General features: G+C 27.6%; 1 protein-coding gene and 1 long non-coding RNA gene across 11 annotated transcripts; one reads left to right on the top strand and one right to left on the bottom strand.

Moving 5' to 3' along the window:
- The first annotated feature begins 424 nt into the window (after positions 1–424).
- On the top strand, positions 425–101,481 carry LOC107456535 (uncharacterized). 10 transcript variants are annotated; one of them, XR_015434593.1, is made up of 5 exons: positions 47,607–48,260; positions 72,122–72,206; positions 73,973–74,052; positions 83,981–84,021; positions 85,062–85,473. It is a non-coding gene; the product is annotated as an uncharacterized LOC107456535 (long non-coding RNA). The 10 variants fall into 10 exon arrangements; XR_015434598.1 differs by lacking the exon at positions 85,062–85,473 and adding an exon at positions 101,227–101,481 and having other exon boundaries at positions 47,616–48,260; positions 83,919–84,021; XR_015434603.1 differs by having other exon boundaries at positions 47,616–48,260; positions 83,919–84,021.
- LOC107456534 (uncharacterized) lies at positions 34,671–67,564 on the bottom strand. The gene is made up of 2 exons (XM_016074416.4): positions 65,192–67,564; positions 34,671–37,884 (listed from the first exon to the last, which is right to left on the bottom strand). The coding sequence occupies exons 1-2, from the start codon at positions 66,888–66,890 to the stop codon at positions 37,622–37,624; spliced, it is 1,962 nt and encodes a 653-aa protein (XP_015929902.2). The 5' UTR covers positions 66,891–67,564; the 3' UTR covers positions 34,671–37,621.
- Positions 101,482–103,881: the final 2,400 nt, after the last annotated feature.

Genomic DNA, 103,881 nt, shown 5'->3' with positions numbered 1-103,881 from the left:
GATTAGTGACTAATGAAAGCCAAAAACATAAAACGATTCAAACGGTTATTGCCAAGATTTGAACTTGCATCGATTGATTCATAAGCAAGCAGTCTACCCGAGTTGTCAAGGTCTAAAACGATAAACAGGACCTTCCTTCTATTTTTCTGCCATTAATTTAGAAACTCAAGTTATTGAAATAAAATGAAACAAAATTAGAAAACTTTTAAGCTCCACCAGCAATTTTACGAATGATCTAAATTAATCTTGTCTATCAAACGCACCAACAAACATATGAATGAGCCATCTGCCAAACACCAACGTCGAAGTTATTTTTAGAAGTCGACACAATCAAGAAATGCTGGCAACAATAGAAAACTTATAAACAAGATGAAAACATCCAAATCTTTTCGTGGAAACACATTGTTTCTGGTGGATGCTGTTGTCTGCCTCATCCATTTCTCTTGGTTGTCCGTTTGACACTTTCCTAGACAATGTCGGAGATCTTTTTTCCTCATCGCTTTTCACACCTCGGTGCTCCATCTTTCCAGATTAATCTTCTCATCCGGGATGCGTGACAAGGATATCGGGATCATTAGGGAGGAGGATGATCATCGATAATGATGTTGGAGATGAGTAAAGAATGATTCTGCGATGAGAGTGATGGGAAAGGATCGTGTTTGCTTTTGGGTGGATTTAAAAAGGTTAATTTGTGACTTTCTTGCATTTATTTTTGTGGAGATTTAGGTCTGTAAGAAATTCTCTACTTCTCATAAACAATCTTTAAAATTGTTAGAAAAAAAATAATTTTCAGTCTTGTCATATAATGTCACTCGTAAAATCTAGCAAAACTTTACCTATAACAATTAGACGCGACTAGTTTCGATTTATTTATTATTTTCGATCTGATATATATATTGACGCCCGGTGCCTGAGTAATAGCGCTTCGTGCTCCCGTGCCACAGGTCCTGGGTTCGATCCTCGGGCCGGGCAAGGTTGACTCAGCCATTCATCCCGTCAGTGGGTCGATAAATGAGTACCAAGCATGCTTGGGAACTAAACACTGGGGGTTCCGCGTTCGGCTGACCACCTGACCGGAACATCTGCTCTGCACCGCAGAGCCCAAGGTCAAGACAACTGAGATGGCCTTGGACCCCTATGGGCTGTTGCGCCACTGAGTTTTTAGACATATATATTTCTGAATGGCCCCTACAATCTTCAATTTTAGGTTAATATTTTATTGCGTTATTTTTGTGCAGGATTTTACGGCAATGGTAATGTAATGGATTCCATGGCAATGGTTTTGTAAGAAATTCCCTATTTCTCATAAACAATCAAAAGATTGGTGGAAAAAAGTAGTTCGCAATTTTGTTAGATAAAATCACCCGTAAAATCTTGCAAAAATTAATTTCAAACTATCAGACAGGAATATTTCCGATTTTTTTTTTCTCGATTTGATATTATATTTCTCTTCCCCAGCCATCTCGGATTTTAGGCTTAATTTTTAATATGTATTTCTTTTATATAAACATCGTTGTACAGCTGACCCAATTTTTGGGCTTGCGACTTCTAATGTTCAACTCCGTAGCCTTGTAATTTTGAACCCTATCGAGAAGACAAGGGAACTCCTTGATCATGTATTAGAGAAAATTTGTCTCGTGGAGGACGTTTTGATGTAACTAACCAACATTTGCGTTACATGGAGAGGAAGACCACGAGAACCTCCCACGGTTAGCCTGATGGCAAGGGGACTCTAACCCATGATCCGTCTACCACTGAGAATATTTCACGTCAACACTGTGGTCGGTGCAAGCCGGATGCGGAGTTCGTATCCACTGGGATTCGAACCCGATTCGCCTCATTGGAAGGCAAACGTTCTATCCCCTGAGCCATCGCGGCTTGCTGAGCTGTTATTTTACTTTATTATATAGCAGTCGTTGAGCAGCCGAACCAATTTTATGGGTTTAAGACTACTAATGTTCAATTCCGCAGCCTTGTAATTTTGAACCCAATCCATAAGACAAGGGAACTCCTGGATCGAGTATTGGGAGAAATTTGCCTTCGTGGAGGACTTTTTGATGGAGCTAACTCGCATTAGAGTTACATGGAGTGGAGGACCAGGAGGACCTCCCACTTTTAGCCTGACGGCAAGTGGACTCTAACCCATGATCCGTCTACCACTGAGGATATTTCACGTCAGCACTGTGGTTGGTGCAAGCTGGATGCGGAATTCGTATCGATTGGGACCTCAGCACCAGCTGATCATTTATAAACAAGATGGCGTGTTAAAGTCGAACTAAGTTTCTGAACATAATTTATAATGGTAATTAACTTGAAGTTTGAATATAACACCATTATCACACATCGAACTTGTTAAAATATAATTCTTTCTTGTCTACGTCTTTTGCTTAACTCAGAATTATTATTTGCTTATGTATGTTATTGTAATCGTGATATATTTCTGTTTTATGTACTTCGGTGTCTAATAAGTTTTTTTTTCCTTATATGTTTTGCATGACATCGTGCCTGTCTTAGAGATAAGTAAGAAAATACGTAGAGAAGAAATTTAAATCATTGTAGAACAATATCGAATGTGTCACGTAAGAAAATCGATGTTTGAGAGGCTTGTTTACTCGAATTAGAATGGAAAGAATAGTTCCTAACGTGAACAATATCACGTTTCAACAACCAATCAGGAGGAGATCGCACACTACGTCACTTGCAGTGATCCCATTATGCTTTTGAAACGTATTTCTAAGAACTAAATAATTTAAAATCATTGGTATATGATACAAAAAATAGTTATATACTGAAAACCGAACTTAACAGACTATAACTAGGATAATGTTATATATCTCCACACTATTATAGATGCCTATGATGCTTAATTAATTAATATCTACAAGCTAAAATAAAAAAATGAGCTATGTTCTAAAAAGCAAAATTAATAGAGAAATAGTACTAATTCGTTTAGGTGAAAAGCAGAAACTAACCACACTATTATTGAAACCAAAGATGCTTAATTAATTTTGGTAATTGGTACTAATTAAAATAAAACTAGGAGCTATGTACTAAAAAGCGAAATTAATGGAGAAATGATACTAATTCGCTCATGAGTAACATAAAAAGCGCCATACTATATTATTGACGCTAACGGTACTTAATTAATTTTGGTAATAGGCACTTTAGGTATTGTGGTAAGTGTAGTTTAATCAATACCAAATATACTAATTTAGGTAAAATTAATGTGTTCAGTATCTATTAAAACTGCATGAATACTGCGCAGTTTTAATATAGAAGAGGTTTTTACGGGTCTTCAAAAGGGGTAAGTGCAAGAAACTATCCCTTAATTGTGGTTAATAATCATGAGTTGGGCTCGAGTTATAACATTATTTCAAAAGAAAGTGAATGCCGTTAATAATTATTTTGGGGATGAACTACTAAAAACGTGTTATGTTTAAAATAATATTGAGCACCTAAAAATAATAATACAGTTTTTAAAAAATGGAATAATTTTAGCTTTATTAATTATGTTAGCATATGTTTTTCAATTTTGTGCATGATTTCGTAGCGTGATTCAGTACTGATTTATTGTTCACTTAAAATTTTCACCCCTTTTTCAGAACGGGTATTCAACTACAAATTATAATTTTGTAAAATCTATAATCTTGAAATGCTGAATTACCGATAAACCGTTACCAAACGAAAGGAAATATCGTCAAATGACTGAGCTATAAATAGTATACTTTGGTTTTATTATTAAAATTATGTGTATTTTTCTATTTTCTATTTATTAATTTTTCTTACCAGTAACATTATTACAAGGATGATAATTTTACCAAAATTTTTTTTTATCTGCGTAGAATTGTTTTTTTTTTTTTATCTAAGTAGAATTGCTTTTTTTATCTGTGTGGAATTTGTTTTTTTTTATCTGTGTAAAATGGTTTTTTATCTGTGTAGAATTTTTGATATATAGCTTTTAAATATATCTTCATCGCTTTCGCGTTCAGTAAAAATTTAAAGACCTAATAGGCAGACACCCGGGGCAACCGTGCTTAACGGATATTACTTTTTATTAAAATTTAAATTTGATATTTGGGAAATGTCACATTAGGGCAGTAAAAATAGCAGTAATAAGCTTGAAAAATTTCTAAAATTAATGAATAAATATACTTTATTTTAAAAAAATATAATTGTATCGGTTACTCTTAAGTTTTTATATTCTCGTTATTCGCGATCGCAACGAACTATAGGGGGCGTTGTTGTATGAGACGCTTACCTGCGATTTCCATATGAACCGTCATTCAGTTACTCTGGAGACGTCGTTAATGTAGCGTGTAGCATTGCAACGTTCCTTCTTTAATGTGGCTTATTAAATTTAAAAAAGAAAAATGCTTGATCTTCTTTCTTGTACAACCGAAAACAAAATGGTATCTCTTTTTATTAGAGAAGGAATATCCAAAACACATCGGAAAAATATTTGTACATTAACAGAAAAAAATATGTATATTCTTATAAGAGTTAAAACCTAATGCCCGAGAAATAGTATTACTAAATTTAATGATATAACATGAAAGGCCCATTTAAACTTTACATTCTATAGTTTTAAGAATCATATTAGTTCAAAAATTAAAATGAACAAAAAGTATACATAAGCCTCATAATTTTATGAAATTTAATTTTGTAAACAACGTTTTTTGACAACAATTTTTATCAAAAAATTTCAAGTTTCAATAAAAATCATTATTTAGAAACTAAGAAACGTAAAATAAAGAATGCTGACGAAACAAAAACAAAAAAAAAGCAATTCCTTTTTGTCGCCATTTTTAGTGCTACGAATATTCGTCTTTAGGATTTGCCAAAAACAAAACAAGATGCAATTTTATTTTTTCAGGAGGGAAATATTTTACCGAAAAAACGAAAATGTACCAATTCCCACAACATAAAACTTTATCTTGGCAAACGTACGTTTTAGAAATGTTATTTCATTCGGAATCTTATTCATCAGAGTTCATATGGCGATATGATTGTTTTGAATCCATGCTAAACTCTATATCGGCTCATTTTCCACCGAAATCCAATTAACTATTTTGATTTTAAATAAAGTGTTTTATTTTATGAACTGTCGCAAAAATTTTAAGTGTAGATTGGCGGCACTTAAAAACCGTCAAATCTGTAGCGGCGGTGGCGTTAATACGTCGTAAGTACCGAATTTTTATTCCATATTTTTCTGAATCATATTATTTCAAACATTGGAATATACAAGAAGTATACATAAACACATAATGTTATACCATTTAATTTTTCAAAAGTATTTTGACAACAATTTTTTTCAAAAAATTATAAACTAAAAAACGGAAAATAAAGAATTCTTAGGATAAAAAAACGATTTCAAGAATTATTAACATTGAAATAAAAACTTTCATATTGTTTCTTTTTTTATTATTCTTATAGTTCTTAATCAGACGTAAAAAACCATTCTGTAGAGAACCATCATCAAATGAAAAAAAAATATTTACAAGCAAATTTTTTATTGTAAAAATCATTGCACTTACCTGATTTATGATTCCCAGAGAATTCCAAAATGATAAGTTCCTTGTTTGAAAACTTTATTCTCAAATAATAGATACATAGTTTATACCTTCATTACTTTTAGATAACATACTACACAGCAAAATTTTATAATTGATATGAATTTGAATATGTAACTAAAAACAGAATAGCTGAATTCTAGTTGAACTTATTCTTTCAAAATTAAAAAAAACTTACCAAGAAAACGATTTAAATTAATTAAGAATCAGCACAAATGGCACTATTTCAAGTAACTTGGATAATTTTTTATTGTTGTTTTCCGAATTATATGGATACAGAAATATATACTATTCTATAACGAAGAAGAATATGCTATAACTATTACAATTCTGTATGTTCTGAATTCATATTTATTCACTGGAATGACGAAAGCAATGTTGACTTCACTTTAATTCGTAATGAATTGAAGACAGAAGAAATGCATTTTACCTTAATACACACATCTGTAACGGTATCCGAAATCGGAAGTCATCAGTTGCAAGTTTGTTGATAATAGAAATAAAAAATTATTGAGGAATTTTTCTTCAAATGTTTGGCGTGTTTTGTTCCTGAAAGATTTACTAATATTCTGGAGATTTTTTTCAAGTTCTTCGGCCTTTTCCTTAGGGAAATTTTGTTTCTTATTTGCTGCTAAAAAATGGCGTCTGATTCAGTCAATGACTTTGATGGAACTAAATGAAAACGTGATAAATTAATGTCCGATATTTACAGGCTCCCGCTAGACGGCGTACTCGAGCGTTGCGATCGCGAATAAAGTTTTAGCAGGCAATTATTAACAAAAGTAGTGAAAGAAAAAAAGAGAGAGAGAGAACTAGATGTATATATTATAATAATGCAGTATTAAACAATCGTGAGAAATCTTATAAAAAGGAATAATCGCGTCATTACCTCGGGCTTGGCCAAAGGATACTCTGACCTCGGGGATGGAGTATTGAAAATAACGTGTCTAACGGAGAATTGCCAGATTCATCCTCTTGTATTTAAAAAAAAAGTAGACATTGTGCAAATTCCTTAAGTCTTTAGCTCTTAGATGGACAATCTCCAAGTCATCAACGTTACAAGTGTCGTTACAAATTTTGCCAAGTAATACCTGGAATATTTCAAACCTATAAGGTCTCCTGTTTGCAAGTTCAGTAATATTTCATGAATTCGAACGTTTTGTTTCATTTCCATTGATTTTTCTCTCTCCCTCTCTCTCTCTCTTTTAATCAGAACTGATTAAATTATACGTAGAATCGGAAGCATTTTCCACCCTGCTTGATTTCGTATCGCACACCACTAATCATAAGTCATTAAGTGCGATGCAGACAAAGCAACCACATCTTTTCTGAAGACCCCAGAGTTACATTTCCCAACAACAAAAAAAAAGAGACATGAAATTTTCACAAACATTTCAATTTATATATATGTTACCCAAATAAAAATAATATTAGAGAGTGCCGGAAAGTAACGTCGTTTCGGCTCATGAAATATTCGTTAGTCTTAAAAACCAATTCATTTTTTTCGATCCATTTCGATTCATTTTCAATCCGGCATTGAAAGGTTGTTGCTAACGAGGGTGAATACATTACTGATTAAAAATAAAATCTTGATAACAAATATCAAATATACCGAAAATACATTACTTTCCGGTCCCCTTAATAATTATCACAATACTCCTCAGCTATTTCCTGAATAAATTTTTGCACTAATTAACTATCAATTCGCGATCGCAACGCTCGAGTACGCCGTCTAGCGGGAGCCTGTAAATATCGGACATTAATTTATCACGTTTTCATTTAGTTCCATCAAAGTCATTGACTGAATCAGACGTCATTTTTTAGCAGCAAATAGGAAACAAAATTTCCCTTAGGAAAAGGCCGAAGAACTTGAAAAAAATCTCCAGAATATTAGTAAATCTTTCAGGAACAGAACACGCCAAACATTTGAAGAAAAATTCTTCAATAATTTTTAATTTCTATTATCAACAAACTTGCAACTGATGACTTCCGATTTCGGATACTGTTACAGATGTGTGTATTAAGGTAAAATGCATTTCTTCTGTCTTCAATTCATTACGAATTAAAGTGAAGTCAACATTGCTTTCGTCATTCCAGTGAATAAATATGAATTCAGAACATACAGAATTGTAATAGTTATAGAATAGTATATATTTCTGTATCCATATAATTCGGAAAACAACAATAAAAAATTATCCAAGTTACTTGAAATAGTGCCATTTCTGCTGATTCTTAATTAATTTAAATCGTTTTCTTGGTAAGTTTTTTTTAATTTTGAAAGAATAAGTTCAACTAGAATTCAGCTATTCTGTTTTTAGCTACATATTCAAATTCATATCAATTATAAAATTTTGCTGTGTAGTATGTTATCTAAAAGTAATGAAGGTATAAACTATGTATCTATTATTTGAGAATAAAGTTTTCAAACAAGAAACTTATCATTTTGGAATTCTCCGGGAATCACAAATCAGGTAAGTGCAATGATTTTTACAATAAAAAATTTACTTGTAAATATTTTTTTTTTCATTTGATGATGGTTCTCTACAGAATGGTTTTTACGTCTGATTAAGAACTATAAGAATAATAAAAAAAGAAACAATATGAAAGTTTTTATTTCAATGTTAAGAATTCTTAAAATCGTTTTTTTTATCCTAAGAATTCTTTATTTTCCGTTTTTTAGTTTATAATTTTTTGATAAAAATTGTTCTCAAAATACTTTTGAAAAATTAAATGGTATAACATTATGTGTTTATGTATACTTCTTGTATATTCCAATGTTTGAAATAATATGATTCAGAAAAGTATGGAATAAAAATTCGGTACTTACATATTAACGCCACCGCCGCTACAGATTTGGCGGTTTTTAAGTGCCGCCAATCTACACTTAAAATTTTTGCGACAATTCATAAAATAAAACACTTTATTTAAAATCAAAATAGTTAATCGGATTTCGGTGGAAAATGAGCCGATATAGAGTTAAGCATAGATTCAAAACAATCATATCGCCATATGAACTCTGATAAATAAGATTTCAAATGAAATAACATTTCAAAACGTACGTTTACCAAGATAAAGTTTTATGTTGTGGGAATTGGTACATTTTCGTTTTTTCGGTAAAATATTTCCCTCCTGAAAAAATAAAATTGCATCTTGTTTTGTTTTTGGCAAATCCCAAAGACGAATATTCGTAGCACTAAAAATGGCGACAAGAAAGAATTGTTTTTTTTTTTTTTTGTTTTTGTTTCGTCAGCATTCTTTATTTTACGTTTCTTAGTTTCTAAATAATGATTTTATTGAAACTTGAAATTTTTTGATAAAAATTGTTGTCAAAAAACGTTGTTTACAAAATTAAATTTCATAAAATTATGTATACTTTTTGTTCATTTTAATTTTTGAACTAATATGATTCTTAAAACTATAGAATGTAAAGTTTAAATGGGCCTTTCATGTTATATCATTAAATTTAGTAATACTATTTCTCGGGCATTAGGTATACATATTTATACTCTTATAAGAATATACATATTTTTTTCTGTTAATGTACAAATATTTTTCCGATGTGTTTTGGATGTTCCTTCTCTAATAAAAAGAGATACCATTTTGTTTTCGGTTGTACAAGAAAGAAGATCAAGCATTTTTCTTTTTTAAATTTAATAAGCCACATTAAAGAAGGAACGTTGCAATGCTACACGCTACATTAACGACGTCTCCAGAGTAACTGAATGACGGTTCATATAGAAATCGCAGGTAAGCGTCTCATGCAACAACGCCCCCTATAGTTCGTTGCGATCGCGAATAAATGAAAGATCTTCTGCACTAATCTTGCAAACATTACTCTTAACAGCCCTGATTATTTACAGCTTAGTCAAAGTCTTATAAGAAACTGTTTTTGCCACAATTTTTATTTGTTTATTATTTTTTTTATTTATCTTTTAGAGAATGGGCAAATGTTCCCCGATGGACTAAATAACTAGATTTAAAAGGGGAAATTTATTTATTTTTGTCCAGTTTTGAAATATAGACATCGTAAGCGTTACGTCATCAATTAAATGTTGATTTCAGATAGTGATAAAAATTTTTTACTTAAACAATGAGGCTCAAGTTTAATGCTTTTAGTATTAAGTTATTTGTTCCTTTATATTCCACTTGAAAAACGTGGTTTTAAAGCTTTTTTTTAATGTTTTATTGTTTTCTTTTCGTTAATTTGATGATGTTATTATTATTTTTTAACGCTATGTTGTATGTAATAGTATGCTGGTATGTCGGACTAAAATTATCGATTTCCCATTATCCAAATTTTAAATTAACAGATAACAGTCAACTTAACTAATAAAATTTTCTTACCTTATTAAAAAATGTGTATACTGTTGTTTTTTTTTTAATTAAATGTTGATTTTATATGCTTATTTACTTATTTATGAATTTTTTTAAGCATTACATTAAAAATTAGATTTAGATTATTACATAACAAATAAAATGTTATTGGAAAATCAGTTGACCAATAGAAATTTTTTCACAGTCATATTTTAATTCGAAAAATATATGTTATTTTTTTTCTCTCCGTGTTTCTTTGTTTTGATTTCTTGAATCTAGGTTTTTATTACAAGAACAGAGTTTATCAATTGAAGAAGACAGTACAATTTTCTAAAGTTGTTTGGTTTGCCCAATCCTATAAATTAAATTTTAGCTGAAATAATTTACATCGCCATCTGATTACCTTAAAAATTATTTATTTAGTTACGTATATTTTTCATTTTTTTTTTCTACTTGAAAAATTCTGATTTAAATTAAATATGGAACAGAAGAATACAAGTTTATCTTCTTAATTACTTTAATGTCTCCTTCTTTTGTTTCTCGAGATTTAATCAAGGGAAAGACAATATTTAATACTGCCATCTACATTTTAGTTCCTTTCCACGCTAGATTAATTTGAATTATTACTTTAGTGCTGCCATCTAGAAGATTAATTTTAACTCAAAATACAATCGCAACTTTGGTGTTGCTATTTACTAGAATTATTTGAAAAGTAATCCCACGTTCTTTTCTAGTGCTGCCATCTACACGTATCAAGGAATAGAGTTTTAAAAATTAATCCCTATGAATCTTAAAGTAACAGTAGAAAGTGAGACTAAAATTATATATGTTTAACTACAAAATACGATCTACGCAATATTATAGGTAGCCGAATATGAGTAAAATTTTATATAGATAATTTTAATATTGAATTGTAAACATACATGATTTTTTTTTATTCATAATAATTGCTGAAACATTTCTTATTGATGTCAGATATTTGATTGTTTTAAAATGCATTGTTTAAATTAAAATTTAACTGCACAATTTCTAGAAAAAAATGTTCTAGTAACTGTAATTTGCTGTATGCAAATTAAATTATTACTAAATAAATTTACCATCCCTTTTCTTTTAGAAATTACGAAAATTAAATTTAAGTAGAATTTGAGTATAAAAATCATTACGTTTTAAACCGAATATTTACTATCGTGGATATATTTTTAATAGAAAGTTTAAAAATAATTCATGACAAGTAAAGGTCCTAAAAAAGTGTTTCTGGGAGATCGTCATAGAGGTATAGTGGTAACTAATGGATTGAAGCTAGATCCTAATTTTTTTTTTTTTTTTTTTTTTTTTTTTTTTTTTCAATGTTCATTTTCGATTTTTTTAAAAAAATTATCTTACTAATTAAAACAAATCTTTGTTAATATTAATTTTTAAACTGATGTGGGGAATTTATTCTTGCAAGAATCGATAAATTATAAATAGCGAATGAATATGCTTGATTTTCTTCCTGTTTCAAACTCTCTTCCTCTCTCTTTCCTACACAGGATGTATAAACTTATACTTTTACTTTTACTATTTACTTTTTACTATTTACGAAGAAGAGGGGATAAAATATTCGAACTTTTCTTTCAATCTTGTTGCTTGCATTTAGACAATTTTTGAGCTACCTATTCTGCATGATATATAGGTATAAATAAAAATAATACTATTTATACATACCTCTTGTAACTTGTACATACATACATACCTCTTGTAACCGATTTTTTTATCCGATCGAGTAGTGTGTTTGGTTTCATTCATTCGATTCGCAATTTTTATACACTAGAAACAATACTTCATGTATTTATAAAGCGAAAGATAACAATGCTAGGCGTGTAAATAAGCTAAAGTTAAAAACAGCACTTTTTATGCATAGAAATAGCACACAAAAAACAATAGTTCATGTATCTATAAAGCAAAAGATAACCTGTTTGTTGTATCAACTGGTATTAGATGTCATATTATTCAGTGTAATTACAAATGCACAACAACTTAAAATCACTTTATTTTTCAAATTGTTATGCCAGACGTGTACATAGCTTTATGTGCAAAATTGCGCAGTTTGAACATGAAGGTTAAATCACATCTAAAATATTTGTTCTATCGTATCGGGCATAGTTTCCTTTGAATTACCGTAAACATCAGTACCAATTGCACACTGGCTTCAGAATCAGGTTGAAGCAATACCTCCTAAAAGAAAGAAGGCACTGGCTACCACAAACAAGAAATTTGATCCTTTAGTAGTCCAAATGTGATGACATCTTTCGTATTTTCACCCACTGCTCAGATTAGTAGGCAGAACGTAGTGGCATCTTTCCAAAAAAACCCCACTGCGCAGTTTATGCTCGTTACGTCGGACTACTAAATTGTCCGTGTCGAGGTCTTCTCTCTTCTAGGAGATGCTGGTTGACGTTCGGTGGTGACCAAGTTGAAGAAAATTTTGTTGAACTCGGAGTTGGAAATGTTACCTGATTTCGACTTAGTTAAAAGTTAAGTAATAAAGGTCAAAAGAAAAAAATAATAATTTTACGAAAAGGATTTCGGCTGATAGGCATAATTATTTAAATAAAAATATTATACAAATGAATATCAAGACAATTATTTAAATTATAACTTACCACAAATTTAATTTATGACATTTAAACGTTTTTGATCCGATATTTAATTGAATTATTGAAAAAGAACACAGAAAATTATTGTAACTTTTGAAAAATAGATAAATAGAGAAAAAATACTGGTAAAATTGCTAGAAAATCATACTTCTGGTAATAAGAACCTAAATATATGGTATTCGTTTGATGTTTTTCCGTCCACATGGTAACAATTTTCCGGAAATTCTGGTTTTCTAGGTTTCAAATTATAGTTCTTATCACCACACATATTTACTACATCATGATGAAATTAGCAAATTTTACCACATTTACCAAATTTTATCCCATATGTTATAATATGGGATACAACTATATTTAATTTTAATTTTACCGAAATCAATACCAAAGTGTTTCGGTAGATATTACTGAGCTTTTCGATGTTTTCATAGAGCCAAAAAAGCAGAAAATTTTACCCTATTTTGATAATTTTGATCATACTTTTTTTCAGCATGTTAATAAGCAAATTATTGATAAGTTATCTTTTAATTTATAAATTAAAAAACAAAATATTTATTTAGCTAAGTTGATAATTAAAAGCAAAATTCAGATGAGTTTTGTGAATCTTGTATAACAGTTTCCTAGTTCATGAAAATTGATATAGTCATATCACTTTTATACATGCGCAAGTGTGCATGTGAGATATGTATATATATTGCACATAATGGTTTTGTATAATAAAAAAATTTTTTTCACGAAAGTATTTTTTAAAAATTATTTTTTCAACTATGTTGTGACATAAAATGCAATTTCATTCTAATCGTAAATAAAAAATAGCAATATTATGTCCTCGTTGAGGAAATTAGTAAGATGGAAACGTCAACTTTACCATTTTATTATTTGGCATTGGCTTAATATTTTTCAGTTTTATATCCAATTTTTTTAAAAATTACGCATCTCACTTGTTCAAAGAAATTATTCTCAACATTAAAAAGCAATAAAAACTTCTTCTTTTTTAAAAAGAATTTTAAAAAAAGCATTTTCAAATGAAACCGCGTGGGAATGTGCAGAATCATCAAGCTTAAATAAATTAATATGTGGAAATATCAAGCTTTAAAAAATGTATGTACAGAAATATCAAGCTTTACTTAGTTAAATATACAGAAATATCAAACTTTAAGGAATTTATATGACGAAATAACAAGCTTTAATGAATTAATATGCAGAAATATGAAGCTTTAATATACTATTTATGTGCAGAAATGCAAAATAATAAATTAATAGACAGATATATCACGCTTTAATAAGCAAATGTGCAGAAATATCAATATTTAATAAATTAATCTGCAGAAATAGCAAGTTTTACTTAATATACAGAAGTAGCAAGCGTTTATTTATTAATAATATGTAGAAATATAAAGCTTTTATAAGTATCATGCAGAGTTAAAAAGATAAGTTAAAAGTCCCTTTATTGCAAAAAAACTTTTAAAAAAAATTACCAATAGCTAAAATTGCTTCTTTAATATTTTGAGCAATAGTGGTACTTTCTGCCTTTGCAAAAGAATATACTCTTGTTCCTGCATCCAATGTTGAAACAGGCATTTTCTTTCAAATAGCTGCACCGTTTAATTAAAAAGCCACACTCATGCAGAATGTAAACACATACTGATGGTAGAATTGTCTATGATACTCACTTTTATTATTTATAGCAGAAAATGGAAGATAAAATGATGAGTTTAGGGTCACAGTGTCGAAGAAGCATGGTTCTACCGAAAAACGCTTTTGGGTATAGAGGTAGCGGGTTCGAATCCCGCCAGGACCTCTGATGTATCATTGGACTATTCTCTAATGTGTGATATCTGTAATTAAACTTCGTTTAAAGGTCGTTCTCGGTATAGGGAACACGAACCTGTTTACGCATGTAATTTGATGCCTAACATCTCAGTAGAGCTACACTCATTAGCATTTGGAGCCGATTTTTTGTTTTTGGCTGTGATTCCTGAATGATTATCAAAGGACAATATTTGAGCAAACGATTCCGACACAGTCTCAATTTAAATCAGGAAACCGATGGAGGTAGTAATCATGTGTTAGAGCTATAATCTTAAAAAATAGAATTTTTGAAAACTGTTACCATATGAACGGAAAAATTATCAAATTTATCAATATATATATAATAAAAATGTCCTTATTGTACAGAACGATAATTTTACCAGAATTTCTTCTCTTCGTGTGGGATGCAGTGGAAGTTATTAGGAATAAGTCGGGAGTAGATGATTGAGTAGATGTCTAACTTTATTGACTCCACAGTAACTTCCGACTCCTCAGCTCTGCTAATCATATTAGTGAAAAAATTGGAGAGAGTATGCCGGAATTTCACTTTTACAGATGTTGAATAAGAAATACATTATTAGTTTTATTTAAATTATCAAATTCTATTTTTATAGTAAAAGTTTTGGTTTGCGTGATTTCAGAACAATTTCAAGATGCTTTCTTGCTTCTTGCAGCCATGTTTTCATTACAAAGGAAATATATAAATTTTATTAGTATAATATAGTTTTTTAATAATATAGTTTTTTAATAATATAGTTTTTTAATAATATAGTTTAATAAAATAATTTTTATAATATATAAAAATTACAGTATTTAGATTGACAAAATGTAAGAGCGAATTTGTAAGAATTAAATAGCTATTGAAATTAACAAAATATATTTCGATTATAAAAATTAAATTAAATTTCCTAGAATATTAAATTTCAGTACATCACAATGTTCGCATAACAAATCCACTATTATGTTTCTCACATCTGTCATCCGAAAATCTACATTCCACAATCCTCCGTTTCTTCGAAAGATATAAAACTTATTCTGTATATCTTTGGCGAAATGAATAATGATTTTTTGGCGTTTATTTTGTACCTCAAGAAGAAAAAAAAATTTCTCATCAGATGAATGGAAAAAGTTGGCGATAAAGCCTCTATTATCAGATAACCTCACGGACCTTCTCGATCTGTCAACGAGAACCAAGGAGACAGAATTTCACATTAATCGAGGATGGTGTAGAAAATACGAGGGAGCACGTCATCATATGGAAGTCTCTTCTTGTCATCGAAGAATTGCGTCAACCCCAAACCACAAGGGTATATTAGATACGCTTGATGTTCAACAGCATGCCAGCATAATTGGTTTGGAGCAGTGAAAATTGCAGTAAACTGTAAATGACTGGAGGTCTTCTACAGGACTTCTCCTGCAATTAATGTCAAACAATGTGTAAACAATTATATGTTCTTGAAAAATTATATTATTTTTTCATTGAAAGGGTGAATATAGCAAAAGTTGTAATTTATCGTAAATCTGAGAAAGATGAGGATAATACTAAACAATACGTAATAATAGTAAGATAATAATCTTCTACGATATCATAATATTTTACATTCATTCTTTCTAATAAAATCAATGAGAAACTAGAAAGAAACGAAACTAATTCATGAGAAACTACCAAGAAAAGAAAAACAAATGAGAGACTTCCAAAGAAATTCTCATCCCTTCTAATAAAATCAATGAGAAACTAGAAAGAAAGGAGAGAAAAAACTAATCAATGAGAAACTAGGAAAAAAGAAACTAATTAATGAGAAACTGGAAAGAAAAGAGATTAATTAACGAGAAACTGCCAAGAAAAGAAAAAAAAATGAGAGACTACCAAGAAAATTCTCATCCCTTCTAATAAAATCAATGAGAAACTAGAAAGAAAGGGTAAAAACTAATCAATGAGAAACTAGAAAGAAAAAAAAACTAAATAATGAGAAACTAGAAAGAAAAGAGACTAATTAATGAGAAACTACCAAAAAGAAGAGAAAAAAAATTAGAGACTTACCAAAAAAATTCTCATCCCTTCTAATAAAATCAATGAAAAACTAGAAAGAAAAATAACTAATTAAAGAGAAACTAGCAAAAAACAAACTAAATGAGAAATTAGAAAGAAAGGAAACTAATTAATGAGAAACTACCAAGAAAAGAAAAAAAATAATGAGAGTCTACCTAAAAAAGAAAACAATCACTAAGAAACTTTCAAGGAAGGAGAAACAATTAATGGAAAAAATAATGAGAAATTACCAAAAGAGAACATTAATTAGAAACTATCAAAAAAGGAAAAAAAATTATCGAGTACTACGAAGAAAGGAAACTCACTGAAAAATGAAACTCACTGAAAGTAAGGATCACTGAAAAAACTACCTAGAAATGAAAAGAAAAACAGAGAAATTTCCCAACAATTACGTAAATTAGTGTGGGTATCGACTGTCACAACGCTAATTATAAACTTCATCCATTAATTGATTCACTATTTCTTTAATTCACTGATTAGCTGATTTAGCTATTTGTTACATTTAACTGCTTTTTCTTTTCTTCATGTATTCGTTGTCTATACCCAGAATATTTTATACAGAAAGTATGCTCATGAATGCCAAAATAATTTTTTTAAAAATTCAATTGATTAATTAGTTATTATTTTTAATTATAGCTTAAAAAATTATAAACTTTACAGCATTTTTAACGCATTGTAGGATAATTTTAGAGTGTATTTTTCACATTTTGGTCATGAAACAAAATTCATTAGAATCAAGTAATAAAATATTTATTTTCCATGAAACTGTCCAAAATTAATTGAATCAAATTTATCCCCTTTATTATCGTTTTAATTGTAATTAAAAATTCGAGTCTACTAGAGTAAAACCAACTTGCAAGCGCGGAAGTATTTTGATTTTAATTTCAAACATTTTCAAGAGCTGTCCGCGATATTGTCATTGTTCTCTATGCATTGAATTTTTGCAAGAATTTAAAGACAGTCCAAAATTATACAAACCATCATAGTTGTAAGTCCGAGACAGTAGGCAATGGAAGTATTAAAATTATTTCCATTTCTATCGTGATTTCTGATTAAAAAAAAAATCATCCCAATACCGTGCCGTACCACTTCCTTACACACCTCTCGAGCCATAACTTAAATATCGTATAATATATATGGTATTTCGTGAAATAAGTAAGCTCCGTCACCAATAACGGGTGAGGTATGCGGCACTAAAGCACGGCTGATGTTTAATATTTTTACAACCATTTCAGAAAGGATCAAAAATAAGAAAATAATTACATGGTTTACATTATTTCAATAAAAATATAAAATTATTCTAAATAAATACCTAACACAAAACTAACTATTCGACACTACTTAAACAATTACCTATTTAACACTTATTACATTATTGCCGAAGACAATCTTACAAAATGAATCTAAACAAGTACTTAACAAGTAACTAATTATTTAATTATTAATTAAACTGTTGCTGCAGAAAACCCAACAAAATGAACTATTTAACCCTGACTATTATGTTGTCAGTTTAGATAGAAAAATACCAACGTTTTCGATGTTTCGTATGAGAGAAATAAATACGTGGATTATATTTTTACACAGACAATCGCTTTTTAAGAGGAATACAAACAGTTATTAAGTGAAAAAAATTATAGGAAATGTCTAATATTTTGGATGCTAGGGGTTCAAAAAGGATCTACAATGAATAACCTATAAAAAGTCAAATTTCTCCCAATACTTGATCCAGGGTGTTGAGTACGGCAAGAAATATACCCTATTTCTTCCACTCCTATATTTTATTAAACAAAAATTCTTAAAAGAAAAATACAAAATTTCAACATATTTCTAAAACATAAACTCGAGTTCCATTGTATAAGTCAAAAGTTATTTGGAGACAAATAAAAACGCTTTCACCCAACTCTCCATTATACAAAACCTATCCAATTCTTATTTCAAAACGTAACACTAACGTAAGGTTTCCTTTTCTTCTGGATTCAATTCAAAATTCAAAGGATATGGAGATAAACATTGGTAGTTGTAAATTCAAAATTGGGTGGGCTGTTTAATAATAAAAAAATTAGAACCTATTACAAACATTAGTTAAACATCATTGAGGTCAATAATAGATTGACGACTTTTCGCGCTCTCTTAAATGAATTAGTACCTCTAATAATTTAGGTTTTTGTACGTAGTTTATTTTTCCTTAAATTTAGCTATTATTGGCGTCAAATAATTATATTGGCTTCTCTTTTACGTTTATTCTCAACTAATTTGTACCATTTAACCATTAGTTTCGCTTTTCAATACAATACCTGTTTTTTTATTATGATTACAGTTTGATTCAAATCATTTAGTTCTATTTAGTTTTAAAAACATAACAATGAACAAACTAAACAAATGGGTAGACCACCTATGCTATCAAGATCTTTTAGATTACCTGGCACAACGAATAAAAACTAATTCAACCACAGAACGCGAAATCAAAAAAATTTTCGATTAGAGCTATAATCTAGCAAACCTTAATGATGAAATTAATTTTTTGGCAAAACTGAATAGACCGTAATTTAATTTAAAACAATGGCTTCTGTTAAACCAATGAAAAAGTTTTCTTAAATATCTTTGAATTTCAAAATTTAATTAAAAATAGAAAATCGGGCCTCGTCATTTGTTTACAATTGTACTCAATTAGCTTAACACTGAATTTCGTATTCTGAGAATTTACCGTTTACCTTCAATCTGGTATACAGACACATAAACAAATTCTTTATTTTATTTAATGCATAGATTGCATATTTAGTAATTCTATTTTTTTCACTCACCTTTACTGTTCTATACGAAGAAAAAATTCTGGTAAAGTTACAGTATTGTATGGTAGTCGCAATTCTGGTAAAAAAACAAAAACATAATTTTGGTTAAGAAAACCAAAATATCCCGTGTTTAAACCATCCATTTGGTAATTTTTCCGTTCATACGGTAACGATTTACCGAAAATTCTGGTTTTTAAAATTACTGTTCTTGCTACCACACATTTGGTAAAAAGCACAAAACTGAAAAGTAAATTTAACCGAATAAATGGTTCTAATGCCATACTCTAAGGTATCATGATAAAATTACCAACCTTCGCCACATTTATCAAATATCACATATTTCGAAACTATACTTTATTGTTAATTTCAACAAATTCATTACCAAAGCGCTTCGGTAAAAATTACTGAGCTTTTTTGCTTTTCCATGGAGCCAAAATTACAATATTCTATTTACTATTACAATTTATATTACAAAATTACAATATTCTATATTGCACTTTAGATTTTACAATATTCTGAGATTTCTGACCATACTTTTTTTCTCAGTGTAAGGGTAGAGTACACAGTTGGAAATTTCAAAAATCGACGGTGTTTACAAAATTTCCGATGCAATGACCACAGCATATAAATTTTCTAAAGCAGTGATTCCCAACTTATTTTGACCATTCCAATTTATTAGTGAAAGAGCTCATTTCCTCCATCAAAAATTAAAAATTCATGTATAATATAATTAGTTAAATTTTTTTTAGTATCTTAAGACATTTTCAAAATTAAACATCAAACGGATAGAAAATTTTGATTTCCAGTGCTGTTATAGTTTATTTTTGTGTTAAAAATCGAGTAGTTCAAGCGAAATAAACTAATAATACTCCAATCAATTTTGTTGATCCTTTTTGTTGATTAAATTTGTTGGCTGTTAAATGAGTACCATCATTTAAAAGCCGACTCGCATTTTGAGTTTACGATGACCCATGCTCAACTCCGTACCCTTGTAATTTTTGAACCCAATCTAGAAGACAAGAGAACTCCTGGATCAGTGCAACCAGAGATATTGATTTGTTAAGGGAACTAGGAGGATTTTAAGACCTCGATAGACTTAACGTGCACCCGTCACTATACACGGGGATTCTTCATCCGGCTGGATTCGAACTCCCGTTCTCACGAACATGAGTCCAACTGCCTACCAACCAGGCTATCCCGGACCAATCCAATTAGTTTTATATCTGTCGTTGAAGAGCCAATCCAATTTTGGACTTACTGCCAATGTTCAACTCCGTAGCCTTGTAATTCTGAACCAGTCTAGAAGACAAGGAAACTTCTAGATTAGTACCCAGAGGTATTAATTTGTTATGGAAACATGGAAGACTTTGCGACTCGACAGATTTAACGTGCATCAGTCACCACTTACTACACCCTCGAATCCTATTAATTAAGAAAACTTTTATTTTTTTAAATCTAAACATTTTTTCAATATTGATTGACTACGGTAAAAAATAATATCTTATTGCTGAGAAAGGCATAAGTAACCCCATCCTACGGTAATTGTAACATGCACCCAGAATTTTTATTTTTCTTATTTTTTTATTTTTTTATTTTTATCAAATTGAATGAATATAGAAGTTATAAGGCCAGCTCTGTTTTAAATTTCGCGAAAGCTTATTCTACTTATATGTGCACTAATACAAAATATACTGTACTTTTATCTGTTATAGAAGTTTAAGGGAAAGAAAATTTTGCAAACGGACACACTCTATTTAATAATAATAAAAAAAATAAGTAATTTGTTTAAAAATTCTACAAGTTTATTCTTTTAATAAACAAAATGAACAACTGATTAATAAGCAATAATATTTAATGAGTTAAAAAGCTCAAAATAATATTTTCCGTGCATTTTACCAAAAGTTAAACAATAAATAAAAGTTTGGGTTATCAGTTTTAGAAGTTGAAACATATGCTCAAAAGAAAAAGTTTGCAAATCCATGCATACTGCACTATTGAGTTTTGTAATGGTACACAGTCTTATAATGGTTTTCTTCTTCAATAAACAATACAAATGAATGTACAAAACGCAATAACATTCAAAGAAGTTTAAGAGTTTAACAACCCTTTTCAAATGAACAAAATGAATTAATTAGCAATAAGCAATAACATTTCATGCAGTTCAACAATTCAACAGTTTATTTTTAATGAATAAAATGAATAAATGAACAATAAGCAATAAGATTTAATGAAATTAAACAGATTCATATTGCATCTTTTTTAATTTTTTGAAAATATCTAAGAAATTTTTATTTGGTGGAAACACAAATTTAGTATTATTTCAACTTAAACTATAAATGCTTAAAAAATTTACTAGCAGAAAAAAATCACTTAATCAGTAATCTGCTCTTGCATAGCATCCCTTTAAATGTAAAAGAAACTCCCCTTTTTAACGCAAGTACCCTTAATTTATAACTTCGGTATTCTTCATGGAAAGATATCCTAAGTATTTGTGCATTTTCGCAGACAAAGCTCGTTACGTTGTTACATATCTCGATACTTCTAGTTTATGACCAACTTAACGTAATTCGAGATGAGTTTAAGACGAAACTTGCGAAATTCGAGATGAGTCCGTATGCTGTCCAGACGCTTGGAATAACGGGATCGACGTTGGGGGCCGACGTACACCACCCACGTTTTTTTCTTGTCTCTTGGCGTAAGTTACGAGGTAAAAGGGGATCTCCATTCCTGAAGGACGACCCTTGCGTTAAGAATTGAAAACACGAAAGTTTTATATTAAAGACAGCTACTTTGAAAACAGAGCCTCATTTAGATATTTTATATGCAAATTTGTGACTCTTTACCATAAATGCTATAAAAAAAAATTGATATTATTATCTATTTCGAGTAAGTATACATAATATACATAATACATAATATACATAATACATAATATACATAATACATAATATACATAATGCATAATATACATAATACACATAATACATAATATACATAATACGTAATATACATAATACATAATATACATAATGCATAATATACATAATACATAATATACATAAATGCATAAAGGTAAAATTTCTCAAAGTATTCGCTACTTTGGGAATAATTATTTAAGAGTACTTTTATAGATTGTAAAAGTTTGAGCACCGATAGTATTCTCGGATTAGAGCATACGTATTTCGTTAGTTCATGTTAAATGATTAAATCTGACATGAATTTTAGTCACATTTCGACTAAAACGCAATCTAATAGAAAATATTTAATAACAAGAAACTTTTAATGCTAATGTTACAGCGTGTGCATTAATTATTAATCAATTAATTAATACAACACTGAACTAATTAATATAACAATGCGCAAAACATTATTTATGAGAAATATTATCAGTAGACGCAAAGCAAGCTATTTTGTGGGGATGATTATTTAAGAGGACGTTTATAAATTATTAAAGTTTGAACTCTGACTGTATTCTCGGGTTAATGTATTCGTGTTTCGTTAATTCATATTAAATGATTAAGTCTAACAAGAATTTTAGTCATATTTTGACTAACAGATACTATAATAGAAAATACTTAATAACAAAAAAATTTAATGCTAATGTCACAACGTGTGCATTAATTAATAATGAATTCATTAATAATGAATTAATTAATTAATACAATAATGAACTAATTAATACAACATTTCGTAAGACATGAGAAATATTATCAACAGACGCTATAAAGGAGAAGAAATTTCTTATGATAATTTCTGTTCCATAGGTAATTTTAAATTGGAAGTATAATATTTTGAAGTATTGAGTTTAAAGTATTATATGTAAACCTTGAGTAAACCACAATGTTTCAAATGTTTTCAAAATGTCAAAATGCAAACAAATTAGGGCAGAATTAGTGAGGAATACGTGGTGGGTGAGTAATTATGCCAAAATTTGTTAAAATGTTGAAAAGTTTTTTTTAGCATTTGGAACTTCGTCATTTAATCGGAGTTTACCCGAAATAACTTTATTCTATACTTCTAAACCATTGAAGGTGAAGCAGAATTTGGTATGAAATGTTACTCCCATAGCGTTCACTAAAGTATTAAATTTAAGGACAAAAGGGCTGTTATACTGCGCAAAACACAAACGTTGTCACGTACTCAATGTAGCAAATTTAAGCAGAATTAAAAACTAAGCCTGAAATAAAAATAAAGGTAAGAAACTTTTTAAAAAAAGGTTACACTCTCCTTTACCTGTAAAGGTAAATTTGGGGAGAGTTTTTTTTTTACCAAATGTCTAGTAGATCAAATGAGTAAAAAAGTTGAACCATTTCACTATTGTGTACCATTTCACTACCATGTGTAGTTTCATTTATGATTTCCAAATAAAATTGTGGTTTCACATTCTTAAACACAATTTTATGCTCAATTGAATTACTCCGACTTATTGTTCCTCATTTAAAGCATGTCCACCTTTTACATTATTATTTCAGAAAAAGGTATCCTACTTACAGTGAGGTAAGATTCTTTAAAAATATTGTCTGAGCTGCTTATTTCCAACTTTTTGAATGAACCTAACCTTTTTAAATGTGTTTCATTTCAATACAATGGCAAGGTATTGTTTCTCAGAGAAGTATTTGTTAAATGGTCATTTTGCTGCTAGCAATTCAGCACTAGTATATAAATAAAACTAGTATTTCCTAGTTAAGAAAACTAGACTTGCTTGAAATTGTCATTTTTAATAACTTTTTTTTGTGCAGAATTTAAAATATAAAATAGAACAATGATTTCAGTCTTTCATATTTTAAATAAAACAACTCTCACTAAAGAATGAGAATCAGTTTGTTACTAAGTAGCTAGTATTTACATAAAACTATAATTCTCTAGTTGAGAAAGCTGGACTGTTAGATGGTGTTACTTGCGACAGAATATTAAAGCAAGCTCTAAAACAATTATTAATTACTTAATATCTTCTATTATTTAAAACAATAAATAAAATCAGTCTGAGGTGGTAATTAAAACGAAAATTATGAGTTTGTTGAAATATTTAAATCTTTACTGCTTAACAATTAAATGTGCTGTCATGCTTATGAAAGTGTAATAGAATTTTGCTAATCAACCACTATTTTCAGATAAGTTTTGAGTGATAAACAAGTGACAGAATTTTTCAAATTTTCCACATTAGGTAAGGAGATGGGACCATATCCAAGAGTTCGTGGGTTCGATCCCCGTCGGCCGAAGACTCCCGGTGTAGTAAACGGTGAATGCACGTTAAATCTGTCGAGTTGCAAAATCCTCCATGTTCACATAACAAATCAATACCTCTGGGGGTACTGATCTAAGAGTTTCCTTGTCTTCTGGATTGGTTCAAAATTGTAAGGCTGCGGAGTTGAACAATAGTAGTCGTAAACCCAAAAATTGGGTCGGCTGTTCAATGACAGATATAAAAAATAGAAAAATTAATTAAAAGTTGTCCACATTGAGCCGTGGTGGCTCAGGGAAAAGAGAGCTTGCCTTCCAATGAGGTGACCCTGGTTCGATGGCTGGTCGGCTAGCCCCTGCCACAGTGACAAAATATCCTCAGTGGTAGACGGATCATTGATGGTGGTGCATGATGGTTCCAACATTTAATTTCTAAGAAACAATGATGAACATTTCTGATGGTTCAACAACAAACCATCAAAACAAGTTACTATTCTTATGTTGGGGCACCAAAAATCAGTCCGAATTCCCACATTGGGGTGATGGTTACTTATATTCGATACCATCGAGATTATGTTGGTTTTCGAGATTATGGTTGGTCGAGATTATGGTAGATGGTTGGTCGAGATTATGGTAAATTTTTAATTGGAAAAAAATTAAAAATTTTGACCTGGGATAGGTTAGAGTTCCCTTGCCATCAGGTTAATCGTGGCAGATTTTCATGGTTTTCCTCGCCAATGGGGTTTAGTTCCATCAAAATGTACTCCACGAAGAAAAAATTTCTCCCGATAGTTGATCCAGAAGTTTGTTTGTCTTCTGGATTGGGTTTAAACTTACAAGGCTACGGTTTTGAACATTAGCAGTCGTAATATCAAAAATTGGGTCGGCTGTTTAACGGCGGTTATAATAATAGAAAGCTGTCCATATTAGCTCCTTTTCTTGCCAATCCCTAAGTCGACTATATGAAGAAAAAAAACTGATTTTTAGAGTTATTATTAGATTTTTGGGTTGTCAAATTTTTAAACCTCAGCAATTATCTTAAAAGGCAATATATCAGAATCAATTTACTCCTTCGCGAAAGTCACGCACTGTGTAATGATTCAGAAGCTAATTACGAATTCAAAACTTTTGCAGACCACTGTAATAACTTAACCGCCATACACTTCTCGCCATAATTAATTTTGAAGGGTTTAAAAATATCATTTTTCAAAGTACCTCATTAAGGCGTTTCCTAACATCAAACAGATGCTTTACATTCTGCAAAAAGATCGTAAAACATTGGGAGCAATTACCGCACTCATAAAGTCTTTCTCTGATTTTTTTTCTCACTCACCACTGCTGAATTCCAACTCCTAAAAATTGTTTTAATCACTCAACTGATCATAGACTCAAAAGGATCATCTTGGTGGGTATGCGCGATAAAACTCTTTACACTCCGTCATGGACGCACACTTTATGGCACCATTAGCGTCGCTGAAAACGTAAAATTTTGTCCCCATTCTGATTTTTTCCCATTTGTCAGCAGAAGCTAGGCGAGTTTGAAAAACTGCCAAAAAGGATGCCAAAAGTTTCATTTGTAGGGGAGAGTGGGGTCAATTGTAACATTTTTTACTTAACTATTTTTAACTAACAAAATCCAATATATTATTAGTATTAGTAATTGACAGATGAGTAAAGTAGACTATCCTCTACTAGAAAAAAAAATAAATACCTTATTTTAAATGTTATTATATTAGTTATTAACAATTTTTGTCAGTCGTGCACTTGTTACAATTGTCCCCACTTACGGGGTCAATTGTAACAGTTCATAAATTCAACTAAAACATGGTTAATTATACATATTATCATATCTGAGATATATTTTTTATTGATCAAAATAGTAGTGATATTTTAGGAGTGAAAATAATAATGAGCAGAGACCTAAAGGGTTAAACTTTTAACTTAAAGGGGTTAAAAATTTTAATTTATGCTGTGAAAGGTGACAAATAAAATAATGCACATGCAACATAATATAAATGATGTAGGAAACTATTGGTGGTTCTTAAAAAGTTAAGTAATGGTTTGTAAACATAAGATTATTTATTTTCAGCTGTTACAACCGTCCCTTTACTTATTGTTACAATCGTCCCCAAGACGCCATTTCAGCTTCATTTGTTAAAAACAATGCTAGTTAATTAACAAAACAAATTTTTTTTTGAAATGTTAATTAAGGTGTCCACTTACACATTCGGTTAAAAAATTTTATTTGTTTAAACAAAATTACTTTGTTACAATATAATATTCTAATACCAAAAAAAAGTACTTACGTAACGTGAAAATATCTTTTGTGATGTAACTCTTTCAAAAGTACATAAAAATGGTTGCCAGCAGGGGAGTACATGTAGATTTATTAAATACACCTTGTGCGCCACCTAGGAACCAAATCTAGAACCCGACACTCGAAATTTTTGCTCTGCTACAATCGTACCCTGTTACAATTGACCCCACTCTCCCCTATTATTTTAGTTACGGCAAAGATTAAGCAGGTAGCGCTAAGTTTTCAGGAGCAGAGACCGATCTATTCTAAAGAGAATTTTTATTTTATTTTGCAGCCGCCGTTGAACAGGCAACCATTGTGAATTAACGACAATGTTCAATTCAGTAGCCTTGTGATTTTGAGCCCAACCCAGAAGTCCTGGATCAAGCATCGGAACAAACTAGCCCTTGTGGTGGAGTTTTCGATAGAACTAACCCACATTTGCATGGAGAGGAAAATGGAGGAAAACCACATGAAGATGAAAACCTTCCATAGTTAGCCCGATGGCAAGGGGATTCATACCCATGATATGTCTATCATTGAGGATATATTACGTCAGCATTATAATCCGTGCGAACCGGAAGCAGAATTCATACCGACTTGTCACCGCTGGGCTTCGAATCTTAGTCACCTCATTGGGAAGCGAATGCTCTATCGCCTGAGCCATCGCTGCTACCGGTGGCGAGATTGCTTTCATTGTACTGTCGTTTTCCTATTTCTCTTAAACAAATATGAATTATTTTTCTAAAAATAGAAGAGATGAGGGTATAAGCCCCTTCTTTACCATCGACTATATAGTTGTAGTCTTATAGAGAAGAGCACGAAAAGGAACAAAGCTTAAATTAGAGAGCATAGTCGAAAACATTAAGATGCGATAAAAATTTGCCACAACTTCGGCTTTTTTCTCACTTTTTATTTTTTTCATCAGCAAAAGGCTTTAACTCAATTAATATTGAGATAAAAAAAATAATAAGCCGAGTGAGCATTGGGAAATTTTATTTTTATTCAGAAGAATAATTAATTAATTAATAAATGTTTAAATAGCAACTAAAGGAGTATTTCTTTTAATATCTACAGTTTAAAAAAAGCATTATTTTCAGCATAATGAAAGGAAAATGAAAAATATAATAATAAATAATAATAATAACAGTTAGAAAAGAAGCTGCGTTCTCTATTCTATGAATAATACGGCTAGCTATGTTTAAGCTACTTGTTGTTTTTAATCTTAATATTAAGTGAGCAAAACCTCGAGGGATGGTATCTTGAATTTAGGCAAATTTTTGCCCCCTCCTATGTTTTTGATTCTGCTCTTTAATTCAAACTTGGTTGCATTTCCATAGAAATTTTACAGATATGTCATTTTTTTTACAGAAATTTTATAGATATTTTTACATGTATGTTAGTTACTCACTAATCTTGTTACTTACTGCTCCCTGGCTAGTAGAAAAAGATAAAACTGAAGAAAAGGCAGTTCTGAAAATGGCATAATGTTTTCAAATCCAAAGCTTAAATGCCCTTTATGCCAACGAATCTTAAATTTCAATAAAAAATCCGGTGTTATTTAATTCAAATGTGATAATTTTCAATTTAGTTGATATAAAATTTCTTTTCAAATTGATAATTTTTGATAATTAATAAATTGATAAATAATTCAATTAAGCGGTGGATACCCAATTTTAATTAAATTAACATCTCTTGAAACTAAAGTCAAAATTTTAAACCTCAAAGCAAAACTTAGCCAAATCTGGCGATAAATTTGATTCTCCGGTGACTGACAAGGAATGAACACCACACGAAGATTCTCATACGTTTAAATGTAAGGCGATCCGACCAGAACTAAGGACTAAACTTTATGAGGACACCTTAACCCGAGAAAAAATATGATAGGTTCGCCTCAACTTTTCTACGAAATTCCACGAGATTCTTTTCAAACTGTTCTGCAATTTATGCATTTTTTTTATTTTGTTTTATATATAAGAGCCAAAATTTTTTAATAGAATTTTTATAATCCGCCTTTTCTTTCATTTGTTTTTAACTGACACCTACCCCTAACAAATTAAATGAATTCATTATATTTATTTTGTTGTTATTAATCTTATCATACTTATTATTTTTTTATTTGTATTATCATTATTAATTCTATTTATTATTTTTTATTAGAAATTTTATCATTTTTCATTTTTTTAAAATGATTCCTATCTATAACAAATTAAATCAATTTATTAACTTTATTTGTAAATTAAAAGCAAATTCTAATTCATTTAAATATCCATTAAGTCAATATTTAAAAAAAAAAAAAAAGAATATTTTTTTTTGTTAGTTTTCATGACAACTAATCGAAGTTCTATTCTCTAATCGTACAATATATCTATTTTTTTCCTAGTTATTTAAAATATTAATTTATAATTTTGCTTAATTGTAAAAATTTCAGTATGCTCTGAGCCGTTTAAAATTTTAAATAAAGCTATAACATTAATATTTTTTAAACTTTGTGTTTCTGACAAAAATAAACATTTTACTTCATGTTTTAAAAAATTGAAATTTAAAAACATTTTAAGAAGAGAAGCTACAATTGAAGTTTTTTTTTACAGAAAATAATCAATTAAGAATGTAACAGAAAAAAATCTTAATTTTTGTATTATTTGTAAAAGGAAAATAAAAAAAAGATGAAAGAAAGAAAATTATTGCAGCTTGAATATCGCAGCAATTTTCAAATTTTTATGGATTGAACAGCACATTTCAATTATTCTAATTGATTTCTATAGATGATAATTTTGAATACGGAGAAGGAACATGAAAACATAGTTTCCCTAAATAAACATGTTGCTTTATCGGTTCCTCTAAATAAACATGTTAATTGTAATTTTGAATTGACGAGGGGGTAGAGAGAGAAGCTGTGAATTCCAAAATAAATGTTCAATGCTGCACACTGTGAAAAATTTCGGATCAAATGACGGTAAAAAGTACCAGTCCTCAAGTTGCAGGTACTTTTTACTGTAAAGCTCATTTTTACCGGAGCAAAAAAAATCTGATTATATCTCTTATTGATCTTATTTGTGACGGAAAAAAATCTGATAAACGGTAATTTTTACAGTAATAATTACCGCAAAATCAAAAATCATTGAATCACTCTAATTAAATAAATATTATTGCAAAAATTACTGTATAATATTTTAAAGTAAAGATGGATTTTATGGATGATACACAAAAAATGTACTTTATACAGTACTTTGATATGGAATTTTTTACAGTGTGTCCTTCTTGCTAATGTTTCCATTCAGCAAGTATTTTTTGGCAGAATAAAAAGTTGTATTTGACAGGAAATTTTACCTAAACTCTAAGGCATACAAGTGTTTTGTAAAAAATAAAGAGAAAAGTTTTAGATTTAAAAAAAATTCTTATGAAATTCTTTCTCATTAAATTCTTTCAAATTTTTTCGAATGTGATTAGACAAACAATTTAGGGACTATGATTGAAATTAATATCTTAATTTTTATCAAGTTTCATCACATTTTCTGTCTTTAAATTTAGCGAATTCCGTTAATGAAATCTATGATATTATGAACTTAAATGAGATCTTCAAAATGTTACACTTATATATATTTGAAATTTACTGTAAAATGGATTCTGTACCCTAAGTTCCGGTATTTAATAGTTTAGTTTAGTCAAAACTCCAATTTTTTTCGAAAGTTTCAGCTCACCAAAAAATTCAAAAGTTTCAGTTCACCATTGTTATTTCTAATATTGATGAAACCATTTCTTTCAAAATAATTACGCAAATCCAAAAATTAATAATAAATAAATAAATGAAAAAATTGCAATGAACTATAAAACTTGCTTCTCCAATCATACTTCCCCCCTAAAAATATTTCTTACCAATTATTCATTAATTAGCTAGTTTTAATTAAAATGAAAGTGAAAATAATTTCTAAGGGAGCATTTGCAATGCAATTGGAAAAAGGGAGGATCTTATTTGTCTCTCAATTAGTACGTTCACCATTTCTGAATTTTCTAACCAATCATCTTGCTACCTTGTTTTCCTAATTATTTCTCACAGCATACCAAAAGTATAAGTAATACTGTAAACTGCTCATCGACGTCGCCAGAGATGGCATAGCGTCGTAACCCCTTTCTCACGTAAGAAAAAAATAAAAAAGGCAACAACATCTGGTATCAGTATTAACCAATTCACAAAAACGTAAGGGTTTCCTAAAAGCAGCTAAGGCAGAAGCCTAATAATAACCTCTCTTGTTTTCGAAAGTAAAAAGGAAAAAGACCTTTAAACTTAGGCAAAGGACTGGGATTGGTGATTTGGCCGCTAACATCAGTCAACAACTTTCCGGATCGGCTCGCCGTCCAAAGATCTTTTATTTTGTTCTTTGCTTCGCTGCTGGTTGGTTTTTGTGAAAACAAAAAAAGAAAGAAATTTCGTTCTAAATAGAGAGAGAACTACTTAAATACGCGCGGAGATACTCGAGCCTTTGTCAGAAGAGACGATATTCTATGGGAATGCAATTTCAGCAGTTACAGATGGTCAAGGGCAAAGCTAGATTTATCTAGATATTGAGATTTTTGTGCAACTCTTTCTAGATGTTGCAACACTGAGTTGTAAAGGAGGGCGCGCAGGATATTCGCGCATTTTAAAATGTAACGGTTTCTGTAGATAAAAGAATTATTATTGTTTGGACTTTGTTTCGGAGACTTAATTTTAATTCAAATGACGAATTTATGGCACTGGCTTGGTTATTTGAGCTCAGAACTTTAGAAGAGAGTGGGAAAGCTAATAAATTAATTTTGAAATTAATTAAATTAGGGTTTAATTTGATTTAGGGTATATAAAAAATTAGTCTATAACTTATGATGTATTATATTAATTCTTATTTTTAATTTAATTTTAAAAATTTAATAAATTTTTTCTTAAAGACTACACAGTGTAATAACTCTTCCCCAATAAGGATTGAATCCTTAATGACACATTTCATAATTATGATCCCAGTCGAAAAATTTACAATTTCAAAAGTGACTGTCTTAAGCGTTCATTTTACAAATAAAGCTTCGTACATTTGTTACCATATTATAAAAAGTTTTTCATATTATTTTTTTTCTATATTATTTTTCTAATATTTTGTCACTAATACTTATATTTCAATTTTTCATAAATTCAAACATATCGGACAATTTTATTCAAAGCCATTTTATTGTGTCGCACCAAATATTATCAAACGGAAGCTTCAATTTTTTCAATTTTTTTTTTTTTTTTTTACAAAATTGAAAACAGAAAAATAAAATTTACAGTAACAGTACTAAATGATTATTCATCATTAAATTACTAAATAAAACCATTTAAATATTCTTAAAAGTTAAAGTTATTTTTCTAATATTAGCTTAGAAGCACACTGTAAAAAAATTCCGGAAAAATTACGTTAAAAAGTTCCGGCATTCAGAATACCAGAAATTCTCCCCGAAAAAATCCAATTTCTTTGGAATATGTTATGGAACAAAAAATTTGATATACCGTAATCGTTACATTAATTACCATAAAAATCATTGAAATGCTCTAATTCAATAAATATTACTGTACTATATAATATGTTCTGGTAAACAATGGATTTTACAGTGGATGTACCCTAAGTGTTGGTTCTTTAAACCGTAATTTGATCCGTAGCTTTTTACAGAACCATGTCATCAACTTGACTCAAAAATAGTTTAAGCAATTATAATATTTAAAAAATAAGCAAACATAAAAATCTGGATATAACTGGTTAATTTAGACAAATTAAAATGATAAAAATATTAAAGGGAATTGAAAATACATATAATGCTTTTCTTTATTTACAATTAAAAAGTATTTATTTTTTCATTTATTAAATACATTTGAAAATTATGACCCAGCTCTTTTTTAATTATATAATGAGTTAGGAAAGTACTCAAGCATGGTACTGAACAAACAATGAAAAGAATAACTACTATATATAACTATATATATATATATATATAGTTATATATAGTAGATAAAAACAGTAGATATAGTTATATATAGTAGATATCTACTATATATATATAGTTGATATTTAAAAATACCACCTAAAATAAGTTAATAATTATTTCTGATGTAAATGATTATGGTCTCTCTCTCTCTTAGTTTATTTATTTATTATTTTTTGGAGATTTTGTGTTCTTACAAGAATTGTGTGTATCCAATTTCTTAAATAATTATTAGAGCTTTTTAAACGTAATATCCAAGCTGGAACTTATATTGACACTTTGTCATTGTCACCATGTGAAAATCAGATGATTAATTCAAAAGTACAGCAAAACCTGTGCAAGTTGATCACCTTTGGGAGAACAATTTGAAGGTTCACTTCAACAAATGGTCAACCTAGAATGTGGGCATTTAATTGTTTCGTAACCAGTTTGATCATTGAGATCAACTTCAGCATACGATCACACACAGAGAAGTTTATACCACATTTTAGTATATTTTATTGTTATTAGTTCATGATTCAAAGAACGTGCAGTGTGAAGAAAAAATTAGCGGATCACCACCTGAATAACTTTTGATCTAATGATTGGATCCTTACGTTCATAGACTCAATCTTAATAGTTCGAGGGTTTTAATATGCTAATTAATTACAACAGACGAAATTTTGAGTAGAGCTTAAAAAAGTTATTTAAAATTCAATTTCTTCGGAACTATTCGACCAATCTTCCCCAAATTTTACATTTAGACATATAAAAATATGTTCTTTAAAATGATGTCTAATATTGCTTACTAACATTTCAAAATTTTATGATTGTTTTTAAATAAAATAATGGAAAATAATAAATATTTACGAAGGTTTTTTTTTTTTTTTTTTTTCTGTGCTCAGAATTATTTTTGGTCAACGAATTTTATAATTATGTGTTAAAAATTTTCAGTTCGCTTAAAAAGTTCTTGATAAAGCGAAATAGATAAAAAGTAAAATTAGCATTAAGGGGTTCGAAATTTCGACAGCTCTCCTGACCAAACAATCGTGACCATATTTTCCTGATTGCGGCTACCCTTATATTTTAAGGGTTAAAAATCCGAATCCGTCGAAAAAAAGTTATGTTTATTCATACAAAGTACGTTTTTGTGTTTGATTTCGTAACTTAATATATCATCTGCACTAATTAATTAGTGCATTTCAAATACTACCATAAAGATTCATTTCTAGAAAGTAAAGATCTGATCAATAGATCAAAAGATATTCAACGTGGTCCATTTTTTTTGTTTTGCGCACTGTACATTTGTTTTACAAACTAGGGTGCTAAGCCCCCTGTTCGCTGCCTCTCATCAACCCCGATGATTGCTTCGTAATAATTGTTGTTTCCTGGGTTAAAAAACAGTTTTTCTACTAAAGTTAAAGTTATTATTTAATATTTATGTACGAAAAGGAATTCTGTTTGCTTACGCTTGTGCCTCCACTTCTCACGCCCAAATATTATTATTTATTAGTATTATAAATATTTAGATCTATCAGTGAACAGAAGTCTTTTTTCTAAGTAATCATTTTATAAATTACTTTTATATTGTTATAACATTATATTGTTCAAACAAATTTGATGAGTTCATTGACGTAATTTAATATTTTATTATTAGGTTATTAGGTTAATTTGGTTATTAGATTAAACCACATTTCTAAATTACTGTATCTTAAAATGCAGCACAGAATCGTATTCTAATAAAATAAAAAAAAATTCTCTTAGTTTTAAACTCTTGAATTAAAAGTGTAATAATAACAGTACAGGATAATAATTTAAATTAAGGATGCAGAAATACTTATAGAAAAACAATATCTTTATGACTTTTATTAATTTCATGTTGATGACAACCTAAACAATATGGAAATCAATGAGGAAATTTTGGATCCTGTGATTAGATTTTTCGGCCAATAAAAATGCTTGGACAACAATGGAAACTGCGACGCCATTATTAGATTTTTATATATTGTAAGATATTCTGGAGTTTAAAAATTATTGAACCAAGAGAAAAAATCTTTCAACTTATTTTGTAAGACAATTTTATTTACTTACCAAAACATGTCACAAGTAGTACACAAAATACTATTACAACAAACATTAAGTGGAGAACATAAAATTATGAATAAAAACAACATTCAACATCAATAAAATAGTCAAATCTGTACAATATTACTACATTTAAAAGCCTTATTAATAGAAGTAATATAACTTAGGCAAGTATTACACAAAACAAATAAACGAAGAATCTTTACAGTCATTATAATTTTATGTAGATAAATGCATCTATAGCTCTTTGTTCATAGATGTGTATTCATAAATACTTTGAAAGTAATAGTTTTGAGATCTAAATTCTTCGTCAAACAATAAAAATAAATATTTCACACGTAAATAAATATCAATAATCATACATTGCCTAAACAAAAAATTAAAAACAAATTGGCGATAGAAAAAAAAGTTTTTTAATTTAAGACACTATACTATTTAACAAGATCGTACATTCATCGTGCATTTTTGATTGGATAACAATTGTTAAAAACATTATAAATGCACAGTAAATTTTAAAAAAAATTGTAGAATAGATCTTAACAAATATTGGAAGATTTAAAAAAATACATTTCTGATACAAGAACCTTTTAGATTTATCTTCTTTCTGGTTCTATAGGAACACCAAAAAGCTCAGTAATTTTTACCAAAGACCTCAGAAGTGTTTTTTTGGTGAATTAACAATAAAACATCGTTGTATTACCATGCTTTTTGGTAATAAGTGAGACAAAATTTGGTATTTTCTTCATGATACTTTAGAACATGGCATAAATAACCATTTATTGGGTTTAAAATTTTTTTTTTTTTTTGTATTTTTACTAAATGGATCGTAATTAGAATAATAGTTCTGCAAACCAGAATTTCTGGTAAATTGAAACTATATGAACTGAAAAATTACCAAATAAATGGTTTAAATATCGTATATTTTGGTTTTGTTATCCAGAATTCAGTATGTCAATTCTAAAATGTTCGATGTTCAATTCGTTTTACTCTGTCAACTTTCAAATGTTCTCTTGTTTTCAATCTATCCTTATTTATCGATCATTAGAGATATAAAAAAAAATTTCACTTCAGCTTTTTATCTGTTTACTAAAGATTTATAATCTAAAAAACAAAAAGTATTCCGTTTAATTGTAGCTAGGTTTTGTTTCGTTTCTATAACCTCTGCTCTCTGGGTTAGACCTGGTACTCCTTCGATGCGTGTCTATGCCAGGTCCGCGAACGGAGGAAGAAGACATTTACCTTCAAGGATGGACAAAGGTTTTACGGGCCTCAGGACAAAGTTTATTGCGGGCCCTTATTTCGAAAAGATTTATTTTCATATTTAGTAGAAGTTTTTAGGGCTTTTTAAACAAATTCGTAGTTTTTATATAGGTATGAAGAAATTTTCCACAGTTTTCTTTTTCTTTAAAAAAAATTATGAGTGCCATGTTTTTTAGAGAATTTTAGTTGGGCCCTCAGTAGTTCTTGGCTCCGGGAGAATTGGTGCCCCTTTTCTTCTTTCCTTCAGTACAGCCTTGACTGCATCACATGTAAATTTCATGCATAAGTTTCTTAAAATGTCATATAAAATAGATATGTCTGCAACCTTTCACTGAGTTTTTAGCATTTCTAAATTTCCCGTGATATGTGTACCTGGTTTTGCCTCACGAATGGGTTAAAACCAGGTGATTTGACTTTTTCTAGAAAAAAACCTTTATGGAAAAAAGTATTACAGCAATGACTTTTCATGAATAATATATTGTACTCAACTAAAAATTGTTCTTAGCTATACTGTATTACCCCTCTTTCCCATTTATATATGAATATACATTTTTCAAAATGCATGTGCGTATTTTTCCAAAATACAAAAATTATCAAAAAATCCTGCTTAAATTTCGAAAGTTTCATTGAAAATATTTGGTAAACAAACAATACAAGATTCAATAAATTTTCTGTATTTTTTAATGTATTTTCTCTCACACTTGACAGAAATATTTGATTTCAGTTTAAATGGGACCTCATAATTTCTCTTCTTTGGATTAATTTATTAAGTCTAATAACACAAATTTAACAAAATCAATCACAATATTATATAACCTTCTTATGCCAATGGGACGTCATTGAATATTAAAAAAATAATTTTATTATTTTTTAAAAAAGGGTAAATTTTTTCAAGCTTTCTTTTTTATATTTTACATTATTTATCAATTCTAGTAAGAATCCAACTCGAATAAAAAAAGCTATAGTTGCAATGGACACTGTGTGAAAGTTAATAAATAAATAAATATAGTACTATTTGAAAGTATATATTTGATAGATTTAGAAAAAACATTATGATGCTTATCTATGAAAAAGTATTGTGCTACTACAGTTTTCGATATTTTAACAGCTAAATCAATCGATACATATTTTATTAATAATTATTATAAATTTAATTTCTTTATTATACATCAATTAATTTCAATTCAATTCTATTTTTTAAAAAAATCCGATTATAATGCTTAAATTCTAACATCATAAATATGAATAACATATAAATATTTGATTTTTGCCAAAAGCCTTTGTTTATTATAAATAATAAATGCGTTCTTTTCAAAACAATTATTTTTAAAACTCTTTAAATTAAGCAATTAAATTATTTAATCAACACTTTCACTAATTTTGTTATTCACATAATATTCACTATTTTTTTACAATAAAAAGCAAAAAATAAATGAGTGCTAATTTTTGAATGATTACAATTAATTCTTGAAAAACCATTTACAATTTATACTGGATTTGATTATCTCTAACATTACTTGAAGAACATTATAAGTGTTAAAGAGCACTATTTGCAAAAAACTTACGAGAGCAAACAATTCAAATAAGTTTTATCAATTTTTTCTGTCATTTACAATCATACTATTATGTGAAAAGTTTGTACATTCTCTTTAAAAATACCAAATTTTTTATTGAGCAAAAGTACTACTTCCTCCAGAGCACAAAAAGTACTTGTTGTCTGAGTAACCGGTATCTTGCGTAACAGGTATGTTATTGGACGATAAAGAGTTACATAATGATGATATAGAAGGAAGACTAACATTATTATTTTGCGGTGGAGAGCTTGTGGTTGGATGACTCACATTCATGGGATAAGGAGTGCGTTCACATTGTGGTGACGTCATTGTTGATTGAAGTCGCATTGGCCATTGACTGACAGGAGAAACAGTACCTATTAAACAAAAATGCATATGTATTAAAAAAAAATATTCTATATTTTAGAATAAAATACATCACTATCATAAAAATATTGAACATATTTTCTGCAAACTTCTAATGGCGCCAAATTGAACCATATTGTCGGAAAAATTAATCTCTTTTAATTTTTATTTATAGAGACAAGGCTTTAACTTCAACAAAAACAAAATTATTCCATTCGAACTTTATTAAGTAATATGCCATTATTATTCACGATAGCAACGCTACGACTCAACAAGGAACCATGGTTTTTGGATATAGTTCAAGGCACTGGTATAGCGGTATAGCGCTGAACCGGTTATTTTAGAACGCACTAACCAGAACATGCAAGCTATTGAATTTCATTAGCTATTTAATTTACTTCCTTGAGGGTTTTAATTAACATTGTTATTATTTATTACAAATCTTACATCAAATATCTTTTCAGTTATAAATCGTCAAATAAGCGTTTAAAACACTAAAAAATTATGCTTTTATCTTTACTGCCGGTAAAAGATATATTAATATCTAATGAATAGAAGATCTAATAATTAGAGGAACGATTAAAATATAAAAATAACATAACTATGGTTTCTGATAAAAATAATCTGCTAAATGAAATAACTTTCGGCGAATTACAAAGCCAAAGCCATCACTTTAATCCTTTTATTTTAGCCGAAATTATTTTCACAGTAATTCAACCCGCTTGTAGCTCCCTTTTTCCTCATTTTCAAATTGAGGGCTATGTTTACCATAAATATCTACCATCTGTTTTGGGTAGTAATTTTCTCAAGCTTGCGAACACAGTTAAAGTTATTATACCTAAAATATTTTTAACGCTCTTTCTTAAGTTTTATTAGTGGGAAAATTCAGATTTAGTTTTACAACTAAATGCAGATATTTTTTTTATTCGTAGAGGCGATATTAGGTGCAATAATCGGTTCACAGTTTATCTTTAAAGATAGTGATAGCGGGGGGTTCCACAAAGCTCTATTCTGTGATGCATAACCTGTGTGTGGTCCAATTGCAATGGAGAGAAACTCAGAGCATCTCTGCTTCTATTCTGTCAACATTTAGTAACTAAAGCTAAACTTAGGTTTTGATTTCAGTATCAGTTGAAGGGACGACTTTTTAATGTCGTAGTTAAGTCAGGAGGAAAATACTTTCATTTCAAAACTGTATTGTTGTTTCAAAAAAATAAAGTTTCACAGTTTATCTTTGAAATTAATTTTAGTTGACATTTATCTGAAAATAACTTTGAAGTAAGTATAATAAAAAATTAAACAGCAATTTCAGCTACATATATTCCCATTATGAGGCCATTTTGTTGATTTTATAAACAAAAATGATTTTAGCTTAAGTAATTTTTAAAAAAATTTCAGTTGAATAAAAAAATTTTTGTGAATCACAAATTTGTATGAGAAAACATTAAATTTCGGATATTTTTCCGATTACGCTGAGAGAAAAGCATGGTCAAAACTACCTGGATATAGCAAAATTTAGCACATTTCTGGATCAATGGAAACACAAAAAAGATCTGTAATTTTTACCGAAGCGCTATGGTAATGATTTCAGTAAAATTAACAATAAAATTTAGTTTTCTTATGTGTGGGTAAAATGTAATATTTGAGTTAAATTTGGTAATTTCACCTGATACCTTAGTGCATGGTATGAAAAACCATTCATTCGGTTAAATTTAGTTTTTTTTTATTTTTACCTAATGTGTGTTAATAAGAAATATAATTTTAAATATCAGAATTTCTGGTAAACTGTTGTCGTATGAACAGAAAAATTACCGTAATTGAGTGATTTCAATACCGTGTATTTTGGTTTCATAACCAGAATTGTGTCGGTTTTTTTTTTTGAAAATCAGAAATATCATTATCCTCAGTACGGTAATTATACCAGACTTGATTTTTCTTCGTGTATATACTATACTTGTTCTTAATATTTTTTTTATAATCCAATAAATAAAATTATTGTTTTAATTTTGAAAGTTATTTCAAGATCTTTTCGTATTTAAATTAAAAGTTCCAGCAAATTTAAACGTTAAGTTGGAATTATGGTAGAATGATTTCTTTATTTTTCTTCAGTTAAGTAACTTGTAACATGACTCTAAATTAGCTTTACTTTACGATGAAGAAATGATAAGCATTTTAAAAATTTAAGACAAAAAATTAAGTACGTGCAAAAACGTATTTTCATATAAATCGTAATATGAATTGAGATGCCAACAAACTGATAACAAAGCATTTATCTTGGCTTAATTATTATGTAGATTACATTAAGGCTCAATGGTTCCTGTTCAATTCTGTAATCAAAAATTAAAAGCTTTATCCTAGCTTTAGACATAAAATGTTTGGTACATGTAACTAAAATTTTTGACATAAACTTTGAAAGAGGGGGATTTAAATTTGATGCTCTTTTTTTTTCTTCCTTTTTGTTTGCTAATTTAAGACGGTTGTGGTAAATCCCTGAAAAAGGAAAAGTAGATTTATTTAAGTAAAGCTCAGAAGATTAATAATTAAAAGTTTAAAGCAATTAAAAAATAAAGGGCTTGGAGTTGCGTTTTAATGTCTTAGGGTATTTGGTGAGCGTTTTTTTTTTTTTTTTTTTGGTTTCTAAATTAAATTTGCTTAAAACTAATATTTTTAGGGATTAAATCAATATTACAATGCAATAGCTCTAACAGAAATCGTAAAACAAATTTTCAGAAAGACATAATGTTTAAATCAGATTTAAATGGAATAATATAATTTGCAATATTTTCTCTCCATAATCAATTTTTTTTTCATGCAGATTTTCTTTAACAAAGGATACCCAAAATTTACAGGCATAATTAATTTAAATATTAGTTAACCTCTTAAACATAGCTATTTGACAAAGCGTTTCCAAGCATAAAATGAAACTAAGTTTCTAAAATAGATAAGATCTAAACTGTTATCTTTAAATATTATTTTATCCTTAAATTTGATTAGTTAAGTAAGAAAATCGCAAAACAAATGCAAGAAAGATTTATAACATATAATGTATAAAATAATTCCAAATATAAAATTAAAAAATTAATAAATCTAGAAGATTTGGAAAAATTATAAACAATCAAGCAAATCATATCTTAAATGTAATTATTCTATGCCCCTTATTTTATATTACATATTTCTTATTTACTTCTAGAGATTTTTCCACAGTATACACTAAAAATGTTAAATAAAAATCTCCATACTTAAACTCTTAGAAATGTTTTCCACTAAAATTAAATTAATTCTGATACCACTAACTTTTTAAATGTGCCCATTCTGAACTTGCTTTTTAGAGCAATCAAGAATTCATGATAAAAACTAGATAAATACACAAAATAAAGTGCAAGAAACATATTAAAATTATCGTACTTCGAATATTATTTAATCAGTTTTAAATTTAATAATTTAAAATACCGCACGTAATTTGTTGTGTTTTTCGCATTTTCTCTGATTTTAAAGTAATTAATTATAACCGAAACTAATGAGTTAAAAAAAAAATTCCGAGAAAGCTACTTTTATTAAAAAGAAATGAAGGGCAAATGAAACCAATTTTCCTAAAAATATAGATGTCTTAGTTTTGTTTTCTGAGGATTAATTCATCATCGAAAAATAGATAATTGCACAAGAATATTGTAGAACTAATAAAAAAAAAACTTAGTTTGGCAGAAAAAAATATCTTTTAAGTGTGGCGGTACTTAAAGCGGGGATTGGTAAAGATATCACATTACTAAAGAAGACGGATTGGTTGAAGAATTACAATTAGCACGATGATAGCTTATGACTTACTCAAATGACACAGTTATTTCAACTATGTTATTTTTCATTCGGCTGTCATATGATGCATGACTTGATATGACTTTTATATATTTTTTCTGTGCTTGGATCCGTTTTAATTGTTCAATTATAAAATGTATTAAAAAACTCTATTTTATCTTTGTATTATATTATCATAGAAAAGATCGTTTGAAGTTGAAATTTGAAAATAAAATATAAAAAAGGGAGAGCGTCATTTGTGCTCTTGATACGGGCGCTGCCAAAAAATTCCGAAATAAATTACTGTAAAAAGTATCAGCATTCAGTGAGCCGGTGGTTTTTACCATAAAATTAATTTTTAAGGGAGCAGCATGTTACGGAACACAAATCTGATATTTCGTAATCTTCACCGTAATAATCACTGTGAAAACACTAAATCATTCTAATAGAATATAACAGTAAAAATTACGGTCGAAAGTTTTACGGTGCAGATGGAATTTACTGATGAGGCACCTAACATATTGGTCCTTATACAGTAATTTGATTCGGAATTAGAAATATAATAAATTTCGGAATAAGAAAATGTGTACGAAAGGTAATTTTAACATAAAATCTAACGTATACAAGAGTTTTTCAGAAGAGAAAGTTGAGAAAAAAGTAATACAATGTAAAAAATCCTGGATGAAATTATGGTATAAAGTACTGGCATTTTAGCTGCATCATCCGTAAAATCCCTTTTACCGTAAAATCCATTTTTACTGTAAATTGTACCATAATTGTTACATTAATATCTATTTAATTGGAGTGATTCAGTGATTTTACTGTAATTATCACTGTAAAAATTATGGTATATCAGATTTTTTGTTCCGTAACATGTTTCATTAAAACTGGATTTTACAGGAAAAAGAACCGGCACCGTGAGTGCCTGTAATATATACCGTAATTTGATTCAGAATTTTTTACAGTTTTGATGAAAATAAATTCTTAAGAAATTTTCTCAGATTTAAAATTTTGTTGAATGGGATTCTAAATCAAGTTACAGATTTGTACATTAGACAATTTAGAAACTATGCTTGAAACTGAAATTTTAATTTTTATGGAGTTTGATCACACTTTCCGTCATTAAAGTTTCTTGAATTCCGTCTACGAAATTTATGTTTTAAGAACAATATGAACTTAAATGAGTTCTTCTCTTCTAATATATTACTCTAAAAAATATGATTTATCAATTAGTTTACGATTATTCTTAAAATTAATTAAAATTAAATATTCTTAAAATTAAAATTTTTTATCGAATTTTTTATTGAATTAGAAAATATTTTTTCCTCCATTGAGAAAATTGATCAATTCATTGAATAATTCAACAATACTTTTTTTTCTACAAAATTAGCAAATTTATTCTTTAAAATAACGTACATCAATATACTTGTATACAATCAAATAATTATTTTTTTTATTAACAATTAGCTTAAAATTCATGTTTAAAAATAATATTTTTTCCTCCATTGAGAAAATTAATCAATTCATTAAATAATCCAACAATGCTTTTTTTCTACAAAATTCGCAAATTTATTCTTTAAAATAACGTACATCAATATACTTGTATGCAACAATCAAATAATTATTTTTATTAACAATTAGCTTAAAATTCATGTTTGAAGCTAACATTTCAATTGTTTATTTATTTACTTTTTAATGTGGATTGCAACTGCAGCTGCTTTTATTTTGAGAAATAATATTTAACAGTAACTTTCTTGTATTCATATATTTCTGTTCAGTACCTGCTCGCAAAAATATTAATTTGATACGCAATAGATTACAATTTTTTCTTCGTCAGTATATTTAAAACATGTCTTAATTTTTAATTCTCGTTTTATAGAGTAACTAAAAATGTATCTGGAACATCGTGCTTGTTTAAAAAATGTTACAAAAGCAAAATATATGATAATGCACTGGGAACATTTAAAATATTTGACTATATATTGAATTTTTGAAATGGAGTTAACTGTTTACGTGATATAATTCGAAGTTGCAAAGTTACTTTTGACCGGCAAAGATTATAAATTTTTTTCATGTTTAAATATAATTACCAGTTTTCCTGTTAATTGTATAGTTTGAGTTAAATATATGGTTTTAAGTTAATTATATAGTTTCAGTTATTTATATAGTTTTTATGTTTTAAATTTAATAGCTTTTGCTTAATTTAAGGTTGATGTAGCCTTTCATTAAAGTACTTCTGAATTTTTTCAAAAGTCTTTAAATATAGTAGCTTAAAATTGTCATGAAGCTTCATCATTTTTTAAAATCCATTGCGAAAAATTCTTTACTCTTTTTTGACATAACAATTATGTTTTTTTTTAAAAAATTGGTAAAAGGTATAAAAAGATAGTAACACATTTACAGTAGTCACATTTTAAACGTATGAGTATATAATAAACTTTGGAAATGGAGTTAATTATTTCGGAGATCTAATTCGAACTTGTAAGGTTACTTTTGACTAGCAAAGATTATAATTTTTTTTCATGTTTTCTTTAAAAATATAATTTTTTATGCATAATTTCAGAATAATGAAGGCATTTATTAAATTGCAGCTAGGTTTTTTTTAGCGTTATTTAAAAATGGTAGTTTAAAATTGTTTTCTGAAAATGGCCATGAAACTTTATTATTTTTCAAAATCCTTTGCAAAAGATTCCTTACTTTTTTAAGACACGAAAATTACTTTTTCTTTAAAAGAATAGCTACGGAACGACACTTTTGGAAGCAAAAATAATTGCGCAAAAAATTTGCTTTTTTGTATATATATCTATTGTGTGAAATTTAAAATGTTTATGCAACAACAGCCTTTCGCATCGCGAAATTTTTTTATTCTTAAAATATATTTTTTATTCAACTCAATCACGTGTCTCTAAAAGACGAGAAATAAATTGTATCTTCTGGGATGGGTTTTAAGATGGAACACTTTTCTTGAAAATGACTCCTTTTTTCCGGAGTATCCTTTCTTGAGTAGCATCTCAGAAATCTTAAGTGCTTCTGAGATAGAGAGTGCAGAAAAGATGAGAGGTGTTTCAGAACTAGGCGACCCATAAGCTCGGCGGTGTCCAAGACGCTATTGCCTACACCTAGAAGTTCACAACTAAACTGCAAGATGGCAAATAAAAGAAAAAAGAAAAAAACGAAGCTTTTTCATTCTCAAAATTGAGTTGGCTGTTCAACGACGGTTATAAAAATGATGAATTATCACCCTTCAGTGGTTACCAGTTTCCCGAGATAAATAAGGGTACTTCATAAAAATGAAATATTAACCATGGTTGGTTTATATTATTCTAAACTGTTTTTTGGGGATAAATTTTAATTGAATAAAACTGTTCTAGATTATTTCAAAAGACATTTTCCGGTTTAAAAAAAATGAACGGAATCTGTTAACGTTGTAATATATAAATAACAAAACTAATTTTTAAAAAAAAATTTTTTTTAAAAATGTAATGGCTAAAAATGTAAAATGTAATGGCTTAATTTACTAAATATAATTATTCCATTAAAATTTTTCAGGAAGAATATTGAATAAAACAATTATGTGGAAGTTAAAACAGTTTTTTTTAAAATTAACTTTGAATGTTCTAAGTTCAAGTGCCCAATACTTAAAGTCTTATAGTTTTTACTCTAACAAAACTTTTGAATTAAAATTCATTAAAATCATAAATTTGGTGATTATAATTCATTTAACAACCAGCATAACTATTAGAGCTGCAAATAAACGCTCGCCATGTGACGAGTCAAGAAACAGAGTGGCGACTTAAGTTAAATAAATAGTCACTTTTTTTTAAATAATCGTTTAATGATAAAAGTGCAAGAATGTAGAAAGATACACTGAGAATTTTTCTTAAAATGTCCAATGTCACCAATCAAAATTTTGATCCTACAGTAATTCATCAATTTATGTTGGAAAGATTCACGTGGAATGAGAGATTTTTTTTAACAGTTAACATATTTCAAAGTTGATAAAGTATACATTAAATGTATATTGCTCCCCTCTATATTTTTACACGAAGTTTATCAAAGTCAGTATGTTTGATAAAAAATTTGTCACATTTTTACATAATTTTTATTGCAGCATTTTATTGTCATCTACTTATATTCTTATTACTTTTATTGTTGTCAGGTTTTTATATTACATTTTAGTAGCCGTAAATAATTTCGAATCAAAATTTTTTTTTAAATATTTTTTAATCCAAACAAAAAAAAATTCAAAAAGTGGTGTTAATCGAAAAGAATCTATCAATATGGGTCACCGACTCATTAGGTTTGAGGAAAATTGGTACTAAGTCCTTAAATTCTACCAGCCACTGGCTACTATCTAAAAATTTACATTTTTAAGTCTAATAACTATAAACTGAAAAATGGTTATAAAAATTCAGAAACTTTTCAGAAAATATATCATATTTTATTGGTGTATTATTAAAACAAGTTTTATAAAAGTTAACCACTCTAACCTTAAAACGTTATTTCAGAAAGGTATTAATTCTAGATATTTTTCTTTTTAGATTAGGTGAATAATATAAGTTTGTAGTACAGAATGAAATGTAATTTAAAATAATAAAACCCAGTGAATAATGCAGCTTAAAAAATTTTGAAATGAAGCAAATTAGTTTCTTTTGTCTTAAAAAACAATTAAATGATATTGTGTTATATACATGTCGGTGTTATTGCAATACAAGTACAATAATAATATTCGAATTGAATACGTTTCACTTGCTAAACAAGCAGAAATTTATTTTTAATTACTTGATGATCTTTTGGTTACAAAAGATCAAATTATTCACTAACTCCTTTCCAACTATTAAATTATACTTGAATATTAAAAGCCGCAGCAGGAAAATAATTACAAAAAGAAGTCCTAGTAAGACTTCAATATATAATTTTAAATATTCATAACTTTCAGATCTATATTATAAATGAGAGCTCTGTTATTTAACAGAAGAAATTTTAAAATAAAAACACAGGAAGTAATACAGCAAAATATAAGTGAATAAAAAGAAAATTCTTTTGTTACTTTGCTTATAAAACATATCACTGTACCAGGTATTTCTGCATTTAACTGTACAGCAAGTAAAATAATATATAGTTTTAAATTCAATATTAGTTTAATAACAATATTAATTGATTAATAATAACAAAATTTTATTTTTCTATTGTCTAACAAAAAGTTTATAAGCACAAAACGAGGAAAAGAATACATATACCATACTATAATATGCATATTTTGTTCTTGATATAGAATCAAAAACCTCCTGAAATTCGTTAATCAAAATGAGAAAAAAATATGTTCAAAATTATCAGAATATTTTAACACTTAACGTGCTTCCGGCTCTGAAGCACTTTAGTAACGATTTTGATAAAATAAACAATAAATATGGTTTTATAATACGTCATAAAAGTTGGTAAATGTGGTAAAATTTTTAAACTTTTATCACGATACCTTAGAGTATGGCACTAAAACCATTTATTTTCAGTTTTGTATTCTTTTCTAAATGTATGATGACAAGAACTATAATTTTGAAAATCAGAATTTCCGTTACTATATGAACGGAAACGACTGATTTTAATATCGTCTTTTAACGTGTGTTTTTATAGACATAATTTTTTTCTCTGGACAATAATGCAGACAGAATTTAAATAATATTAAACTACCGTCTGTGATTTTATAACGCAATCTTCTCAACCTCAGGGCCAATAATAACGTAGGTGTGTTAGCTTGATTGCATTGAAACGCGACGCTGTAAAATCTGATGCTCCAGTTCCGAAAGAGAACTTAATCTGAGTTGATATCTTTTAAACAAGAATGTAAACTGTAATTTTAATTTGGTTCACACAAATCTTCTCATCTCATTATGTATCAATAATAAATAATCCAAGTTCATTAATGAGCTATCCAGACAAGAATCGAAAAAATATAGACCAAACATTCTAGGAACGCCGACTAATCATCGTTCCAAAATTGATTCATTTACTGCTACTGTATACAAACCGGCATCGCTGTTTTAATTGTTTACCTTTCCCCGATATAAACATAGGATTGTATACATTAACGATCTCAATTTGTATATATATCGTACGCTACTTCGTCTCATCACTTTGCATAATTGCACTTTTATCTTCTATAAAGTGAACAACTTTGAAGTGCAATGAAAAAGCCAAGATTTGCTTACATTTTTCGGGCACAAGTTCGCGATTTTTCAACAGATGTATGTAACATTCACCAAAAGCCTTTCGAACTTATCAGGGATACTTCCATCCAAATAAACTCTCTTTACTTTAAGAGTAAACTATGGGATTATAAACAAAAGTTGTTGATGCTAACTCTAAAAGGGAGAACAGACTGGACGGTGGAATTGTTCACTTTTTTAAAGTTCTTCTCCAGCACTTGGTATGCTCACGTTTTTGTCTGGAGTTAGCACTTTTTGCTGGCCTGATATTTTAATTTGTGAGGGTAGCTCACGTGTTGCATGGATTTCCGTTGAAATCATGTTTTCGTTGGCACGTTTTGGGTCAAACAATGTGACAGTTTGCATGGATTATCTAATGTGAATATGCTTTATGGGTGAGAAACGCATATTTTGTCTTTTTTATTTTTACTAATCAGCAGTTTTTGTAATAACTGACGTAATCGAAATCTGATATTGCGAATGCTTATTTCTTTGATACTTTTATGGATTTCCTTTTATTTTGTTTATTTATTTATAATTTTTTTTATTTAATTATTATTACTGTCTATTTTTTTTTGCTTTTTAAAATACATCAGCTATTTATTTTACTGTACAATTCAAATCATAATAACTACTTTATTTAAAAAAAATTATAATTTTGCAACTTAAGTGCTTATTGCAAAAAGAAGGTAGCTTCTTTACATTTTCACTGCTTTAAAATTCTAAAGGCTGAGACGGTTTCAGGCTTTTCTATAGTTACACCCTTTCTATCGTTAAAAACTAGCTGTAACAAATAGTTAAATGACAGGTATTGTTCATATGTATCATTATTCATTATCAGTGCATTATTCATCTTCTACTACAATGAAGAGTTTAGAGCATGTTAAAAAATTGAACAGCAAAAGTAAAAAGTGGTGTTTTTTTTTTACACTTAACCAATTTAATTAACCCTTTAAGTTTTTATTACTGATTGATCAATTACTCAACTATAAATTATTTTCTAAGCAATATATTATTTACTAACCAGTAAACCACGTTCTAATTTCCTTTTATGTATCATAAAATCAACTATAAAACTATGAAATCATTTTAACACATTTTTTTTTAATTTCAAAATTTATGCAATGAATTTGATCTATAAAAACTTATGTATTATATTTTAATTCGATTTATTAAAATTTGCTCAGAAAAATTTAATAAAAACTTTTTTGAATTGAGAATTTTTTTTAATCAATTTTTTTGAAAATTACAAAAAATAATATATTAATTTCAAAGGAAATTAATTTTAATTTCTGTAAAAATAATCAAAATTAAATGTAAAATTGAGTTAGCAATTTTTGGCAAAATTCAGAATGTTAGGAATTCTCACGTGCTACTTAGCTTTGTTCTGTCACCATGACACTAGGTCAGCTGTGTTTGATTCAAATTGCACGAATTTTTCTTTATAAATGTGCTTTACAGATGAATAATGAATATTTTACAAAGAACTTATTTAAAAATAAAATCTGCCATTGTCCGAAAAATCCATATTTTAATATTTGATTTTCTAATATATAGTTATCAAATTCTAAATTTTTTGTTACAAATGCTGTATTTTAAAAATGTAATTTACATTTCATTGCCAACTCAATATTTTAACATTTAATTCTTGAATATATAGAAATCAAAATTTCAATATTTATTACAAAAGTTTCATTTTTAGACTTAAGCTTGTCCTTTATCGAAAAATCAATATTTAACAATACCGATTTTGCTATTTTTCACAAAAGTTATATAATGAAAATAAAATATGTCGCTCATTGAAAAATAAGAATTTCAATATTTGATTCGTGAATATATAGTATTAAAATTTTTAGTATTTGTTACGAAAGTGGCATTTTAAAAATGAAATCTGTTGTACTCAGAGAAATTATTTGCTAATTATTTATGCTTACTGTTACAATACAGTATTTTTAAATTTCGATATCAACAATTTTGTTGATTACGAGTGTATGATTATAAAATCTAATTTTTTTTATATTTTTTTTTATTTTTTCGTAAAATCGAACTTTATTCAGCAAGCTTATTGTGTTTTCTGCGTTATTATAAGCATTTTTTGAAAAACAACAGTTTAAAAAACTAAATAACAACTAGATGGAATATTAAAAAAATAATAAGTTAATAGGATAATAGAAATTTCTTATTAATTAAAGGAATTATTAAACGAATTAATTAAACGAAAGTATGAATTATTTTTGAAAAAAAATTTTATAAGCAACAATTTTTTTTATATATTTTGCTTAGTGTAGCTTTTTTCGTCAATAAAAGCAAACTTTTTTTGTATAATTTCAACACGATAGGGTATTTTCGTCAATTTTTCAGTTTCGTAAATTTTTCATTGCGAACTTTTTAAATTCTTAAAATTAATTATAAAATATATACATCAAAATTATTAAACTCTACACACATAATATGTTTCTTTCATTACATACGACGTACTTATTTGTAAAAAATGTTTTAATATTTAATATTAATGTACAGTAAAATCAAGTTTTATATTTTATTTTAGTACCAGATATTACAATAATAATCAAGTCAAGAATAATTAGAAAGTAATCACGAAATAATAAATATTTTGGGACATAAATATACAAAAATTCTGTTTTAGATGTTTTTATAAATGGTGTTAATCTAGCGTGAGATGTTATTATGTATCCCCATGTAAGTGCAATACGAACTCAATTAATGTTGTTTATGAATGCAAAATTGCATGTTATAAAAATATGGGTTCTCAAAATAATATACTAGATAATAAAGCATTAAATTTTAGTTCGAAATATTATTTCTTACTATTAAATTTAAATATAATAGGTAAAGTAACACACTTTTACTTTATTTCAGTAATAAGATTTCTTAAAATCATCATTGATTTATTTGTGTAATGTAGACGAAAGACATTTTAAGTAAAAAACAGATTTAAATATTTTTAAAAGTAAATATTTTCCTTTCAAAAAATTAGTTATATAAACTTAAACACGAAATTAATGTTAATAATTGATAAAATAGTTAATTCTTCTACAAAAAGAAATTGTTTTTTGAAATAGATCTTTTAAAAAAAAGTTTTAAAAAGATCAGTTCACCTTAATTAAAATATCTGTGACTGACCTATAATATACACTATAATATTTTTATTATATATATATATAATAACATTATTTATAATATACATTATTAATTTATTAAATTAATTAATTAAATTTATTTTTAAAATTTAATTTAGTTCACAGGACTGAGAATTTGACAAGCATTGCAATGGTTTCACATGATTGAAAATATTAATGATTTCTTAAAACTGCAATTTCAAACGTTTGAAAATTAATTAAAATTGCAGTTTTATTTTTTGAAATATTTATTTTTTTACAATATGAAAATATAATAACAAAATTTGTAATATTTATCTAAATACAGATACTTTATCTACACTTTGTCCACCCTTAATACACTTCTAACTTGCTCACATAGCAGTAGAATAGCTTTTACATTTAAATTAAAGTTAAGTTTTACCAGCTAAAAAACAAATTTAGGCTACAAATGGTTTTAATGCCATGCTCTCCAATATTATGATAAACTTTCCAATTTTTATCGATTATTATAAAATCATAGTTTATAGCCAACCAAAATCATTATCAAATCGCTTCGGTAAAAATTTGCCGAGTTTTTTGGTATTCCCATAGAACCAAAAACACTGTAAATTTTACTATATTTTGGTAGTTTTGACCATACTTTTTTTCTAAGTGTAAAAAAATTCTCTACAAAACTTAGATTATTTTGCTCAATAACAGCGTGTAAAATCAAAATCATTTTTTTTAATCCAAAAAAAATTCGATAATTTGGGATAATCCTGATAATCCTTTTGCTTAGTTAGGGATATCTGTGTTCATTAATGAAATTTAAATTATCATGATTATTTTTGTTATTTATAAAACGATTATTTTATTTTCAGCGATGAAACTTACTTAAATATTTTTTTAGTGAATTTATGAGTATTAGTAATTAATTAATTATTGTTGATGATTTAACAACTAATTTTGCATGTAAACAAATGTTATGTGTTTATTCGCATAACTGAATGCAATTATAGATTTTAGATTTTATTTGAAATGAAATTTGCATAATGCGAAATAAGTTCTAGTACAAAAAGCACAAATTATATTAAATTCGCTTCTACACTATGAAAAATTCTGGATATAATTGCGGTGAAAAAGCTAACCCTAAAAACCATATTTACTACAAGACTTTTCCGAACAAAAGATCTGATACACCTTAATTTTTACAGTAGTATTTAATATAAAATCACTGAATCACAGTAATTAAATAAATATCACTATAAAAATAATAGTACAAAATTTCACGGTTAAAATGAATTTTCTGGATGATGCACCCAAAGTACCGTTACTTTTTACCGCAAATTTATCCGGAATTTTTTTACAATGTACTTTAATGGAATACTCGGTTTTAAATTCATATTTACTGTTATATTTAATTTAATTTACAGAATGAGATACACTGATTTTAATAGTTTTTGACAAAACTTTTACAGCTAATTTTTATATCAATGTACTTTGTTGTACGAAATTTCCAAAGGAAATAAAATTTAAATTGATTTCACTCCTCGATATTTGATTTCAATTAGGTAAATTTGATAAAAGAAAAAAACTAAACAAGTTTCTCATAAACAAAGCTACAGAAAATCCCGGTTTTTGACTGTGCCTTCCCATAAAATGATTTTTTTCAGGCATTCTATTGGCATTCAGGCATGATTTTTTATTATTCAGGCATGATTTTTTTCAGTCAAGTACACGCAAATTAGCTGAAATGAGTATACAGTAAACTTTTCATCTCTGTGCTGAAAGCTGTGTGATTTGCACTTTCTTCGATAGTTTAGATATACTAATAGTTTCTAATAGTTTAGATACTAGTTTAATGTAATGTCACTTGAATGTCAGAATGTAAAGTGTCATTACATTCTGACATTTGTCTGACTGACATTGACATTGTCAGAAGGCGCACACTGTGTGCCTTCTGAGATTTTTGTGTGTGTTTTTTTTGTATTTTTACAGGGAATTTTCTTTTTTTAAATATCTGTAATTTTACACGAAACTACTTATAAAGGATTTCCAGTTGATTATCGTGTATTGTATTCTAAAGGTATTGCATATTGCCAATATATTGTATGAAGTTACAAAATATCACATGATTTATTACTGAGATGACGAAGTTTGTGCTTTTTTAAAATTATTTTCTAGGTTGGGCAAGATAAAATGCAAATTATGTTATTTTTTTAGAAGCTAATGAACCAATGACTTTATTTAATTTGAACATATTCTAGGGATGATGGGAACAATAAAAAATTCCCAAAATATTTAAAGTGTGCAATACGACAAATTTTAGTGCAGTAGCGTCATCTGTGTGCATTATCATCACTGTTTTCAATTTAAATGCTCAGTTATTTGAGGATTAAGCCAAATGCAAATGCAGAAACTTTTCGTTAACCAGTACTTTAGTATTTATTGTTAAAAAGATAAGTGAAAATCATAACATCAACTGCATACTTATGACAAAATGATGTTAAATATAAATGTTATGAAAAGTGCAAACACATTAGAATTAAATTCCAACATCGGAACATTGAAACATTGTTTTGCATTAATTGTCAGGGAACTTAACAGTACAATATTGCTTTAGCGTACTACGTTAACAGTACAACAAGCATTAATATAAACTATTTTATTTTATTTACTAATTAATAAACACTAACATAGGTATTAGCAAAAAGGAAAAATTATTTTATTTGCAGGTTAATACTAGTGCAAGTATTTAATAATTAATATCTGCAAGTATAATTGAGTTATACTTAAATAAGTCACTGGTAAATTTACTTGATTATTTAGCATCAGGTTGGTAATTTTTTCTGAGCAACAAAAAGAAAGTCAACTGGTTTACCGAAAAAGTCTCTCTAAGAGGGTATGTTTCATTTTGAAGTGATGACAAAAGTATCTTTATTTATTTATTTATTTAAAGTTGTGAGGCAATTGATCATAACGCATTCCTTGTCGAGAGGGCATAAATGTACATTTTGTAATAACAAAAAACTGTTTTTACGTAAAAAGAGGTAGACATTGTACTTAATCAAAGTGAATAATTTCCATTAGTAGCAACTACATAAAGTTTTTAAAAAAATCACAATAGAATTATGTAAGACCAATATAATGAAATTTATACTAATAATCTATCACAATTGATACGAACATCTTCATTTTGCAAACTAAATTTCATGAACGAAGTTACCGAAGTTGTGGAACTAAGTTACCACACTTATCTTTTAAAAAAAGAAGTCTCCAAAATGGGAACAATTTCCTTTTTTTAAGATATGGAGGAAACCATGTTAATTTTTTAAAACTAAATGTGGTAGCTAAGAGTAGAAATTATTCACTCTATTTAAACACAAATGTCTTTAACTGTTTTTTTTTATACCTGAACAGTTTTCGTTCAGTAACAAAATGATGCATTTATGCCCTTCGACAAAGGTGTATATTTAAAGAAAAAAATTTCCTTATTTTTGTAAGGAATATTTTCCATAACTTTAAAATGAGGCCGCCTGTACTCTCTTGAACAGAAATTTTTGGTATACCTAATATTTTCACTTCAACTAAATGTAAGTGTTTTTCTTCCAATTTCTTAAACCCTTACGCAAAAATATTATAAGTGAATTATTTTATGTTATTTTGAATTAAATGTGTTGTTTTTTTAAAATTAGTTTTCTACTTCATTTTTCATATGTTTTTATTTTATTTGTCATGAAATTTTAGAAAATGGCTTTAGGTTTTTTTGTTATACCAAAAATTTTATTTATACAAATCACTTGTTTACCCAAAATAAAATCAAGCAGTTAATTTACAATATTTTTGTAAAAGTGTTTCCCAGTTAAGAGAAATGCTTAAAGTTTATTTTGATTTAATTTAAAAAGCAGGGCTGATTGTGCTCCGGAAAAAATCCGAATTTCCGGAATTTTCGCTAACATCCGGAAGTTTCCGGAGATCGAAGGTCCAGATGTTTCAAAAAATCATTGAACACAGAAGTTTCTAGAAATCAAATTTTCAAAGGTGGATCTTAAAATCACAATTTATTTTATTTGTTTGTAAGGGAGAGCCAATGAGATACTTTATAGGCTTATATTCATGATTAATATTCATTTTTTATCAGTAAATAGTTGTTATAATCATAAACTCAAGAAAGAAAGACATGTTTGTGAATTTTAATTACTTCTCCAGATCATCATTGGTATGTGTAAATGGTATAGGTATGTGTAAAATTTTAAATATATTTTAAGAAAACTAAGAAATATTGAGAAAAAGGAAAAAAAAAGCTTGTTTAAATTTTTTTCTAATTTTTTAATATAAACTGTTTTTTTTTTTTTTTTTTTTTTTTTTTTTTTTTTTTTTTTTACTTAAGAAATTTTCCGGAATTTTGACTGGGACTCACAATCACCCCTGAAAAAGTTTTTGTCACACACAGACAATTTATTGATCTTTTGAAAAGGAATTTTGTTTGAAAAGCATGTTCATGAATATTTGAAAGGTATGGTATAAAGTTTGATTATTTTTATTTATAATAAATTTTTATGCCTACATCTTTTATGCTATTTTTTTTTACAGTAAATAACCTAAAACAGTTAATTTTTTGAAGAAATCGGTCACAAAAGCAAATTGAATTGTCGCACTTTCCTGTAAGCATTCAGAAACCTGCAATTGAAGGCATTAGAGAGATTTTAATTACCGGAAGTGAAGATTTTAAAAATCTGTAATCTCACAAATGAAACCTCATATAAGGTTGAAAAAAATAAAAGTTTACATCTTAACATGTTATTGTCTTTTTTTTAAAATTTGTTTTTTAGATTCGCTTAATAATTTCCTTTCATAATCGCCATACGCTTTGATCTAATTGCTTGATAAATTTATTAAGTATTATTAAAAACGTATATAATCATTGAAATTGGTTTGATTTCACTAAGTAAGTAGAAATATACTTACTCCATTTGTTTTAATCTTTTGAAATGTCTAAAATAGTTACTTAGCTTTATTTCTGTTGCAAGTGCCACATTTAGTTTCACAAGAATTCTCTAAGTCATGAAAAGAATGTAAAAAGGTCTAAATGGAATTTAATAACTGAATACAATACTAGGTCCTTAAGATAAAATGTTAAATTTTTGTATGGAGAATTGAGAACAACAAAATTTAAAAATTCAAGGTTAAAGTAGCGCCTGAATTGTTGATACTTTGTATAGTAGATTCAGGTGTGTTTTACTGTCAAGGGTTCTCCCGTTCTTGAACATACGGGAGCTGTTTCACGAACAAGTGATAATAATTATAATGCATGAAGAGTTGTATTTATATAAAATTTAGATTTTATTTGATCCTTTTGCTTTTCGTAAAAATTTGATTTAATTTTAATTTTTCATTGTGAAGTTTAATGTAATAAGTAATAAAACATAATGAAATAACTCATTGTAATGTGAAATGAATAGTTAAAATTGGTACCTAAAGTGTTCCGTAATCATAGCCCTCAATGCACATTTTTAGATTCTTAGAATCCATTTTATAAACGATGCCAAACAGTAAGTTAGGAGTCGTAAATTTTACTTCAGTGGTCATAAAAACAAAACCACTATCAAAATATGATATATCACTATTGAGGAAAGAATGACTAAAAATATCAAAAGCAGTCAAATTTTGATGATGCTTGTAAGTATTAAGAATAACCTCTTTCAATCTCTGTTTTTTAAAGCAACGATATAGTTGTTTCACATGAATTATTTGTAAATGATTCATCAGTTTTTGACAACATTTCTGTATTTTTTTTTTCTTGCTTATCGTACATATTCGATCCCCATTGGATGTAATCTTTTATTTTGACGAGAATTCTACGCTTCTTCATTAAGAGTAGTGATTACGAAACACCCTGTATAAAAGTTTAAAATTAATTGCATATTCAGGAATAAAAGTATAGTTGTTTGCGTTCTTAATAAAAACTGTTTTTATTCATAGAAATTATAAATAATGATTTCTTATTCAATGCAGGATATTAAAATCTGAAATTAACAATTCGAATATGGTTAGAGTTTTCTAAAAAAAATTAGCATAACCTGTCAAATGTTAAAACTGAGAAAGTGATTTTTTTGACAACTGTAAATGAATTAAAGTAAATTTTCGCCGAGAGTGTAAGTTGCACTTATTTAAACAGAAAAAATTATAAAAAAGCATCCATATTAAAAATAGTTCTGCTTTATAAAAGAAATCAATGATACATTTCTTTTAAGACTTTAAAGGCACGTGTAATATTTTCATCTACTAACACATTTTCAAAGCTATTATAATTTTTTAAAACTTATTTGCACTATAAAGTAAGATTAGATGTTTTGTACTTTAATTTAGTTCGAAAATTATTTGCACCATTTTGTTCAAGAGTTCCACAGAAATGCTGAACAAAATTCTGATCTAACTTCTTTTTTTTTTTCTTAGAAAAATATTTATCAGCTAAATAATTTTCAGAGAACATAAATCATGTTGCTTAAATAAATAGCATCTTTTATAAATAAAATTTTTTTAAATGTCAAATCTTCAAATTGCAAAAAAAATTCTGATCAAATTAAAAAAAGTACGGAAAAAGTACCGGCATTCAGGATGCTTAAAATGGAGCGTAGCTTTCTGTACTTTGCAGCATAAATGTACTTTGTAGCGTAAAATTCATTTTTACCGGAGCATGTAATGGAACAAAAAATTTTATGTAGTCTAATATTTTTAGTAGTAATTACTTTAAAGTCACAGGTCCACTCTAATTAAATGAATATTATTGTAAAAATTGGAGTTGAACTTATGTCATACGGTAAAAATAGATTTTAAGGTAAACTGGATTTTATGGATGATGCACCCAAAGTACCGATACTTTATACCATCATATATAATTTGATCCGGAATTTTTTACAGTGCAAAAGTTGGACCCCTGTATAAAATTGCACTGAAATCTCCCTGTTGCACATTAGTTTATCTCTGAAATGACAATTTAAAAATACCTGTTTATTGATACAGAGAAGCCTACCTCTTAAACTTTAGAAAAGGCTAGGAGTAACACTCAGAACTAATATTAGATATAGGGATAGAATTTATAATTTTACCATAAAATGAACTGTATGAGTTAATATTTCACACTCTTTACGCGTGGAACAAATGGTTGCAAAATTATGACTCAAATAAAAAAAATTTTATACTTGAAAATTAAAAAAATTCTCAGAAATATTTATTTATGGATACCTTACACATTTTTTAATATTCCTAGAACTATAGAATTTTGCACATTCGCTACTAAAATGCGAATCATGTCTCTAAAATATGGTGAAAACAATGCGTTTCTATAAGCAAACAAACGTTATGTTATGATTTTCGGACAATAAAAATTGTTTCTGAAACATAAACCCAAGGTTCAGTGTTCTGTAACTAATTAGGTATTCGGAGAGCACATTAGTACTTTGTGTGAAATCCGGTACAAATTAAAGTATTAAATACGGTTCATTTCGGTTGCATTATCTGTAAAATCCACTTTTACAGTAAAATATTGCACCACAATTTTTACAATAATACTTATCTAATTATTGTAATTCATCATTAATTTTATGGTAATTATTACTGTAAGAAGTATAGTATATTAGATTTTTTGTTACATAACATATTCCGGAGAAATTGGATTATACGGAAAAAACTACCGGCACCCTAACTGCCTATACTTTTTAACGTTGTTTGAACCGGAATATTGTACAGTGCAGTATTTGATTATTTTACTTAGTCTAATCACATGGAATGAATGATTGTTACATAATTTGCCTGATAATTCTATGTGACATTTTGAAGGATATCCTTAAAAATGAATCCTCTTTTAGTGCAAATAAATATTACATAAAAAGAAATTTTATTCAATCCTTTTAAATAAAAGTGAGCCTACCTTTATTTACGCTACACTCATTTATGTACACTAAAAAGTATGGTCAAAACTACCAGAATATGGTAAAATTTACTGTAGACGAATGTATTCTATACGAGCATGGAAAAGCACGCTATTTTCTAACGAGGCACTTGGTAACGATTTTGGTAAAATTACTATAAAATATGGCTCTATAATACTGCTAGATAAAATTATGTAAATGAAGTAATGTATTATAATTTTATCTAGGTACTGAGCATGGTATAAAAACCATTTATTCGATTAAATCTACTCTTAAGTTTTGTAATATAATTAAACGTTACAATATGTACGGAAAAATTACAGAAAATGCTTGATTTAGATACCGTTTACTTTACTTTTATTCTAGCAGAATTATTATTATTAATAATTTTTTTTGCTATACCAGATTGTCATTATCATACAGCTACGATAGTTTTATCAGAATAATAAATTATTATTTTCCTGCATAATCCCTTAAAAATTCCTAAAGCATTGGTAGTATCGGTTCAAGTTTATTTCCTTCAATTCAGCTTAAAAATATACATAAAAAACAATACCTCATTTGCCTGTTTATCAATAGTTTAGTTTCTCCCCTACCCCAGAATAGGAACAATAGGTATTTTTCTCCATATATTCAAGCAAAAATTTTGTGAAAAACCCTTCAGTTATTGAAAATAAAATGGGTACCATATTTGAAATCAGCTCTCTAAACATTATTAAAAGCAATCAGTAATTGTTGTTTATTTATACCTCGACCCGCCCTATTCAGGGCACACGAGAGTAGAACAAACATTCTACTGACAAAACATACATAAAACACATAAAACACAAAAAATTACATTAGCAACAATCAGTAAAGTAAAATTTTTTTCATGAAACTTTATTTTCGCAGACTTTTGTAATTAAGCTGATTATCTGATATTAGCAAAACAGTAAACGTACCGTAATTTAGACTTTCGACTATATTCCATTAACAGAATTCTTAATGCACAAAACTAATTGTTTCTTATGTATACAAAGGGATGTTTAAGGATGTTGTATTAAATAGGATCGCTTATTAATTTTTATTTTTTCTTGAACATTCCAGTTTATTAAAAAAAATTCAGTTTTCAGTTTCTGTGAATTTACTAAATGTGTGGTAATAAGAACTATAATTTTGGAAACCAGAATTTCCAGTAAAACATTATTACGGAAAAATTATAGATTTATTTTCTTAACTTGAAATATCATTACCATGCAGTACTGTAATTTTACCAGAATTTTTTACTTCTTCGAGTAGCAAGGATATGGATTCATTTTTGTAATATTTATTTTAAATATATTTGATATATTGTTTTGATATTCGCTTAAAATGCTGCTGGGGCTCGGTAATTAAGGCATTTTACCTACACTGTCAGACATAGAGATTCGATCCCCAATCACTGATCAAGTCCATCCAGCTTCAAATCAATGGGTAACAGCCTGAATGGGAAGTAAAGGCGGTCGGTGTGCAATGATGTCCACGTTGTTACCATCCATGTCGTCTGTCACGATATTGGGGAACCTTAACCCCCATGACTACCCTGGCCTACAACAGATTGTTGCAGAAATGTTTAGATTTAAAATGATGCATTTAATTTTAAATACGTATTAATCATTTAAAAAAAATATCTATTTGTATGACGGTTCCCTTGTCTTCTGGATTCGGTTCAAATTACATGGTCGGTTACGGAGTTGAACATTAGTAAACGTAAACCTAAAATTGGATCGGCTGTTCAACGAAGGTTATAAAATATTTGTATGAGGAGAATAGAGTAAAAGTTTGCTTGACATAAATCTTGTTAATAAACAAGTGAACTAAATGTATGATAAAATAAGTAAACATAAAAATAAAAAGATTTCAACCCCGTTTCAAAATAGTACTTTTTTTCCTTGTGTTATGCAAGAAACATTTAGAAAGCGTGTTGTTTTGTACACGCTTAAGGAAAAACTGATATCTTATTTATCATATTCTTCATTTTTTTTTATAGAAGAACAACACTTTTAAAATAAAAGATATATTTATCTGTTTTTTCCCTAAAGGAAAAAAACATTGTACACTTAATGAATTTCGTCTAAGCACCCCATAGTTCTTTACTTTATATTATTATAACTTTCTTACAAACTAAGATTTAAAAAATACAGCAAAAGAAAAATACAAAAAACTTTTACTTTTTTTGAATAATTTGGAAAAAAAATTTTTTTCAAGCTATAAAAAATGTTAGAAAAGGAGAAAAAGTTAATAGAATTTTTTGTAAATGAAATAATGTAAAAATACGAAAAGAGTAACAACACCGGAGCACTGAATAAATTTGGAACTATTAAACGGATTTTTACGAACTAGGACTCAAACTTAATAGTTCACATGGATGACCTTAAATATTCTAATTAAATAGTGTAAATTATATTTTAAGTCATGAAGTCATGCACAAAAATGTACTTTCCTAAATAAATATAACCATTTTTTCAAAGGATTTGAATTTTTGATCCTCAAATAAGGAAGGGATTGCCACAATCTAGAAAATATGGTCCCAATAATTTGGTCGGAAGAATGGTTGAAAATTTGAACCCCTAAATGTTAATTGTACTTTTTTCGTATTTCGCAATACCTCGAGAATTTCGAAAGCGTATTGAAAAATTGTTACACACAATTTGAATATCCATTTATCCGAAGATAAATCCATGCAAGAAAATAATGTTTATTATTTCTTTATCATTTAACTTAATAATAGTCCAAACATTCTAAATTGTAAGTTATACAATTTTTTACATAATTTCTAAGAATGTAATTTTTTATGGCAAGATACAAAATTTGAGCAAAATTGGTCGAATTATTCCTGACAGTTCGAATTTTAAAAAAGTCTGATATTTAAAATTTTATGTCTCAGGCGAAGTATAAAATTCGACCGATTTTGTTCCACTCGATTCAGCGCATAAAATACACGTAAAGCAATGTCTCCACTTTCTAAGACAGCATCATCAGTCGTGTAAATACACTGCGAAAAAATTATGGTAAAACTAGCAGAATATGGTAAAACTTACTGAGTTTCTGGCTCTATGGGAACACAAAAAAAATTAAATGGTTTCTCCAGAAGCTCTTTGGTTATGATTTTGGTGAAATTAACCTTGGCCAGGAAATTAACAATAAAATATACTTTTATAATATGTGAAAAAATTTGTTAAGTTCGATGGAATCTGGTAATTTTGTCGTGATACCTTAGACTAGTGTTCCCCAACCTTTTTATCACCGCGGACCTGTCAACGTTTAATAATTTTACCGCAGCCTGCTGGGGCGGGGGGGGGGGGCGTTGATTGCTTACATTTTAGATTATTTTAATTTATTAATTATAGTTTAATTGTATTTAAACATGCCATCAAAATAAAATACAGTTGCACCAAAATATAAATATAAAGTGATTTAACATTTTAACTTACTAGAACCTTAAAACAATTAGAGCCCTGAGCTTGTTTCCTTGCAATGAGACGGTTCCATCTGGGGGTAATCGGAGACAATGATACATTACAAACATTAAAAAATTTATGTCACTACCTGCGGGGGAAACTTTTTTTAAATAAATAAAATTTTAATGGAACACAAATATTTATAATTTGGGGTTTAAACCTAGGAATTTAAATTCCGTTTCAATGGAATGGGCGGCCCGGTACCATTTGATCAACGGACCGGTACCGGTCCGCGGACCGGGGGTTGGGGAACACTGCCTTAGAGTATGGTCTAAAAACTATTTATTCGGTTAAATCTACTTTTCAGTTTTGTAATTTAATTGAATATGTCGTAATAAAAAATTTTGTTTTAAAAACCAGAATTTCTAGTATACCGTTCCATATGAACTAAAAAATTATCCCACATGATTGTTTTAAATATCGTGTATTTTAGTTTTTTGTCTAGCAGAATTATGTTTTTTTTCTTTACCAAAAGTGCCATTATTATTCAATTACTGTAATTTAATTAGAATCTTTTTCTTCGTGTAAGTATAAATACGAAACTATACTTTTCATACTTATGCGCTTAATAATTCTTAAACTATAGATTCTATCGATTCAAGTTTGATGACATCATTCAATTCAGCGTAAGAATATACTTCAGAAACAATACCTCACTAGCCTGTTAAACAATAGTTTAATTTCTCCCCTTCCCCAAAATAGTAACAATAGGTATTTATCTCCATATATTGTGAAGTGCCCTTCAATGATTGAAAAAAATGGGTACCATATCTGAAATCAGCTCACAAAAAAATATAAAAAGCCGTCTGTAATGTAATTTTTTTTTTATAAAACACTATTTTTAAAGGCTTTCGTAATTAAGCTCATAATCTAGTATTAGCAAAGCAGTAAATATACTGTAATTTAGACTTTCGACTAGATTCCATTAACAGAATTCTTAATGCAGAACTCTAATTTTTTTATACTGTATACAACGGGATATTTGGACTTAGTATTAATAACATTTATTTTATCTAGAATGTTCCACTTTTAAAAGAAAAAAATGAAGGAAAAGAAAAAACACAGTTTAAATTCAGAATCAAAATAGAAAATTTTTAAATGACTCGTAAAATGAGAGTGTTGTGCAACATGGTAAAAAAAAACATTTGAAACTGGAATTAAAATTTAAAGTTGAGATAGTATAAAAAAATACGGATTATAAGAACCAATAACTAAATTTTGATTTTGTAATCCACATTTATAAAATATTAAGTTTTAAATTAAAATGATTATTGTGTAGCTTTTTTTAAAAAAAAAGTTTCGGGGATATTTAATTAAAAATTTTTTAACTTTTTCAAGTTGAAAATTAAAGTTTGTATTTTAGAAAGGATATTTTTAGACTTGTTTAATTTTTATTCTAATGTCAAATGTGTTTACAAAATGTTGCACGCCACGAATCATGTCAACTGTACTTTTTCACACTAAATTTTCCATTGAACTATATTTTTTAAATAAAATCAAATTATTAAATAAAAATTATCTTAACAATTCTTTTATACAACAACAATTTCATTAAAAATTGGAGTAAAATAGAAAAATTTTGACGTTTCGTCAGTCTTACTGATTTTCAATCTTAGTTAGACCTCCTAATTATATTGCTGTGATCGCATTTTAAAATATTTTATTTCCTTTCTAAGAGTGCTTTTGATGAGATCTTGAGATCTGACTAATGTTTACTTAAAAAAAGTTTCAATAAATACTTCATTAAAGGTTTCTAAAATCAAGGAACAAACGAAATATTTTATATTGTAATAAAAATGCTAATTAAATTATAGAAACGTTAAGGTATTAAAGGATGTATGTTAATAAAGTTAATTTAATTTATTTCAACACAATTTATTAATCTGAAACTTTAAAATATTATGGCAGACACAAGTTCTCAATACATAAAAAATTACATTAGGTACTTATCATGTACTAAGTCTCATTTTTTTTCAATTATAATCACTATTAAATAAGCATTTTTGCTATGAGCAGATATTTACAGTTGTTTAAATATTAAAGACAAATCATTTTCCATTCCTGATTATGTTTCAGTAACTTATATTGTTGATTAAAAATATAGTTTATTACTTTAAAAAGCATTCAAGTTAAGTTTACGGTTTAATTATTTCAAATCAAGTTTTACAATTTCCTTTATTTAATTCAGAAAGACAATCAATTTTCTTAAAAAAAATTCGAATAAAAAAATCAGCTTTTGAAATGTAACATTTTTTTTAACTTCACATCAAAACATTTTCTTCTAATAATATAATCTATTTAAATTATGATATATATCTCATCGTTTAGTGCACAAATTTTATTTTTCAGCATTAATACATTCAGGTAAAAAAAACGCTGCAAAAGTTGTATAAATTTAAATTGCGTAGAAAAATTAAAATTGTAGATTAATGACTCTTTACGTATAATATATTTTTATTAAATTAGATTATCTTTTCTTTTAAATATACCAAGTTACATAAAAAGTCTTTGAAAACTTAATATTTTTTAAAATTTATGAATCATCTCACCAAAAAAATAAACTTATTGTTTTTACTAATATAAATTACACGGTTAATTTATTTTTGAAATTTTTGACACATATTTTACTTGTCTTTTATTTCATGTTCAGACTTTAACTTTTTTATTTGTCTTTTACAAGTTTTTTTCAGATCTTTAGTTTACATACTTTCGATTTAATCACTCTTTAAACATTTTTTAAATTTATAATATAGAATTTATTATTATTCTAAGAATTAAAAAAATCAATAAAATAACTTAGGTTCTAATATCTTACCTGGAACTTGCAAATCTGAAGAATTATTGTTCATAAGTCTTTGACAGACCTGTTCTGAGCCTGTTTGAGGATAGTTTACAGTTTCGGAGGTCACAGGTGTATTGGGTGCACCATTTGGAGAAATTGAACCAGTTGCACTACTTGCTGGACTCAACGGTGATTGCTTCATGTAAGAAGGATCTACCGCGACAGATGCATTCATCATAGTAGTCCATTCTCCCGCAACGGAATTCAACTGGTCAGGCATATTCCCACCGTAGGCTATCGCTGGTGGAACCGTTGTAGCTACTCCACCAAAATCGGTCGTCACCGCCGCCGATGGAGATGTCGGCCCAAGTACGGCGGAACTAGAAACAGCGCAGCTGGCCATGTAATGACCGTTTGGCATTCCACCGATTGACGTACAATTGTTTGTTAAACTGTAATTATAATGTTGCTGAGTTTGAGCTATAGATTGTGCCATCATTTGATCTGTGGATGCTAAGTATGATTGCAGGCCTGATATGTTAGCACCTGTACTACCTGCCATGTTAGAACTTGTTTGATTAATAGAGTCATAACCAATCATAGTGCCAGAAGAGTTCTGATAATAATAAGGGTGAAATGGGACAGCACATTTCCTCCGAACAGGCTGACGAGCATTCATTTTACCCAAAAACTCACTAGATTCATTTGGGTATTGCAACAGGTTAGCCAAAGTAGTTGATTGCAAAGGTCCGCATGTCATATTTGGCTGGTTCATCATGTCATATCCTATGACAGAGGAAGTGTTGACACCAGGGTAACACATAGGGAATCTCTGCAAATCAGTAAGTTGACACCTACGTTTAAAACCTCTAGGTCTCCTTTTGGATGATCCATCTTGAAATACAGTAACACTGGCTGGGTCGACAGTCCAGTAATGTCCTTTTCCTGGCCTTCCAACACCTTTAGGAAGCTTAATGAAACAGTCATTAAGTGATAAATTATGACGCACCGAGTTTTTCCAACCTTTGTATTCTCCACGAAAAAATTCAAATCGCGATTGTAAATACTCGTAAATTTCATTTAATGTCAAGCGCATTGTCGGTGAGCTTTGAATGGCCATCACTATTAAAGCGATGTATGAAAACGGTGGTTTTTCTTGTTTACGCATGCCAGCACCTGATTTCTTTGGAGAGCTGCAGTCATCGTTTTTACTCAGAGTTCTGTCCAAACTGTCATCTTCTGCTTTGTCTGGAGATGCCACAAGTCTTTCATTATCTTCTGAGCACACCTCTTCTTTAACAGCAAACGTTTGCATGGGATTTTCATTTCTTGGGTTTGATTGTCCAACAGCGATTTCAGAACTCGCTTCGTAAGCATCTCTCTTATATTCGGGTGATATTCCTGGTTTTAAACCATCTCTGTACCTTTTTTCTACCGTTTCAGCTTGATATGAAGGATTTGTATACATGTCCGAAGCATAGTCGAATTGTCCAGGCTTAAAGCACTGATCTGAGGGTCTCTGGAAAACATTGCTAAACATCCTATATAAGTTATTCCTGTCATTACCTGGAGTTGTTATTTCCGCACAGGAAGGTAACTTGCTATTATTATCCATTCCAGTTAAACAATCTTGCAGCCTGTAGCTAGATTGATTCACTCTATCAGTATAGTCAACTTCTTTATTTTTCAAAACAGAATTTGCATATTTAACATGCAATTCATCCAAGGTCATTATTGCGATAATATTTAAAAAACGAAACAAAAAAAATGGAACTGATCCTATGCGCTAACTACTTCATTAAAAAAAGTTCTTAATAGATTTGTATAAGGAATCAAAGTTCACGAACCAGCAAGATGAAAGCTTTAAAAAAGAATAAAGCGATGCAATTAATAATTCCACAGAAGCAATAGTTTAACATCCAGTAGCCGTTCGTAATCAATCAAATATTAAATCCTTTTAACGCTTCATCGCAAGTGAATATTATCCGTTAAAAATGAGCGCATGGGTATCAACGTGAGTTAACCACGCAGTGCAACAGGCATGAGGTGATTCTTTGAAAAGGACTGGATACGCGAGATTTAGAGTATCTGTTGTCCGTTGCTTTTTTTATTCTACTTTCTTCCCTTCCTTTTTTTTTTCTTTCGCTCTCTCTTTCTCTCTCTCTCTGTGTCGGAGTTCCAAAGTTCTCTTCATCCCCCGTATTCATACTATCTTCTCCTTAAATCACATTTTCTGTCACTCCTTGATGGCGAAACGGTAAACGGTCTCCTCTTATTTGGTTGGCTTGCAATTTTTTAGGGTTATAATCGTTTCCTGATTTATGAACTTAAACGTTAAACAAACCGTACTTAATTGATTTAAGTGCTAATTCCAATTTTTTTGTTCTTCTAACTTCACTTATGTTTTGGAAACTTAGGTAATAAAAATATGAGTTGTTAAAAACTGCATTTATTTTCAAGTTTTCCCTGTTTTAATCCCAAATGCTAAATGGAAAATTTTTTTTTATTTACTGTGAATTCAGTAATTGTGTAATAAATTATACTTAAAATCGTTACATAATTCCAAATAATTTCTAATAAACGTATTTTGAATTTTAATTAAGAAATTTATAAATTAAGTTTTGCTAAATACTTAGTTAAATGGAATGGCTTGACAGCCTGCAAACAAATTGTTATGATAGATTCAATTACAAATTAGCATGTCTTGCATGCAAATTGGCACGAAAGAATGTGCATGTGAACAAACTGGTAAAACAGATAATGCATGCAAGATAAACTTTTAAAAAAAATGAAATGAAGATTTTCAGCAGACATTTCCTTAATACATAGTTCAGCAGACATTTCTTTCTTTAATATTCGGTCTAGAGTTATTTGATTTTAAATTTTTTCTTGAATTGGGATTTTTGATTGTTTATTTATATTATTATTTATTTATTTATTGCAAATTTCATCCAAGTGAATAAAAAAATTCAAACTTATGGATTTTTTAAGGGCATTGTTAAAGTTATAACAACTATTTTATAAGTACAAGAACCTTTTTTATGAATGTCGGTTTTAAAAAATTGTCTTGGGGAGAAAAACGAGTCTGAAATTCTAAAACACAATGCAAACAGTCCATACTACCGATGGTCTCTAGTTGTTCTGCTTTGGAATAAAAAACTTGAGTTTAATTTTAAAGATAGGGAATTGTATTCTTCTGTTCTTATTTCTCCAATTATGCAAAATAAGTCAGGTTTTAGTATACCATTTTGTAGAAAATCCTTCATGCAATTAGAAATTAAGTTTCTTTTTGTTTTCAAAACATTTTAAATATTTTAAAATTCATTTAATTGTTTGAGAAAATGGTTGTGATTTTTTAGTCTTTTTACCATTGACAAACTTGAAAATTTAACTTTTTTTATTTTGAAGCCTAAACACCAAATACTTTTTTCTAAACCGTATACATTTATGTACAAAGTGTCAGTAAAACCTAAATAAAAATTGTACCTAAAATTTTTTTTTAAATATAAGATATTTGAATTTTTTTAAATGTAAATTTTTTTTTAAACAAAATTTAATATTTTATTTATTTATTTTTATTCTTTTAAGTATGATTCTTAATATTTGGTAACAAATACGGTTTAGGACAAATATATCTTAGAAAATCTTGCAGGAAATTTGAATCGATAAATTTTAGCACTACACACATGATGAGTTAGCTGAAAATGTGAAGTTCAAAGTGAATTTTTATCAGAAATGTGAATTTTTGTTAATGATTGATAATGCCATTTACCATCTATTTTGCAACAAGATGGAATGAGTTTATTAATTTGTTTCCAAGAATTACGCCAGTTTCAGAGATTCACTCTACATAAAACAATGGAATAAACAAAATAGTCTCAGTATTTATTTATTTTTACTTAAGCGAAGTAATACGATAAAATATATTTAAAATTTGCATTATAATAAAACTTTTTAAAAAAGAACGAAAAAAAACTTCTCAAATGCAATTACTCAGTTATCTATCTATTTATGTTATCTATCTCAGTTATCTATCTAATAATCTATTTATGTTATCGATGGTATCATTAAAAAATTAAACACTTTACCTCATTTATCAAACCATATCTCGCATGAGAAAACCTTATTTTGTAGTTAATTTTTACCAGAATAATTATCATAATTATGGAAAAAAAATTACAGAGTTTCTTGGCCTTCCACAGAACCTAATTTAAAACCAGAATTTTACATTATCAATAAAGAAAAACAAGCTGATTTTAAATCTATATAAATAAAGCAGAATGTTTCTATGTATACATGCGTGGATGTTTATGTATGTACCTTATAAAAATCTGCAATTCTGATTCTGAACCAATATATATATATATATATATATATATATATATATATATATATATATATATATATATATATATATATATATATATATATATATATATATATATATATATATATATATATATATATATATATATATATATATATGTATATATATATATGTATATATATATATATATATATATATATATATATATATATATATATATATATATATATATATATATATATATATATATATATAAATACAAGAAAACACGAAGAAAGTTAAGAAAAACAATAAGTTTCATTTAATGCGCTTAAGCTGCAAGTAAACAGAACTTATTAGATATGTTCAAAATGAAGAATAAAACAAAGAAAAATAATAGACATATGGAAAAAAAAGAAAAGGGGGGGGGGAAATAATAAGTAAAAAAATAACAAACAACAGTTTTTTTTAAAAAAAAAAAAAAAAAAAAAAAAAAAAAGGATTAAATTTTACTTAAAAAACAGGAAAAAAACCAGAAAAAAAAGATATAATCTTTTCTTCAGCCCACACGATTATATCCGCAAAACAGAGTGCTTTCTGATATTGTATCAATAAAGCCGAAGCAAAATATATTAATACAATAGTGTAAGGAGCACTCAAAAAAAAAAAATTTATAAAAATAACAACAAATAAAATAGATCACAAAAAGTCAAAATAAGTAACATGTAAAAACAGAAGATAAAATAAAATAAAAAGAAAAAACATTAAAAAGGGGACTATAAAGCGAGTAGCAAAATCAGATCAACTTACATGGACAGACATATATATATATATATATATATATATATATATATATATATATATATATATATATATATATATATATATATATGTTCAAAGACGCAGTGAACCTAATCGTCTATTTTAAAACTCTCTCCTATCACCGGTTTGCTTGCTGCATTCCAGAGAACAAAATTTCCATAGAATTTGATGTATATTTCATAATATGAGTAATTTGCTAGCTTGTAGCCCTAAAATCAAGAAATGGTTTTATCACACGTTCTTCTGAATTCTTTATGTTATGTTTCCTATGTTAAGGTATCCCAAGTAAAAATAAAGGTTGTATGAAAGTGTACCATGAAAAAGTAGGATAGTGATATTAGGGTAATCACCCATTTCGGAGGGTGATAATAAATCTATTACAACAGTACATATATTATGCACCTTGGTATAATAGCTTCTTATTACCACAGTATTTATGACGTCAAGACCAGAAGTACTTAATACCACTTTTAATTCAGCATTGCTTAGCATCAATAGTAGTTTGATGATTTATATATATATATATATATATATATATATATATATATATATATATATATATATATATATATATATATATATATATATATATATATATATATATATATATATATATATATATATATATATATATATATATATATATATATATATATATATATATATATATATATATATATATATATATATATATATATATATATATATATATATATAAAGTAATTCATTTTAGAGCAATATTATGTTCAAATTTTAAAAATAATGAAAAAAGATCTCATTCTCAGATCCTCTCAAACAATTTTTTTTAAATATTTTTCATTAATCCTACTGATAAATTAAATCCTAATTTCTTTAAAAACTCCCTTATTGTTGATATTACACTTACTGATGTTTTTTTTCCTAAAGAAAATATTAGATATGCAATGTACAATATTAAATTTAAATTCCAAAAACAATAAAAAAATATATTTTATTTTCGTATTTATTACCTTTTTTAATTAGTCATTTCCATTTCAAAAATCCCGTTAATAGATTGAATTCTCAATTCTTTTCAAACTCTTTTAACATTGAATTACATTTGCAAATGCTTTTTTTTTTGTGATTTAAATGTTCATCTTTAGTTCAATATTGATTTAAATTTTAAAAATAATAAAGAAATATTTTATTTCTGACTTCTTACTTTTTTTATTAAATCTTTTCTATAAATGTTTTCATAAATCTCACTAATAGTAACAATAATCTTCTTTTCATACTCTCTTATCATTGATTAAATTTACAGATGTTGTTTTTGATTTAAATTATTCTATTTAATGCAATATTAAATTTAAATTTTAAAAATAAAAAATAAATTTTTTTGTACATTCTTAATCATTTCTTCAAATAATTTTCATTTACCTCTTTAATAGATTGAATACTCATTTCTTTTCAAACTCTCTAATCATTGATTACGCTTACAGATGTTTGTTTTTGATTAAAATGATTCTCTTTAATGCAATATTAAATTTAAAATTAAAAAGAAACATAGATTTATTTCTCTTTTGTTCCTTCATTTCTCCAAATATTTTTCATAAATCAAACTAATAGATTTAATCCTCATATATTTTCAAACTCTCTTATCATTGATTACATTAATAGATGTTTGTTTATGATTTAAATGATTCTCTTTAGTGCAATGTTTATTGATATTTGGAAGAATGAATTTAAGCTCTCAACGGAAAAAGAGATCAAATAATTTTTTTTATCGTATCTGATATGAGTTTAGAAAATTTATAAATAAAACACCTTCTTGTATCAACATTTAGTTTTTAATATAAACTTCATAAATTGTTTTTTAGGAAAAGTCACAAGTACTTTCAGTTTTGGTGGAGACCAGACTAATTGGTTTTTCAGTTTTTGGATAGAAGGAAACGAATGGAAAAGGTAAATTTAATATTTTCCTCCTTTTTACAATTAAGTTATTTCTTTTATGCTTTGGGTTGATTTTTATAACCAATTTCGTTTCGATTTCTGACTAAAGAAATCAATCAAAATAGTTGTTAAAAAAGAATCGTCAGCTTTAATTTTATTTATCCACAGCTCTTTTCGTTAAATAAGCTCTTAAATTAAAAACGTGATAATAATATAAACTTTTTTTTCATTTTATTATTTAAATAGTTATTTATAGTTTTCCACTAATATTTTTAATTTTCAGTTTATTTTAAAATTTATAAAATTGATAATTTTACTAAAATTTTTAAAATTGCTAAACATAATACCGTTTGAAATTAACTTCTCCAGAGTAAACAAACATGTTTTATGAATGTAAATAAACAATTTATATCCTGTTAATCCTGCTACATTTTAATCCTGTTTCATAGCTTTAACTATGAATTTTTTTTATCTGTAGATTTTTTTAACGACAAGGTAATTTTTCTAAAGGTTTTAAAAGTGCTATCTATTATGCTGCGATAATTAATTTTTTTCGGAATAAACGAAAATTATTTTCATTAATTTCAAAAAACGATTGATATTAATCTGTATTCGTTTTAATAGCATGGTTATTGCACAAAGAAATATTTTACAATTTTTCATGTATTACAATAATTTATTTCAACTAAAACTCCGGTAAATTTCTTCTATTATGATAAACATCGATTTCTTCTGTTTTCCTTTTATTCTTGCTAATTACATATAAAGAATAATCCTTTATTCAATGCGACTGGAATTTTGAGATATCAATACATTAAATTGATTTATTCTTTCTCAGAAATTGTTTTGTTTTATAAACCTTTTCTTAATCAAGCGTTGCTATATTTATTGTATATTGATATTATTATTATTTTTGAGTTTCAAACTGCTCTCTGCATTAATTTTTTAAAAAAAAATTTGCTTAAAAATTCAAAAACGCACAAACAACATTTGCATTTCAGAACGCTTTTAATGAATATCTTTGAGAACAAGCACAAAAAGTTTAAAATAAGGCGTATCTATAAAACGATTACGAAAATTCATAGTTAATAAGAACAATAAAACAAAACTTTATTTTAAAAAATTTCTACGAAGAATGCAATTATATCCCATGACAATATTTCCATAATTCTTAAAGTTATAGTATTTTGCTTCTTAAATAGAGTTTTCATTACAACGATTTAATTCAAAAACAATTATTTGTATTTAAGAATTAGAGATCACCATTTAAAAATTATTACCATTTTCAGAATCATATGAAAAAATCAAACTTTTAAATAAGAGCTTTAATCTTATTTGAAAATTCATTTTTTTCACGAGAATAAAAGATTATAAAAGAGAACGTATCAAAAGATTATAATAAAATAATTTTTCATCACTAAAATATCTTGATAATTTTAATTTTATTTAATAAAAGTATTTAAACTTGAAAGTTGGGAAACAATCCTAAAAAGCACTTGAAAACAATTTCTAATTAGTGGCATAAAGTTATTCCAAACTTTTTTGAGCTTTTATATGTAGTAACACTTAATATTACTATTGAAATATAACATTCAAAGAAATACAAATGACTTTGTTATTTGAACAAAGAGGGAAAGTCATTTTTTAAATAAGTTTTCTTAATTCATTTTAAATTATTTCGTTTCATGTTATTTTCTTTCATATTATTTTATTTTATATCTTTTTATAATATTCTAGTTTTATAATATTCAATTTTTATTATTTTATTTTTATTGCAGCTACTGACTTTATAAATTGAGGTATGTCAGTTATTTTCGGATTACACTTTTTCTCTGTCGCATTTGATGTTCAGTTCACAGTAAGTAATAGTTAAAAGCACTTATTTGAAGTATCAATTCACAGTTGAACTTGAAAGCTGTTTTTCAGATATGTTAGATTCCAGAGTAAAATTGAGAAATACTTTTCATGCACGAATGGTATGCTTAAAGGATTGCTTGCAAGTTTAATTGTGATTTTTTTTAATATTTTACAAAAAAAACTTGAATTGATTCTTTGTTTTGAGCTAATAACAGAAGTCCCTTATTTTATTTTTATTATATGTTATTGCTCGTCAAAATTGGAAACATAATTTTCAATCACCTACTATCATATTTGATTAAAATTAGAAATAATGAGATGCTTTTGGTAAACGAATTTGCAGAAGAATACATAAATAAGTTGTAAGTTACAAAAAATCTGTTAAATTTCATTTAAACCTATTTCCTCAAGAAAATACGTGAGTTCCTTGATTTTCCTATTTGATCTCTGATAGTAGTGCAAGGTTAATTTTAATGTCGGAAACAACCTTTTTCTTAAGACCCCAACAAAGTTTATAAATTATTAACAAATAAACCATGCAAGTTGAAACAATTTTAAATTTAACTACTCTAGTTTGTTCACAACAAGGTTCACATTCAACATATGTTAACAACCCTTTTACATCGAAATTGAATCTTCCTTTACAAAACAAGACTAGAAAAACATCCTGAAATCGAAGCTGAATCATCCTATGAAAATCAAGAGTAAAAAAGCGTTCTCCACCGATTCCTCTTCTTAAGGTTTATTTTAGATTTTATGACCATTCCTTAAAAAAGGTATATTTCTCAGGTTTCTATTAACACGTTAAAAGTGAAGGATAATTAAGTTTTTAACACAAACAAAATTTTGCATTTGAGAGCTTAGACAAATCTAGAAGGAAAAAGAGGGGGAATAAAAGGCTTACAATCAAAGCTAAGTAATGTTTTTTTTTTTTTTATAAATTTTTTTATGGATTTTCTTAAACTTTAAGGTAACAAGAACAAGCTAGGCTTACTTATGTTTCTACTAAGTTTTAAAAAAGGATTAATTACTCAACTTTTCTATGAAAACTAAAAATACATATAAATTGATTTTTTGTGACGTAAGATTACCTGCTATCTGGGTTAGAACTTGTTTTGCGTTAAGATTTAAAAACTAGCTTTAACACTTCCTTTATAAAATATATAAGCGAGTTATATTAGGCGAAAAAATCTTTGTTTTTCTGAAGATTTATAACACCATGAATAAAATCCTTCCAAATTGAAAAACTCCATACCCCATTTTTTTTTTTTATAAAAGACTTTTTAGTTAGGCGATAAAGATGCATTCATGGTATCCATCCCTCAGTTCATTCTAAAATGAGGAGCATCCTTGAGATAAAGATTAGAAGAAGAGGAGGAAGAAAGTCACTCTGAGCATCCGTCAACACCCTTTTGGGTCAAGGCGGAGCCTGTTTTCCTCCTCCTCCTACACCCTCCTTTCCAATAACCGCCAACAATAGAGGAGGACATGTTTTTGCGGAGCCGACCCAGACCACCCGTGTCATTGGGCGTGTAAGAGGATGTACTAATTCAGCAGAATTGAGAGAGCTCTGTTTACTACTCTGATTGAAAGGGGGAAGGAAATTTAATGAAAAATAATAGTGTCAATAAAAGTATTTATTAATCAAACAAATTCGAAAAAAAATATTTGTAAAATGCAGTGGAGTTTATTTTTATTCGTTCAAAAAATAATTTGAAATTTTATTTTACTATAGTTTTAAGTGTTGAAGGAAAGATCATATGTTTGAACATCAAAGAATTTAGATTTGAAGAACTTACTTTAAAATTGTTAATTTCTGGTGTATAACTAAAAAGAAAAAAGCACTGGTTAAAAGTATTTCTGTTGATTTTGTATCAAAAAATTTATAAAAATTTTTTGATAATTTCTCCACTACATTTTTCAAAAATATTTGTAAAATGCAGTGGAGTTTATTTTTATTCGTTCAAAAAATAATTTGAAATTTTATTTTACTATAGTTTTAAGTGTTGAAGGAAAGATCATATGTTTGAACATCAAAGAATTTAGATTTGAAGAACTTACTTTAAAATTGTTAATTTCTGGTGTATAACTAAAAAGAAAAAAGCACAGGTTAAAAGTATTTCTTTTGATTTTGTATCAAAAAATTTATAAAAATTTTTTGATAATTTCTCCACTACATTTTTCAAAAATATTTGTAAAATGCAGTGGAGTTTATTTTTATTCGTATAAAAAATAATTTGAAATTCTATTTCACTATAGTTTTAAGTGTTGAAGGAAAGATCATATGTTTGAATATCAAAGAATTTAGATTTGAAGAACTTACTTTAAAATTGTTAATTTCTTGTGTACAACTAAAAAGAAAAAAACACTGGTTAAAAGTATTTCTTTTTGATTTTGTATCACAAAATTTACAATAATACATCACGATGCTTTAAAATGCTAAAATACTTAGAAAAGATAATCTTTTAAAATATAATGCGATATTTCCAAAAAATATTTGCATCTTTACTTTGAAATTGCTTATTTTCGCCTGAATATACGACATACGAAAAAAATGCTAATTATGAGTATTTATTTTATTTTAATTTAGAAAACGAAATGATTAGTGATGCTTTTAAAGGCTGATAGATTTCTCAAAGAAGATCATTTATGCGAATACAAAATTATGTGTTCAATAAATGTTTCAAAGCTTACTTTAAAGTTGTTTCTTGCCTTATCGTCTAGATATGCAACCACAAAGCGAAAAAAAATGATTTAAAAGCGACACATTTTATTTCAATTTTGTAAAACAAAAGTTAAAATGTTACTTTATAATTCTTTTGAATGCTAAAACAGTTAGAAAAGAAGATAATTTGTTCAAATATAAAACTATGTTTTCAAAACAATATATTTCTTATTTAGAAATATATTTCTAACAAAAAAAATATTGCCAAATGGTATTGCAGTTGATTTTCCGTCTGCAAAACAAAATTAAAACATGATGTTATGATGCTTATAAACGGTAAAACATTTTTTTGAATATCAAACAATGTTTGTAATAATTTTTTTTAAATTTTTAATTGGCTTGCTTATTTTGATATCTAAAATCTTTTAAAAATATTAGTAAAATTGTTTTTAATAACTTTTATTTTCTAAAACAAAATTTAAAACAGTAGGGGAGAGTGGGGGTCAATCGTAACAGGGTATGATTGTAACAGAGCAAACATTTCGAATGTCGGGTTCTAGATTTGATTCCTAGGTGGCGCACAAGGTGTATTTAATAAATCTACATGTACACCCCTTCTGGCAACCATTTTTATGTACTTTTGAAAGAATTACATCACAAAAGATTTTTTCACGCTACCTAAGTACTTTTTTTGGAATTAGAATATCATATTGTAACAAAGTAATTTTGTTTAAACAAATAAAAATTATTAACCGATTATGTAAGTGGGCACCTTAATTAACATTTCAAAAAAAATATTAGTTTTGTTAATTAACTAGCATTGTTTTTAACAAATGAAGCTGAAATGGCGTCTTGGGAACGATTGTAACAATAAGTAAAGGGACGATTGTAACAGCTGAAAATGAGTAATCTTATGTTTACAAACCATTGCTTAACTCTTTAAGAACCACCAATAGTTTCCTATATCATTTATATTATGTTGCATGTGAATTATTTTATTTGTCACCTTTCACAGCATAAATTAAAATTTTTAGCCCCTTAAAGTTAAAAGTTTAACCCTTTAGGTCTCTGCTCATTATTATTTTTACTCCTAAAATATCACTACTATTTTGATCAATAATAAAATATATCACAACTATGATAATATGTAAAATTAACTATGTTTTAGTTCAATTTATGAACTGTTACAATTGACCCCGTAAGTGGGGACAATTGTAACAAGTGCACGACTGTCGAACATTTTTAATAACAAAATAATAACATTTAAAATAAGTTATTTATTTTTTTCTAGTACAGGATAGTCTACTTTACTCGTCTGTCAATTAATACTAATAATATATTGGATTTTTTGCTAGTTAAAAATAGTTAAGTAAAAATGTTACAATTGACCCTACTCTCCCCTACTTTTAATATGATGTTTTAAATTGATAAAACAATCAAAAATAAAAATTATTTGATGGAGAATCACGTGATATTTTAGAAGGAAAAGTTTATGAAATTTGCTAAATCAAAAAATCCTTATAAGCAATTTTAGTGAATGCCATTACCATGAGACATTATCTATAATGCCACAAATCGGCAATTTGTGGCTAAGTCAATGTACAAAAATCGTCGGTATATTTAAAAAATGTACTAAACAATCAATTAACATGATGAAACAGCAATCATTTTATTATATTAGCCAACAGATTTTGCTAATACGTTTAAAATGTATTACCTGTTTTGTGCACACTATGAGAGAATTCAAATATTGAGTAATCAACAAACGGGGGGGAAGGGGTTGCTATTTGCTTCTTTTTACTGAAGAGGCTGGAGAAGGAGCGTGAACAATGCTTACGCTAGACTTTAAAACGCTCTTATTTTCAAAAGTTTCTTAAGGAAGAAAATAAAAAGTTTTGTAAAAAAAAAAAAAAAAAAAAAAAAAAAAGCACACACATGGAAAAATTTAAAATGTGGAATAAATGCTGAATTACGGAAAAGAAAAAAATTGGAGAAAAAAAATTCTTCTCAGAATTTTATAGGTCAACATTTTTTAGCACGAAAAAAAGTTAGAAATTTTATAAAATTAATTAAAACGTAAACTTTGTTTAATGCAAAATAACATCTATTTATAAAAAATTAATCATAAAACTCAAGGGAAAAAATCTGGTAAAATTACCATACTGTATAGTAATGATATCTTTTAGTTTAAAAAAGGAGAAACTTAATTCAGGTTATTAAACCAAAAATACATGGTATTTAAACAATTCATTTGGTAGTTTTTCCGGTCATTCTGTATCGGTTTACCTAAAAAAATTTTAAAGTTATAATTCCTTATACTTCACACATACCAATTATAATTTTTTATACCATTATTAAAAAATATTAAACTGAAAAATAAATTTAACGAAATAAATAGTTTTTATAGCATGCTCTAAGATATCACGATAAAATTATCAAATATTTTCGCATTTACCATATTTTATCACACATTCTAAAACAATATTTTATTGTTAATTTTATCAAAATTAATACCAAAGGACTTCGGTAAAAATTACTGAATTTTCTAATTTTTCCATAAAACTAGAAACTCGGTAAATTTGTAGTTTTGACCATGCTTTTTTTTCCTCAGTTTAAATTACTACAGTCAAAGTTAAAGCATAACCCAGGGAAGAGAGGTGCTGCAATTTACTTACGTAAACATGGGGGGGGGGGGGATGTAACTTGTTTATTTTGCTGACAAAAAGGAAGAGGTGTCTGCTTAATATTCTAAGTAAAATTTGAAAGGAATTTGAATTATTTAGTAATTTATTAGACAATGAAACAACGAAATCCGCTGAGTCTTACATGACTTCTTTTTCCTTTTGCTTTCAGAACTGGACATTGAACTTCTATCTATGCGTATTCTAAAGATCAATCTAATCCTCTTTTCCAATGCCATTTGCGGTTAAATTTGAATTGCTAATCGCTACATTTACACGTCTATTCATTCTCTTTTCTTTTACAAAGTATAGAATGCATAAGAACCACAAATACAAATAATAATAAAGGTGCCATGTCGACTGTTTTTAAATAGCTTGGATTTTACAGAGGTCACGATCAAATCCCTGTATATTACAAAGTTAAATATCTCCAATCTTGCAATATTTCATCAGAGGCTTGTTTTTGTTTTTTCTCATATTAAATTTTTTTTTGCGGATTCTTTATACATTATACTGTTAAAATTTTCCTTCTAAAATTACGGTAATATAACTGGCAACTGTCTGTCCTTCCGATTAACCATAAAGTTTACGGAAAAGAAATTTTTTTTCCTTCATGGTATTATAACCATTTACAAAAATATCGTTATAAAACCATAAATACAAAAATATACGGTTTTTTAACCATTTACAACTAGCATTTTTTAAAAACGTAATAATTTTTTAACTAGACATAGAAACTCAGCTTTTCGTAAGTTAATGGTCATTGGAGAGTGCTGGACACTGGGAATTCTTCACGTGTTGAACGGAATGGAGAAAATATTATAATGTCAACACTGGGACTCGATCCAGTTCTGATGGTCATGAGATTGACAGATAAGCCCGCTCGGCTATGATGTGTACGCAGTAGCGAAGAACTAAGTAGCTTCATTAGGTGGTTCTAGTTGGTGCCATAAAATTCTGGTTGTTTAACCGTAGTAGGTGAAAGCAGTTAATAAGCAGTTTATCTTAAACTTAGCAGTTTGATTACCAGTTTATTTATGGTTATTTGACTGTATTGATTAAATATGGTGAAATAGCCATGCAATCAATTGTTATTTAACCATTTTTTCCGAGAAATTTCTAACAGTGTATTATTATGCGTTATTATAATTATACATGATGTAATATTATCTTTAAGAAAATATCGTAATAGGGCCGTGGTAGCCTAGTGATTAGAGAATCAGACAGCAATTCGGAGGGGCCAGGGTTCGATCTTCGACTCTGCCAAAACCTACCAAATCAATGAAATCGTAAAATCAATGAAAACAAAAGTTCTGTGTTTGGTCGCTGAACATGTCAACAGGTACTGAGAGAAACTTTTCTTCATCTATCTATGTTTAAATTGAGGTAGTGGCTGCCATCTATCCTTGGGATTCTGAACTAAGACGTACTTCCACCCATGCAATGTTATCTTGTCAAACGAAAGATGTACCCTTCAGACTTAATTCGCAAAAAGCCAATGGATGGCAAGCTTGGCTTGTCAAAGTATCATTAAAAATAGAATACATATCGTATTATTATTTCAATAGAACATTATATTTTTTGACTAAATAGTAATTGGGAAAGAGATAGAACACTTTTCTGCTTTTCATTGATTTCTCAAATCTTAGCTCAAAACTGACATAAAACATACTTCACATGAAACCTTTTAAGTTCAATCTATAACTTGTTACAACATATAACACTTCTTTACAATACAATATCTCTTTTACATTATTTCATGACAATGATTTCGGTTAATAAGAAAAAAACAATTAAGGAAACAATGTGAAAAAAGAAACTAAGTTTCATCTGATGGAAGAGAAAAATATTCGAAAAAATAATTACGTTTTATAAGTACCGACACTCAGGTTGACTGTACTTTTTACTGTAAAACCCATTTTTACCGGAATATGTCACAGAGCTAAAAATGCTATATACCATAATTTTTACGGTAATAATTACCGTAAAATCACTGAATCTCTCCAAATATGTAAACATTTCTATAAAAATTTCGGTATAATATTTAGCTGTAAAATTGATTTTATTTTTAGGCACCCAAAATGTCGATACCACAATTTGATCCGGAATTTTTTACAGCGGTGTACATAGTAAAGATGTTCCTCGTTAGCCCGATGTAAGGAACTGTCAGCAAATGATGCCACGCATGGAGGAAACGATGTGGACAACACGAAGTGTGGCATCACATATTTTGATCAAAATCTTAATTTTCCTATTGAAATAAATAAATATATTATTCAGTATTATTATTATGTGCACAAATGTCATCTAAGCACATAGTCAATGTTTAAAAGAAGAAGAAAAATTGTAATCTGATTTAAGATATTGAGTTTTATTTCTGAACAGCAAATGTATATTTATCTAATACAAAGTGACATGTGACAAGGAGCTGGGGAATATTGGGAAGTGAAATATATTGTGACACAAAGAGACGACCAAAAATATAGAAGAAAAAGTGTAACATCATTAATAAATGGCCTCTCCTAAAGGGACCTTTAATCTATGCTTTGTCTGCTGAGGATAGTTTATATGAGAATTGGGGCAATATAAATAAATAAGAAGTAATTAATTCAAATACACTGTAAAAAGTTCAGGATCAAACCACGATCAAAAGCACAGGCAGTCAGGGTACCGGTGCTTTTTATCGTAGAATCCATTTTAACCATAAAAATTTTACGGAATAAAAAAATCTAATATACCGACATTTTTTCAGTAATATTTAATGTAAAATCACTGTATCATTCTAATTAAACAAATGTTACTGTAAAAAGGACGATATACAATTTTACTGTAAAATGCATTTTACGGATGTTGCACTCAGGCTGCCATCACTTTTTACCGTAATTTGATCCTGAATTTTTTACAGTGCATGAGATGTAGAATTTTCTACACTCTAAAAAGTTCTGGAGTAAATTACGGTAAAAAGCACCGGTATACTTTCAACCTTAAAATCAATTTTTACCATAAAATTTTACGAAACAAAAAAGTCTGATATACCGTCATTTTCTCGATAATATGTATACTAGTAAAATCCTTGAATCATTGTAATTAAATAAATATTACTGTAAAAATGACTGTATAAAATTGTATGGTAAAAATGGAGTTACAGATGCTGCACCCACGTTGAAGAATATTAAAAATCTTCTTTCATCTTCATTTGCTCCAGTCTATGTTAGCATAATGGGTTTTAGGCATATTCACGTGTTACCGACATTTGATAGATTGACTGTGACTTGATAGGTGATTGATATCACATTTAACCGTTAATTGATCCGGAATTTTTGTCACTGTAGGAGTAGCCTAAATAGTTCAAATGTAAAAAAAAATTAATAAATTCCGGAAAAAAATTTATATCCAGGATTTATTTTTTTTAAATATAAAATTAAAAAATAAAACATCAATGATAAAACACTTCTAAAATCAATATTCTAAATCTATAAATAATAAAGTAAACAAAAACATTGCGCCTTGTTAGCGGAAAAGTGCTGTTTTACTCAGAAAAAAAAAAGATTTAAAAATTTCTTTTATTTATTATTAGACTTTCTTCTTCCCTATTCAATCTATCAAGTGTAGGCGATAAGTGAATGTGCCCAGAACCCATTATGTGAACATAGACTGGAGGAAATGAAGATGAAAGAAGATTTTTAACATTCTTCGACGTTTAGATATCAAGATTAAGATGATTCATGTGATGAAAGATTCTTTATTTTTGAGGTAGATCTGGGCTTTAAGGTCACTTATTTCAGACATCACATGCCACACCGACGGCATTAGTCACTTGTAATTAGTCCTGATTGATACATTTTAAAGAAATTTAGCAACTTTGACTGATTAGTGTTAAAAGCAATTACAAATCCGAATGTTAAAAAAAAGTTTAAATTATTAACAAAAACAAAAATACAACACAATAACAAGCAATTCAAACTAAAGAAAACTTGAGAAATAATTGAGAAATTCTTAATAGAAATATTAATTAATAAACTAATATTCAACTTTAGGAGGAAAAAACTGAGAAAAAAGAATTAAGGCTGAAACTATCAAAATATGGTAAATTTTACTGTGTTACTCTATGGATGGGAACACCAAAAAGTTCGGTAATTTCAACGGAAGAGCTTTGGTAATGGTTTTGGTAAAAACTAACAATAAAATTTGGTTTTCTAATACGAGATGAGATTTGGTATATATGGTAAAATTTTTAGTGATACCATAGATAACATGAAAATCAATGCGTAAAAACCAATTATTCGGTTAAATTTCTTTTTCAATTTCGAATTTTCTACTAAATGTGTGGAACTATCGTTTTGAAAATTAGAATTTCCGGTAAACCGTTGACATATGAACGGAAAAATTACCAAATAAATAGTTTAAATACCTTTTTTTAAATGTATTATTATTTTTTTAATTTACAAAAATTTATTCATTTCCTCATGATGCCTTAGAGCATGGTGTAAAAAACTTTAATTCGGTAAAATTACTTTTCAGATTTGAATTTTTGCTAAATGTGTGGTAATGAGAATAATAATGTTGAAAACCATATTTTCTAGGAAACCCTTACCGTATGAATGGAAAAATTACAAAAAGAATGGTTTGTATAACGTATATTCTGGTTTTATTTACAGAAATCTATTTTTTTTTTCTTTTACTAGAAATGTCGTTGCCATACGGTGTGATAATTTTGCCTGGAATTTTTTCTTCGTTAGTGATTTCCATGGTTGGGCTGCATGGTTTCCTAGGAACTCTGGTTGGCTTATAGAAAAAAAATAAGCAAATTGTATGTAACGAAAATAAATTGTTGGGAGATTCACAGTTTTACCTTATAAAAAATTTCAACTTAATAAAAGAAAACTCAATTCTATTAAAGGAAAATTCAACAATAATGACAAAAGCTAAAACAGCAATAAAAGATAGCTTAAAAAGTTACGACAAAATTAAAGTTAAGAAAAGTTTTCTTTTCCTTATCTCTTATGAATTCGTAGAAGAAAGTTTAATAATCGACTTTTATCCCTGACACTTTTATCTTTTCGAGAAAATTGAGTTGTTCATCATCACGTGAGTGATTTTAATCTAACCTTTCTTTCTTTCACTTAATTTAAAATTAAACTTTGTAGTGTTGCGCTTTTAGATTTATTTTTCTGTGTCCAACCCTTGTGATAACTTTATTTTTACCACTTGCTACGTTTTTCACTTCATTTGACGCATTAAATTTATAGAAAACTTTCCCCTCTTTCCTGATCAATTACTATTAAAATCTATTTTGCTAAACTTGGCGCTTAAGACATCTTCTGTAAAACAATGATAATAATAGCAATAATAATAATAAAAATAACAATAATAATGATAATAATAATTAGATACTTTTAACGTTCTTAATTTTTAACACTCAACTAAATAGCTTCCTTATGATTTTTAATGACTATATTTCATTGTATCAATCATTAATCTTTTTTAACCAAAATTTAATAGAGAAAAAAGAAAAAATTTAAGAAAATTAATAAGTTTACTATTAACTTACTTTTGTTTTCATTTTGTTTCCATTTTTAATTCGTTTCCTATTTTTATGGATTTGAATAGTAATAATAATTTAGCGTTGGGTAAAAAATATGCTAAATATTTTAATTATTCTAGATGTTGTACCCGGTACAAAGTGCCTAATTCTGAGTGGACCTTCGGATCAACATCCTGCTACTCTGAAAGCAAGAGATTTTTTGAATTGCAACCAATACCCGAATTTTCTCCGTCTTATATTGTATGTGGTGATAAAGATGTACATCTTGCCCTAACATTTACAAAAAACATAATTCATATTAATGATAGCTCCAAATCTGTTTGTAAAATTAAAAATGTTATTTATATGTTAACCTGTGGTTTTTGTAACGCTAAATATGTTGGACGAACCAGTAACTCTCTAAATATTAGAATTAATCAACACCGTTCAGATATAAAGAGTATTAAAATTAACAATAAACTAGACTTATCATTTTAGAGAACATAATTTTAACAGTATCAAAAGTTATAGTAGAAGATATGGATTTAAGACTACAAAAAGAAAATTACTACATGCTTTTATGTGAAACAATTTTGCCGTATGGGCTAAACGATACCTCCCAACATACACTGATTAACTTTAATAACTCCTCAACTTACTTACTTTTTCATATTAAAGATAAGCGTACAAATCGAGGTAAACTGGAATCAGGAAGTATTAAAAACTTTCTGAATAGTGACAAATTAAATGTAAATTTTATTTCAAATAAGAAAAAAGATTTTAATAAACATTATAATATTAAACGAATGAAAGATTTTGTTCTCTCCCTTGAGAATAATGACGTATATAAGCTTCAAGATCTTATTATTAACTTTTGTTTTATTAATTTACACTTCAAAATTCTTTGTATCGATCTTGTAAAAGCTAAAACGAGTAAAACTCTCCCAAATAAAAATAAAAATTTAAATAATTTATTTCATCATTAACCTTCTAAACCCTATTTCAGATAAGATCAAATTTTATAATAATCAAAATTTTTAAAATTTGTTTCCATTAAAAGATTTTAACATAAATAAAAGCTTTAAATATAATAAATGTCTTGGAGCTGTAATTTAATTATACCATATTAGCAAGCATTTAAGGAAAATTAATATATCCGTTTAGGAATGTCGCTTTTAAAAAGAGAAATATTTTAATTTTGTTGATAAACATCATAAACATATTATTACTGGTAATTTAAATACTGTAGAAAACTAAGAACTTAGGAATTTAATGATAAAAGGTACAAAATTTAGACTCATTTACCCTATATGAATTAATAAAATTCTAGAATACTTTCCTAATGATCTCAGTAGTTTTTGTTTAAAGAAATCAATCTCTTTACTTTTAGGTATGTAAAGAGAACTGAAATGTGATGTTTATTATTACTTTAAAAACTTTGTTTTCAATAATAAGGAGCATTTGAATAAAAGTAACAATTCCACAAATTTTTCTAAAATTGTTCGATCAATTAAGCAACTCCAAAGAAAGTTTGTAATTACCCTCATAGACAAAGCTAAGAATAATTATGCAGTCTTCTGTAAAAAATTCTATGTTGAACTTTAAATATAACGGTAATAAAATAGTAAAACTTTTAATCTTAGTAATTTAAATAATAACATTATTACTAAAAGAATTTTATAATAAACCATCACTTTCGATTACTGATAGCTAGAAGGTCACGTATCACGTGGTAAACATTAGCAAGAAAGATGCTCATAGCTTTATTCGAAAATTTTAAAAGAAAATTTTATTTCAGGATCAAATACTCAAATTAACTTCATTAACGTGCTTAAACTTTCTTTTTTTTTGTCACGAATTATTCTTAAATTATCAATGTCAATTTTTATACCACATTGTTAAGATTTTAAATTAAATTATTAGAATAAAAAATATTATTTGAATAGTCAGGTAATGCGCTCCTTACAAATAGCTGCTCAACTAATTTGCAGTTTGATGCTTGAATTGTGATGTGTGATACATAAATATTATAAAAACGAAATCAGATATTTGATTTATAAATCATAGAAACACAAATAACGATCCATCGTAAAAAAAGGTATCCCTGATTATTCAATTTATATGAATCCGCATAGCATTAGAACGTTCGAAAAACAAACGTTTGCAACATTATTTAATAGTGACTTTCGTAAATAATATTGTTGTTGTTGTTGTTACTCTAGAAGCACAATTTTCTAAAGTTTACTGCACACATTAGAAAAATTGGTCCTACGTTCATAATGATATCGGTTTTAGTTGAATGTAATATCTTGTACTCTAATTTCAACATGTAAAGTTCGAAATGTATGTTGCATGGTGTATTTTCAAATCTTTACAGCGTATGTAAAACCAGGTAAATAACATGATTCAAAATAGCATCATTCTGGTTGCAGCAACTTTAACAATACTTCGATTATATATTTTATTTTGATGTATGAAATAATACATATCTACTTTTGTTAATTACACTTAACCAGATAGAATTTTAATTCTGAAATTACAGTAAAATAACAGACACCCGGTGGTTGAGTGGTAGCGCTTTGCGCTCCCATGCCACAGATCCAGGGTTCGATCCTCGGGCCGGGCAAGGTTGACTCAGCCTTCAGTGGGTCGATAAATGAGTACCAAGCATGCTTGAGAACTAAACACTGGGGGTTCCGCGTTCATCTGACCAATTGACCGGAACATCTGCTCCTGCACTCCAGAGCCCAAGGTCAAGAAAACTGAGATGGACACAGTAGGCCTTGGCCCTCTATGGGCTGTTGTGCCATTGAATTTAGTTTAGTAGTACTCTGTCCATCCAATTAACCGTAAAGTTTGCGGTATAAAACTTTTTTTTACATAGATTTTGAAACCATTTACATTTCGCATTGTTAAAAAAAAACATGAATACAAAGCTATACGGATTTTTAACCATTTGCAATTAGCATGGTTCCAATACCATAAAAAAGAAATTTAACTGTACATTGGAGCTAGGCGTTTTGCTAGGTATTAGGCTTCGGAATAGGTTGCTATTGAGTTACGTTTTATCAAATGAGAAGTGGAATGTGGTTTCATTAATGTATCACCTAACGTAACAGAAGGGAAATATTATACTCTTCGTCGTTAAGCTGCTTTATGGTGCTGCCATCTATGCGTGAATGAAAATATCTCGTTTCAATAGTCCAGGGTCACAAATTGAGTAGTGCAGGAAATTGGAAACTCTTCGTTTGTCGAAGGGAATTGATTAAATATTAAAGTGTCAATGCTGGTACTTGAACCACAGTTCTGTCGTCATGAGATTAACTAACTAGCCTTCTCACAATAAGTTCCCATCTGCAAGATATTGTGTGACCAAAGAATATAGAGGGGTATGTTATACTTTGAAGTGACTGCATTAGGTGGGCCTAGTTTCTGCGACAAAATTCTGAATGTTTAATCGCATTACGTGAAAGCAGTTAATAAACGATTTTTCTCACAATTAATAATTTGAATATCAAGTTATTTATGGATATTTGAATATGGTAAAATAACAATTAAATTGTTATTTAACCATTTTTTCCAAGAAATTTCTAGTTAAATCCACTTCTACTTGATAAAATCCACTTGATTTTCAAGCTATTTCAATTGTCTAATATCTCATTACAACCTTGAGAAAAAATTATAGACCGAACTACCAAAATATGTTTGTACCGGGAATGAAGAGTATAAATTTACTCAATGAAGTTAAAATTGAGCAATTTGGTAAACTTTACTGTATTTCTGACGCTAAGGGAACGCCAAAAAGTTCGGTAATTTTTAACGTTGCGATTTGAGAACGCAATGGTATCGGTTAAATTTACAATAAAATATAGTTTTAAAATCTATGATAAGATTTGGCAAATTTGTAAATTTTTTTATGATACCTTAGAGTAGTGTTCCCCAACCCCCGGTTTGCGGACCAGTACCGGTCCGTGAATCAAATGGTACAGGACCGCCCATTTCATTGAAACTAAATTTAAATTCCTAGGTTTATACCCTAAATTAAAAACATCAGTGTTCCATTAAAATTTTATTTATTTAAAAGAAAGGGGCCCCCGAAGGTAGTGACATAAATTTTTTAATGTTTGTAATGTATCATTGTTTCCGATTACCCCCAGATGGAACCGTCTCATTGCAAGAAACAAGCTCAGGGTTCTCATTGATTTAATGCTCTAGTAAGCTAAAATGTTAAATCCCTATATCTTTATTTTTTTGGTGTACCTATATTTTATTTTGAAGGTATATTTAAATACAATTGAATTAAAATTAATAAATCAAAATAGTCTACACCTTCCCCCCCCCAACGGGTAGCGGTAAAATTATCAAACGTTGACAGGTCCTCGGTGATAAAAAGGTTGGGGAACACTGTCTTAGAGCATGACATAAAAACCATTCATTCGGTTAAATTTACATTTCAGTTTTGTATTTCTTACTAAACGTGTCGTAATAAGAGCTACAATTTTGAAAGTCAGACTTTACAGTGCGCTGTTGTATTTTGAACGAAAAATTACCAATTGAATCTCTTAAATAAAGTTTGTTTTTGGTTTTAGTAACAAAAGTTGAAATTATTTTTTATACTAGAAACGTCATTATTATACAGTTCGGTAGTTTCACCAGAATTTATTTCTCTGTATAGTTTTGAATAATTCAAAATATCACGATTATACAGAATTCACGACACATTAGAAAATGAAAAAAACCGGATAAACTAAAATATATTGTTAAAAAAATGTAAAAAATAATAAAAATGTAAAAATTATTTTTTTTTAAAAAATTAAGTTTTTAAATATACGCCATTTCAAAAATTCTGTTTCTAAGGAGAAATGAAATTGCAAGGCTTTCTATCAGCTTTTCAAATGATTGTTACTTCACTTTTTTCGAAGAAGACATCAATAAAATCAATTTTTGTCTTACTAAGAAAAACTGAAAAATAAAATTTAAAGAAGTAAACGATAAATTCCCAGAACGTTTACAAGAAGCCTCTATTACGCTGGCGTAAGCTAAAAATATGAATCTTATTTTTCGACAGTAGCTCAACCTGCTTGCGAAATACTGTAGACTTCGTTTTTCTTTTGAAAAGGAAAAAGTGTGATATGCGTTGATAATTTTTATCGAATATGTTATTGTAGTTAACACTCACGGAACAATTGAGTAATATTTCTCATTAAGATGTTACGGTTCGGTAGTTGAGATTTATTTAAAATTCCTCTGCATTCACAAACACTGGAATCGATACAAAATTACTTTATACACTAACAAAAAAAAAGTATGGTCGAAACTACCAGAATAAGGTAAATTTACCGTGTTTCTGGCTCTATGCGAGCACCAAAAAGCTCGGTGATTTTATTAGAAATGCTTTGGTAATGGTTTTAGTAAAATTTACACTAAAGTATGGTTTTATAAAATGTGATAAAATTTAATAAGTGTTGTAGAACCGATTTTATCATACCTTAGAGCAAGGCATAAAAACCTTTTAAATTTATTTTTCAGTTTTGTATTTTTTATTAAATGTGATTTGACTTAAAACAAATATACAAAAAAATGGAGTCAAAGAAGACAAAAAAGCGTTCACAATTACTTCAATAATGAATAAATAAATAGATTTTATCGAAAATTGTAATGATTAAGAAAAAACAATTTTCGAAATAAGTATTTTAACTATGCTTTGAATTATTTCTAATGATTATAATAGCTATTAATGTACCGAAATTTGTTCACATGAATAAGTCTTGTATTTTTACATCATTATTTATTAAGTAACCCTTCTGACGCTCTAATTATAAGTAAAAAATTTTTTTGGTATTACTTTGTTTAGAAACAAACTTAAAAAATCTGTTTGAGTAGCGAAATTATATTTGTATTAGAATGTAAAATCCAAAAAAAAAAAATAATCAGTCTGAAAATATTTCATTCATATTCATAAATGTACCAGTAATTGATTTTGTAAATTACGGAAATTTCGATGATGAATAACTGTTTCTCTTAGATCTAAATATTTGCAAATATGTGCAAATTTGAAAAATTATTGTTTGGAAGTGAGCAGCGTTTTGAAGACTTTACTTTCAACTTAGAAAAAGTCATCGGCATGTCATGCTGTATTTGAAAACCATAGCTTATAAGAATGCTAAATGTAATTTTTTTCATGTATTTCAACCTAAATTAATACAAAATAATGTAAAAAAAGAAAAAGAAGATTTTTTTTTTAAATTTTGCGTCAAAGGGTAAAGTAATCCTAGATTTAAATATAATAAAATTTAATTTATGCTCTTTATCATAAAATCATGTAAGGTACTTCAGCTGCTGTTTCTAAAAATGGTTTTAGCTTTAACTCTAAAATATATTATTAATCATAAATTACAAATAATTAATAATTATCAGTAAACTTCACAACAAAAAAAATTCAAAATGTGTGTATGCATATCTAAAATTCATTCGTTATTTTAACCTTCATGACTTAAGAAACTGGTATTATAAATTTTAGTTGATAAAATTAACATTAAACTTAAAATTACATTTGTTTATTCGTTTAGAATCGGCTTTCATTTTGCAAAAATTGTAGCGTAGCAAAACTTTCAACGCATAAACTACTTTAATAGGATTTACTTTTAAATATTAAAACCTAAGAATTACTGAACTTAATAAAAAACTCAATATGAATTGTTGAGAACTGTCAATGGATAATCTGCGTTTCAGTAATTCATATTAAACTATGAGTTACTGATTGATATATATATATATATATATATATATATATATATATATATATATATATATATATATTATTAATCAGTATCTAAACATGGACAAAACTATCGTAATTGATTCTAATTGTCGTCACAACAAACAAATATATTTTCGGGATTTCGGGAAAAACTTAGAAATTGTTACGTCCCAAGAGTTAAATATGTTTTATGATTACTGCGATGCCACAAAACTGATGAATGGTTCTGAATGTTGTCTGCATTAACTTTTTTTGCTACTTTTTCTTAAAAAAAAAAAGTTTGAATCTTGACATTATTGACCCAAAGCAAAAATTTTTGGATAAATTTCCAGCTTGACTAAATTATAATGAACTATTATAGAGTATGAAACTACCAAACATTTTCGAGTAACTAAAGCAATAAGAAATGGCATTTTAATTTAAAATTAAAGTGCGCAGTAAGTTAAGTTGTAAATAATCAAATATTTACGTTGGAGTAAACAAAAATTTTAAAATTTGATACTTTATCTTCATTTAAATCTTTGTAGCATGAAGATTGTAAAGATATATACTTATCTGCTAGCTCTAAGTTTATAATACAGTCTTATATCGAATTTTATTCAAAGTAATATTTATTTCTTTATTTTCAGGAAGCTATTGGTTTTCAGATTACGACATATACATCGTAATCTGGACAACGTATACATAATATGTGTCGTTCGTTCATACAAAGTAGAAAAAGTTTCAGATAAAGAATCAAAATATACAAACAAACTTTTTAAAAATAAAATTTTTTACGAAGTTCTAATTATTATGAGATAAAATTTTGAATTTTTAACTCTATTTAAAACTTATTATTATTAACAAAACTAAAATTAAAATCTCCATTGGGTTCCACGAAAAAAATATTTTTGCTAATTGATTGAATTTAAGCTTCATTAATTTTAATACAATTATTAGATATTTTTGTTAAATTATTTAAATTAAATTTAAAATTAAAAAAGGAAAGAAAACATACGAAGCTGAAAGCATGTATTCTTAATATTGCGAAATTCTGATGAAATTTGACAATAGTCTACTTGATAACTTGCAATTTTTATATCATTTACTGAAAACTTTATCAGCATAAGACAAAAACAGAGTCAATGAAACTAGCAGTTTGAATTTTAAACAGTATTAAACATAAGAGCAAAATTGTACTTGTACCTATTTCATAATTATCTGGATAAGTGAAGTGTTTCGTATTTTTTTTCGCTGAATTTTGAAAAGCCCTCGCTGATAAAATTAAATGTTTAGAAACTATAGAGGTTTCATGAATGAAAGGTACACTTTTTTTTATTTACACCTATTTAGTCCCCTGACATTTCTATCTTTACAATTAAGACATTGCATCTTATGTTTTTTTATACTTAATTTAGTAAGATAAAATTAAAAAATACAAAAAAGATTATTAATTTAGAAGTTTTTAAGGTTTTTATTTATAATAAGAGCAATTTTTTACTTACAATCATATATCGTCCTGATATTGCTTTCTAAACAAATAGGGTACTGCTTTATTACGCGTATTTTCATGCTGAATCAAAGGAATTGAAAAATAAAAGTGGACAGTTAATAATTTATAAATTACAAGATTCATACAGATTTTTTGTAAAAATTTGTAATTTTTGATTTATACCTATTTACGCATCTGACTTTTCTGTCTAGACAAGTGAGGTATTGTTGAAAATGTATTTTTTCACGATGAGTCGAACGACTGCATAACTAACTCGATGAAGCTAACAGTGAAAGAATTTTTAAAAAAGGTTATATGTATTCAAAGGTTAAGCTAAGTTTAAAACGAATTTCTTCATTAATAGGTTTTAAAAATTATAGTTCTATACAAAAATCAAAGCTTTTAAACCCTGATAACACTAAAATTTTAAAATTTTGGAAGAAATAGGAGACTTTAACCCTTTGTAACTCGACAACTCTGATTTAAGAAATATTTACGTGGATGTTAGAATACATCATATTAAGCGTGTAAAAAATAATGAAAAAATTAAGACCTTAAAATTAAAAATTTATAGATAAAAATCATTTGTTGAACATCTCCAATATCGTGAAAAATAGCACAAAAATTGCAATATATTTAAAACTTCATGTGAAAAATTTTGAAATTGTTGTTTCTATGGTAACAAGGTCTCACACCACATTTTTCAATCCCTCCTTAGCCAAATATACAATCAAGGGGATAGTTGTAAAAAAATTGTATATCCTGCAATTATGTCGTGGAACAATTCTTGCTAAACGCATTATAATATTGGCAGCTGCACCAAGACTTGGTCCCCCCGAGTTTGCAATATTTTCTTTACCTGAATTTAGTTTGATTTTATAGGTAAATTCACCTCATTATAGGATTTAATTTTCATGCATGTTGCAGATATGTAACGCGGTGATACAAAGGGTTAAGTAAACATAAACTGAAACTTTTAAAATGATTTCCAGCTTTGCTTTTATTATTTTTGTCTTTAGCTTCTCTCATTGACACGGAAACTGACGTATTACCACTAATGCAATTTTTATTGCAAATAGATTATTTCTATTAAAAAAATTTACTTAAATCTATGTTCAACAAATTTATGCGCTTTAAATCTTTGTTCAACAATATCACAATTTATCATTTTTGTTTCAGAACCCGGCATCTTAAATCTATTAGCAGCAAAATGGTGCCTCAAATCTACTTAACACAATATTCTCATGATTTTAGAAACTATATTAATAGTCAGGAATGAAAATCTATGAACATAATTAGAAATATTCTCCGCTTAGGGAAAACTGATTATATTGAATAAAAAAGCAAAAAATGAAGAAGTTTTTTGAAATTTTGGCTTTGGAGTGGCCCTTTTTTTAATTTTTTTTTAAAAATTCTTTTTTTACTTTATTTGTCAAAAAAAGTTTTTTTTTTTCGATTTATACATTCATAAAAATTTAGGCATTAAAAATTTACTACAATGAGAAAGTCTATTAGAAAATTACAACAGAATTTTTTTTAACGTACATTTTCTATGATGAGGAAGTGTTTTAAATGTTTATAGATTTTAATGTGTTTATACATATAAAAGTAAACGCTTTAAAGTGCCTAACAGCCTTGTTGGGTGTATTACATAGAAAACACCTGCTCGTCTTTGCAGGAAAAAAATGTTTCACGAGCACAATTTACTTACTTGTGTCTTTTCCTAACTCCTTTTTTCTGAAATAAAAACAGACAAGTGTTTGATGATTTTCATATGACTGTAATACTATATCTATAAGTACTTATTTCACATGCCTTACAGTTCTATTTTATTTTTAATTTATACATAGAAAGTATATAGAACAGTATATAGAAAGGACCGGTCTTATTTTAGAAAAACATTTCTTAGAATCTAAAACGACTTGAACAATATTATGCGATTCAAAATAATGCCTTAAGACATTTTCACATATTTTACATAAATTTAAAAGTAAAATATTAAAATATTAGTTTTAAAAATTTATTTTTCCATCCCTTACTTGCGTAATAGAGACATGGGTGATGCTTTTCAAAAGTATACACATTTGGAAAAACAAATAAAATGTTTTAGTTTTGTATGCAAGCTCTGTATTTAGGGACAACTTGTGTTATAGGATGTTCCTAAAAAGATTCATTAGGAGCCGTAAATTAATAGTTAAACTAGGAGAAACAAAAAAAATATCAAAATTTGACGAATCATATTTTAGTAAGATGGGATTAAGAACTTCAAATCCTGTTTGATCAAACGAGAAAAAATTTAAGTGTCGATTAATAGGAACACTTTCAATTTTCCTCCTGCAGTCAAAGAACCCAGCTTTGGCTAAAAATGAAGCAGTATTTGTTATTCCCTGCGTTATTAAAACTGTGTATCTGAATTTGGTGTTGAAAATCTCTAAAAATGTGCTGTTTCAAGTTAATACCGAATCTAGCCTTCATATACACTTTAAAAGGTGAAGTTAAATCTAAACACCATTTAGTGATAAAACTTAAACCAGGTCAGATGTATTTATTGCATTCATAGTTGGCAGCAGGTCGGGTATTGTTATCGTTTTTAAATGTTCCGTTATTTTTGGAAAATAAAGGTAATTATTTTTATTTGTGATAGAAATCGATGACAGAGGAAACCAGCTACACATAATGCGTGAGTTTACTTAATTATCAACATTATTTCTGAAGGTATGAACTTTTTTAATTTATAAAGGCAGATTCGAAGCCTAACTAGGCTTAGTTATTGATCCTACTACCCACGGGAGAGTAAGGTCGATTATTTGCCAATTAATTTAAATCTCCTGGTGGGATAGATTAGTGAAACAATCCAGGTAAATTGTTTTTAGTTGTATGATAAAGATGTATCATGTATCATTTTCTTAAGATTTACATAAATCTGACTGACAATTGTATTAAACATAATTTTATAATATTCAACTTCCACTCATTTCAGTTTTCTTAAGCCTAAATCGAGAAGATTAAATATTAATATTCTCTCTGTACTGTATGCATGTGTTTAATTGACAAACTGATTTTATTTTAAGAAATATTGTATATATTCTAATCTTTATATATATATTCTTGTATACATATATTCTAATCTTAAATAATCTTCTTTATATTATGTTGAAAAAATAACTTTACTTGCTTTTATGTGTATCATATCTTACAGTAATTATAAGTTTTAGTTTTAATAAATAACAAAAATGGAGATTTCTAATTGACACCAAATAGTTTAAAAGAACATTCTTGGTCAGAAACTTTCCTTGGTTCTTGGTAGTGAACTACCACTTCTGTGCTAGTTCACATCCAAGTCCCCCATTTTGGCGTAAAGTTGTTTCCACCATTTTTGTTATTGAGATACACTAAAATGTTTTTCATTGCAATTGATGACATAGTTCAAGGCATGTAAATGTCATTATTGTACAGTTATACATAATAAAACTATTATTAGTATAAACAATTTAAGTTATTATAAACGTTGTTAGAAATACATTTATTACTAATAACTATTTTAAAATATCTATATAATCTTACATCTAATCTTATATATATATCATATATCTAATCTTATATATCCTTATATTATATAAAATATAATATAATCTTACGTCTCTGAATAATTCATGAATTGTTTCTTTAATTAGTCTTTGATTTTTATTCTTCAACCATATTATATAAACATAATTGACAATTTTTGTTTAAATTATCAATTTTGTTCAATGAAATATGAATTAAATTATCGATATGAAGTTTAGGCTCTAAATGTAATAAATTTTTTTTGTAACGATGTTATTTGAATGCTGAAAACTATTTTGAAATGTCGCTCGTAAATTTTGCGCTAGTAAATTCATCATTTGATTATTAATTATTGCTATTAATATTATTTAATATTATATATTATAAATAGTATATTTGTGTTTATTTATTAATTGTATTGTAGTATTTATGATATATAATATTATATATTATTAATATCATATATTATAAATAGAAAATTTTTAATTCTGTTATGCTTATCAAAACAATTTATCAAGTTATTATTAAAATTATAAATTTTTACTAAAAATAATAGTTATAATGTTTTTATCAAATATTTTTAAAATGTCACTCAAATGAATTGTAGTAAGCTACATATGAAATATCATTTGTAATTGTTACATATGAAATAATATTTCAATTATTACACTGGAAAACACTTTTTTTTCTGTTGCATGAAATTTTTGACGGATATTTACACAAATCTGCAATCAATTTTTCTCTACAAGCTACATTTTAAATGATAATTTTAGTCTATTTTTTTTCCTCAAAATGTGCAAGCTTAAAAACGTCATATATACCACGTGGTCACATAAGTATTTGAACAAACTTAATAAATCAGCATCTAAGGGAGTTAAGGCATGTCATTAGGATTAATATAGCATCGAAGCATCAAAGCATATTCAAGGGAATCGCCTCTAGCTGCGTAAAACGACGGCATGGGTACCTATGTACAGTTTAATTCTGATGATGTGTTAAAAATTAGTCGCTACATTTACAGGACTCACTGTTATACATAATGTTCTTAAACTTGTGCATTTCGACAAAAAATAGACTAAAAATGTCATTTAAAAAATTCAGCTTTTGATGCAAAACTAATTTTAAATTTGAAGTCTCCACACCCGAATTAGACAAAATCAAGTATTTGTATAAATGCAGCAAAAATTTTTTACCCAATGTTGTCTATTACTTAGTTTTCAATCTATGTGGCATGTATCATTGATAACAAATTTTCATTTTAAATATACATTTATTTCTAATTTAAAAATTTTAAAATATTATTGACACAGTAATTTTTGTTTTATAAAAATATAAAATAAAAATTACAATCACTGTGATGAAACCATTAATAATTTTGACAAATTTTAGTTGTTCAAAATTTACTAATTTGTACATAAGAATGAATGATATTTTTTAGTTATTGTTAAATACTTGAAGAAAATATTACAATTCATATTAAATATTATTTTTGTAAATAAATAATTAAATTTTAAAAATTTGAAGAGACATTTGGAAGTATTTCCTTTAATTTTTTTTTACTTTACGAAGTTAAATACTTGTTTATTTTTAATTATCATTTACCATTTTATTCACAATATCACTTAATATTACTTAATGTGACTTATTATATAATATTATTAATTGTTTAATCCAATTATAAATGCAAAATTTTATCTGAAAGTTTAAATTAATTTTTTTTTAAAAAAATAAGGAATTTAGTATTAAATACAACAATTCATGCAATAAATTATTTTTGTTATGAAGACGTAATTAAGTGATGATACCTAATTTGAAAAAATGTTTCGCAAACCGGATTGAAAAGTTAATTATTTATTCGCTTTTAATTATCATTTACCATTTTACAATAATTTGAAAAAAAGTGTCATAAACCTGATTGAAAAGTTAATTATTTGTTCATTTTTATTTATCATTTCACAATATCACTTAATACTACTTAATGTGATTTATTATTTGATATTATTAATTATTTATTTTAATTATAAATGCCACATTTTATTTGAAAATTCTAGTTAGTTTTTTTAAATTAGAATTAAATACAGCAATTTTTGTAATAACTAATTTCTGTTATAAAGACGTAATTAAGTGATGGCACCTAATTTGAAAAAAAAAGTGTCTTATCCGGCACAAGTATGATTAAAAAGTAAATTATTTGTTCATTTTTAATTATCATTTACCATTTTACAATATCACTTAATATTACTTAATGTAATTTATTATTTGATATTATTAATTATTTATTGTAATTATAAATGCTACATTTTATTAAAATATTCTGATTAGTTTTTTTTAAGAAAAAATTAATATTAAATACAAAAATTCATGTAATTAATAATTTTTGTTATAAAGATTTATTTAAGTGATGACACCTAATTTGAAAAAAAAGTGTCTTATCCGGCACAAGTATGATTAAAAAGTTAACAATTTGTTCATTTTAAATTTTCAGTTGCCATTTTACAATATCACTTATTATTACTTAATGTGATTTATCATTTGATATTATTAATTATATATTGTAATTATAAATGCTAAATTTTATTTAAAAAATTTTAATTAGTTTTTTTTAAAAAAAGAAAGAATTAGTATTAAATACAACAATTTATGTAATAAATAATTTTTGTTATAAAGACGTAATTAAGTGATGACACCTAATTTGAAAAAAAGTGCCTTATCCGGCACAAATATGATTAAAAAGTTAACAATTTGTTCATTTTAACTTTTCAGTTACCATTTTACAATATCACTTATTATTACTTAATGTGATTTATTATTTGATATTATTAATTATATATTGTAATTATAAATGCCAAATTCTATTTAAAAAATTCTAATTAGTTTTTTTTTAAAAGAAAGAATTAGTATTAAATACAACAATTTATGTAATAAATAATTTTTGTTATAAAGACGTAATTAAGTGATGACACCTAATTTGAAAAAAAGTGTCTTATCCGGCACAAATATGATTAAAAAGTTATCTCCGTTAATAAAGTAAAGACAATCTATTTTATCTTGTTTAAGAAAATGTCACAAAACTTTTTCTCATGTTTCTAGCGCAAAGATTTATTGCTGGAATATAGGTCGGGAGTGTTATGAAATACTATACCCATCCCAACTTATATCATTAGATTTATCAGTTATATCTTGCTACTGATAGGTCTACGAATTGAGCACAATCTCTCTTTTCACTATTAATTTGCCTTGATCGTCTTGCCTATAAAATAGAATTCAGACACTATCGTTTCATATACGGTATGGTTTCAGGATAAAATCGTCAACTCTGGAATATTGTTTTGAGAATAAATTTATTTGCCTTGGGAGATAATATTTTATCACGATTTTGATTTGATGACGATTTTTTTTAATTTTAATTTATTGCTATAGATTTAAGAACTCTGAATAAATAACTTTTATTGGTTACTTTTAAAATTTATTTATTTCTAAAATTTTTAGATTTTGTTAATTATTTATTAGTTTATTTACTTTTTAAGAAATTTAATAAATTTGCAACTAAATTATCAAGTGGTTTTTCCATTTTTAGTTCATTTCCATGTGTGAAATTTTAGTGATTTGCCCTAAGGGGGGGGGGCCAGTACAATTTTTAAAAAAATGAAACGAAAAAAAAAACATTGCCTTTTTGATAGTTTATCCTTTTAAGATTATTGCAATAAAATATTGAATTAGTTTTCGTAAAAATGTAAAAGTTACAGAAACATCTTACATCTGGTATTGATACATTAAAGTTAGTTGAAAAATTTTATACATTTAAATAGATTATTAACTCAACTTAACTTACTCAAAACTGCGTCTCTCTTACATACTGTATCTCTAACTTGTACTATCTGCAACAGATTTACAACAAAGTTTGAGAAAATGTTCTCAATGAATATAGTTTTTGATTTTTTAAATGGAATGACAAGTTTTGAGCAATCCAAGAAAATGCAACATATTTTGTTATTTTTTGATTTTCTTTCAAGACACTGCCCTTTTGTAAGCAGAAAAAAAAATTATATATATATATATATATATATTTTCTGCTTACAAAAGGGCAGTGTCTTGAAAGAAAATCAAAAAATAACAAAATATGTTGCATTTTCTTGGATTGCTCATATATATATATATATATATATATATATATATATATGTATATATATATATATATATATATATATATATATATATATATATATATATATATATATATATATATATATATATATATATATATATATATATATATATATATATATATATATATATATATATATATATATATATATATATGGATGACAAGATATCAGATTAAAAAGGCAAATGCGCGAGATTTCTTCTTTTCTTTTTTTCAAAATATCTATTATAGATTAAAAATTTTAGTTCAAAATACTTTTCAAAAAAAAATATAAATTCTCCTACTTATACGAGTATTTTTTCTTACTTTCATACACTTAAGCAAATGTGATATGATAGTTTATCCAACTCCTTTTTTTTTCAGTTTGAGGGAGAAAAAAACCTCGCACAGTTGATGAAGTACACCAGCAAAAGGTTATCAAAAAATTTAACGTTTACTCTAATAAATATAAAGATATCTTCTTTATGATGTCTCGCTTTCACTTCGCAGAATGATGGCGAATGATGGTCCCTGTGTTCTATTGGATGTTACATTACTTTCAATAACATAATAAAAATTTGCATAATACAAGATAAATTATGAAATGTGTCATAATAAATATGGTGTTAAAAACTTTGCTTTCTGTCGTTTTCATTTGTTGTTCGAATTTGGATTAAATTACTGAAATATTCTAAGGCACCACTGTACATAATGAAGTAATTATTTCATTAACACTGTAAAATAATGTCATCAATGCAAAGACATGTTTTTAATTAACATAAGATATTAACATGCGTAATATGTACAGAATATATATATATATATATATATATATATATATATATATATATATATATATATATATATATATATATATATATATATATATATATATATATATATATATATATATATATGTATAATTATCATATATGTATGTCTATATATTAGAGTACTAAAAGGATTAACACAGCAGGAGAAAACCACCAAAAACCTTAAGCACGAAAGACATACTAAATCACATATTAAGTATCACCTTATGAAAAGCATTGTAAGAAATAGCAACCTAACTATCAAAACGTAAAAATATTAAAAAGAAATGTGAATACCCTGACATGTATGGCAGTTTCGTCAGAGGGGAGGGGGGCATTACCGTGCAGTCAGTGCGGGAGCAGGTACAGCAGTTGATGGTTAATTATCGTAAACAATCACACTAAAAAAAGAACAAAAAAAAAATCAGCAGCAAGTCAGACGAAGACCATAATCTAGAAAATCGAAGTGGAAGTGCATAAAATCACCAGATGGGAAACGGAATTTTTCGGAATTTAGAAAGTTGTAAACTCGATTGCCAAACAAGAATGTGGGTTAGAGTATGTGTAAAAAAGTGAAGAAAAAATAATAAAAAAATAAACTCTATAAACTTTAATTTTAATAAATTAACCTAAATAAAGTGATTGAAAATATAGGCATCTGCTTACAGACTTCTGCTTATGTTCAAAATAATCCAACCAAACCTTCAATACTTACGTTGCCCTTCTGTAGTTTAAAGCTACGCATTACTCAGCCTCTGAAGGCATTCTCCTACTGAAGCAGGTACCGGTCTATAAATCCAATCTGAATACAATTTTCCAAGAGTAGCTTACGTAAAGATTTACAGTTTTTTAAAATAAGTATATCATTGTTGTGCTAAGTAGCTGATTCAGTCGAAGAATGCCTCCAAGGTAAAGTAATGCATTCTAAGTTAAGCTATAGAATGGCTACCCGAGCATAAAAGGTTCGGTTAAATTACCCAATTATTATACTTTTAAAAATTCGCATTTACTCAAACATAAATATAATATTTACTTTCTTCACTATCAAAATAAATGAACCAGAAATTTCCTAAAATTATCAATTTCGATATCGTTTTAACGGCAATCTATTTGGGCAATCTATCTTCGCTAACTTTGCTTTATAATAACCTTTCAAATATCTTTCTTAGTTACAAATTCAAAATCAGTCGGTGTTACATAATCTGATCTAAGTTATAGCATGTTCTTCAAATTCCATGTTGTTTTTTTTCCTGTCTTTCTTTTAGCGGGACATTTCTTCAAGGGGTTCACTCCTTCTTTGATAACGTAAAGGGGGTCTTCTGAAAACATTCGATGCAGTTGGGTGGGGGTTACTGACCTCCCAGGATGCAGACACGTGGTACGCACTTGCTTCGAATGTCTCCAAAGTCTTCAGGGGGTTTACTCAAACAAATAGAAGAATATACCTTTAAATAAGCTATTTTCACTTCCTTCCAAAGAAGTAAGTCCTTCCGTCAGTTTGCTTTAAAATCCGGAAAGATTATTTTCATTTTCGGTCTCTTTAGAGACTGTTGATCTTCGATGTCCTCCTGTCATCCCCTCCTCTCTTCCATTGCTAATTTTGCTGGAACTGATATCCAATCCTAAAATCCATTGCATATTAGTATTTGTAGTGCATTGACATTAGTTCAACAAATTTGTTTTTGTAAATCATTTGCATGAGTTTAGCATATTAGCTTCCTTAGTTTATTTGCATGCATTCACTGCTATATATTGCATACATTCGTTGCTTATATTTATTGCTCAGCTTATGTCAAACACGGACCACTATTTATTTCAGAAATGCTGATTCAGAAAGATAATCTTATATAAAAGTTTTAAATGTACCACTGTTAACATCCTGAGATTAGCACTGCCAATATTTTTGATAAAATTTTTTTCTAGAGTAGCAAATCTGGTGCTCAATGCACAACAACAAACCTTTTTCATGTATACAGACATGCGCTATTAAACATGCGTATATACAGACATGCGCTCAAACAAGCATGTAGACAAGTGATTCATGTATTCAGACATGCAGTTCGTGTTTTTCATGCATGCTATGTATACAGCGTATGGACCGTTAAATAAATGAAAATACGAAATACAGACCATCTCAAAAATGCAAATTTATTTCCGATTTTACTTAAAATTTTCCAAAAACTAGTTCTTTTTTTCGAATAAGATTCGATGATCTCAGAAGCTAAGT

Source organism: Parasteatoda tepidariorum, chromosome 1 (assembly GCF_982258835.1).
Source record: "Parasteatoda tepidariorum strain Cologne lab strain chromosome 1, Ptep-v5.0, whole genome shotgun sequence".
Taxonomy (NCBI): Eukaryota; Metazoa; Arthropoda; class Arachnida; order Araneae; family Theridiidae; genus Parasteatoda; species Parasteatoda tepidariorum.
The sequence above is the reverse complement of the archived record's forward strand: the minus strand, read 5'-3'. Positions and strand labels throughout refer to the sequence as shown.

What these genes read in the sequence shown, in the direction of transcription:
- LOC107456534 (XM_016074416.4), bottom strand. Translation starts at nt 66,890, where the DNA reads ATGACCTTGGATGAATTGCATGTTAAATATGCAAATTCTGTTTTGAAA. An exon ending in TTCAGATTTGCAAGTTCCAG is followed by an intron (nt 37,885 to 65,191) that starts GTAAGATATTAG and finishes TTTGTTTAATAG; the next exon opens with GTACTGTTTCTCCTGTCAGT.